General features: G+C 49.3%; 5 protein-coding genes and 3 pseudogenes across 10 annotated transcripts; 7 read left to right on the top strand and 1 right to left on the bottom strand.

Moving 5' to 3' along the window:
- Nucleotides 1-14,323: 14,323 nt before the first annotated feature.
- On the top strand, nt 14,324-57,848 carry LOC105488311 (semaphorin 4B). 3 transcript variants are annotated; one of them, XM_071100674.1, is made up of 15 exons: nt 14,324-14,486; nt 30,040-30,314; nt 45,310-45,473; nt 45,638-45,700; nt 47,691-47,789; nt 48,862-48,973; nt 49,247-49,360; nt 49,494-49,645; nt 51,446-51,627; nt 51,722-51,872; nt 52,851-53,061; nt 53,163-53,278; nt 53,543-53,709; nt 55,775-55,865; nt 56,126-57,848. In XM_071100674.1, the coding sequence occupies exons 2-15, from the start codon at nt 30,176-30,178 to the stop codon at nt 56,858-56,860; spliced, it is 2,496 nt and encodes an 831-aa protein (XP_070956775.1). In that variant the 5' UTR covers nt 14,324-14,486; nt 30,040-30,175; the 3' UTR covers nt 56,861-57,848. The 3 variants fall into 3 exon arrangements, with proteins under 3 accessions (XP_070956775.1, XP_070956774.1, XP_070956776.1); XM_071100673.1 differs by lacking the exon at nt 14,324-14,486 and adding an exon at nt 22,327-23,273; XM_071100675.1 differs by lacking the exons at nt 14,324-14,486; nt 30,040-30,314 and adding an exon at nt 39,828-42,761.
- Nucleotides 30,329-37,256, top strand: LOC112427802 (small ribosomal subunit protein eS12-like; annotated as a pseudogene).
- On the top strand, nt 57,056-57,848 carry LOC105488310 (uncharacterized; annotated as a pseudogene).
- Nucleotides 57,849-58,443: 595 nt separating this feature from the next.
- Nucleotides 58,444-62,384, bottom strand: LOC105488309 (calcium and integrin binding 1). Its single transcript, XM_011752226.2, has 7 exons — nt 62,070-62,384; nt 61,905-61,939; nt 60,426-60,534; nt 59,567-59,717; nt 59,307-59,425; nt 59,130-59,218; nt 58,444-58,699 (listed from the first exon to the last, which is right to left on the bottom strand). Exons 1-7 carry the CDS (start codon nt 62,118-62,120, stop codon nt 58,678-58,680), a joined length of 576 nt encoding a protein of 191 aa, XP_011750528.1. The 5' UTR covers nt 62,121-62,384; the 3' UTR covers nt 58,444-58,677.
- A 111-nt stretch (nt 62,385-62,495) lies between these two features.
- LOC105488305 (GDP-D-glucose phosphorylase 1) lies at nt 62,496-70,995 on the top strand. 2 transcript variants are annotated; one of them, XM_071100679.1, is made up of 4 exons: nt 62,496-62,629; nt 62,754-62,828; nt 66,426-66,482; nt 68,862-70,995. In XM_071100679.1, the coding sequence occupies exon 4, from the start codon at nt 68,871-68,873 to the stop codon at nt 70,026-70,028; it is 1,158 nt and encodes a 385-aa protein (XP_070956780.1). In that variant the 5' UTR covers nt 62,496-62,629; nt 62,754-62,828; nt 66,426-66,482; nt 68,862-68,870; the 3' UTR covers nt 70,029-70,995. The 2 variants fall into 2 exon arrangements, with proteins under 2 accessions (XP_070956780.1, XP_011750520.2); XM_011752218.3 differs by having other exon boundaries at nt 62,502-62,828.
- A 4,023-nt stretch (nt 70,996-75,018) lies between these two features.
- On the top strand, nt 75,019-92,479 carry LOC105488307 (tubulin tyrosine ligase like 13). Of its 3 annotated transcripts, XM_071100676.1 has the most exons (16): nt 75,019-75,290; nt 76,452-76,719; nt 77,378-77,418; nt 79,115-79,233; nt 81,914-82,044; nt 82,311-82,467; nt 83,153-83,296; nt 83,650-83,735; nt 84,052-84,283; nt 84,756-84,940; nt 88,979-89,164; nt 89,464-89,641; nt 89,937-90,116; nt 90,914-91,025; nt 91,722-91,965; nt 92,275-92,479. In XM_071100676.1, the coding sequence occupies exons 1-16, from the start codon at nt 75,287-75,289 to the stop codon at nt 92,468-92,470; spliced, it is 2,463 nt and encodes an 820-aa protein (XP_070956777.1). In that variant the 5' UTR covers nt 75,019-75,286; the 3' UTR covers nt 92,471-92,479. The 3 variants fall into 3 exon arrangements, with proteins under 3 accessions (XP_070956777.1, XP_070956778.1, XP_070956779.1); XM_071100677.1 differs by lacking the exon at nt 92,275-92,479 and having other exon boundaries at nt 91,722-91,969; XM_071100678.1 differs by lacking the exon at nt 92,275-92,479 and having other exon boundaries at nt 89,937-90,045; nt 91,722-91,861.
- Nucleotides 92,480-92,670: 191 nt separating this feature from the next.
- On the top strand, nt 92,671-99,272 carry LOC105488308 (neugrin, neurite outgrowth associated). Its single transcript, XM_011752221.3, has 3 exons — nt 92,671-92,888; nt 93,297-93,407; nt 98,252-99,272. The coding sequence occupies exons 1-3, from the start codon at nt 92,725-92,727 to the stop codon at nt 98,850-98,852; spliced, it is 876 nt and encodes a 291-aa protein (XP_011750523.2). The 5' UTR covers nt 92,671-92,724; the 3' UTR covers nt 98,853-99,272.
- A 126-nt stretch (nt 99,273-99,398) lies between these two features.
- Nucleotides 99,399-104,438, top strand: LOC139364378 (p53 apoptosis effector related to PMP-22 pseudogene; annotated as a pseudogene).
- Nucleotides 104,439-112,159: the final 7,721 nt, after the last annotated feature.

Below are 112,159 nucleotides of genomic sequence, written 5' to 3'. Positions count from 1 at the left end.
CTACAGGCGCCCGCCACCTCGCCTGGCTAGTTTTTTGTATTTTTTAGTAGAGACGGGGTTTCACCGTGTTAGCCAGGATGGTCTCGAACTCCTGACCTCGTGATCCGCCCGTCTCGGCCTCCCAAAGTGCTGGGATTACAGGCTTGAGCCACCGCGCCCGGCCCTGTATATAGTTTTGACATACATTAATAGTTTTACAATAATTTTAAAATATGTCTGGCAAGGCACAGTGGCTCATGCCTATAATCCTAGCACTTTGGGAGGCCAAGGTGGGTGGCTCTCCTGAGGTCAGGAGTTTGAGACCAGTCTGGCCAACATGGTGAAACCCCATCTCTACTAAAAATACAAAAATTAGCTGGGCATAGTGGTAAGCACCTGTAATTCCAGCTATTCAGGAGGCAGAGGCATGAGAATCGCTTAAACCTGGGAAATGGAGGTTGCAGTGAGCCAAGATTGTGCCACTGCACTCCAGCTTGGGCAACAGAGCAAGACTTAGTCTTATAAAAAATAAAATAAAATAAAAATATACCAGCCTAGGCAACAGAGTGAGACCCCCATCTCTATTTAAAAAAAAAAATAGAAAAATAGCCGGGCACAATGGCTCATGCATGTAATCCCAGCAGTTTGGGAGGCCAGGGCGGGTGGATCACCTGAGGTCAAGAGTTCGAGACCAGCCTAACTAATATGGTGAAACCCTGTCTCTAGTAAAAATACAAAAATTAGCTAGACATGGCGGCACATGCCTGTAATCTCAGCTGCGTGGGAGGCTGAGGCAGAAGAATCACTTGAACCCAGGAGGCGGAGGTTGCAGAGAGCTGAGATCACACCATTGCACTCCAGCCTGGGCAATGAAAGCGAAACTCCATCTCAAAAAATAAATTAATTAATTAAATAAAAATACAAACAATAGCTGGGTATGGTGGCATGTGCCTATAGTCCCAGCTACTTGGGAGGCTGAGGCACGAGAATAGTCTGAACTTGGGAGGTGGAGGTTGTAGTGAGCCGAGATCACACCACTGCACTCCAGCCTGGGTGACAGAGGAAGACTCTCTGAAAAAAAAAAATATATATATATATATACACACACACACACACACACACACACACACATATACACACACATACACACACACGTGTGTGTGTGTGTGTAATACAAGTTTTGGAGTCAGACCTAGATTGGAATCTCAAATAGGTTATTTACCAGCCATGTCCCCTGAGATAAGTTCCTTAATCTTTCCAAAACTCAGTTTTATTTTCTGTACCTTCTTCCTGGGTGCATGTGGGGATTAAATGTGATGGTGTAAATGAAGCCCTTAATAAACAGGTGCTTACAAAAGTTGTAATAGTGATGTCTAACTTGGAAATGAAGAGCTTTTGAAAGTGACTGTTTAGAGGCCTGGGGGTAGGATATGCAAAAACATATGCAACAACAAAAAATCCATCCATCAGAGTTTTCCAGGTCAATATCTGGACCAGTTTCTCTTATATTCTGTAGCCCTTGTTGTGATGTGGGGTGGGAGAAAGGGACATGGACATCTTACTGGCTACTAGCCAGGTCTGATCTGTTTTGCTTTGTTTTGTTTTGTTTTGTTTTGTTTTTTTGAGACAGAGTCTTGCTCTGTCGCCAGGCTGGAGTGCAGTGGGTGCGATTTCGGCTCACTGCAACCTCCGCCTCCCAGGTTCAAGCAATTCTCCTGCCTCAGCCTCCCGAGTAGCTGGGATTACAGGAGTGCACCACCATGCCAAGCTAATTTTTGTAGTTTTAGTAGAGACAGGGTTTCACCATGTTGGTCAGGATGGTCTTGATCTCCTGACCTCGTGATCCACCTGCCTCGGCCTCCCAGTGCTGGGATTAAGGTGTGAGCTACAGTGCCTTAATGGCGTCTTAATGGCGTCTTAATGACTAGGGACATGGAGGAGTGAGTCAGGTACAAAAAATAAAAACAAAACAAAAAAACCCCTGCTCAACCCTGCTCTCTGTCCATGGACCAGTACCCGTTCAGCTTATCTGGGCTCTCTTTCCTACACACTCAGGTTTCCCAAAGCTGAGTGTCATGTTGAAGAGAGCAGCTTTCCAGGTAAAGAAGGACTGGCCAGGAACAGTGGCTTATACCTGGAATCCCAGCACTGTGGGAGGCCAAGGCGGGAGGATAACTTTGGGGCAAGAATTGGAGACCAACCTGGGCCACGTGGCAAGACCCCCATCTCTACAAAAAATAAAAATTATACTTTTGGAATCTTCAGAAAGAAAAATAAATAAACTAATTAAATAAATAAAATAAATTATCCAGACCTGGTGACACACACCTATAGTCCCAGCTACTCAGGAGGCTGAGGTGGGAGGATCACTTGAGTCCAGGAAGTTGAGGCTGCAGTGAGCAATGAGCCATGATCACACCATGGCACTCCAGCCTGGACAACACAGCCAGACCCTTTCTCAAAAAAAAAAAAAAAAAAAAAGAAGCAGCAGCAAAGAAAGAAGAAAGGACAAGTCTTCATATAGAAATATGTTGAAATATATTGTTTTAAGAAATAACAATTTTCACAACATTTCTCAAGAACAGTCTGACAGTGTATCAGAAGCCTTTAAAAAATATGGAGATCCAAGCCAGGCGCCACTTGTAGTCCCAGCCATTTGGGAGACTTAGGTGGGAGGATCACTTAAGCCTAAGAGTTTGAGTCTATCTGGGCAACATAGCAAGACTTTGTCTCTTTAAAAATGTATGTGTAAAAAAAAAGACAAAAATTTAAATTAAAAAAATATATATGTGTACATATTGGCTGGGCTGTGGCTCACGCCTATAATCCCAGCACTATGGAAGGCCGAGGTGGGAGGATCGCTGGAGCCCAGGAATTCGAGACCAAAGTGGGCAACATGATGAAATCCCATCTCTACAAAAAATACAAAAATTAGCTTGGCAGGGTGGCAAGCGACTGCATTACCATCTACTCGGGAGGGTGAGGTGGGACGATTGCTTGAACCCAGGAGGCAGAAGTTGCAGTGAGTAGAGATCGCGCCACTGCACTCATTCTGAGTGACAGAATGAGACCTGTACATACACACACATACACATACACAGATCCTTTGATCTAGCAGTCCACAGAGCATAATTTATTCTAAGAAAATAAAAGAAGTGAATAAAGATGGGTTTATCTTGCTCATAATAATGTAAATATTGAAAACCTAAATATCTAGCTAGAGGAGATTAGACAAACTATAGAAAGCTTTACTTATCTATCTAACTACAGGTAGACATTATGGATGTAAATTATCCATTGAAATGTTAAATAGAACCAAAAAGAGCTAGTTCATGGCAGGGTTAGGCAAAAAATGAATAAGTAAATAAGAGCAACAGGAATGTAAAAGCACATGTATCCTATGATCCATTTTCAAAAAAAGTTTATAAATACACACCTTGAAACTACGAAAGGATAAACACCAGAATTTTAGCAGTTATTAACTCTAGGGGATGGGAACATAAATTTATTTCTCTATGTGCTTATCAGAATTTTCTTTTCTTTTTTTAATTTTTTTTTTTTTTTGAGATGGGGTCTTACTCTGTCACCCAGGCTGGAGTGCAGTGCTCCAATGACAGCTCACTGCACCCTCAACCTCTCTGGGCTCGGATGATACTCTTACCTTAGCCTCCTGAATAGCTGGGACTACAGGTATGCGTCACCACGCCCAGCTAATTTTTGTAATTTTTTGTAGAAAAAGAGTTTCACCATGTCACCCAGGCTGGTCTTGAACTCCTGGGATCAAATGGTCCATCCATCTCAGCCTCCCAAAGTGTCAGGACCACAGGCCTGAGCCACCATTCCTTGTCAGAATTTTCTAATTTTTCTACAAAGAACATGATTAAGTAATAAAAGACAAAGATTGTTTAAATATGTCTTCAGCCACTTTTATTTTTTTTGAGACAGGGTCTTGCTTTGTTGCCCAGGCTGGAGTTGCAGTGGTGCAATGGCGGTAGTGGTGAACTGCCACCTCAACCTCGCAGGCTCAAGCCATCCTCCCACCTCAGCCTCCTGAGTAGCTGGGACGTGCCACCATGCCCAGCTAATTTTTTAATTTTTTGTAGAGATGTTGCCCAGGCTGCTCTTGAACTCCTGGACTTAAACCATCCTCCCTTTTGCCCTCCCAAGGTGTTGGGATTACTGGTGTGAGCCACCACGCCCAGCTTCAGCCACTTCTTATTTTCTATAATATCGATGCTCAAGGTAATCTGAGGGCAGAGGCGACTGGGCTTGAGGCTGGGATCAGGAGGCCTTGTTTTGTGCTGCGTGTGACCTCACCTGGCGGGGAGGTATTTGCATCCACTTTTTACAGATAGATAACTGATGTGCAGAGAGGACCCATGCTGTGTTCAAGATCCCAGAGTTCTTAGTGCCAGAGCTGGATTTTTTTTTTCTTTCCCTTTTTTTTTTTTTTTTTTTTGAGACGAAGTCTTGCTCTTGTCCCCCAGGCTGGAGTGCAATGGCGCGATCTCGGCTCACAGCAACCCCCGCCTCGCGGGTTCAAGCGATTCTCCTGACTCAGCCTCCCAAGTAGCTGGGATTACAGGTGCCAGCCACCATACCCGGCTTTTTTTTTTTTTTTTTTTTTTTTTTTTTTAAGTAGAGACAGAGTTTCACCATGTTGGCCAGACGGGTCTCAAACTCCTGACCTCAGGTGATTCGCCCACCTCGGCCTCCCAAAGTGCTGGGATTCAGGCATGAGCCACCGCACCCAGACTTGTTTTGTTTTTTTGAGATGGAGTCTCATTCTGTTGCCCAGGCTGGAGTGCAGTGGCGTGATCTCGGCTCACTGAAACCTCCACTTCCCGGATTCAAGCGATTCTCCTGCCTCAGCCTCCCAAGCAGCTGGGATGACAGGTGCCCGTCACCATGCCCCGCTAATTTTTGTATTTTTAGTAAAGACAGTGTTTCACCATGTTGGCCAGGCTGGCCTTGTACTCCTGACTTCAGGTGATCCGCCCTTCTCGGCCTCCCAAAGTGCTGGGATTATAGGTGTGAGCCACCGTGCCTGGCCCCAGGGCTGGATTTTTAACCCAGGTTTCCTGATTCTGGTTAAGTATTTTCTCAACTACACCAGAGGTACCCTTTTCTGAGCCTCCTCTCTAAAACAACAGGATCAGGATACAGTCCCTTCCAGCTGAAATATTCAGTGTCCGCAGGAAGTTTTTCCCCTCCCCCATCACTCCTGGCACGTCTGCATTCCAGAACAGTTGGTGTATGTGCCCCATTTATCGGATGGGGCCGATAATTCCCTGGCCTGCGGGATTTCAGGCTGGGTTCGGACAACTCCAGCCTGCTCCATGGCCACAAAGAGGGTGAGGGTGGGGGTGCTCTATGGTTGGGCATCTGGCCGGGTGCCTGCAGAACCAGGCAAGAACTGCCCATGAAAGCTGGCTGGCTGCCGGGAACTCGTTGTCTTTCCATTTAAATAGACACTGGCTGTCTGTTGAGTTTCTGGAAACATCTGACCTTTTGCAGAGCATCTCAAGAGTTGTCAGGGAGGGCTGGAGGGAGGCTTCTCACTTTCTGTAAACGGTTTAACCCTTCCTACAAAACCCTTAACAATAAAAAGAAGAGGTCAATTTCCAGGGAACTAGAAAGGTTTGTTTGTCTTTTTTTTTGTTTGTTAGGTTGGTTGGTTGGTTTTGGGACAGGGTCTCGCTCTGTCACCATGCTTGAATGCAGTGGCTTAATCTTGGCTCACTGCAACCTCCCAAGTTCAAGCGATTCTCCTGCCTCAGCCTCCTGAGTAGCTGGGACTACAGGCACGCACCACCATGCCCAGTTAATTTCTGTATTTTTAGTAGAGACGGAGTTTCACCATGTTGATCAGGATGGTCTCAATCTCCAAACCTCGTGATCTGCCCGCCTCGGCCTCCCAAAGTGCTGGGATTACAAGCGTGAGCCACTGTGCCCGGCCTGTTTGTCCTGTTTTGTTGGCTGGGGAGGTAGATCATGCCTGGGAGCAGGGAAGAGACATTGAGCCCAGAGACCTCCTGTGTAATTTTTTCTGATCCCCTGTTTCTGGGATTGGAGGCTGCAGCTGCTGGGGCAGTGAGGGGGAGGGGATGGGTGAGATGGAGGTCCTGGAGGAAGGGGAGGGTCTGAAAGGAGGCAGCTCCCTCTGCCCTGAGCAGAGGCTCTACTGAGGACAAGAGTTTGGCCCACTAGATCAGGGACTACTTCTCTGCCCTAGTGAGCAATGTACTTTATCCTGCAAATGTTTTAGCGCACCTCCTATGTGCCAGACGCTATGTGAGACACTGGTGACATGACAGTGAGCAATCTTAGACAGACGTGTCCCATGCCTTCGTGGAATGCCTTTTTTTTTTTTTTGGGACAGAGTCTCACTCTGTCACCCAGGCTGTAGTGCAGTGGTGCGATCTCGGTTCACCACAACCTCCACCTCCCTGGTTCAAGCAATTCTCCTGCCTCAGCCTCCCAAGTAGCTAGATCTACAGGCACACGCTGCCACGCCCAGCTAATTTTTTGTATCTTAGTAGAGACGGGGTTTCACCCTGTTGCCCAGGCTGGTCTTGAACTCCTAAGCTCAGGCAATCTGTCTGCCTCGGCCTCCCAAAGTGCTAGGATTACAGACGTGAGCCACCGTGCCCGGCCAGAATTCCCATTTTATGGAGGAGTAAACTGGGAGCACGAGCACAAATGTCAAAAAAGCCTTAAGTGCTATGAAGGAGACCTTAATGTAGGAAAGTCGGGGATACTTTCCCAAGGAGCCTTTTGAACAGAGACTTAAATCTTTACTGCTTGAAGATAGTGCACAGCATCGCCCTCATATTGAAATGTGTTAAAATGAAGAATCTTCAGCCCCACCCCAGACCTACAGTTTCTAAACGTGCTTTTTATTTTTATTTTTTTATTTTTTATTTTTATTTTTTTGAGACAGAATCTCACTCTTGGTGCCCAGGCTGGAGTGCAGTGGCACTATCTCAGCTCACTGCAACCTCTGCCTCCGGGGTTCAAGCGATTCTCCTACCTCAGTTTCCCGAGTAGCTGGGATTACAGGTGCTCGCCACCACACCCGGCTAATTTTTGTATTTTTAGTAGAGACGGGGTTTCACTGTGTTGGCCAGGCTGGTCTCAAACTCCCGACCTCAGGTGATCCACCCACTTTGGCCTCCCATCAGAGGAGAGCAGTCTAGCTAAGAACCCTGGGGTGGGAAGGAGCTTGGAGCAGGATGTGAAAGTCAAGGAATATTTGTGAGTATTTGCAATTTTTTTTTTTTTTTTCCGTAAGTGGGAGAGACTTGATGATGTTGAAAAGTCTTTAGGCCTTTGAATCTGGGAGGCGGAGGTTGCAGTGAGCTGAGATGGGGGTGCCACTGCACTCCAGCCTGGGTGACAGAGCGAGACTCCATCTAAAAAAAAAAAAAAAAGTCTTTAGAAGTAAACCAGTTGAGAGGAAAGGAGTGGGAGACAAACTACAGTGGAAGGGTAGATAGGAGGAGGGGCAGTTTCTGTAGGACCAGCTTCCCAACCCCCAACCTCTGCTGCTGGTTAGAATCACCTACAGAATTAAAAAATTTACAAGTGTTTGACTGGGCGCAGTGGCTCATGCCCATAATTCCAGCACTTTAGGAGACTGAAGCAGGGGGATCACTTGAGGTCAGAAGTTCGACACCAGCCTAGCTAACGTGATGAAACTCCGTCTCTACAAAAAATACAAAAATTAGCTGGGCATGTTGGTGGGCACCGGTAATCTCCGCTATTCTGCAGGCTGAGGCATGAATATCACTTGAACCCGGGAGGCAGAAGCTGCAGTGAGCCGAGATTGCAGCACTGCATTCCAGCCTGGGCAATAGTGCCAGAATCCATCTCAAAAAATCAAATAAATAAATATTGATGTTGGTTGGGCGCGGTGGCTCATGCCTGTAATTCCATTACTTTGGGGGTCAAGGTGGGCAGATTACCTGAGGTCAGGAGATCGAGGCCAGCCTGGTCAACATGGTGAAACCCTGTCTCTACTAAAAATACAAAAATTAGCTGGGCATGGTGGCACACGCCTGTAGTCCCAGCTACTCAGGAGGCTGAGGCAGGAGAATCACTTGAACCCAGGAGGTAGAGGTTGCAGTGAGCCAAGATTGTGCCATTGCACTCCAGCCTGGGTGACGGAGTGAAACTCTGTCAAACAAACAAACAAACAAACAAACAGACTGATGCCTGGATTCACCCCCAGATAATCTGATTGAAATGATGTGCAGAATTGACCAGCTCCTACAAGCAATTCCAATGCACAGCCAGGGTAGAGAACCATTACTTTGGTGGGAAGATGGCTAGGAGGGGACAGGGCAGTGGGGGGCTTGCAGGGAGTGGCTTGGAAGTGGATGAAGCCTGTTAGGTACCAAGGAGGGCCCATTTACCTAGGTTCCCAATTCAGAAAGGGCTTCAGATTTAGACTTTGCGTATTACTGCAAAATTTATTTGCACCTATAGCCATTGTACTTGCATGTGTTAAAGAGCACTGTTTTGTTGTGTCTAAACACGTAAAATAATTGCATTTCTTGTAAACAGTAATGTAGAGAAAAAAGTCAATGAGTCAACGAGGCAGGCTCACGCCTGTAATCCCAGCACTTTGGGAGGCCAGTGTGGGTAGATCACCTGAGGTCGGGAGTTTGAGACCAGCTGTAGCCAACATGGTGAAACCGTCTCTACTATTAATACAAAAGTAGCTGGGTGTGGTGGCACATGCCTGAAATCCCAGCTACTGGGGAGGCTGAGGCAGGAGAATCGCTTGAACCCGGGAGGTGGTAGTTGCAGTGAACCAAGATTGCACCATTGCACTCCAGTCTGGGCAATAAGAGCGAAACTCCCTCTCAAAAAGAAAACAAAACAAACAAACAAACAAAAAAAAAACAATGAAAAAAATCACAATGAGATATTACTATGTACCTATAAGATCAGCTAAAATAAAAAACAGTGATAACAGGAAATGCTGGCAAGAGTGTGGAGAAAATGGATCTCTCTCCACATTCCTGGTGGAAATGTAAATGGTACAGCCATTCTGCAAAACATCATGGCAATTTATAAGACTAAATATGCACTTACCATAAGACACAGCAACGGCATTCTTCGGACATATATCTCAGAGAAATTAAAACTCACATTTGTATAAAAACCTGTACACAAATGTTTAGAGTAGCTTTATTTGTAATAGCCCAAAACTGGAAACAACTCAAATAGCCTTCAATTCAATGGGTGGATGAACTTGAGCTGAATGTGGTGGTTTATGCCCATAATCCCAGTACTTTGGGAGACTGAGGTGGGAGGACTGCTTAAGCCCAGGAGTTGAAGACCAGCGTAGGCAACATAGTGAGACTCCCATCTGTACAAAAAAAAAAAAAGTAAAAGTTAAACTCTAGTACATGCATTCCATGGGATACTACTCAGTAATAAAAAGGAAAGAACTATTGATACACACAATGACTTGGATATATCTCAAAGGCATTGTGATTATCGAAAAAGGCCAATCTCTGCACTCTAGGCTGAATGACAGAGAGAGACATTGTCTTAAAAAATTTTTTAAAAGAGAAAGGAAAAACCCAATCTCAAAAGATTATGCACTATATTTACATAACATTCTTGAAATAACAAAACTATACAGATGGAGAAGAGATTAATGGTTGTGAGGGAACAGTGACAGGAGTGTGACTATAAAGAGGTACCATGAAGGATTACCCCACGGGGATGGAACAGTTCTTGATGGTGGTGGTTGGTACACAAATGCATTCATGGATTCAAATTACGTAAAACTATACACACATATATACGTGCATGCACAAATAAGTGCATGCAAACACTGAACGATAAGGTCTGCAGTCTATTTACAGCATTGACCAATGTCAATTTCTCGATTTTGCTATTCTGCTACAGTTATATAAGTTCATCACTGGGGAAAGCTGGTTAAGTGTTCATGGGACACTAGGTACTATTTTTGCGACTTCCTGTGAATCTATAATTGTTTCAAAATTAAAAAGTTAACAGGCCAGGAGTGGTGGCTCAGGCCTGTAATCCCAGCACATTGGGAAGCCAAGGCGGGCAGATCACAATGTCAGGAGATCAAGACCATCCTGGCCAACATGGTGAAACGCCGTCTCTACTAAAAATACAAGAAAAATTAGCCAGACAAGGTGGCGGGTCCCTGTAGTACCAGCTACTTGAGAGGCTGAGGCAGGAGAATCGTTTGAACCCAGGAGGCGGAGGTTGCAGTGAGCCAAGATCATGCCCCTGCACCCCAGCCTGACGACAGAGCCAGACTCCGTTTCAAAAAAAAAAAAAAAAAGTTAACAAAAACATGTATCTAATTCTAAAATTACACATTTTAAAGAACATGTAAGAACAATAACATGTATATTAAACACCTTAATGGTTTTCTATCGGGAGAGGGAGCGGGAGGAGGAATGACGATAAAAGGAAACAAACAGCTACATTAATCAAGGGTCCCTGTGCAGACAAATGATAATAATGTGCTGTGAACCGAAAAGGTATTAACTCAAACGTCTCTGCACCTGAGGTCCTGCAGAGAGGAAAGGGTATGTGTATTGGGGGTCGGGGGAGGAGATGGGAGAAGGGGGGATCAATAACATTAAAGACAGGGCTTTATTTCAACAACATTAAAGATTTTTCCCTTTATTCAACAGAAGACTGGAGGAAGTTGGAGGAGGAGAAGGATCAGGAAAAGGGAGGAGGGAGAAGGCGCCGGAGTAGGCAGGGGAAAGTACTCTTCTGGTCTGGGAACCAGTAGCCGAATCCCTGCAGAGCTCTGAGGCCCCACGGGGGAGTCCTAGTTTCCAGGTGCTCTTCTGAGCAGTGATGCGCCCAAGGTGCTCTGTGTGCTGGAAAATTGGAAGTGCTGATTTTAATTTTTATTAAATCTGTTTTTAATAATTTTAATATTTTTTTCTAGAGGGTGTTATGGAGAAAGAAGTGCTGATTTTTAACATAGCGTCTTGCAAGGCACAGCTTGCAGGGGCTGGGTGACCTTAGGCAAGACCTCTAATTTAGCTGTGCTTTCCATATCCTTAGCAAGGAGTGTCCCCACCCCAGCACTGTTTGAAAGGCAGAGCTAATAAGAGGATTGAGGCCGGGCGCGGTGGCTCACGCCTGTAATCCCAGCACTTCGGGAGGCCGAGGCGGGCGGATCACAAGGTCAGGAGATCGAGACCACGGTGAAACCCCGTCTCTACTAAAAATACAAAAAAAATTAGCCGGGCGCGGTTGTGGGCGCCTGTAGTCCCAGCTACTCGGGAGGCTGAGGCGGGAGAATGGCGTGAACCCGGGAGGCGGAGCTTGCAGTGAGCTGAGATCGCGCCACTGCACTCCAGCCTGGGCGACAGAGCGAGACTCCGTCTCAAAAATAAAAATAAAAAAAAAATAAGAGGATTGAGAGGATTTTTTTTTTTTTTTTTTTTTTGAGACGGAGTCTCGCTGTGTCTCCCAGGCTGGAGTGCAGTGGCGTGATCTCGGCTCACTGCAAGCTCCGCCTCCCGGGTTCACGCCATTCTCCCGCCTCAGCCTCCCAAGTAGCTGAGACTACAGGCGCCCGCCACCACACCCGGCTAGTTTTTTGTATTTTTAGTAGAGACGGGGTTTCACCATGTTAGCCAGGATAGTCTGGATCTCCTGACCTCGTGATCCACCCGCCTCGGCCTCCCAAAGTGCTGGGATTACAGGCTTGAGCCACCGCGCCCGGCCGATTGAGAGGATTTTAAAAGTCGTTTGCACAAGTTCACGGCCTTAGTTATAAACACAGTACATATTGCTACTAATTGGATGACTATAAGGAGGAAGGAAGAATATAAAGGGCAAAAGGAAATAATTCAGGAAGTGCATAAACATTTATTGACAAGGATGCTTATCTCAACATTACTTAAGATAATAAACAATAAGAAACAACTTAAATATCCACTTGATTAAAAATGTATGCTACATTCGTGTGATAGAATACATAAAAATGAAAGTATGCAAGAATTCTTTTATTTATTTATTTGTTTGTTTTTTTGTTTATTTATTTATTTTGAGATGGAGTCTCACTCTGTTGCCCAGGCTGGAGTGCAGTGGTGTGATCTCAGCTCACCATAACCTCTGCTTCCCGGGTTCAAGCGATTCTCCTGCTTCAGTCTCCTGAGTAGCTGGGATTACAGGCGGGCACCACCATGACCGGCTAATTTTTGTATTTTTAGTAGAGATGGGGCTTCACCCCATCTCTACTAAATACCCCATGTATTTTTAGTAGAGACGGAGTTGGTCCAAGTTGGTCTGGAACTCCTGACCTTGTGATCAGCCCACCTCGGCCTCCTAAAGAGCTGAGATTACAGGCATGAACAAGAATTTTTAATGTTATAGAAAAACGTGATATAGGCTGGGTGCTATGGCTCACATCTGTAATCCCAGCACTTTGGGAGGCCAAGGCAGGCAGATCACTTGAGGTCAGAAGTTCGAGACCAGCCTGGCCAACATGGTGAAACTCCATCCCTACTAAAAATACAAAAATTATCTGGGTGTGGTGGTGGGTACCTGTAATCCCACCTACTTGAGAGACTGAGGCAGGAGAATCGCTTGAATCTGGGAGGCAGAGGTTACAGTGAGCGGAAATCGCACCACTGCACTCTAGCCTGTGCAACAAGAGCAAGACTCTATCTCAAAAAAAAAAAAAAAGAAAGAAAGAAAAAGAAAAACGTAAAATAATGCTGTCTTAAGTAAAAGTTAGAAAAAAGTATGTACTGAATCATCTTTTTTCTAAAAGATGTAAGTGTATACTTACGCATAGGAAACAAACAGGAAGATATTCACCAAAATATTAACACCAGTACACCTAAGACTTGTGCAGTTTACTACATGCAAATTAATCTCAATTTTTAAAAAGTTTTTAAAAACATTAACGCTGCCGGCCGGATGTGGTGACTCACACCTGTAATCCCAGCACTTTGGGAGGCCGAGGCAGACGGATCACGAGGTCAGGAGTTCGAGACCAGCCTGGCCAATATTGTGAAACCCCGTCTCTATTAAAAATACAAAAATTAGCCGGGCGTGGTGGCAGACGCCTGTAATCCCAGCTACTTGGGAGGCTGAGGCAGGAGAATTGCTTGAACCCAAGAGGCAGAGGTTGCAGTGAGCTGAGATAGAGCCACTGCACTCCAGCCTGGGTGACAGAGCAAGACTCTCTGAAAAAAAAAAAAAAAATGAACGGCCGATGCTGATGTGTAGGTAAAATGAAATTATGAGTGATATTATTTTTAATTGTGTTTTTCTGTTGTCTAACTTTCTTGTACTAAATATGTGTTTACTTTTATAGAGAGGTAACAAAAGTAATCACTTTTTTCTTTTTCTGGAGGAGCTAGGCAGCAATTCCCGGAGAGGAAAGGCTGCAGAAGGACAATGTACACTTAGGCCAGGCCCGCCCGGCCTTGGAACGGGCTGCCACTTGGCCTCTGGTTTCTGCAGTCCCTTGACCAGTCAGCTCAGGCCAGCTCAGCCACTTACAAGTCCAGAACTGGTTGTTTCAGCAACCGCCCTGAAAGCTGCTGTTGCTTTCCTGGAAGATAGGAGCACCAGGACGCAAGAGCTGGAGAGGGAGGAGCCAAGGTCACTTGATAAATGCGGGATATTTATAACCCTATCTTTCACCCCTCCTGCGGATCTCCGTTTCGATTTACTCTCTGAGCACGCCCGCCCACTGCATGATAAGAGAGCAGTGAGCAGCATTTATCTCGGGTGGAGACGTGTGGTTTCACATAGTGTGGCTCTGCCTTCCTCTCACTTGCCTCCTTCTGTAAACAATACTACCATTCTTGAGAGCCGACCATGTGCAGGTGTGTGCCTCCACCATTGCATTTCCCACCACAACCTTGTGAGGTCTCTAGTGTTCTGATGCCCACTTTACAGATGAAAAACTCAAGGCTCAGAGAGGTTAAGGAACTCGTCCTAGATAACACAGCCAGTTAGGTGAGAGTGGATCTAGGATTTCAACCTGGGCCAGCCCAGACTCCAGCTAGTGAGGCCGCCCCCTGTGGCCCAGGTCCAGCGAGGCCGAGTCTCCCAAGGTGAAGGACCGCGCAGTCCCTTGGGCTCCACGGCTAACCTGGGCCGACAAGCGGTCGTGGCGAGGGGGACCCGACAGGCCAGGGTGGTCGTGGCATCGAGTCCAGCGTTGCTGCAAATGGCCGGGGGCCGGGGCTGGTGGCGGTGGTGGGGCGGAGGGCACGACCCCCATCAGGGAAGTCCCGGAGGCGCCCTGCGGACAATTCCCGTAAACACGGGCGGGGCGGGGCGGGGCTTGGCGGGGGCCCAGCATTTCCTGGGACGCCGCGCCGGACCGAGGCTGTGCGCCCGAGACTCTGGGTCCCCAGGGACGGCGTTGGGCTGGCCTGGCAAGGGGGACGAGTCAGTGGACACTGTGGGAAGAGCGGCCCCGCGGGGGGCGATGACCGTGCGCTGGCCGTGACTCACTCCAGGTAGGCGCGGGGGGTGCCCGGCGAGGTGGGAGCCGCGGCCTGGGGTGGCGGACCAGGCGGAAACCGCCGCGCAGCCGCCGCCCCCACCCCTGCACCCGCACCTTCCGCCCGGCCCCTCTCCCCAGAGGGCGCCACCTGCACGCTCTGATGGGCACTGGCGCCCGCAGCCGGGGGAGCCTGTTACCATGGCAGCGCAGGAGGCTGGGCCCATGTTCCCATGGCCACCGGGGGCCTTTGAGCAGCGTTCACATCGCGCCAGTGCACCACCCCTACTCCTAAATCCGGGACCTGGCCCTGGGGAGAAGTCATTTGGAATTCGGAAAAGGCCTGGGCCCCTACGGAATGGTAGTGGGTATGACCTCCGAGTTAGGCCCTTTGTCATGGCTTCTTTCTTGTCACTGAGCACCAAGGTGGTGGATACAAGGCTAGAAGAAGGAGGTTGGGGTTCTGGGCATGAAGCTGCTGTTGTGGCTACTCGGGAGTTACTCTGTTCTAGCAAAAAGGCGCAGGAGCCCTGGGTCACCTCGGGACGGTCATCAAACCTCTGCCCACATTTCCTCACCTGTAATATGAGTATGTTATTTGAGTTAAACAATTCTTCTAAAGGTTGAAATGCCTTAAAATTTTGTGTGGGAAGCATACAAAGTTTTAAAAAGTTTTTTTCCCACAATGCCTTAGAACTGGAAAAGATTTAGCAATCACCTTGGCCCATCCCTCCTCATTTTCATAAGGAAAACTGAACCCAGAGAGATTAAATTGCTTCCCAAGATGACAATGAGTTAGTGGGAAGGTCAGGATTTGAACTCAGGTCATGGCCATTTCTTTTGGTGATTATACTTTTTTTTTTTTTTTTTTTTTTTTTTTAGACTTAGTCTTGCTCTATCCCCCAGGTTGGAGTGCAGTGGTGGGATCTTGGCTCACTGCAGCCTCCACCTCCCCGGCTCAAGTGATTCTCCTGCCTCAGCCTCCCAAGTAGCTGGAACTACAGGCATGCACCACCATGCCCAGCTAATTTTTGTATTTTTAAAAGAGACAGGGTTTCACCATGTTGGCTAAGCTGGTCTCCAAATCCTGAGCTCAGGTGATCCGCCCACTTTGGCCTCCCAAAGTGCCTGGTTTATAGGCTTGAGCCACCACGCCTGGCCTTTTTGGAGATTATGCTTTCTGAAGCTCAGGAAAATCTGGGATATGTCTCCTTGCACCCGGGGCTCAAACTGTTGGTGACAGGCAATCTAAATATGGGGACATTGGCCGGGCATGGTGGCTCACACCTGTAATCCCAGCACTTTTGGAGGTCGAGGTGGGTGGATCACCTGAGCTCAGGAGTTTGAAACAAGCCAGGTCAACATGATAAAACCTCGTCTCTAGTAAAAATACAAAAATTAGCCGGGTGTGGTGGCGTGTGCCTGTAATTCCAGCTACTCAGGAGGCTGAGGCAGGAGAATGGCTTGAACCTGGGAGGTGGGGGTTGCAGTGAGCTGAGATTGTGCCACTGCACTCCGGTCTGGGTGACAGAGCAAGACTCTGTTTTAATAAATAAATAAATAAATAAATAAAATAAGGCTAGGCGTGGTGGCTCATGCCTGTAATCCCAGCACTTTGGGAGGCCACGGCAGGTGGATCACCTGAGGTCAGGAGTTCGAGACCAGCCTGACCAACATGGAGAAACCCATCCCTACTAAAAATACAAAATTAGCTGGGTGTGGTGACACATGCCTGTAATCGCAGCTACTTGGGAGGCTGAGGCAGGAGAATCGCTTGAACCTGGGAGGCGGAGGTTGCTGTGAGCCAGCTGAGATTGCGATTGCATTCCAGCCTGGGCAACAAGAGTAAAACTCCATCTCAAAAAACAAACAAACAAAAAATTAAATTAAATTAAAATTAAAAATTAAAATAAATAAGGATTGGAGACAATGGCAACAGTTGAACTAAAGATGGGGAATGGAGACTTGTGCCTTGGGGAGAGCTGAGTCTCTCTTCCTGCTTCGTGGGTCTTGTGCCTTGAGGCTCCTGCTTTAATGTAGTATCTGACTACATTGGACAGGATGGTCCAATATAAGTCCCTAGGAGCCAAGCATTCAGCCACTCTCCAAAATACCATCTCTTCTGATGCCAGCAAAGCTGGTGAGCCTGGAGCTAAGCAAGAAAACTGTTTAGCTTCCCTAAAGCAGGGAAGTGGGACGCTAGTCCTGCCTCTATCAGTGTGGTGCTGTTTCCTTTGAAAGGGATAACAGAAAAGTGGGGGGAAAGATCCAGGAAGGAAAACTTGAATGGATCCTTTGGAAACGATTTGAGACAGTCAGCTAGAGCAGAAAACATTTGCTGGGTACCTGCTATTTCCATATTCTGTCCTGGGGCTGGAGATGAAAAACCTGAGTTAGGCAGGCCTTGTCCCTGCATTCAAGGAGCTTGTAGAAGAGAAGGGAAGAGAGGGATGTGATGTGTAAATGAGTAGTTCACTGCAGCATAATGAGTTCCTAATAGGAATATGAGCAGAGTGCAGAGGGAACTCACAGGAGCAACTGTGGAAATTAGTTGAAAACAGCAGGATTCTAGCCTGTGCAGCCTGGGAGCACTTCTAGAACTCTGCCAAATTGGCCCTGGCCACTACCTTTGTTGGAAACAAAGGATAAGGGAGTGAAAGTGTCTAAAGAAATGTGGGGGCCGGGTGCAGTGGACCACGCCTGTAATCCTAGCACTTTGGGAGGCCGAGGCAGGCAGATCACAAGGTCAGGAGATCGAGACCAGCCTGATCAACATGGTGAAATCTTGTCTCTACTAATTAGCCGGACATGGTGGTGCATGCCTGTAATCCCAGCTACTCAGGAGGCTGAGGCAAGAGAATCACTTGAACCTGGAAGGCGGAGGTTGCAGTGAGCTGAGATCATGCCATTGCACTCCAGCCTGGGCGACAGAATGAGACTCCATCTCAAAAAAAAAAAGAAAAAAAGAAATGTGGGCCAGGCATGGTGGCTCATACCTGTAATCCCAGCACTTTGGGAGGCCAAGGTGGGTGGATCACTTGAGTCCAGAAGTAGTTCAAGACCAGCCTGGGCAACATGGTGAAACTCGGTCTGTACAAAAAAATACAAAAATTAGCCGAGGATGGTGGCCCACGGCTGTAGTGTCAGCTATCCGGGGCGCTAAGGTAGAAGGTGAGCCAAGGGAGGTTGAGGCTGCAGTGAGCCATCATCCTGCTACTGCATTCCAGCTTGGGCAACAGAGTGAGACACTGTCTCAAAATAACATAACATAACATAACATAACATAACATAACATAACATAACATAGGCCAGCCGAGGTGGCTCATGCCTGTAATCCTAGCATTTTGGGAGGTCAAGGTGGGTGGATCACCTGAGGTCAGGGGTTCAAGACCAGCCTGGCCAACATGGTAAAACCTTGTCTCTACTAAAAACACAAAAATTAGCCAGGCGTGGTGGCATGTGCCCGTAATCCCAGCTACCCAGGAGGCTGAAGCAGGAGAATTGCTGGAACCCGGGAGGTGGAGGCTGCAGTGAGCTGAGATCGTATCACTGCACTCCAGCCTGGGCAACAGAACAAGACTCCGTCTCAAAATAAATAAATAAAATGTAGATCAGAATGGTTATTCTCTGAAAGAACAGTTTAAAGGATCCTGATAAACTAAGCTCTGTGAAGGCAGCAGCCTTGTCAGTTTCCTTAACCTTGAGCAATGCTTAGAAGGCAGCAAGTGCACAGGAAATATGTGTTGCATGAATGAAAGAAGGAAGGGAGGGGAAAGGAAGGTAAAGGAGGAAGTGAGCAAGGGAAGGAAGAAAAGGGAAGGAAGGGAGAGGAGAGGAATGAAGGAAGGAAGCAAAGGTAGGAAGGAGGGAGGGAAGGAAAGAAGGAAGGACAGACATTGGCTTATATTATCAGAAGAGGTGGATGGCTATAACTTGAGACAAAATGTGGTTGAAATTCTGACTATAGGTTGAATATCCATATGGGTTCTGGAGTCAGCAGATCTGGGTTGTGGTCCTAGTCCTGACTTATCACTTGTGTGACCTTAGTAAGTCCTGGAACCTCTCTGTGCCCCAATTTCTCACTTCTGAAATGGGAATACAATAATAACTCATATCTCACCCTGTTGTGAGAATTAACTAACTGATTGAATGTAAAAGTTTGGCACAGTCCTCACTTATAGTAGGTGCTCAATTAATATTAATTAGCTACATAAATGACAATTTTGATGTAGGTGGAAAGAATTTGCCAAATATTTCATGTCAAGGTTATATAACTATTGCAAACTGAGGTATAATTTTTTTTTTTTTTCTGACAAAGGCTAATTTTGAAAGTTCCCAGTGTCTGCAGACTAACACACCTTAGAGAAATGGTTCTTCACTTTTTTCGGGGGGGAGTGGGGGCTGGTAGCAAAGAGCTTTTGAAATTAAATGAAAGCTCTGATTCCCTCTCTCCTGAAATGGCATCTCATTCTTGGGGTTCAGAGCTCCCTGAAGCCCACCCTTGTGGTGAAGGGGCTCCCTGCTCTGCTGCACTGCTCACAGGCTGTAGTGCAAGAACTCAGGCAGCATTCATAGAAGAGGTGGCTGGGAGGAGCAAGCAGGGTCAGCTGTCTTTCAAGGGGTTTGTGGAAACCAAAAGATGAGATGGCTAGAGATAAGCCCTTGTGGCCCCATGGGTGGGTCCCCTTAGAGCCTACTCTCCTGCTAGGGCCAAGCTGGGCTCACTCAGAACCTTGTGGGCTCCAGAGTCCCTGGTGTGATGCCCACCAGCCAGACCCTCATTCACAGTGCATAAATGGTGCTGCAGGGTGGCTGCCGTGTGAGATTCCTGTCCAGGCACGGATCTTTGGTGCCACCCTCACATCAGCTTTCTGTGCATGTTGTCTCCTAATACCACTGCTTTAGGGTGGCAAGTGGGCACACTGCCACGGGTAGTGCATTCCTCAGAACCTCCACCCTGGCAAAGCAGGGTGAGAGTACAGCCTGCAGAGCCTTAGGAAATCCATGGCAACCCGTCTGTGCATCTCCACCACCCTCCTAGGCATACCTGTTCCTGCCCACTCTCTGGGATCAGCATCAGAACCAAGAGCAAGACTCTGTCTGGGAGTAACAGTGGCAGCCACCAGGTGACCTGAGGTGATGGGGAAACTCCAGGGTCAGAGAGCTCCTCCCTGGGGAGGAAGAGGCAGAGGGGAGAGCCTTGGGCCTTTGGGAAGGAAGGTTGGTTTCCTGAGGTGGAGGGAGGGCCCTGTCCTCTTCTTCTTTCCCCTCACAGGGTAATAGCCAGGGGTCTGGGGCTCAGACTGGGATTTTAGAGGGAATAACTCCATAGCAAATGGGGAGGTAGATTCCTGACTTCATGGGATCTTTGGAACCAGGATATGTATATATGTGTGTGTGTGTATGTGTGTGTTGCTCTGTGTGTGTGTGTGTGTGTATGTTGCTCTGTATGTGTGTGTGTCAGTGTCTTGCTCTGTGTGTGTGTGTGTCAGTGTCTTGCTCTGTGTGTGTGTGTGTGTGTGTCTTGATCTGTCTCCGAAGCTGGAGGTGCCATCATGACTCATTGCAGCCTCTACCTCTCAGGCTCAAGTGATCCTTACACCTCAGCCTTCCAAGTAGCTGGTACCACAGGAGCACACCACCAGACCTGGCTAATTTTTAATTTATTTTTTATTTATTTATTTATTTTTTTTGAGATGGAGTCTCGCTCTGCCGCCCAGGCTGGAGTGCAGTGGCCGGATCTCAGCTCACTGCAAGCTCCGCCTCCTGGGTTCCCGCCATTCTCCTGCCTCAGCCTCCCCAGTAGCTGGGACTACAGGCGCCCGCCACCTCGCCCGGCTAGTTTTTTGTATTTTTTAGTAGAGACGGGGTTTCACCATGTTAGCCAGGATGGTCTCGATCTCCCGACCTCGTGATCCGCCCGTCTCGGCCTCCCAAAGTGCTGGGATTACAGGCTTGAGCCACCGCGCCCGGCCTAATTTATTTTTTGTAGAGACCGGGTCTTCCTATGTTGCCAGTCTAGTCTCCCCTGGACAGGCGAGTGGGTGCAAAGGCAGAGGCAGACAGCAGCTCCTGAACTCGTATCGGGGAGCAGAGGAGTGACAATGGCAACTTCATGTTCTACCCTGTCAGGGCAGGGACAGGTTGAGCCCTGCTGATTGCCCCACAGCCCTGTGGGGCGGGGGGATCTCCTCCCAGGGAGTGGCCAGCTCAAGCCCCAACAGGCCCCAGTGGGGGTGGTGCTGGGTGTCGGGCTCCTCACCACAGCGGGCGCACCTGGGACTTGGGCTGGGCAGGCCGGTTCTTTCTGCCCATGAGAGTTGCAGCCTCAGCACCAGCTTTTCAGGAGGTGGCTGAACTTGAGGGAGTACCCAGAAGGGGGTCCTCAGAGATGGGCACCTAAGATATTTCAGAGTTGTTGACACCATGGGGCAACTTTCAGATGGGGAAGTGAACCAATAACATAGCAGGCATGGCCTTGTTCATTGAGCATTCACTACATGCCAGTGCTGCCCGTGGCTTTATATGTACTCTCTCCAGCCACCCATGAGGTGCTGCTCATAGCACTCCGTCTTAGATGAAGAAGCTGAGGTTCAGAGTGATTGTGTGGCTTGCTAAAAGTCCACAAAATACGGAAGGTGCTGAATTCTTCTGACAAAAGAACCTGTATGCTTAACCACTAGATTCTACCACTTCCAGGAGCAAGAAAAACAAGAGGCCAGTAGCGGGGAAGATGGTTTGGGGAACGGAGATGAAGCCATTTATTTACATTTGTTGCCAGACCCTGGGTAAAAGCTGCCATTGAGTTTTGAAGGCAGTATAAGTGCTGACCCGGGGTGGATGCCCTCTGCTGCAGAAGGCGCTGGCCCAAGGAAGCTCCCAGCCCTGAGGACTTGGCAGCCATTGGCTGATTTGAAAGTATACACAGGGTGTGCCAGCTGGTGTCGCTTCCTCTTCAACATGTATTGATGCTGCAGCTGAGCTGTTGCCCAGCCCCTGGGGAGAAGACACCAGCAGTGTGCCCAGCCAGGGCAGGGTGGAGAGCTGCAGCTGCAAGTTGGCATAAGAGGAAGGCTCAGGGCTACAAGGGGATGGTGGTGGGGGGCCAAGGCCTGGAGAGCTGGGCTGCAGCCCGTGTATGTCTGCGAGGCCTTGCTGGGCAGCCTGCCAAGCTCCTCCCCATTCCCAGCCTGCACCCGAGAATGGGGAGGAGCTTGAGTGCTACCCCAGGAGGGGGCGGGTGGGACCTTTGGGTTCAAGCTCCACTGGGCTTGGCAGGAGGCCCCTCCCCCACAGTCAGCAAACAAAGTAATGACTCCCAGAGTAGAACTGTGGAAGCCAGAGATCTAGGTTCCCCTGGGTGGGAATTAGAGCAGGCAGACCTGGCCAGGAGCCACCTGGCAGGGGCCATCTGTGTCCAAGGACATGGCCTGCATGCAGCTGGGCAGAGGCTGTACCCATGGATGATTAATGGGTATTGATCACTGGGGAGGCCAAATGTAGCCTGGACACTGCTGGCACTTGCCCTGCGTCTGTTCCCTTTGTACTGGGCAGGGTAGAGAAGCAGCAAGGATATGTGTTCATTTGCTTTATACTGTTAGCCATGCTTCCCTTTATTTTCTTTCCCTTGTAGCTTTTTTTTTTTTTTTTTTTTTTTTGAGACAGAGTCTTGCTCTCGTCACCGAGGCTGGAGTGCAGTGGCACGATCTCAGCTCACTGCAGCCTCCGCCTCCTGGGTTCAAGCAATTCTCCCGCCTCAGTCTCCCGAGTAGCAGGGATTACAGCCTCATGCCACCACGCCTGGCTAATTTTTGTATTTTTAGTAGAGATGGGGTTTTGCCATGTTGGCCAGGCTGGTCTGGATCTTGTGATCCTCCCGCCTCGGCCTCCCATAGTGCTGAGATTACAGGTGTGAGCCACCACGCCTGGCCTCGTTTGGGCCTCTTTATAATGGATTCCTATGCACAGTTTATCTCTCATTCTTGTGCTTCTGTCCTTATGTGTGTATGTCTGTGTGTACGAGAGAGAGAAAAAGGAGGAAGGTCCATGGGGAGGAGGTGCCAGAGCGTGTATGAAGAAGGGGCTAGCCTTGATGATGACTTCATATTGCTGGCCGGGGCACGGAGGAAGCAGTGCTTTTCTCTTCGTCTCTTATTTTGGTACTCCCTTTCCAAGCTGCCTCCTGAGCTCTTTATAAACGCTGGCAATCTGGCCGAGAACGACTCGCCAACATCCAAGAGTGGCAAAGGGGAACAGGAGACACATCGTTGGCTTGGGAACCGCTCCCCCTCGCAGGAAGTCAGCTCACAGGAGATTTTTCTCTGTCAGTGTCCTCCTGTGGTTTCTAGTCTGGGGAGAACACATCAGCACACTAACAGAAGAAAGGGGAGCCCGCGAAGACCAAGGCTGCCGCACTGAGGGCGTGGATTTGAGGGCTCTTCTCCAGGCTGACAGTTGGGATCCTCATTTTGTCAACCCTGTGGAGTTCCTACTAGAGTGCCATGCAAGGCAGCGGGGGTTTGGAAGACGGAAGTCCTGTCACTGCCTTCAAAGGGCTTGCTGCCCAGTTGACATAAGACATACTGGAAGCATTTGAGCAGGATATAATTATCCGCTTAGTGAGGCCACATCAGCCCCTGTCTCCTCTCCTCTGAGATGAGCACAGCAGTCACACAACTTATGTGTTGCCAAGACACCAGGGCAAAGCAGCCCTGCTGCCATTTTAGGATCTGCTTGATATGGAGATTCAGGCACTCAACAAATAGTGATTGAGCATGTGGCCACATATCAGGTGCTGTTCTAGGTAAGTGCAATAGACAGAAGGTAGAAGAAGGAAATGTTGTAGCTAGCACCTTGACTTTGACAAGATTTCTTGCAATTTTGTTCATAATATTCTCTTTTCTTTGGGGGGTGTTGAGGGGGGATGGAGTTTCCCTCTTGTGCCCAGGCTGGAGTGCAGTGGCAGGATCTTGGCTCACTACAACCTCTGCCTCCCAGGTTCAAGCGATTCTCCTGCCTCAGCCTCCCAAGTAGCTGCGATTACAGGTGCTCACCACCACGCCCGGCTAATGTTTGTATTTTTAGTAGAGACAGGGTTTCACCATGTTGGCCAGGCTGGTCTCGATCTCCTGACCTCAGGTGATCTGCCCATCTCAGCCTCCTAAAGTGCTGGGATTACAGGCATGAGCCACTGCTTTCGGACCATAATAGTCTTATGGATAATATGGAGAAATGTGGACTGAACAGTGCAGTTAGGAGGACACATAGCTAGTTGTTCGGCCTATAAAAGATATTGATCAGGCCAGGTGTGGTGGCTCACACCTGTAATCCTAGTACTTTGGGAGGCCAAGGCAGGTGGATCACCTGAGGTCAAAAGTTCTAGACCAGCTGTGACCAACATGGTGAAACCTCATCTCTACTAAAAATACAAAATTAGCTGGGTGTGGTGGTACATGCCTGTAATCCCAGCTACTTGGGAGGCTGAGGCAGGAGAATCGCTTGAACCCATGAGGCAGAGGTTGCAGTGAACTGATATCATGCCATTGCACTCCAGCCTGGGCAACAAGAGAGAAACACCATCTCAAAAAAAAAAAAAAAAAAAAAAGATACTGATCTGTTTTAACCTTGATGGAGGTCTCTAGTGGTGTGCCATTGGACTCTGTTTGTGACTCTGTCTCACCCATTTATTTATTTGTTTACTTATTTTCAGCCTCCCAAAGTGCTGGGATTATAGGCGTGAGCCACTGTGCCTGGCTGTCACCCATTTTTTTTTTTAATCACTCAAATGTTTAAATGGAAAGATTAATACAAAAACACCTAATAACTCTTCACCTATATTGACCAGTTTTTGCCAGTCACATTCATGTTCTTTCTTTCTAGTACACGCACATACATATATATGCACATTTGTTTTTGCTGAATCATTTGAAAGTAAATTGTAGACATCATGACATTTCACCTGTAAAGCTTCAGCAGGTGTTTCTGAAAGACCAGGACTTAATCACATCTGAGAAATACCATTATCATACCTAAAAAGATGAAGAATGCCGTAATATCATCTAATACACAGTCCATATTAAAATTTCCCCAATTGCTCCATGGCTTTTTTTTTTTTTTCTTTTTCAACATTCAATCAAGGTTCACACATTGCTATTGATTTTGTTTATTTTTTTAGACAGGGTCTCATTCTGTCCCTTAGGCTAGAGTGCAGCAGCACCATCATGGCTCCCTGCAGCTTTGACCTCCTGGGCTTAGGTGTTCTCCCACCTCAACCTTTCGAGTAGCTGGGACAACAGGTGCACACCACCATGCCTGAGTAATTTTGTATTTTTTGTAGAGACCAGTTTCACCATGTTGCCCAGGATGGTCTTGAACTTCTGGGCTCAAGCGATCCACCTGCCTTGGTCTCCCGAAGTGCTGGGATTACAGGTGTCAGCCACCTCGCCTCGCTGCATTTGATTATTATGTCTTTTTAGTCCCTTAACCTAAAACAGCCCCACCCCTGTCTGTTTTGTCTCTCACTAGATTGCCCTTTCTGAAGAGTCCAGGCTAGTTGTCTCGTAGAATACTACTCATGCTGGATGTGTCTGATTGTGTCTTCATTATTAGATCTGGGTTATAACACACCTTTGACAAGAATGCTGCAAAAATTGATGATGTTTTGTACTTGTTTTTTTTTTTTTTCTTTTTTTTCTTTTTTTGAGATAGGGTCTCACTTTGTCACCCAGGCTGGAGAGCAGTGGCGTGATCTCAGCTCACGGCAGCCTTGACCTCCCAGGTTCAAGCAGTCCTCCTGCCTCACCCTCTGAAGTAGCTGGGACTACAGGCATGTGCCACCATACCTGGCTAATTTTTGTAGAGACAGAGTTTTGCTGTATTGCCCAGGTTGGTCCCAAACCCCTGAGCTCAGGCAATCTGCCCGCCTCGGCATCCCAAACTGCTAGGATTCCAGGCGTGAGCTGCTGGGCCCAGCCTGTTTTGTACTTCTTATTGCATCATATCAGAAGGTAAATTACGTCAAACAGTCCCATTACTGTGCTGCTACTTTTGTCTGCTTGGTTAAGATTGTGGCCACGAGATCTCTCCCTTAGAGATAAATGTTCCCTTTGGTAATTAGTAAGTCATCTGTGGGACACTTTGTTAACATATAGTTTCCTAACAATCTTCCACCCAATGGTTTCCCATCCACTGATGATTCTTACTTGAATCTAGATTTTCTAATTCCATCATCATTTCTTCTACATTTTTAAAAAAATTTTTTGAGACAGTCTCGCTGTCAGTCAGGCTGAAGTGCAGTGGCATGATCTCGGCTCACTGCAACCTCCGCCTCTCGAGTTCAAGAGATTCTCCTGCCTCAGCCTCTTGAGTAGCTGGGACTACAGGTGCCCACCAGCGCCCACCATCACGCCTGGCTAATTTTTTGTATTTTTAGTAGAGACGGGGTTTCACCGTGTTAGCCAGAATGGTCTCGATCTCCTGACCTCGTGATCTGCCCGCCTCGGCCTCCCAAAGTGCTGGGATTACAGGTGTTAGCCACCACTCCCAGCCCTGCTCACCCAATATTTTTATCAATAGCTTGAATAAAGGCATAAGGAATGGTTATCATGTTTACAGATTACTCCAAACTGGGAGGGGAAGCCAATGTATGATAATAGAATCAGTTTTCAACATGACTTCAGTGGGATGACATCTGAGCCAGAACCTATTATTTATTTATTTTTTGAGACAGAGTATTGCTCTGTTGCCCAGGCTGGAGTGCAGTGGTGCGATCTCGGCTCACTGCAAGCTCCGCCTCCCGGGTTCATGCCATTCTCCTGCCTCAGCCTCCTGAGTAGCTGGGACTATAGGCACCCGCCACCGCGCCCGGCTAATTTTTTTTTTGTATTTTTAGTAGAGACAGGGTTTCACCATGGTCTCGATCTCCTGACCTAGTGATCCACCCGCCTTGGCTCCCAGAGTGCTGGGATTACAGACGTGAGCCACCGCGCCCAGCTGGTAAAACTCTTTATTGGACCAAAGTTGATATAAAAAAATAGTTCTGGTTGTCAGCTGCCATGAGTCAGCAGTATTTTGTGACACAAGTTGCATTCATTCATTCATTTAGCCGATACTTATTGAAGTCCTACTTACCATGTGCCAAGCACTATTCTAGAGGCTTCAGATAACATTACTTAACAAACCAAATAAGCAAAAATCTCTGCCCTCCCAGTCAGCATTCTGGGGGAGATGGGATGTCAGACAATAAAGAAAAACCATAATATATCATATGTTATTCAGTGATGAGTGCGCTGAAAAAATATCTCAAGGTATTTTTAAGGAGATAAGGGGCATATTAGGAGGAAGTTCAGATTCTTCAAGGTGATAAATGAGCAAAAGGAAGCAAGGGACTCAGTCCTGTGGTTATCTAGGGGGAGAGTGTGCCAGGTGAGGGAGCAGCCAGATCAAAGGCCCTGCTGTGTTCAGGCTACTATACATGTACCTGGTGTGGATGAATGAGGGGAAAAGTAGTAGAGGATGCAGTGGTACTGGTGGTGAGGATGACATGGAGGGCTTTGCAGACCATTGCAAGTAAAGTTATTCTGAATGAGATGGGGAAACCCTTGGAGGGTTGTTTTTTTTTTTTTTTTTTTTTTTTTTTTTTTGAGACGGAGTCTCGCTCTGCCGCCCAGGCTGGAGTGCAGTGGCCGGATCTCAGCTCACTGCAAGCTCCGCCTCCCGGGTTCACGCCATTCTCCTGCCTCAGCCTCCCGAGTAGCTGGGACTACAGGCGCCCGCCACCGCGCTCGGCTAGTTTTTTGTATTTTTTTTAGTAGAGACGGGGTTTCACCGTGTTAGCCAGGATGGTCTCGATCTCCTGACCTCGTGATCCGTCCGTCTCGGCCTCCCAAAGTGCTGGGATTACAGGCTTGAGCCACCGCGCCCGGCCCCTTGGAGGGTTTTGAGCAGAGGAAAGCCCTGACCTGGCTTGTTTTGTTTTGTTTTGTTTTATTTGAGATGGAGTCTCGCTCTGTAGCCCAGGCTGGAGTGCAGTGGCACAATCTCGGCTCACTGCAACCTCCGCCTCCCAGGTCCCAGTTCAAGCAATTCTCCTGCCTCAGCCTCCCGAGTAGCTGGGATTACAGGCACACACCACCATGCCCAGCTAATTTTTGTGTTCTTAGTAGAGATGGGGTTTCACCATGTTGGCCAGGATGGTCTTGAACTCCTGACCTCAAGTGATCTGCCCGCCTCGGCCTGCCAAAGTGCTGGGATTACAGGCATGAGCCACCATGCCTGGCCTGGCTTGTGTTTTAAAGACTCACTCCAGCTGCTGTGTTAAGAATAGATTGTAGGGGAACCAAGGAGGAAATGGGGAGAACAGTTAGGAGGCCCTTCCAGTAACCCTGAGAAAGAGGGTGGTGCCTGGGCCCTAAGGAGCAGGGAAGTGGTCAGATTATAGATTTGCTAATGGATTGGATGTGAGGAGTGAGAGAATGAGAGGAGCTGAGGGTTTTGGCCTGAGCAACTTAAAGGTGGAATTGCCATTAAATGAGATGGGGAAGGCTGTAGGTGGAGCACATGAGAAGGGGGAGAGATCAGGAGCTTAGTTTGGGACATGTTGGGCTTGAGATGCTTTTTAGACAGCCAAGTAGAAATCTTGAGGCCGGGTCAGGTGTGGTGGCTCACGCCTGAAATCCCAGCATTTTGGGAGGCCAAGGCAGGCGGATCCCGAGGTCAAGAGTTCAAGACCAGCCTGGCCAACATTGTGAAACCCTGTCTCTACTAAAAACACAAAAAATTAGCTGGGTGTGGTGGCATAAACCTGTAATTGCAGCTACTCAGGAGGCTGAGACAGGAGAATCGCTTGAACCCAGGAGGCAGAGGTTGCAGTGAGTGGAGACTGCACCATTGCACTCCAGCCTGGGCGACAGAGCAAGACTCTGTCTCAAAAAAAAAAAAAAAAAGGTGAGGCCATTTGGCTGAGCAGGGCTGGACTAGGCTGCAGATAGGAGTTTGGGTATCATTGTTTGTAGGTGGATTGACCCCATTTAGAGTAAAGCATCCAAACCTGGGCAAATAGTAGCACTGTGGGTGCTTGCTGCTGTCCACATCCCATGTGGAATTATGTGTCCAGTGCTGGGAGCCCCTTTAAAAGGGATGCTGCTAGCCTGCACCATGTCCACAGAAGGGTGATGGAGGTACAGAAATCATGGAGCATGAGGAAGCTTAGCTATAAGAAAGGAGACCTGGGACCATGTGAGTGCTGTGCCCACCCTCTTGACAGCATTCCTGTTGTGGGAGCAGATGTGGCAGACCCTGGAAGTGGGGAGGAGAGGAAAAGAGGTGCTCTGAGGAGGCTGATTTTGGCTGGGGGTGAAGAGGAGATTTCCTGCAATTGCAGGAAATTTATGGAGATTTATGGAGAGATGGTCTCTACTGCCATGGAAGTAACTAGCAGAGGCTTTCACTCTTTTGGACTCTAACTACAGGAGGAACTACTACATTTTTCTGTAATCCTGTGCACACTTAGGAAAAGTTGAAGTAGCTTTCCCAAAATTACTTATCCTTTGAGATTATTGCTTAGATAGTTTCTATGTTTTGTTTGTTTCTTAATGCTGTTGGGATCCACTAAATTGATTTCAGAATCTGCGAATGGTCCAGGCTGCAGTTGGAAACCCCTGGTCTCAGCAGAGCTGAGCTCCACCCGTGATGTTAGAAGCCAGGAGAATTAGGGGTGGGTGCCTCTGGGCTTCCACTCCAGTCTTAGGGGTTCCCTTCCCCTGCCGGGCCACGTGCAGGTTGTGAAGGTCTTACCTCCTTAGCAGTACATTAAATCCTATTATCCCACTTAAGCGAATCTTGCCCTTCCCCCACCCGAGGGCTTCGCGTGGACAGAATAGTAAGTGTACAAGCCCGCAGGGTGCCTGACCAAGTGCTGAGCTTGTAGTGAATGCCCAGCCATGACTTGCAGTGGACTGACCTGTGCAAAAATTGGACTCTCAAGCTGCTAGCCCCGGTGTCAGCACGAGCTCGGCCGAGTTCATTTGGTCGCAGGAACAAGGGGGCCAGGAGCAAGAGGGGAGGGGGCGCCTAAAGGGGGGAGACCAAGGTCTAATCACCAGCCGCCCCCCAACTCCCTAGGCGCATAGTGGGGACGCAGCGTGTCCCCAGACCAACGCCACTAGCAGAGGGTCCCAGAGGAGCCGGAAGGGGCCGGGGCCTGGGCGGCGGTGGGAGGGTCTGAGCAGTGGGGGCGGGGAGCTGGGGGTCGGCTTTTGTCAGCGTCTCAGCACTCGGGCGGCCGCCGGGGCTACCGATCACTGGCTTGACCCCCTGCGGCCGCGCCCCGAGCTGCTGCGTCCCCTGGCGCTGCCAGCGCCGGTGAAGGTGGAAAGGGGAAGGGGGAAGGGGCGGGCCGGCCGGGCTCACCGCCGACTTCCTCCTTCGGCCCCGCCCTCCGCCGATTGCAGGCCAGCTCTGCCCAAGTCGAGGCTGCCTGGCCGGCGCTGGCGGGAGTACTGCGGTGCCCTGCGGAGAGGCTGCGTTCGCCAGGGCCCACGTGACACTGTTTCTCACCTCCCGCCCCCCAGGTCTGAAGGTGGGAGCCCCCGGGGCGACTCGGGGGCGGGCCGCGGGGCGGAGCTGTCGCCCGGGAGTCCGGCCGAGCCACCTGAACCCGAGCCGCGGGACACCGTCGCTCCTGCTCTCCGAGTGCTGCGCGCCGCGATGGGCCCGAGGAGCTGGCTCGCCGCCCCATGGGGCGCGCTGCCGCCTCGGCCACCGCTGCTGCTCCTGCTGCTGCTGCTTCTGCTGCAGCCGCCACCTCCGACCTGGGCGCTCAGCCCCCGGATCAGCCTGCCGCTGGGTGAGTGCCGGGGACCTGGGGGCGCGGGCCGGGGGAAGGAGGGCTGCCGGGGACGTGCCTCGTGCGGAGGTGACTGTGACAAAGGACCAAGGAGGGGACCTGTCGGAGGCACGGGGTCCATTAGGACACCTTCTTTTTTCAAAGCGCTGCGCTCAGGGAAGGAGAGGAGAGGGAAGCTGTGGGGCTGCGGGCCCCTTTCTTCAGTTTTCTTTCTGGGCAGGGGTGGGGTCTAGCCCGCTCTGTCGTCCCGGCTAGTTCCCTTAGGAGGATGCACTTTCGGCGGGGTCCGCCTGCCCATCTACTTGTCTTTGATGCTGACCAGAGCCGACTGCGGTGCCGCCCCCGATGGCGGCTCGGGGTAGAGGGAGGCCAGTGCTTGCCGTCTTATAAACACTGGGGTTCTGGTATTCCCAGCAAGTCGCAGCAGGGCCGGGAGCTGTGGTGGGGCGGGCGGGCGGGCGGGCGCCCGATCCTCCCTCTCCGCCCCTCCATCCCTGGCTTGCCAGTGCAGCCCCAAGCCCCAGCATGGAGAGACCTCCAGGCCCTGGGAGCGACCAGACTGCGGATAGGGGCAGCTCTGGGCGCTGACATTCCCAAGTCCTGGGCGCGACCCCTCCTCAGAGTGACCTGCGAGTAGCATCCTGGTTGTCTGGGTTCCTTTCCTGGTGCTCACATCTGCTTCTGTGGCCACCTCCTGTTTCAGCTCTGTGCCCTTCCCTCTCCTTTTCCCTTCCGTCCGTTTGCTTCTCCAACTCTTCTTGGGGCACTTGGGCTTTGGATTCAGAGGGTCCTGGATCCCAAGCCCATTTCTTCCACTGGGCAAGTAAGTGCCTTCTGCTCCCAGTACCCCACTTTCCTCATCTGCAAAATAGGCAGAGTCATAGGTGCCTTGCAAGGTGTGTTACTCGGATATGAAGTTTATAAGTTCCCAACAGATGTTGTATCCACAAGCCCTTTAACTTGTTGGTTGTCATATTGTCTGAATTGGAATAAAGCATGTATAAATTAGAGGTTACAGACTGAAACTGTCCCAGACTTCCATCTCCTCACAGCATCCCCACCCCTGAAAGCATCCTATTTACAAAAGGAAATAGTAGAATCAGCACTTAAATTAAGGCAGGGCCCTAGTGGCTTCAAGTAACCTTATCTGAACCCCTGTCTGAAATATTGCAGATGACCTGCGTTCAAATGCTACCTCAGCCACTTAGTAACCGTGTGACCTTGAGCAGGCTACTTAAAGTTTCTGGGTCTTGATTTCTTCATCTGTAAAACAGGTATAATAATAGAACCTACCTCAAGGTAGTGAGGATTAAATCAGCTCGTGTTTGAAAAGTCATTGGGACAGGGCCTGGTACAGGAACCGCTGAATGAGTGTTATTCAGCTCAGAGTTTATTCCTGTATGTCCCGCCCAGATCTGGGGTGATTCTGCCTGGGGTTAGGACAGGGTTGGGGTGTTAGTTTGACTGTAGCCCCTTGGGTGCTTCAGCTTGTGAAGTCAGGATAAACAGGTATAACCAGCCCCAGGCCTGCTGCGTTGCCACTTCTGTTGTGGCCACAACTCCCTTTGCCCTCAGACCCTCTCATTTTTGGGAGAAGGCAAGGTGAGATGGGGGCAGATGCTCCAATGGACTCCACTTATGTCCTTGGGAAAGCTGGGCTAGCTCATGGGACCGTGTCAAAAGACAGTAGGTTTCATGTCCAACTCTGGAACTGGATGGTACAATGACAGGGTAGCTAGAAGGCAAAACTGGAGAGCAGTAGGGGAATCGAGGGGACCTGCTTCCCGAGGAGCAGCTAGAATACTTGGTTATTATTACCCATGCAGCTGCAGGACCTGGCCCACTTCTACAAGCCTGTGACTGTTCTCAGACTTCTGTCACACGCCAGCATTCACCTGTCAGGGCTGCTGTAGGCGGGCTTGCATTTTGTGCATTGTACCAAGGTGCCCAGCTGAGGGCTGAGAGGACCTGAAATGCAGTCCACACTCAGCTCTCCAACCTGGGAATCCTGGAGCAAAAGACCCCTTCTGCTATGTTCTTGGGGCTAGGTCTGCCCAGAGTGGCCCATTTTTCCAGTCCCACCAAAGCCCTGGAATAGTGTAGGGGCACCCAGCTACCTGAACTTGTGAGCATGTATCTAGACTCGACTGAGTTGCCACTATACCCTGGAGTGCCCCCTCTCTGGGCTTCCTCCTGGCCCTCATACCCACCTCCCACTCTTACCTACGTGCAGGTCCCAGGACTGGCTGGGGGTCCGGGAGGGGAATGCCCTGGTAACTGAACAGGCTCACCCTTGAGTGTGGCCTAAGGCGGTTTCCTGCCTCATCCCAGGGGTCTCATTAGATGTTCCTGGCAGTGTGCCCATCCTGGGCAGGCTCGTGGTGACCATTGGATGCCGGGTCCAGGGCCCTAGTGCCCTCCCTCACATGCATCTTAGGAAAAAGGGTCATGGAACTGGAGATTACACACCTCCCTTTCCTCCTGCTACTCACTCCTCTACTGAATTCCCAGCCACACCCCATAAGGACCCAGATGCCTAGGGACAGTGGGGCTATGTCTGTGGTTTAAAACAAAATCCCTTGAAGTGGAGCGTCCAGCTTGCCCTGCATCTGGGGTCCTTCATAGGGAACCCTAATTATTGTTGATGAACAGCACATTCCTGGGGTGCTTAAGATGCAGGGGGCCAATTTGTGGCCTTGCCCAGTGGCCAGTAGTGGGAGGAGGATGGGGAGACAGCCACTACGGGCTCCACAGTCAGCTGGAAGTCTCTGAAAGGAATGTTTCAAAGAAGCGTGTGGAATTTGGGTTCTCTTGTGTTGGAACTACCATGTAGAGCTCCATGACCAAAGCCTCGGTCGGGAGCAGGAGTGGTGCTGAGTAGAAGCAATGGCACCCAGTGCCTCCCAGCCTGGCCATGTGGGGAGAAACAAAACACACCCGCTCCCATGGTCCTCCAAAGTCTTATTGGGCCACCTTATTTGGACACTTAAAGGGAATTATTATTATTACTATTTTGAGATAGAGTTTCACCCTGTCTCCCAGGCTGGAGTGTAGTGGCGCCATCTCGGCTCACTGCAGCCTCTACCTCCAAGGTTCAAGTGATTCTCCTGCTTCAGCCTCTCGAGCAGCTGAGACTACAGGTGCCTGCCACCATGCCTAGCTAATTTTTGTATTTTTGTAGATATGGAATTTCACCATGTTGCCAGGCTGGTCTCGAACTCCTGACCTTAGGTGATCCGCCCATCTTGGCCTCCCAAAGTGCTGGGATTACAGGCATGAACCACCATGCCCAGCCTTAAAGGGAGTTATTAATTCCCTCCTGCCCCAGAAGTGCCAGGCGGGAAAACTTTGGATGCAGTATTTCTGAAGCAGATTGGACAGAAATCTGTAGGCCTGCAAACTGCCGTCAACAAAACCCCATTGAGCAGAGAGAATGGGGCATTTGGCACAAATCAGCTGCTTGCCCTCTGGCCCTGGAGGAGGCAGCCAGGGTCAAGGCTGCCCTGGGAAGCCTTGATGCTGGTCGCTTGTTGAGCCCTCACCCCGGTTACTGGCTTCCCTCCTTGACATGGTCTCAACTGGACATGAACCTTTGTCTCCAGCTCTGTCCTATGGGCCGGCATCTCTCTGGTTCTGCAGAGGCAAGTGGAAGGCGCTCTAACTGTGGATGCTCAGAGCCTGGCTTTATAAAGTAGCTTGCCACCCTTACTAACTGCACAACCTGGGGCACGCTCCCAGCCTTCTCCAGGCCCATTTTCACATTAGCAAGATAGGAATAATGGCCATCTTCACAGTGTTCTGAGAGGATTACATGAAATAATGTATGTAAAGTGTTTGGCGTGGTGCCTGGCACGTGCTGCGTCCATGGTAAAAAGGTAGCTTCTGCTCTGTTGTGCTAGAAATCCCCTGCCAGCCTTGCTTGGTGAGGTTATTTGCATCCATTTTGGTGCACACTGGTGGTATGCAGTCCCTCTGCTAGGTGCCAAGCCTGTCGGGCTTAGCGCCTGCCCTGGTAAAAAAGACAAAGCAAGGCCCCCAGGGACGGATTGGAGGTCATTATCAGGGGTCCTGCTTAATTATAGCCCAGTTATTAAGTGCTCCTGATTCAGCCTTTTCAAAGTCCTCCTTTGCCTGAAGAACCTCTTCTGCATGGGGCTGGACCATGCCTCTCCCTACCTGCCCCTCACTGGTTCTGCTCTGCCTTCTGCACAACCCACATCCAGCTGGTGTTGAAATACCTATTTGCCAACCCAGGAAAGCTGTAAACTTGCACAACTTTTGGGGCACATCTGGATATACCAGCATGTTCATCCTCTAGGCAAGAGACAGAGGGTGGCACAAGGCCTGGAGAAAAGGCTAGACTTGGGTCATGTCATCAATCACTTCTTCCTTTATCTTCTTAGAGCCTGTTGCCTCTCACTCCACCCCCATGGGTGCTCAGGCTGGCACAGGACTCAGGGGGCCTATGATGTGGCCCTCCCTGGGGATCAGGGGGAAGAGGAACAACACAACGTGAGACTCCTGTGGTCGAGGCCCGCCTTCCCTCAGATTAGCTTTTTGGGAAATCTGCTCCCTTGGACTGCATTCTCTATGTTTTTCCCCAGCTGGTCTCCCTGCCCCTCCTCTTTACATTCTGTCCTCCGTGTGCTGGGAGCAGGACAGCTATCCTGTCTGTAAGATAAGATAATTAAAAGCCTGGTGGCTCTTTCCCTGCTGCCACCAAGTTGTGCAGAGACGGAGGCTCAGGCTCGGGTGCATTCACGATTCTGCTTCACCCGTAACCCGCTGCCATGGCCGAGGAAGGCATTGCTGCTGGAGGTGTAATGGACATTAATACTGCTTTACAAAAGGTGCTAAAGACAGCCTCATCCACAATGGCCTAGCACATGGAATTCGCGAAGCTGCCAAAGCCTTAGACAAGTGCGAAGCCCATCTTTGTGTGCTTGCATCCAAGTGTGATGAGACTGTGTATGTCAAGTTGGCGGAGGCCCTTTGTACTGAGCACCAAATCAACCTAATTAAGGCTGATGACAACAAAAAAAGGGGGGAATGGGTAGGCCTCTGTCAAATTGACAGAGAGGGGAAACCCCATAAAGTGATTGGTTGCAGTTGTATAGTAGTTAAGGACTGTGGCAAGGAGTCTCAGGCCATGGATGTCATTGGAGAGCACTTCAAATGCAAGAAATGAAGAAAACATCTTTGACTTACCAAAAAAAAAAAAAAGCCTGGTGCCCACACTGGCTCTATACTTGTTAGCTCACCATTGACCCTCTTCTGGGCACTGAACACTGGAACACTAGGGGCCGGCTCCTGCCCTGTGGCAGAGATAGTCACAGAAGAGTAGAGTGACTACAGAGTGATACACAGAGGTGGAGTGTTTTGTCCAACTGCTAGAGTTCTGCCTCTCAGGCCTGTGATCTGACCAGTTGTGCATGGAAGCTCTATTCTGCACTCCTGGATCCATCTGGAAGCCCATCCTGTAGTCTAACAGGCTTCAGAGAGGTGGGGGGCCTGTGGTGAGGGAGTTTCAGTGGGATGGTAGGTAGGAGACAGAAGCTATCATTTTACCATACTCCTAAAGAGAAGCCAAATTAGCCTACTTGTGTCCTCTTTTTTTGGCACCTTTTGGCCATCCTCTAGGAAGGGGGCCAACAGGAAGAGCAAAGAAAAGCAGCCATTGCGGTGCACACACTGTGTGCCAGGCACTGCTGTTGGATATGGAAGTGTATTGCTTTATCTCATGCAGATGAGGAAACCAAAGCTCAGTGAAGCTAACTCATTACCAAGGTCATGCAGCTATAGAAGAGTTTGGGACCAAGCCTTGGGCCACAGTTCTCGATTCAGCAACCACATTCTTTCCATTAGAACAGCTGCCTCCTGCTTCACCTGTGAATCGTACAAAAGCAGCAAGATGACCCGCCTCAGCCCTTGAATAATTGCAGGTTATATATTTCCATCTGGTAAAGAAATCTGTTGAGGTTAGTCTAGACGGGGCAAGGAATCCAGCCAAGGACCCTGGTGGCATGGCATGGCATGGCCATGGTTGGAAATGGCAGACTTGGTCAGGAATGTGGCACACAGGAGACTGGGGCACACGTCTCAGACAGAAGTTTGCAGACTGAGGGGTAGTGGGCCACAGCCAGCCTGGGGATATATTTTGTTTGACTTCCAAGCTCTTTAGAAAAATTTTAATTAGGCCAGGTGCGATAACTCACGCCTGTAATCCCAGCACTTTTGGAGGCTGAGGCGGGTGGATCACCTGAGGTCAGGAGTTCAAGACCAGCCTGGCCAACATGGTGAAACCCCATCTCTACTAAAAATAGAAAAATTAGCTGGGCATAGTGGCGGGCACCTGTAATCCCAGCTACTCAGGAGGCTAAGGGAGGAGAATTGCTTGAACCTGGGAGACAGGGGTTGTAGTGAGCCGAGATTGTGCCATTGTACTCCAGCCTGGGCTACAAGAGCAAAACTCCGTCTCAAAAAAAAAAAAAAAAAAGAGAAAAATTTTAATTAGTTGCTAATATTTAAAACTTAGGAAACTCCTAAGTCGAACTCCTGTCGGCCATTATACTTCTATGTGTTCAGTGCTTTTGGGAGGGGTCAGAGTGGAAGCAGTGCTTCTCAGACACAATTTTGTGAGTATGAAGCTTCAGGACCTCCACATTCCCCCATTTTTATCTGGGGCCCCTCTCTGGGCTGGAGCATTCTGACTAGGACTGTGTCATTCATTTGTTCAGTCAACAAACGTTTATGGAACAACTGCTGGGAGCCCGCCTGACCAGTTGATACAAACATGAATAAGACATGGTCTTGATCTTGAAGGTGCTCTCAACTTGGTGGAAGAGAGAGCACAAAGGCCGGGCATAGTGGCTTATGCCTGTAATCCCAACACTTTGGGATTACATCTCTACTAAAAAAATAAAAATAAAAAGCAAACAAAAATTAGCCAGGCATGATGGTGGGTGCCTGTAATTCCGGCTATTCGGGAGGCTGAGGCTGAGGTGGAAGAATTGCTTGAACCCAGGAGGCGGAGGTTGCAGTGAGCCAAGATCAAGCCATTGCAATCCAGCCTGGGAGACAGAGCAAGCCTGTCTTAAAAAAGAAGAAAGAAAGAGCAAGATAGACCATCAGACCATCATCATCATCATCAAACATCAAACACTGCCATCTTCAGACAGTGTCACCAGTGCCCTGCAAGACATGTGAACAGGAAATGATGGGCATACGGAGAAGGGCCCTTGCCCAGCTGGGGATTCAGGAAGGCCTCCTGGAGGAGGTGGAACTGAGCTGAGTCTCAAAGGATGAGTGTGAGTTAGTCAAAAGGAAAGCCTTCTGGACGGAGGGGACTTCCTGAACAGACCGGAGATGAGAAATGGGCCCTTGACTTGCAGTTCCATGTCTCTTGGTTGAACCAGGAGGTGGGTGGGTGGCAAAGGCTGGCAAGTTAGGAGCTCAGATGACGGGGCGCTATTGAAGTTTTTAGGCAGAACAGTGACGGCTCCCAGAGAGCCCTCTGGCTGCAGGATAGCAGCTGGCCTGGAGATGGGAGGCTGGTTGAGAGGCTGCTGTGGTGGTGGCCTGGGTGAGAGAGGATGGTGCCTGGCTCAGGACTGTGGTAGTGGGGATGGTAAGGGGAATGGACTTGGAAAATATTGAGAGAAAATTGGAAGGATTTGATTATAGACTGGACTTAGGAGGGAGAGGGAGAAGGATGGTGAGACACCCAGGTGAGTGGTGCCACACACAGACACAAAATCCCAAGCCAGGGAGTGGGACTGGAACGGGGCAGTGAGGTGGTGGGAAGCACCCACAGAGGCCCTCCTGCGCTGTGGGGTCTGGTGTATTAGAGAAGGATCTGCACTTGGATGAAGAGATTTGGGGATCGCCAGCATCTGCATCATCGACGTGATGAGCATGGACCCAGGAGCTTGAACGGAGTAAAAGGAGCAGGGCCAAGAGCGGACGGACCCAGAGAGTAAGAACATTCAGGAGCAAAGCCTGAGGCGGGAGGGTGGTCAGCGACACAGACTCTGCAGCCAGGTGGCCCAGGGTCAGATGGCATCCCCACCACTCCTCCCAGGGCTGACTCACACCTGAAACAGAGGTAATAACCCACAGCAGCCTTGTGAGGATGGCACGACTTAATCCATTTAAAGGGCTGAGGAGGTGCTTACATACTTTAGCTCTTTGAGGGCTGGAGACCCAGAAGGCGTGTGAGGGGGACACGGGGTGATGATTGGGACTGGGGGCATAGACACCTAGAGGATGGGGCGGCATCACCCGTGTCTGGGGTCTGGCAGCAAGGCGATCCCTGGGCTCTTGGCAGGGCTGTCCCTGCTGAGCGTGGGGCTGGCTGAGGCCCAACTTCTGTGGAGGCGTGAGTGGAAGGTGAGAGGCAGAGATGGCATGGGGTGGCTGTTCTCTTTGGGAGCTTGTCTAAGGCAGGTGCAGGGAGGCACAAAAGTTTCTAGAATGGACATTGGAACAAAAACTGCTTTCTGAGAAGTAGAGTTGGTCACATAGGATTTGGTCTCTGAGGAGATGGGGGCAGGAAGTTGAGGTTGTTTATGCCTGATGACCCCGATTTCCTTGGAAGAAGTGGAGACATCTATAAAGGCAGGAAGGCAGACCCAGGGCAGAGGCCCTAGGAGCGGAGTTGTTAGTGGGGAGCCAGCCCCTGAGCAGAGAGATTGAGCTGGCCCTGGGTAGGCCTGTGAACAGGCAAGCAGCAGGCAGGCTCCTAAGGTGATAGCAGTGGTGTGTGCAGACGTGGCACAGGCCCTAGGTCGGGGCTGGGACTGCCTGGGGGTTCCGGCAGAGGCTATTGGTCTGCCCACTTGGAGCTGTAGCAGCGGCTTTCCAGGACATGCCCCAGGAGCACAGATGCTGTGAGGCCAGGTTGCCTTGCCCTCGTTGCCACTTTCTTGGTGACCTCAGTCCATGGGAGGACCCTTGGCACACAACATCCCCAACGAGGGACTTGACTCTGGCACTGGGCTGGTGTCAGCAGAATGTGGCCCCCTCCTCCACGCTCCATGAGGAAGAGGTGGCTGCCCTGCCCAGCACGGGCCGGGCCGTGTGGAGGAAGGAAGTGCACCCAGGTTGGCTGTGTGTTCCAGTTTCCTGCTGACTGCGCCCCGTCAGCACTCCTGCCCTGGAGGTGGGGCTGCTGCTGGGATAAGTGGGTCCAAGGTTCTGGTGACTTAAGTTGTGACATCCCTGGGGACGAAGGGCTACAACAGTCTTTCAGGAGGCTCTCTGGGGACTTGTCCCACCCAGACCCCTCTCTGAGAGTGGGGGAGGCCACTGGCTGCCTCCTTGCATTGGAGGCCCCTTCCTCACTGACTCCACAGGAAAACTGGTGTTTTCTGGCCTGATCATGCTGGGGCCTGTAGCGGGTGGGATGTTAGGGCCAGGTCAGCGTCTTGCTGCCGTGCCCGGAGCCACAGTAGAGAGAAAGGTGGGGTGGGGCTCTGAGTCACAGCGCTGCTACAACTCGCTGGCTGGCCTGGGGTGGGGACTGCCCAGGGTGGGGATGGTGCTGAGCCCTATTCCTGTCTAACCCCAGAGAGCTCCAGGCTTCCGGCTGAGTCACAGGGAAGGAGGACCCTTACATGGGGCTGGGGGCTGAGTATTCCCACATCACTTCCTACTCAGAGCCCCACTTCCTGGGGTGGGGAGTGGGGACCCTGCAGGTCTTATGTGCCCACTCCATATGCTGTCTCCCTCCAGGGAGGGACACGGCAGCCCCAGACCAGCCCCATTCTGCCTTCTTGAAGGATGATCTGCCTAGTGGGATGCATTGGCCCTGGAGAAGCCCCTGGCTGAAGCCTGTTGGGGTGGAGGGAGAGGGTTCATCTTGAGTGGGAAAACTGGCTGCAGCCTCGGCGTGTCCTGCTTTCTTCATACTGGACTAACCCACTGGATAGATGGATTTGGAGGATGTCCGAGCAGCACAGGCAGCCCAGGACAGCGAGCGAGACGCTCTTTGGCACAACGGAGAGCATAAAAGCTAAGACTGACCCCAAGGTGCACCAGTCCCTCGCAGGAAGTAAAGTGCAGAAACACCCCCTTCCCGTCACCCCTGCACAAAGAGCACCTAGGAGTGAGTGCGCAAGCGTGGACAAGCCCTGTGGTACCGTGTACACACACACACACACACACACACACACACACACACACACACACACACACACACACACCACAGGCAAGCTTAGGCAGGGCCCTGCACAGATGTCTGCAGTCACTCTGGAGGTGACCCAAGCACCTGGGCCCTTAGACAGTAACACCACTCACACTGAGCACATACCAGCTCGCACCCACAACATGAGCCTGTGCCACACAGGTCTCTGTTTCTGAGCTGATGCTCTCTGGCTTTGGCCTTGACACCCTCATATGACCAGGTGTGTGCCTAAGTTAGAATCTCCCAGGCTAAGTTCGTGAACCCCATGGATAAGGGAGGCCCAGCTCCCCCAAGGAGCCCTGCCCCTCTGGCAGCTCTCACCAGGCTGGATTTTCCTGCGGGGTTTTTGGATTTTGTTTTTGAGTCACTCATTGAGTGTTGGTCATGTGCCAGACACCATGCCACGCTGCAAACCATATGCAACGTTGTTTTGAGCAAAGCTGTCTCAGTAAATGTGGGTTATTACGTATATTATTATTTACATACGTAATCTAATTTTTTCTAATAACAACCCCATGAGGCAAAGTGTTATTATTTTCCCCATTTTACAGATAAGGAAAATGGGGCTTTGAGAGGTTAAGTGGCGTGTCCTGGTGGCACACAGCTAGTAAGTGGTGGAGGATGGCTTTGAACCCAGGTCTCTAACTCTACTCTGCACAACATGGCTTTCAGTCTGAGTCTCAGGGCAGAGAGAGGAGGGCAAGTATGGAAGGGAAGCCCCAGAAGGAGAAAGCCTGGTTAAGGGGCCCTTCACTCTCCAAGGCACATTCCACTTTCTGTCCCTTTGTCATTCCATTCACTCTACTCCCCACATGGCTAGAGGGCTGGAGGCCTGGGCTGAACCAGGGGCTGGCTGGTCTGCAGGGCTGCACTCTGTCTATAGTGCCCGAGGCAGGTTTCCACCCCTTCTTCTAGTCGTAAGTGGGGTTGAGCTGCCACCTGGGACTGAGGCTTATCTCTGATCCTTGGCATTTCTGTGTCTGGACAGATTCCAAGGGCGGTCTGCTGCCCAGACTTACAGGGCCCGCCCAGGTGGCTCTTCTGCAGGTAGATAAGCATGGGCAACCAGCTTATCTGAACCAGCCCTCGTTTCCAGGTAACTCTGGAAAAATCCAAAAGATGAGGAGGGACCACAGTGTCTGTTTGTCCTGGTCTCACTCCTCATGAGACTCCTGTGATCTTTATATGTCTCATTCCTCCTGTGACATGTATGAGAATGTACAGCTCAGTGAGATGATGTCTCTGCTGCCTGACAGAAGTGCCTACTTGAGGGCCGGGTGCGGTGGCTCAGCCACCCGACCCCCGTCTTCCTGTTGACTAGTGTCACCCCCACCCGAGGGCTTCCTTCCTCATTTGCTGCCAGGTGTAAAGCTGAGCTTCAGCTGGGCGCAGTGGCTCACACCCATAATCCTAGCATTTTGGGAGGCTAAGGCGGGCAGATCACCTGAAATCACAAGACCAGCCTGGCCAACATGGTGAAACCCTGTCTTTACTAAAAATGAGCCAGGCATGGTGGTGGGCACCTGTAATCCCAGCTCCTTGGGAGCCTGAGGCAGGAGAATCGCTTGAACCTGAGAAGTGCAGGTTACAGCATTGCACTCCAGCCTAGGCAATAAGAACGAAACTCCATCTCAAAAAAAAAAAAGAGGCTGAGCTGCTGGGCATGGTGGCTCATGTCTGTAATTCCAGCAATTTGGGAGGCCGAGGCAGGTGGATCACCTGAGATCAGGAGTTCGAGACTAGCCTGACCAACGTGGAGAAACCCCGTCTCTACTAAAAATACAAAATTTGCCGGGCATGGTGACACATGCCTGTAATCCCAGCTACTCGGGAGGCTGAGGCAGGAGAATCACTTGAACCTGGGAGGCGGAGGTTGCGGTGAGTCAAGATCGTGCCACTGCACTCCAGCCTGGGCAACAACAGCAAAACTCCGAATCAAAAAAAACAAAAAAGGATGAGCTTCCCGCAAACGGCTGCTATGTGTGCCCCCTTATGGACATTGAGGATGGAGTAGCTTCATTTCCCATTTTTCTTTGGCCACCAGGAGGCCCAGCACTAAAGGCGCAGCCCTTCTCTACCAGCTGTGTGCAGACTCAATGACCTACTTATGTGAAGTTTTACTTCCTTGCTGGTTGAGATGTTTTTCTTCAGATTTGGGTTTTCTCTGCTCCTGATTTTAATGTTTATATTTCACTACTTTCTTTTCTTCATGTCTCCTCACCCTTTATGGAACCAGGCTGGGGGTATGTAAAAACACTCCACAGGTAAACACACATGAAGTCATCTTCACAGCTGCTTGGTTGGGCATGTTGCACTTTTTGCTTCCTCAGCTTCTGTTTGTGTGGTCATAACCCACTGGTCAGCTACAATGTGCCTGAGGTTGGTCAGGGTGCTGCTCTTTACTTGTTTTTCTGTTCTCATCAGCTGCTTAGAATTTTAAAAATAATTTCTCTCCAAACCAATTAGTTACCCAAAGCATAAACAGTACCCTGGTGGATAAGTATGTGTGTTTCTTTTTTTTTTTTTTCCTCTGATTTATATATTTCACATCATATAAGGATAACCTGCTCATTATAGAATCTAAAAATGATAACAAGTAAAAAAGAAAAGAATGCTACCTATAGTTCTCCCAGGGAGCCCATGGTTTAGTATTTTGTGATACATCCTTCTGGATTTTTTTTCCTATGCTTATATTTTTCCCACAAAAAATAGAATTTGACCATATATACTATAAATATAACCTTAATTTTCACTTAGTGGTAGATAATTTGTCTCTTTCCTTGTTGTTATTCTGCAAAAACAAAAGATATTTAAAATGTGTACCAAGGTCTGGGCACAGTGGCCCACACCTGTAATCCCAGCACTTTGGGAGGCTAAGGCGGGCGGATTGCTTGAAGCCGGGAGTTCAAGACCAGCCTGGCCAACATGGCAAAACCCTGTCTCTACTAAAAATACAAAAATTAGCCGGGCATAGTGGCACATGGCTGCAATCCCAGCTACTCGGGAGGCTGGGGCAGGAGAATTGCTTGAACCTGGAAGGCAGAGGTTGCAGTGAGCTGAGATCATGCCACTGCACTCCAGCCTGGGCAACAGAGTGAGACTCAGTCTCAAAAACTAAATAAAATTTTTTATCAAGGATACATGCACGTATATATGTATATCAAGGATATATATACACACATCAAGGATACATGCACGTATATATATATACATTTAATATATATATATAGTATAGAAAGGCTTATTATAATAAGCAAAAACATGTGTCCTCCCCCACCCCAGGCCAATTTAAAAGGGACTTTTAATCATTTAGGGTTCTTAGGGTTCTTGTTCTACCATTATTTCCTCCATTTTTTTTTTCTTTTTGAGATGGAGTTTCACTCTTGTTGTCTAGGCTGGAGTGCAATGGCGCAATCTCGGCTCACCCCAACTTCTGCATCCCAGGTTCAAGCGATTCTCCTGCCCTCAGCCTCCCGAGTAGCTGGGACTACAGGCATGTACTACCACGCCTTGCTAATTTTATCTTTTTGGTAGAGACGGGCTCCATGTTGGTCAGGCTCGTCTCAAACTCCCGACCTCAGGTGATCCACCTGCCTCAGCGTCCCAAAGTGCTGGGATTATAGGCGTGAGCCACCGCGCCCGGCCCATTTCCTCCACATTTTTAAGTAAAATACTTATACCACTATTTCTAGGTTTATTTGACTTCCTGACTTTCCCTCACTTACATCTCCCTTCCCTTCCTCCCTGCAACATATTCTGTCACTGTACTGTATTCACTTCCTTTATTTGGTTACCTTTGCAATATAAAACAGTACTCTTGACCTGTATTTATTATTCCATTAGCCATTGGCAGCAGCTTGTGACAACCCTGCTGCCATATTATGATGTCTGTCTGTCGTCAGTTCTGGTTTCTGAGGTCAAAATTGAAAACACTCCCATTCTGTGTAATAACCATCAGTCTCAAAGTTAAAGACCACTGCTTTTTTGGGAGGCTGACGTGGGCAGATCACTTGAGTTCAGGAGTTCGAGACCAGCCTGGCCAACATGGTGAAACCCCATGTCTACTAAAAATACAAAAATTAGCTGGGTGTGGTGGTGCATGCCTGTAATCCCAGCTACTGGGGAGGCTGAGGTGGGAGAATCACTTGAACCTGGGAGGTGGAGGTTGCAGTGAGCCAAGATCATACCACTGCGCTCCGGCCTGGGTGACAGAGCGAGACTTCGTCTCAAAAAAAAACCAGTGCTCAACATTTGCATTACTCTGTCAATGCAAATCACATTCGCTGCAAGGCCCACTTACATTTTCTTCTCTTTGGGTCTAATGTTACTCAAAGGAAAGTGTTAAATGTATTTTCCTTTCTTAATATTCTATTATGTGCTCAAAACTCATCACTTTATATTTTAGTTTGCTTGATATTTTGATCATGCCTTTTTTGCTTGTTTTTCTGGAGCTTCTAATACATCCTTTTTTTTCCCCCCAACTGTGTAGTATTCAGTTGGATTGGGGCATCATAATTGATTTTGGCGAAGTCCCCTCTGGTTGGACTGACTCTTAGGTTTCCAGTTTTTTATTGATGTGAAGGGTGCCGTAGGAAGTATTCTCATACATACATCTCTACATTGTTTCTTATGCAATGTTTGAGAGTCCAGGAATGGTGCTCGCCCATCAAACCTGATCCCCCCGCCCGCAGCCCCTTGCTACCCTTTGTCTTGCTGATTACCTTCCTTTAAATCAGTCCATCTAGAGGTTGGTGTTAAGAGGCTTCCCGTGGGAGGGGTGGCCCCAAATAATATCCATCTTCCTCTCCCCAGGCTCTGAAGAGCGGCCATTCCTTAGATTCGAAGCCGAAAACATCTCCAACTACACGGCCCTTCTGCTGAGCGGGGATGGCAGGACCCTGTACGTGGGTGCCCGAGAGGCCCTCTTTGCACTCAATAGCAACCTCAGCTTCCTGCCAGGCGGGGAGTACCAAGAGGTGAGAGAGGTTGCCTGGAGCTGGCTAGGCTGGGCAGAGGACCACAGAGGGAAGATGGGCTGGAAGCTTGACCTTCTGGGTCTGAGGATGATGCTGATGGGAGAGGAGGGAGGCTCAGCAAACCCTCCATTTTGTCCACTACCTTCCCCTTTCTCATTCCCTAGCTGCTCTGGAGTGCAGACGCAGAGAAGAAACAGCAGTGCAGCTTCAAGGGCAAGGACCCACAGGTGAGCCCGCACCTGGAAGGGAGCTGAGCTGCAGGAGGGATGGAGGGTGGTAGTCTTCCATCCAGGCCAGAGGCGGGAGGTGGGAGCAGATACAGCCAGGTAGGGTGGAAAGGGCTTGAGCTTCTGAGATGGCCAGGCCTGGGTTTGAATCCCAGCACTACACTTACATCTCTACAACCTTTGACAAGTAGATTCATCTCTCTGAGTCTTAATGGGTCCACCTGTAAAATGGGGATAATGATCCGGTCTCACTGGGCTTACAGTGAGGATTCAGGAAGCTAATAGGTGTAAGGCACCTGGCTCATAGACACAAGGACTAACAAGTCAGCTTCCAGCATGAACAGGGATTGGGTAGATTGAGAGTTGTGTCCCTCTGCAAATGATTCCTGATGTAGCACATCTGACAAATTCTGATGTGGTTTTGGCCAAAGCGCAGGATGAAATCTGGTTCAACCCAGGTTCTCCTGGAGGACTCATCATCATCCCTAGAGGCCCCCTGCTCCTGCTCCTAAGTGCAGCAGGTGCTGGGTAAGGTGAGGGCAAAAGAGTGCCGGACTTGGGATCAAGACACAGGTTCAAATCCTGGCTGCCATTCTGTTATTCAGCTAACATTGATTAAGCACCCACTCTGTGTCCATGTACTTGCAGGTACTGGAGATTTAATTGTGAAAAAGCAGGCTTGGTGCGGTGGCTCACACCTGTAATCCCAGCACTTTGGGAGGCCGAGGCAGGTGGATCACAACGTCTCCATCTCACGGTCTCCTGAGTGGTCTCAGGAGTTCGAGACCAGCCTGGCCAACATAGTGAAACCCTATCTCTACTAAAAATACAAAACACATTAGCCAGGCATGGTGGTGGGCACCTGTGTAGCCCCAGCTACCTGGGAGGCTGAAGCAGGAGAATTGCTTGAACCTGGGAGGCAGAAGTTGCAGTGAGCCGAGATCACACCATTGCACTCCAGCCTGGGTGACAGAGTGAGACTGTGTTTCAAAAAAAGAAAAAGAAAAAGTAGTCAGTTTACAAATGTTATTGGCAGTGGGTAGGATGGAATAAGGTGGTCAGGTTACATTTTGTTAAAAAAGTGACATTTGAGCCAAGATCGGCAGAGGGTGAGGAGCCGACCGTGGCATATCTGGAGGAGGGGCCGGACTTTTGATTTCACTCTGAGGGAGGTATTTGGGAGGCCAGGGGAGGGCTGAGCAGAGATGTGACTGGTCTCACCTGTGTACTAAGAGGGTCGTTCTGGCTACTGTGGTAGAGTAGCCTCCATGGGGAAGGACAGGAGGAGGGAGAGCAGTGAGGAGCGAGTGATGGTGGTAGCTCGGACCAGTGAGAAATGCTCAGATTCCAGATGCATTTTGAAGATGGAGCCACCAGGATTTCTGGGTGGGAAATTATGGGGTATGACTAACAAGAAGTGTCAAGGCTGATTGGGGTTAGGGCCTCAGTGACTGAAAAGACAGAATTAATGAAAGTGGCAAGATCTCAGGGGGAAGCATGTGTTTTAGGGAGGACCAGAAACTTGGTTGTAGGTGCCAGTTAGACACCCCATTGAAGGTGATGCATGAATCTGGGGTTCAGGATTCAGGGCTAAGCATTCCTCCTGCTCTGGGCTGTGGCTTCATCAGCTTCCCGCCTGGTTGGGAGGGGCCTGTAGTTTTCAAGGCTTTCAGAAGCCTGTGGCTTCTGAAGAGGACGTTCCTGGGGGCCAGTACAATTCAAGGGGGTAGGATTCTGTGCCCTCAGCCCTGGGCCGAAGGAAAGTTTGCCAGTCACAAAACTAGCTGAGCCCCAGGACTCCCTGCAGCACACACTATGCATGCTCCACTGTGCCCCAGAAAACCCGTGGGTTCTTTGTTCCTGAACTTGAGTGCCCCATCCCCAGTCCTGGGAGCAGAGGCCGGGCCTGGGTGTGGTAGGGAGGGCTCAGCGGTGCCACCTGGTGGCATGCTTGGGCATGGGCCTGATATCCCCTCACTCCTTCCCCCAGCGTGACTGTCAAAACTACATCAAGATCCTCCTGCCACTCAGCAGCAGTCACCTGTTCACCTGTGGCACAGCAGCCTTCAGCCCCATGTGCACCTACATCGTGAGTGCCCTGTCCTTAGCCCTGAGGCTGGCCTGGGAACTGCCCCTCTTTCTGCCTCAGGGATCCTGTTCTTTAGCATGGACCCCTGGTGAAAGGCAGGGCCCAGAGGGAGGTTTCTGGGTACCACTGGTCTCCAAGAGCCCTGAGGCCCCACACCCTGGCACAAAGCTCAGCCCTGACAGCCATGTCTCCCTGTGCAGGGAGGCATGCAGTCACTCACCCATGAAGATCCTGTCCCACCCAGGCCTTGGTGCCCTCTCCTGCTTCTTCCAGCATCTCTCCCTCTCCTTTGCTTGATTCTCTTGTCTTATCTTGTACACCCCCTCCTCAGCACACACCCCTAGCAGAGGGTGGCATTTGATGCTGTGGGTTGCAGCCCAGCTTTGGGGTCAGACATGCCTGGGTTTGAATCACATTGCTGCCCCTTCCAGGCTCACATCATTTTCTTTTTCTTTTTTTTTTTTTTTTTTTTTTTTTTGAGATGGAGTCTTGCTCCATCGTCCAGGCTGGAGTGCAGTGGCGCGATCTCGGCTCCCTGCAAGCTCCACCTCCTGGGTTCACGCCATTCTCCTGCCTTAGCCTCCTGAGTAGCTGGGACTACAGGCGCCAGCCACCGTGCCTGGCTAATTTTTTCTATTTTTTAGTAGAGACGGGGTTTCACAATGTTAGCCAGGATGGTCTTGATCTCCTGACCTCGTGATCTGCCCACCTCGGCCTCCCAAAGTGCTGGGATTACAGGCGTGAGCCACCACGCCCTGCCAGGCTCACATCATTTTCTAAGCCTCACCTCCTCCGCCAGGTGGGTCTGATAACGTGTCCCACATCGGGTCACTGTGAGACAGTGCGGCCCTGTGTCTGGTGAGGCCTCTCTGGAAGCCGACTGTCCGGGTTCAAACCCTTCGGCCCCGTGTCCTGGGGGAGCAGGACAGCCTCCCTGACACCTGACCCCTTCTGTCCCGCACACCTCACCTGCCTGTAGAGTTGCTTTCTCCTGCACACCTCTCGCTTTCTCACCAAGCCCGCTGCTCATTCCCTGGAGTGCCCCTGAGCCCGTGTGTCCACCCTCCTGCAGAACGTGGAGAACTTCACCCTGGCAAGGGACGAGAAGGGGAATGTCCTCCTGGAAGATGGCAAGGGCCGTTGTCCCTTTGACCCGAATTTTAAGTCCACGGCCCTGGTGGTTGGTGAGTGTTAGGGGCAGGCTGGGTTCATTGAAGTTCCATGTGGGGGCACGCAGGGCCAGAGGGCTAGTTCTGGACAGGCTGGGTTCATGCCATGCTTATTTCCAAGGGCACAGAATGGCCATGGGCTTGCCTGGGGTTTGGTTTTTCCAAGTTCCAGCTTCCTTCTCTGCCCACCACAGGCAAAATGGGCAGTGCTGGGGTCACTCTGGGTCCTGAGCAGGGAGAAGGGGCCGTGCTGAAGAGCCCGTTCCCATGGGAATGTTTTCTTGGCAGATGGCGAGCTCTACACTGGAACAGTCAGCAGCTTCCAAGGGAATGACCCGGCCATCTCCCGGAGCCAAAGCCTTCGCCCCACCAAGACTGAGAGCTCCCTCAACTGGCTGCAAGGTGAAGTCCTCTTGCCACCACGCAGAGGGCAGGGATCCTGTTCACTGGGCCCTAGAAGGGGGCCCTTTCCCCCAGCAGGGCCTGTCTCCAGGATTTCTGGGCTGACTCTGAGCTCCTGACCCGGTCCCTACAGACCCAGCTTTTGTGGCCTCAGCCTACATTCCTGAGAGCCTGGGCAGCTTGCAAGGCGATGATGACAAGATCTACTTTTTCTTCAGCGAGACTGGCCAGGAATTTGAGTTCTTTGAGAACACCATCGTGTCCCGCATTGCCCGCATCTGCAAGGTGAGGGGAATGGGGCCACAGAGTGGCCACCCTAGGGACCTCAAAGGCTCCACAGCTGCAAGATCACCCACATCCATGCATGGCCTTTCCCATCCGCCAGGGGGTACAGCTTGGCTAGCAGCTTTTCTCTCTCACCTTTTAAATTAAAATATCTTACTACTTTTTTTTTTTTTCTTTTTAGACAGGATCTTTGCTTTGTCACCCAGGCTGGAGTGCAGTGGCACAATCATGGTTCACTGCAGCCTCGACCTCCTGGGCTCAAGCAATTCTCCTACCTCAGCCTCCCGAGTAGCTGAGACTACAGGTGTGCGCCCACACACCCAGCTAATTTTTGTATTTTTTGTAGAGATGGGATTTTACCATGTTGCCCAGGCTGATCTCAAACTCCTGGGCTCAAACGATCCACCCACGTCGGCTTCCCAAAGTGCTGGGATTATAGGCATGAGCCACTGCACCCAGCCATTTTTTTTTTTTTTTTTTTTCACTTAAAAAATGTGAAAATAGCTGGGCGTGGTGGCTCACACCTGTAATCCCAGCACTTTGGGAGGCCGATGTGGGTGGATCACCTGAGGTCAGGAGTTTGAGACCAGCCTGGCCAACATGGTTAAACTCCATCTCTACTGATAATACAAAAGTTAACTGGGTGTGGTGGCACATGCCTGTAATCCCAGCTACTCGGGAGGCTGTGGCAAGAGAATCCCTTGAACCTGGGAGGTGGAGGTTGCAGTGAGCCGAGATTGTGCCATTGCACTCCAGCCTGGGTGACAAAGCAAGACTGTCTCCAAAAAAAAAAAGAAAAAAAGTGAAAATAGAGAACTGTACACACAAAAATCGCTTACAAGATGAAGAGGCACTGTAGCATCAGCTGGAGGGCACAGACCCCAGAGGCCAGCTGCCCAGGTTCAAACCCTGATGGCCTAGGATCTTGGGCAAGTCCTCACCCCCTCGGTGAACAGTTTCCTTGCCTGTTAAATAGGAATAATAACACTGACCTCAGAGTTGTTATGTGAATTAATTTAATTAATCCACGTAAAGCTCTTAGAAATGTGGTGGGCAGTGACTAAATGTGAACTATTAGTGTTATCACCCTACCACCCCAGCACAAGAAGGAGTCACTGTTAACATTTTAGAATGCTCTCTCATCTTTTTTTTTTTTTTTTTTTTTTTGGCATATGTGTAACTGTGTATTTATTTATTTTTTATTTTTTCCTTTTTGAGACAGGGTCTCACTTTGTCACCCAGTCTGGCATGCAGTGGTGAGATTTCACTGCAACCTCCACTGCCCAGTCTCAAGCAATCCTCTCACCTCAGTGCCTCATGTAGCTGGGACTACCAGCATGCACCACCATGCTCAGCTAATTTTTTTGTATTTTTTAGCAGAGACAGGGTCTCAAACTCCTGAGCTCAAGTGATCCATCCACCTTGGCCTCCCAAAGTGCTGGGATTACAGGCATTAATAATATAAGTATGGTCCCGACCTTGTGCTTATATTATTAACTCACTCATGAACATGGCATTAGGCTGTATTGGGGTCCTTTGGCTTCCTTGTTTGCTCAGCAGTGAATCGCAGCCTCCTTTCCATATTTAGGAAGGCTCTGCTTGGTCACGTTAAGGACCATCCTCCTGATGGACGTGTACACTGCCTCCAGGTCTTCTGACTTTAGATGGAAGTTGGTCCTGGCCTTCTCCTGCCCTTCAGTCCTGGTGTCTGGGGTGGGTCCATCAAAGCAGTCCTGTGCCATGCATCCCCGTCATGGCTCAGCGTGTGCCTAAGCCCAGCCCTTCCGCCTCTCCCTCCAGGGTGATGAGGGTGGAGAGCGGGTGCTGCAGCAGCGCTGGACCTCCTTCCTGAAGGCCCAACTGCTGTGCTCACGGCCCGACGATGGCTTCCCCTTCAATGTGCTGCAGGACGTCTTCACCCTGAGCCCCAGCCCCCAGGACTGGCGTGACACCCTTTTCTATGGAGTCTTCACTTCCCAGTGGTAGGGTCCCCAGACGCTGGAGATGGAAGGGTGAAGGGTGGCTGGGGCTGGGGCCCCCAGGGCTCCTGGGTTAATCTGATTATTTCCTCTGCAGGCACAGGGGAACTACAGAAGGCTCTGCCGTCTGTGTCTTCACCATGAAGGACGTGCAGAGGGTCTTCAGTGGCCTCTACAAGGAGGTGAACCGTGAGACGCAGCAGTGGTACACCGTGACCCACCCGGTGCCCACACCCCGGCCTGGAGCGGTGGGTACTGGCTCCCTGTACCCAGAAGGGGTGCTAGGAAGATGTGGGTCCCCACACCATGCTGGAACCAAGGCTGCCTAGCCTCGGGCAGATCACTTGGCTTCTCTGAATCTGTTTTCTCGTCTTTAATATGGGACATAGGCCCAGGCCTGCTTTGTCTACTGGGTTAGAGGTAACTATGAATGTTAGAATGTCTTCAGTTCTGTTTCAGGATACAAGCGTGTCCCCATCAGGGCGCTTGCTGCGGGCTGCTACAATCATCTCTTCACTTGGTCCTCTCCCTTACTCAGCTGCAAGCTGCTTATTTAATTATCAAGTGACCGAATGGGCAAGCTGTGGGGAAATAGTGCTTTCTTCCTCCCTTCTAGCCTAACGGGCTACCCTGAAAGCAGACCTTGAGACAAGGATAGATGTGCCAGATAGTTTATTAGGGAGGTGATGCCAGGAAGCAGCATGAAGGAATAAGAAGGTTGAGAGGAGGAGGGAGGGAAACCAAAAGAGGGTGTGTCAGCGAGCCGTTGTTGCTGTGGGCAGCTGGAGTTGGGTCCCGCTGGAGCCCCTGACAGATGGTGTGGAGCACCTCTCAGAATTTCAGGAAGCCCCAGGTGGGGCAGGAAGGAACTGCCGACTGTGCTGGGGCGCTCTGCCCAGCCAGGGCTTCCTGAGAGCACTGGTGAAGGGTGCGGAGGAGCAGGGAGTGTGGTCCTGGTTCTTGAGGCCCCTGGGCATATGAGGCTGGGGTGGTAGGTGGGGAGGAGGCACAGCAAGGAAGCCCTCCAAGCACTCGGTTTCCCCATACCCTGGGCTTTGTCCTTGCTCCCTCAGACGTGCACACCGGCTCTGTAGAGCACTGCCAGGGATGTACCCTGGCTCCGGGCCGGGGGACAGACACTGCTACTGTCCACTGGGAACCAGGGCCCCCATCCTGCCTGCTGCCCCCAGGTGTGGCTGGCCTCATGCCGCTGCTTTCTCCTCTAGTGCATCACCAACAGTGCCCGGGAAAGGAAGATCAACTCGTCCCTGCAGCTCCCAGACCGTGTGCTGAACTTCCTCAAGGACCACTTCCTGATGGACGGGCAGGTCCGAAGCCGAATGCTGCTGCTGCAGCCCCAGGCTCGCTACCAGCGCGTGACTGTACACCGCGTCCCTGGCCTGCACCACGCCTACGATGTCCTCTTCCTGGGCACTGGTAAGTGTCTGCAGCCCAGCAGGCTCAGGAAGGGGTGCACGTGACCAGTGGGTCATGGGCGGTGGGGTCCACCCTGGGCCTGAATCCTGTCCACACCCCAGGTGACGGCCGGCTACACAAGGCGGTGAGTGTGGGCCCCTGGGTGCACATCATCGAGGAGCTGCAGATCTTCTCATCGGGACAGCCTGTGCAGAATCTGCTCCTGGACACCCACAGGGTGAGCAGGCCAAGGAGGAATCCTGGCAGGGTGCTTGGGGGGGTGCCCTCCATGAGCACCAAGCAGTCCCCACCCAGCTTCTCCTCCCTTGCCTCAGCAGGATGGAAAGATACAGGATCCAGTCATGAGCTATTAGAAAGTGGGGTCGCCGGTTACATAGCAGGCCTCTTGGGGGTGGCTCTGGAAGGCATACGAGCTGGGTGGCCATGAGCAATGGCCCTGGCTGCCCATGCCCGCTTCTCATCCCCGTGTCTGGCTGTGCAGGGGCTGCTGTATGCGGCCTCACACTCGGGCGTAGTCCAGGTGCCTGTGGCCAACTGCAGCCTGTACCGGAGCTGTGGGGACTGCCTCCTCGCCCGGGACCCCTACTGTGCTTGGAGCGGCTCCAGCTGCAAGCACGTCAGTCTCTACCAGCCTGAGCTGGCCACCAGGTGAGCATTCCCAAAGGCCCCTTCTCATCTGTCCAGCGCTGCACAGGTGGCTTCAGAGCACCATCCTGGGCCCTCCTCGGGACTGCCACATGGCCTTATTTATGTCCACTGTCTCAGCATAATTATTAATTAGCTCTCCTGCTTCCTCCCAAGTGCAATTCAGACAAGAAGTTATGTGTTTGTCTTGGCTACCTGTGAAATGAGGACATGATTTGGTTATGTATGAAGTACCACAACTTTGAAAAGCCTTGCAGAAAAAATGTGGATTAGCGTGTGAACGTGCTTTAGTAATAGTAGGGCTATGAAACAGTCCGTTAACAAACCCAGTAAAAATTGGTTTCAGAATAACCTATTTGGGTTATAAAATGTTCATTTAGAAAATAGGGATGAACACAAACAAAAACTACCCCTTATCCCACCACCTAGAGAGAATCACAGTGAGATTTTGATATATTATCCTCTCAGATTTTACTACATGTGTGTATAGAAAACAAAAATCATTTTATTTTGTTTTATTTTATTTTATTTTACTTCATTTCATTTTTTTTTTTTTTTTTTTTTTGAGACAGAGTCTTGCTCTGTTGCCCAAACTGGAGTGCAGTGTCGCAATCTCAGTTCACTGCATCCTCTGCCCCTGGGTTCAAGCGATTCTCCAGCGTCAGCCTCCCAAGTAGCTGGGATTACAGGCGCCTGCCACTACACCTGGCTAATTTTTGTATTTTTAGTGGAGGCAGGGTTTCATCATGTTGGCCAGGCTGGTCTCGAGCTCCTGACCTCAAATGATCCACCCACCTTGGGCTCCCAAAGTGCCGGGATTACAGCCATGAGCCACCGTGTCTGGCCAAACATTCATATATTTTATATAACATTGGGAACTCTCCTGTTTGTAGTGTTCTTGCTTCACATATGGATACACCTGGTGTCAGTTTTTACAAAAACCAAGTGACGGTGCGTATGCCAGGAGGGACACCCCAGAATGTTAATTGTCATGATCACTGGCTGGTAGATGCTGTGATTTTTGTAGTGTTTTCATCTTTCATGCCTGGTTGAGTTATCTGTCTCCTGAGTGTATCCAGAATTACTGTCCTTTATTTTTTATTACACGGATAAATGCATGTGCATTGTTTTTAAAAAAAGATGAGAACACATCAAAAAAATTTTTAATTAAAAAAAAAGAAAAAGAGAGAGAGATTTATACATACAGATCCCAGCTGTCCTTCCAATATTTTTCTGAGGGTACATACTATTTTTTATTATTATTATTATTATTTTTTTTTTTTTTTTTTTTTTTGAGACGGAGTCTCACGCTGTTGCCCAGGCTGGAGTGCAGTGGCGCGATCTCGGCTCACTGCAAGCTCCGCCTCCCGGGTTCCCGCCATTCTCCTGCCTCAGCCTCCTGAGTAGCTGGGACTACAGGCGCCCGCCACCGCGCCCGGCGAATTTTTTGTATTTTTAGTAGAGACGGGGTTTCACTGTGGTCTCGATCTCCTGACCTTGTGATCCGCCCGCCTCGGCCTCCCAAAGTGCTGGGATTACAGGCTTGAGCCACCGCGCCCGGCCTATTATTATTTTTTGAGACAGGGTCTCTCTGTGTTGCCCAGGCTGGAGTGTAGTGGTGTGATTACAGCTCACTGCAGCCTTGACCTCCTGGGCTCAAGCGATCCTCCAACCTCAGCCTCCCAAGTAGGTGGAACAACAGGCGTGCGTCACCATGCCTGGCTAATTTTTCTATTTTTTGTAGAGATGGGGTCTCGCCATGTTGCCCAGGTTGTCTTGAATTCCTGGGCTCAAACGATCTACCAGTCTTGGCCTCCCAAAGTGCTGGGATTACAGGTGTGAGCCACCGTTCCCGGCCACTGAGGTTACATACTGTTTATGTAATTAAGGGAAGTGTTATCTTAGCTTTGACTTGAAATAATGTGTAGACAGAGGAGATGCTGACTCCTGTGGGTGGGGAATCAGCTCAGGAAAGGCCCTTGCCCAGGCCCAAGTCTGCAGTGAGGGGTGAGGGAATGCGGGCTCAGCGGACTTCCTGGCCAATCCCAGAATTCTCTCTGGTCCTCAGGCCATGGATCCAGGACATCGAGGGAGCCAATGCCAAGGACCTTTGCAGCATCTCTTCGGTTGTGTCCCTGTCTTTTGTACCAACAGGTGAGGTGTCCCCTCAAAAGGTAGAGGAGAGAGGTGGGGACAAGTCTTCTTGGAAGGCTCCCCCAGGCACAGATGTTGTAAATGCCTTTCCTCACATCCTCACCCCCTACCCCTGTAAGCAGGTCCCCAGGAAGACTGAGTCCTGGGGTCCCCAGAGTTGCCCATCATGGTACCAGGGGCATAGCCCAGAGGGAGGCAGGGGAGCTTGGAGCTACTGTGGACACTGGCACCTCCCTACCCCATGCCTTTTCTGCCTGCAGGTGAGAAACCATGTAAGCAAGTCCAATTCCAGCCCAACACAGTGAACACTTTGGCCTGCCCACTCCTCTCCAACCTGGCGACTCGACTCTGGCTGCACAACGGGGCCCCTATCAATGCCTCGGCTTCCTGCCATGTGCTACCCACTGGGGACCTGCTGCTGGTGGGCACCCAACAGCTGGGGGAGTTCCAGTGCTGGTCGCTAGAGGAGGGCTTCCAGCAGCTGGTAGCCAGCTACTGCCCAGAGGTGGTAGAGGACGAGGTGGCAGACCAAACAGATCAGCGTGGCAGTGTACCCGTCATCATCAGCACATCGCGTGTGAGTGCACCAGCCGGTGGCCAGGCCAGCTGGGGTGCAGACAAGTCCTACTGGAAGGAGTTCCTGGTGATGTGCACACTCTTTGTGCTAGCCGTGCTGTTCCCAGTTTTATTCTTGCTCTACCGGCACCGGAACAGCATGAAAGTCTTCCTGAAGCAGGGGGAATGTGCCAGCGTGCACCCTAAGACCTGCCCTGTGGTGCTGCCCCCCGAGACCCGCCCACTGAATGGCCTAGGCCCCCCTAGCACCCCACTTGATCACCGAGGGTACCAGGCCCTGTCAGACAGCCCCCCGGGGGCCCGAGTCTTCACCGAGTCAGAGAAGAGGCCACTCAGCATCCAAGACAGCTTCGTGGAGGTATCCCCGGTGTGCCCCCGGCCCCGAGTCCGCCTTGGCTCAGAGATCCGTGACTCTGTGGTGTGAGAGCCGACTTCTAGAGGACGCTGCCCTGGCTTCGGGGGCTGTGAATGCTCGGAGAGGGTCAACTGGACCTCTCCTCCGCTCTGCCGTTCGTGGAACATAACCGTGGTGCCCAGCCCTTGGGAGCCTTGGAGCCAGCGGGCCTGCTGCTCTCCAGTCAAGTAGCGAGGCTCCTACTACCCAGACACCCAAACAGTCATGGCCCCAGAGGTCCTGGCCAAATATGGGGGCCTGCCTAGGTTGGTGAAACAGTGCTCCTTATGTAAACTGAGCCCTTTGTTTAAAAAACAAAATGTGAAACTAGAGAGGAAAGAGACAGCATAGAATGCAGCGCACACGGCCGCTCCAGTTCCCAGGGGCGCTGGGGATGCTTCCAAAGTGGTTGAGACAGAGTTGGAAACCCTCACCAACTGGCCTCTTCACCTTCCGCCTTATCCTGCTGCCACTGGCTGCCCTGTCTCACTGCAGATTCAGAACCAGCTTGGGCTCCGTGCGTTCTGCCTTGCCAGCCGGCCGAGGATGTAGTTGTTGCTGCCATCATCCTACCACCTCAGGGACCAGAGGGCTAGGTTGGCACTGCGGCCTTCACCAGGTCCTGGGCTCGGACCCAACTCCTGGACCTTTCCAGCCTGTATCAGGCTGTGGCCACACGAGAGGACAGCGTGAGCTCAGGAGAGGCTTAGTGACAACGTATGCCTTTCCCTCAGAATTCAAGGAAGAGACTGTTGCCTGCCTTCCTCCATCTTAGCGTGAGAACCTGTGTGTCCCTTCCCACCACATCCACCCTCTCCATTTTTGAACTCAAACACGAGGAACTAACTGTGCCCTGGTCCTCTCCCCAGTCCCCAATTCACCCTCCATCCCTCACCTTCCTCCACTCTTAAGGGATATCAACACTGCCCAGCACAGGGGCCCTGAATTTATGTGGTTTTTATATGTTTTTTAATAAGATGCACTTTATGTCATTTTTTAATAACGTCTGAAGAATTACTGTTTAATCCTGGCTCTTCCTCTTCAAGGATAGTTGCTTTTTGAGGTTGGTCTAGTTCTCTGAGTTCTGAGGGGTTCTGAACCTTCCCTGTGCAGGGTCCAGTGAGCCAGAGTCAGCCTAGCCTGGCCAGCAACATCTCCCTGTGGGGCAGCTCTGAGGTGGGGAACTTAAGCCACTGATAGGCAGAGGCAGGGGGTTCATTGCATTTACCTCAACCCCTTTATTCTGCATCCCCAATTCAGTTTAGCAAGGGTAGGGACACAAGGGTTGGGATGGGATGGGATGGGGGCCCTTTGTTAAAGTTTTTAATTTTTCAAATCGTGCAGTAAAATAGACTTTATTGATGTACGGTTCTTTACATCTTGACACCTGCAGAGACTCATCTAACCACCACCCCAATCAGGATACAGGAGAGTACCACCCCTCCTGCTGCCCCTTCATCCTCACACCCTCCCACGGGGACAGCCAGCATGGGTGTGGCTTGACTTCCCACTGGCCCCTGCTCCATATGCTGCTTATTCCTAGGATGATCGAAGGCTCCTAGAAGAGAAGTCCAGTCCTTCCTCACACCATGTATCTCATATCACACACAGGGTCAAACTTCTAAACCTTTATTACTGATTAGTACAAACACAAACGGAGCAATGACAATGGTAGTGAGGAGAGGCCCTGACAAGGAGGGCTACCCCTGCCCGGGGTGAGGCTGCACAGTGCCAGCTCCAGGCTGGGCCAGCGTGGTCTGCGCTGGCAACACAGGCTTGATCTTGGCCACAGCTCAGCAGTAGAAAGGTTCTTGGACAGGGTGCCAGGACACATGCTGGGGCTGCTGTCACAGGACAATCTTAAAGGAGCTGAACAAGAGAAAAGGGGTGGGTTTTCTGCTGGAAGAGGAGGGTAGGGACTAAACCCAAACTTGACCCCCCTTCTCCCTTTAGACCCTTCTTTGGAACGAACTGTGTCCCGTGTGTCAGCCCACTCTGGAAGAACTCCCTGAGACATCCAGAGGGAGCTTTCTGGACCCACACACAGGGTCAGAGCTTCTAAACCGTTATTACTAATTAGTACAAACACAGAGCAATGACAATGGCAGTGGCAAGGGGAGAGGCCTTGACAAGGAGGGCTGCCCCTGCCCGGGGAGAGACTGCCAGCTTAGCCGGCCCTGTGTGTATGGACTGGGGCTTTCTCTCACCCTGGCACCACCTCCTGTAGCAATGTCCTAGGCCCAGAGGCAGCAAATCGGGACCTGCAGGTACCCAGAATGCAGGGGCACCACTGTCATACCTGGCAAAGTCTGGAGAACGGGAGATGACGTGCTGGAACTCAGAGAGGTTGATGGTTCCATCCCTGTCAATGTCAGACTCCTCCAGGATCTGGGAAAGGGAGAGTTTCAGGCCAGAGCCCCAACCCCTCCCTCCCACTCCCAGGCCCAGCTGGGGCAGGGCCTGTTCAGCTGCTCACATTGTCAATGAGCTGCTTCATCTCAGATGCACTAAGCCGTGTGTCCTCACCCTCTCCCGTGAGGCAGTTCACCAGCCGGCTCAGGTCTTCTCTGTTCAAGGTTCCATCATCATCAAAGTCTAGAGAACAGACACAGGAAGCCAAAAGACACGGTTGGGAGGGGCTCTGAGGTTCCACAAGCACGCCATTTCCCAAGCAGGGCCACCACAAAGCCCATGTGGGAAGGGGTGGTGTCCTGCCGGGCTGCTCCTGGTTCTCACCGAAGATGCGGAAGGCATAATGGGACTTGATGTCCGGCGTGGCTGTGTCACTGAACACACTGAGGAGGTCCAGGAAGTCCTCAAAGCTAAGGCTGTCTCTGGTTGGGGAGGTGGAGAAGACCCTGCAGATTCGCTCCTTGAAGGGGTTGGCCTAGGAGAACAAACGCCACAGGATGTGGCCCAGGTCACACACTCATTAAACCCTACCAGAAACTTGAGAGAGCAGGTCACAGGACCGGCACCAGGGAGCTCAGGCTCGTGGGGGTGAACGGTCAGTGCTTTGGGGCCAACATGAAGGGCAGTGGGGGCACAGGAAAGCAAACTGACCCAGTTAGGGAAAGGACTGATATGGCTTCCTGGGAGTCAAGTGTTTAACCCAAAGGCAGGTCACATACAACATAAGTGTGGGCAGAGAGGGAAGAAGTCATCCTAAACAAAGGGAACGAGATGGGCTGGTTATTTTAAAACACAAATATTTAATTGAACAACTATTGTGTTACAGGCACTGGGCCAGGCCCTTTGCACAGATATTTTGCAGCAGCCCCACGGAGTGGCAATCAGCCTCTAGAACAGGGTTCCTCAAACTTTAATAAGGTAACTCAACTCCTCTTAAGGGATAAAACTTCTCTGAACTTCCAAGATTATGTTCTAGAATCCCCATTTGAAAAGCACCATTCTAGATAATTCTGCCAGGTGATTTTGGTCAAGTCCTTGTCCCCAGAAAATTAGAACTAAGCAGAAAAATGACCAGAATGGGGCCCAGTGACCCCATGATCTCAAAGCTAGTGGCAGATGGAGTTAGGGGGTCTAGCAGGGAGGGAGTGGTGGGAGAGGTGTCAACGAGGGGAAGCGCTTGCACCTTGAGCTCTGGAAGGCTGAGAATCTGCTCGAAGGGCACTTGTGCCAGAAGTGACTGCTCCACGCTCCGCTGCTCCTGGGGAAGCAGCTCACAAAACCGCCTGTGGGCTCTGGTAGAGAGAGGGGAACTGTCGGTGTTCTCAGCGATCGGTTTCCCTGTGTGTTCATTCCCACTCCTTGCCTGCTGCTCATTATCAACCAGGTGAGGAGCTAAAACCACATGCACAGAACTTCCGAGTCATCAGGCAACAGTAAGCAAAAGGACATGTCACAAGGCAGTACAGCCTAGGAGTCTTTTCTTGCAATAAGTATTTACTGAGCATCTACTATGTGCTGGGCACCGATTCTAGAGATCCCTGAGGGATGAAGAGTTGGGGAAAAGGCCAGAAGTTGGCCCTAAAGAACTGGCCAGGCATGGTGGCTCACACCTGTAACCCCAGCACTTTGGGAGTCCAAGGCGGGCGGAGCATTTGAGGTCAGGAGTCTGAGACCAGTCTGAGCAACATGGTGAAACCCCTTCTCTACTAAAAATACAAAAATTAGCTGGGCATGGTGGCAGTTGCCTGTAATCCCAGCTACTCAGGAGGCTGAGGTAGGAGAATCACTTGAACAAAGAGGCAGAGGCTGCAGTGAGCCGAGATCGTGCCCCAGCACTCCAGCCTGGGTGACAGAGCGAGACTCTGTCTCAAAAAAGAGAGAGAGAGAAAAAAAAAAAAAAAAAAAAACAGGGAGAAAAGAGCACAACCAAAAATCTCATTCTTACCATCACTCCAGGGATCTCTTGCCCTCAAAGCCTCCTTTTTAGCAGCTACCCTGAACTGTCCTCCTCGGCCTCCGCCTCCTTCCCATGAGATTATCTTTGCCGCAGGAAGCCCAGGCACCTCCTCACTCAAAGTGCCCTGGCCTGCATAAAATCTGGCAAAAGGGCTTCCAGCCCAAGTTCAAATCCATTTACTCAAGAGTGTTGTCTTAAGCAGTTACCAAACCTTTCTGAACCTGTTTCATTGTCCAATACCTCTCTCCTAAAGATTAAATTAGGTAATGCAGGCAACAATGTAGCACAGTCCCTGGCACATGGTGAGTGCTCAGAAAGCGATAACGGTTACTGTATTATTCAGGTAAAGTTGGGAGAAAGAGCCAGGCTCCCCAAGGCTTCTGTGGTTTAGCCACCGGGCAAGGTCGGCCCCTGCCGGACTGGGGCAGGAAGTTCGGCAGTGCTGAAGCTAGTGGAGCTCAGGGTCAGAGAGCCTAACTTTTCCTGGAGGCTGTGAGGTGGCTCCGCGGTGCCACGCTGGGGCCTCAGGCGAGGGCGGGGAGGGCGTGCCGGGAGAAGGGCGCAGCCCGGGCTGGGTCTCCTGGCCTCCAGCTCCCGGTCCTCTGCAGACCTCAGGCCAGCCCCCGCCCCTCCCTTGGGACGGCGCCCCCGAAGCTGTCTCTAGAGGATCCCGGGGTCGGAGGCGGGGTTCAAGGCAGCACTTACAAGAGGATCTCCTGCTTCGTCAGGAACGTCAAGTCCTGGAAGGCAAAGCGAGAGCTGGCATTAGCGGACCGCTGGGAGGCCGCGGCCGCCCCGCAGCCCGCTCCGGACCCGGCTCCGGGGAACAGGCCCGCACACGAGCTCCCTAGGGCCAGGCGTCCCGCGCACCTGGTACTCGGCCAGCAGCTCCTTGGACAGGCGACTGCCCGAGCCCCCCATCTCCCCGCCGCGCGCACAGCTCCGCCAACTCGCCTAGAGACGCAGACAACTTTCTCACTTCCGCCCTTGGGCCGCGTCACTGCCCGGTCCCCGCGGCAACCGCTCCTGGGGCCACCACCCCCGGGCCCGCCCCGTCCTAAAAGCGCCCAGGCGTTCCCAGCCGGGTTTGGCAGGCGAGCCGCCGGCTCCGACAGGTCCCTGGCGAGCGGGAGGCGGGGCCCTGGGAGGGGCCCGACGCTCCGGGGCGGAGCCCAGGACTCACGGCCCCGCCTCCGGGGTGGGCGGGGGCGGGCCACGCCGCGCGCGTGCGTGCTGGCTGCGTATGCGTCACGGGAGTCGTGACCTCGCTGTGGCCCCGGCAGCGGCTGCAGGGGAAGTCGCGAGGTCCATCCGCTTCGGCTGCAGTAGGTGGTGGCGGCGGCTGCCCTGGGTGCGGTCCCGTAGGAGCGTCTGAGAAGTCACTGGAGCTAGCGTTTCCGGGAAACCTGGAGACTCGCTGAGTGGCCGAGGTCGTCGGCTGCCCCTCTGCCCAGCAAGGGCTTTTCTAGATGTTATCATCAGGCAATCGCTGCACCTGTCGCAGCCCCCAAGCCACCTCTTCCAGAAGTAACCATAACCTTGCTTCATTCTTAGGCTATTTACTGAGGACCCACTGGATGTGAAGCACTGTGCATAGTTTTCTTCGATTGTTGCAACATCCCTTGCAAGGTAGGTTCCCATTTTACAAAGATGGAAATACGTAAGTCCAAAGCGTTTTAGTGATTTTTCCGGGCTCAGGCATTTAGAAGGTGATCGGTCCAGTCCAAGGCACCTTTAAAGGCGCTCCACTGCTCTTGTCTTCATTCCAGCTGACCTGCTGTCCTTTTGACCCCATCTCACCCCTAGGCTGCTGACCCGTTTGCTCTTGTCCCCTCTTAACCTCTAGAACAATGTTTGGCACATAGTAGGCTTTCAGTAAATATTATCGAATGCATAATAAATGAATGAACGTATACTACTGCAAAAGGTAAGGATTCCAAACTGCTGGGAGGAGGAAGTGGAGGTTGTTGGTCAGGCTGGGATTAATTCTTGATCCTTCCAATCCATTATACTTGCTGATCTTTGTAAAGTCTAAATCTGAGCATGTTAATCTCAGTTTATAATCATTAAATGGTTAAAAACCCAAATCCTGGCCCTCTGTAACTGGACTTGCTCCTATTGGCTCTCTGTGTTTCAGCCACGTTGGGCCCTCAGTCCCTCTTCCATCTTATCCTCAGGGAAGCCTTTCCTGACTCCCTAGACTGCCTAGGAATCTACTTTACACTTGAAGAATACCCATTGCTTCTCCTTGGCAGCATGTGTTTAATAAGACCCACTGTATTAATATGTACATTCCATCACTGTAGAAATATTCAAGGCCAGGCGTGGTGGCTCGTGCCTGTAATCTCAGCACTTTGGGAGGCTGAAGCAGGCGGATCACTTGAGGCCAGGAGTTCAAGACCAGCATGGCCAACATGGCAATACCCCATCTCTACTAAAAATACAAAAATTAACCAGGCGTGGTTGAACCTGGGAGCTGGAGGCTGCAGTGAGTAGAGATTGTGCCACTGCAGTCCAGCCTGGGCAACAGAGTGAGACTCTCTCAAAAAAAAAAAAAAAAACAAACAAAAAAAAAAAACCTAGGGTATAGACTCATCCCAAGCTGATCATTTTTCTCTTAATAGCAGACTCTTTCTGTCCAAGAAGGAGTTAGTCTTCTGTTAGTAAAAGCTTAGGCAAAAAGCAGGAAGCTGTCATTATGTCTCCTGTACTAAATAGACCTTGTTTGCCTCTTACAAGCCAAGGCGAATACCTGGACTGCATGGTAGTAAGTATCTCTCTCTCTCTCTCTTTTTTTTTTTTTTTGAGACAGAGTTTCACTCTTGTTGCCCAGGCTGGAGTTCAATGGCATGATCTTGGCTCACCGCAACCTCTGCCTCCCAGGTTCAAGAAATTCTCCTGCCTCAGCCTCCTGAATAGCTGGGATTACAGGCATGCGCCACCACACCTGGCTACTTTTGTATTTTTAGTAGAGATGGGGTTTCTCCATGTTGGTCAGGCTGGTCTCAAACTCCCAACCTCAGGTGATCCGCCTGTCTTGGCCTCCCAGAGTGCTAGGATTACAGGCGTGAGCCACTGTGCCCGGCCATAAGTATCTCTTTATAGTGAAGACATGAGAGTCAGCTTTGTGCCTGGTGACTAGCTATGATCTAGATCTCTCAGCCACTTCACTTGACTCTGAATCCTTCATGGAACAACCTTCTGGTTTTCATTTTGCTTCCTGATTCATTTTGTACACTGACCAGCCAGCAAGAACCTTTTGTGCCATTTGGCACATTTCTTATTGTAAATTATTATTATTTTTCAGATAGAGTCTCACTCTCACCAGGCTGGAGTGCAGTAGTATGATCTCGGCTCACTGCAACCTCCGCCTCCCGGGTTCAAGCAATTCTCCTGCCTCAGCCTCCCGAGTAGCTGGGATTACAGAAGTGCACCACCCAGCTAATTTTTGTATTTTTTTAAATAGAGATGGGGTTTCACCATGTTGGCCAGGATGGTCTCGATCTCCTGATCTCGCGATCCGCCTCCCTCAGCCTCCCAAAGTGCTGGGATTACAGGCATGAGCCACTGCGCCCGGCCTCTCATGGTAAATTATTAAATGCACAGTCTGAATCATCTGGTAGTCCTTGGTGAATCTGGTTAGCATATTGTCCCTCCTGTACCTGATCAACTCTTGGTACAGTGATAAAACTGAACTGCTGATATACTTCTATTTTTTATTTTATTTATTTTTTTGAGACAGAGTCTCACTGTGTCACCAGGCTGGAGTGCAGTGGTGCGATCTCAGCTCACTGCAACTTCCGCCTCTTGGGTTCAAGCGATTCTCCTGCCTCAGCCTCATGAGTAGCTGAGATTACAGGCGCCCACTACCACACCTGGTTAATTTTTTTGTATTTTTAGTAGAGAGGGGGTTTCACCACATTGGCCAGGCTGGTCTTGAACTCCTGACCTCGTGATCCCCCACCTTGGCCTCCCAAAGTGCTGGGATTACAGGCGTGAGCCACCGTGCCCGGACTTCATTGTAATTTTCTTTTTTTCCTTTTTTTTTTTTTTTTGAGATGGAGTCTCACTCTGTCACCAGGCTGGAATGCAGTGGCATAATCTCAGTTCACCACAACCTCCACCTCCCAGGTTCAAGTGATTCTCCTGCCTCAGCCTGCCCAGTAGCTGGGACTACAGGTGTGCACCCACCACGCCCAGCTAATTTTTGTATTTTTAGTAGAGACAGGGTTTCACCATGTTGGCCAGGATGGTCTCGATATCTTGACCTCGTGATTCACCCACGTCAGCCTCCCAAAGTGCTGGTCTAGGGATTACAGGTGTAAGCCACCGCACCCAGCCCCTCATTGTGATTTTGATTTGCCTTTCCTTATTAATGATGTTAAACATCCCAAATGTGCTTGTTGGTCATCTTTATATCTTATATGAAAAAATGTCTAAGATTATCTTTTTTTTTCTCCTTGTTTTGGTTTTGTTTTATTTTTATTATCTCATTTTAAATTTTTTCACCTGTTAGATAAGATTCTCTTTTAATAGACACTATATTAGTCATGCCTGTGGTCCCAGCTGCTTGGGAGGCTAAGGTGGATAGATTGCTTCAGCCTGGGAGGCAGACATTGCAGTAAGGTGAGAATAAGATACTACATTTTATCATCAAAATTATGCTTAGCTTCACTTTTTTTTTTTTTTTTTTTTTGTGTCTTTTACTTTGCAGCTCCAGCTGAAAGGATTAGCTTCACTTTTAAACATTTTTGGCCAGGCGCGGTGGCTCACACCTATAATCCCAGCACTTTGGGAGGCCGAGGTGGGTGGATCACCTGAGGTCAGGAGTTTGAGACCAGCCTGGTGAAACCTAGTCTTTCCTAAAAATACAAAAATTAGCTGGGCGTGGTGGCACACACCTGTAGTCCCAGCTACTCAGGAGGCCGAGGCATGAAAATCACTTGAACCCAGGTGGCGGAGGTTGCAGTGAGCCAAGATCATGCCACTGCACTACAGCCTGGCTGACAGAGTGAGATTCTGTCTTTAAAAAAAAAAAAAAAATTGACCATCTTAACCATTTCTAAGTGTATAGTAGCGTTAAGCACATTCACGATGTTGTGCGGCAAATCTCCAGAATGTTTTCGTCTTGCAAACTAAGCCTCAGTACCCATTAAACTTAGCTTGACTTTTGATATGTAATTTTTTATGTGTTTTCTGTTTCCTTTCTGTTTTATTAACATGAAGTTTCTGGACCAGCAGAGCTGAAGGAACCCAAACTTGGACTGAAGTGACCTTGCTAAGGTAATGCCTTCTTTTGACATCCTACCCGGGCCAGTGGCAGACCCCTCTCCCTGACAATGCTGGGTCCAGGGCCCCAGGCAGCCAGGGGAAGATGAAGACAGGCACTAATTTCCCCCTTGAAGGGTTGGCCCTGGGCACTTACACACACATTGGTGCCATCCTCACCCAAATGTTTCTATGCATGACCAGTTGGAATCACTATGGAACATGGAAAAGCTTTTCCCACAAAAGAAGTTGTCATCTTTGAAACCCTGAGCACTCTCATGCATTGGAACTCAGCTATGATTTTCTGGAGGGCAGTTTGATGGTGTGTATTAAAAACCTGAGCCATGGGAGTTTGAGACCGCCTGAACAGCATAGCAAGTCCCTGTCTCTACCAAAAATAAAACAAAACAAAACCAAAACCTGAGCCATGGACCTACTCTGACCCAGTGGTATATCAGGATTTTATTTTAAAGGAAAATAAAAACGTGACGTGTTCAATGATGAGTGTGTGAGTGTATAGGATGTTCATTGCCACATTGTGTATAATAGAATGAAACTAGCTACAACCTATATAAACAACAGTTGAAGATTGGTTTAAAAGTCAAGATCCATCTATGTATGAAAATGAAGCTAAACAAAAATTGTGATTTTTCCTTAGGCATTGTAACAAAGGGTTATAGTTTATCTTTATTTTTTCTCCATTAAAAATTTACTCAATATATGTAATTTTTAGAAAGAAAAAAATAGTTTATATATATGAGACATAAAATGTGTGTGTGTCTGTGTGTGTGTGTGTGTGTGTATTAGTCTATTCTCACGCTGCTATGAAGAAATACCCGAGACTGGGTAATTTATAAAGGAAAGAGGTTTTATTGACTCACATTCTGCAAGGGTGGACAGGCCTCAGGAAACTTACAGTCATGATAGAAGGGGAAGCAAACACATCCTTCTTCACATGGCAGCAGCAAGGAGACGTGCAGAGCAAAGAGGGAGGTAAAGCCCTTTGTAAAACCATCAGATCTCATGAGAACTCACTGTCATGACAACAGCATGGAGGTGACCGCCCCCATGATTCAATTACTTTCCACTGGGCCCCTCCCATAACAAGTGGGGATTATAGGAACCACAAGGTGAGATTTGGGTGGAGACATAGCCAAACCATATCTATCTATCTATCTATCTATCTATCTATCTATCTATCTATCTATCTATATATTTTTTGAGACAGAGTTTCGCTCTTACTGTCCAGGCTGGAATGCAATGGCGCAATCTCAGCAGTGCCCGGTGGCACATGCCTGTAGTTCCACATACTTGGGATGCTGAGGTGAAAGAATCCCTTGAGCCTGGGAGGTCCAGGCTTCAGGGAGATGTGTTCGCACCACTGCACTCCTGCCTGGGTGACAGAGTGAGAACCTGTTTCAAAACAAAATAGGCCGTGGCTGGGCGCGGTGGCTCACGCCTGTAATCCCAACACTTTGGGAGGCCGAGGCTGGTGGATCACCTGAGGTCAGGAGTTCAAGATCAGCCAGACCAACATGGTGAAACCCTGTCTCTATCAAAAATACAAAATTAGCTGGCCATGGTGGCAGATTCCTGTAATCCCAGCTACTTGGGAGGCTGAGGCTGGAGAATCGCTTGAACCTGGGAGGTAGAGGTTGCAGTGAGCCAAGATAGCACCATTGCACTCCAGCCTGGGTGACAGAGTGATAAGTAAATAAATAGGCCAGGCGCGGTGGCTCAGGCCTGTAATCCCAGCACTTTGGGAGGCCGAGAGGGGAGGGTCATCTGAGGTCAGGATTTCAAGACCAGCCTGGCCAGTGTAGTGAAACCCTGCCTCTACTAAAAATACAAAAATTAGCCGGGCCTGGTGGCGGGTACCTGTAATTCCAGCTCCTCGGGAGGCTAAGGCACGAGAATCACTTGAACCCGGGAGGTGGAGGTTACAATGAGCCAAGATCGCGCCACTGCCCTCTAGCCTGGACAGAGTGAGACTGTGTCTCAAAAAAAAAAAAAACAAATATCTGGGCATGGTGGCTCATGCCTATAATCCCAGCACTTCGGGAGGCCAAGGCGAAGGGATCACTCGAGGTCAGAAGTTCAAGACCAGCATGGCCAACATGGTGAAACACCATCTCTACTAAAAATACAAAAATTACCCAGGTGTGGTGGTGCCTGCCTGTAACCCCAGCTGCCCAGGAGGCTGAGGCGGGAGAACCGCTTGAACCCGGGAGGCGGAGGTTACAGTGAACCGAGATCACTGCCACTGCACTCCAGCCTGGGTGACAGAGTGAGACTCCATCTCAAAATAAATAAATAAATAAATAAATAAATAAAATTAAAATGTCTAGAAGTGGGTTACCATCATGTGTTTTTCACCTTTTATGATTATTTTAGGTCAGCTCTATGGCTCTTCCACATGATTCAAACGAAACTTCCTATTTGCTACCTCCAAACAATGAGGACTGGGACCGGCAAGCCATTCCTGACTTTGTTTATGGGCAGAAGGATCTCATGGCAGAAGGGATTCAGTGGCCAAGGAATGCACCTGGCGTCCTGGAAGCTCTGCCACAGTCTCCGTTTGATGCTGCACTCTGCTCTGCCTGGAAGCAGCGGGTGGAGCTGGGGCTGTTTCGCTACCGCCTACGGGAGCTACAGACACAAATCCTCCCTGGTGTGGTGGGTTTCGTGGCTCAGCTGAATGTGGAGCGTGGTGTGCAGAGGAGGCGCCCTCAGACCATCAAGAGCGTGAGGCAGGCATTTGACCCTGAACAGTTCAACTTCAACAAGATCCAGCCCGGAGAAGTCCTCTTCCGTTTGCACCGGGAGCCTGATCTCCCTGGGACTCTCCTGCAAGAGGATATCCTTGTGGTGATCAACGTCAGCCCCTTGGAGTGGGGCCACGTGCTGCTGGTGCCTGAGCCTGCCCGCGGGCTCCCCCAGCGCCTGCTGCCCGGTGCACTGAGGGCAGGGATTGAGGCTGTACTGCTGAGCTTACACCCGGGCTTCCGTGTGGGCTTCAACAGCCTGGGAGGCTTGGCCTCCGTGAACCACCTCCACCTACATGGCTATTACCTGGCCCACAGACTGCCCGTGGAGCAGGCGCCAAGCGAGCCCCTGGACCCTGGAGGCCATTTGCATCTGCTCCAGGGCCTCCCAGCTCCGGGCTTCCTCTTTTACACTCGTGGGCCAGGGCTGGACTTGGAGTCCTTGATATGCAGGGTATGTCGGGCCACTGATTATCTGACTGACCATGAGATTGCACATAACTTGTTTGTGACCCGGGGAGCTCCGCCAGGAAAGACATCACCTTCCTCAGCCCTCACAGGGGTCCGAGTAATTCTGTGGGCCCGGAAGTCCTGCTTTGGGATAAAGGATGGTGAGGCTTTCAACGTTGCCCTCTGTGAGCTGGCTGGGCACCTCCCTGTCAAAACATCCCAGGACTTTAGCAGCCTGACAGAGGCAGCTGCTGTGGCCCTCATTCAGGACTGTCGGCTGCCCCCATCCCAGGCAGAAGAGGTACAGGCAGCACTGGTGGCCCTGATGTCCCAGAAAGAGCAATAATACTTCTGGATGTATTTATGTTCTTTTCTTCTTTTCTTTTGAGATAGGGTTTCACTCTGTCACCCAGGCTAGAGTGCAGTGGTGTGATCCGGGCTCACTGGAGCCTCGACCTCTGGGGTGGAAGTGATCCTCCCACCTCAGCCTCTTGAGTGGCTGAGGCTACAGGCATGCACCACCACACACCTGGCCAACTGTTTTTTAACAATTAGGTGATTTTGTATTTTTTTTACATAGACAGGGTTTCACCATGTTGCCCAGGCTGGTCTTGAACTCTTGGGCTGAAGCAATCCTCTCACCTCAGCCTCCCAAAGTGCTGAGATAACAGGAGTGAGCCCTTGCACCTAGCCTGGATGTATTTCTTTTCTTTCTTTTTTTTTTTTTTGAGACAGAGTCTCGCTCTGTCACCTAGGCTGGGATGCACTGGCACGATCTCGGCTCACTGCAACCTCCACCTCCAGGGTTCAAGTGATTCTCCTGGCTCAGCCTCCCGAGTAGCTGGGACTACAGGCTCCTGCCACCACGCCCGGCTAATTTTTTTGTATTTTTAAAAGAGAAGGGTTTCACTGTGTTGGCCAGGCTGGTCTTGAACTCCTGACCTCAGGTGATCCGCCTGCCTCGGCCTCCCAAAGTGCTGGGATTACAGGCGTGAGCCACCGCGCCCAGCCTGGATGTATTCACTTTTTACCTGATGAGTCCCTTTCCAGAGCGCTGCCCATCATGGTCATTTGGACATTTATTTTCATGGCTGCCTTCTCACCTATCTCAGCCTAAGAAGAAGGATAAAGAAAGAACTAATAATGATCTTTTTAAAGGGGAGCTGATAATGGTCTCTTTAAAGGGGAGAAAGCCTAGAAAAATTCTACTGAGTCAGACTTCATGAATGTATCTGCTGCCTCTCCCCGTTCTTGATCAAGCCCCAGTGGTGTTAAAAAGGAGTGTGTGTGACAGTTACACACTCCCGACTTTATATTTGGACTTTGTCTTTCTTTGATATCAAATGTTAGCAAGGTGATAGTGCATGTGCCTCCAGCATTGAGCTGCCATTTCTGTTCTCAGCCTCTCCGTTTATTCCCCTTTGCTCACCACTTATTTTTATTTCTTCATCCCTTCTTTCCATTTAGCCCTGCTCCACCCAAATGCCCCCCTCTACTTTCCCGGCCACCTTGAGCTTTCCTCTAGCCCCCAACACTGAGTTGAATGCTCTTCACTGACATCATCTGATATAAAAACAGTGTCGTCACAATTTCCCAGGTGCATGTCTTTTTTTTTTTTTTTTTTTTTTTTTTTTTTTTTTTTTTTGTAAGGCTGGGTGCAGTGGTGCAATCACAGCTCACTGTAGACTGGAACTATTGGGCTTAAGCTACCCTCCCACTTCGGCCCCCTGAGTAGCTGGGATGACAGGTGTGCACCATCACACCTGGCTAATTTTTTTAGTTTTTTGTAGAGACAGGGTCTTGCTATGTTGCCCAGGTTGCTGTCAAACTCCTGGCCTCAAGAAATCCTTCCACCTTGGCCTCCCAAAGTGCTAAGATGCCACCACAGCTTGCTTCAGGGTTTTTTGTTGTTGTTGTTGTTGTGTTTTGTTTTGTTTTTTTTGACACAGGGTTACTGTTACCCAGGCTGGAGTGCAGTGCTATGAACACAGCTAACTGTAGCCTCAACCTCCTGGGCTCAAATAATACTCCCATCTCAGCCTCCCTAGTAGCTGGGACCACAGGCATATGCCACCACACCACCCTATTTTTCGTGGAGACAGGCTGGTCTTGAACTTCTGGCCTCAAGATCCTCCCACCTCAGCCTCCCAAAGTGCTGAGATTACAGGCATGAGCCACTGCACCTGGCCTGAGTCTTTTTTTTTTTTTTTTTTTTTGAGACGGAGTTTCGCTCTGTCGTCCAGGCTAGAGTGCGGTGGCGCGATCTCGGCTCACTGCAACCTCTCCCTCCCAGGTTCAAGCGATTCGACCTGAGTCTTCTTAATACCCCCATTCAAAAAAGGGGATGGAGACTGACAGTTTGTAATTTGTTCAAAGTCAGACAGCTGGAGTTGGGACTGCAGCACAGACAGGTACCAGAAGATGAGCTGGGACAATGTGTGCTTGTGACCGCCTCTCCAGTCACTGGTTCCCATGGTAGGTAGTGCTGTCCTTAACAGTTTGCCCTTCCTGAGCCCCAGCCATCCCTCTCGGGGTCTTTCCCAAGCACTTTAGAAGCTCCTCTTGATGTAGACACAAAATCTAGAGCTAAGTCGTTGTTCCTCTGTCTGCATCTGAGTCAATGTGGGAAATTTTTTCTTTATCTCATTGCTTTATTCTGCCCTGTTACTCCAGAGATTTCCACACTGGTTCCAGAGGAACCAGTCAGTAGACACTATTCTAAGAGAGTATGTGGGTGTGAAATCCCATTTTCCTTTTAGCTCCCTTAACTGTTATACAGCAAGTAAAAGAAGTCTTGGGTTGGCCGGGCACAGTCACTCACACCTATAATCCTAGCATTTTGGGAAGCCAAGGCAGGCGAATCACTTGAAGTCAGGAGTTCGAGACCAGCCTGGCCAACATGGTGAAACCCCATCTCTACTAAAAATACAAATATTAGCCAGGCATGGTGGCAGACACCTGTAATCCCAGCTACTTAGGAGGCTGGGGCAGGAGAATCGCTTGAACCTGGAGGCAGAGGTTGCAGTGAGCCAAGCACGAACCATTGCACTCCAGCCTGGGTGACAAGAGTGAGACTGTCTCAAAAAAAAAAAAAAAATTGCTGAATGGTGGCAATTCAGGTGAGAAATGATGGTCCAGATCCTAGAACAGTCCCTAGAACACTAAATTGTTTGTTCATGCAATGAGTGTCCTGGAAGTCAAGGGACTGCAGAACATTTCCAGGAGGACCATTTCTTTCTTTCTTTCCTTTTTTTTTTTTAATTCTTTTGAGACAGAGTCTTGCTCTGTCATCCAGGCTGGAGTGCAGTGGCACAACCTCAGCTCACTGCAACCTCTGCATCCCGGGTTCAAGCGATTCTCCTGCCTCGGCTTCCTGAATAGCTGGGACTACAGGCGCGCACCACCACACCCAGCTAATTTTTATATTTTTAGTAGAGACGGGGTTTCACCATATTGGCCAGGCTGGGCTCGAACTCCTGACCTCATGATCCACCTGCCTCAGCCTCCCAAAGTGCTGGGATTACAGGCATGAGCCACTGCACCTGGCCAGATATTTGTTTTTTTAAATACGAGTTCTCACTCTGTCACCCAAGCTGGAGTGCAGTGGCATAATCATAGCTCACTGCATCCTCTTAACTCCCATGCTCAAGAGATCCTCCCACCTCAGCCTTCCTAGTAGCTGGGACTACAGGGCCAGCCACCCAGCCTGGCTGATTCTATGAAATATTTTGAGGAGATGAGGAAGGGTGGTATCTTTCAAAGTTCAAAGTGATTTTGGAATATAAACAATTTCTTTGGGTTGAATTACATAGAAGTTTATCATTAACTTATGTTCCTGAACTATGAAACATGAATATGTGGGCAAAGAAATAGTTTATCTTGATAGACAATAACAAAAACAAAGTCTATGAATTAGAGAATGTCCATGCCTTTTTAGGCTGGGCGCAGTGGTTCATGCCTGTAATCCCACCACTTTGGGAAGCCAAGGTGGGCAGGTCACTTGAGGCCAGGAGTTCAAGATCAACCTGGCCAACATGGCAAAACCCCGTCTCTACAAAAAATACAAAAATTAGCCGGGCATGGTGGTGCGCACATGTAGCCCCAGCTACTTGGGAGGCTGAAGTGGGAGGACTGCTTGAGCCTGGGAGGCTAAGTAAAGTTGCAGTGAGCTGCGATCACACCACTGCACTCCAGCCTGGGCTACAAAGCAAGACTCTGTCTCAAAAAAATAAAATAATAATTTTTTTAAAGTTCATGTATTTTTAAGTGTTCTCTAGATTTAGCCACACAGTATAATTTTAGGGTGACAAGTTGAGCTGAGTTGGGTGGAGGTGGCGAGCAGAAATCAAAGTGGGTGGATGTCAGGAAGAGAAGGTGGCAGTGAAGGAGCACTGTGATAAGGAGGTTTTGTTATTCCTTAATGGAGCTATCTCAGTCCACCAGAGGGAAAGCCTTGAAAGGCACATGGCCTTAGATGGCTGTCACTCTTTTTTTTTTTTTTTTTTTTCTTTTTTTTGAGACGGAATCTCGCTCTGTCGCCCAGGCTGGAGTGCACTGCAAGCTCCGCCTCCCGGGTTTACGCCATTCTCCTGCCTCAGCCTCCCGAGCAGCTGGGACTACAGGCACCCGCCACCTCGCCCGGCTAGTTTTTTGTATTTTTTAGTAGAGACGGGGTTTCACCGTGTTAGCCAGGATGGTCTTGATCTCCTGACCTCGTGATCTGCCGTCTCGGCCTCCCAAAGTGCTGGGATTACAGGCTTGAGCCACCGCGCCCGGCCGGCTGTCACTCTTGAATGCATAGGCTGTGCTAGCTAAACTTAGAGTTATTAAAGAATTGAGCCCGGTGTGGTGACTCGCTCCTGTAGTCACAGCTACTGGGGAGGCTGAGGCAGGAGGATTGCTTGAGCCCAGGAGGTCCAGGCTGCAGTGAGCTATGATGGTGCATTCCACTGCACTCCAGCCTGGGTGACACAGCAAGACCCCATCTCAAAAAAAAAAAAAAAAAAAAAAAGAAAAGAAAAAGAAAAAAAAGAATTGAGGGAAGGCAAACAGCTCTTTGTCCTGATCATATGCTTGGCCAAATTCCTTGGACCGGGGTTTAGGGAAAGATGGGAGTGCGGTGAGAACTGGCTTCGAAGCAGGAGGGCTGCAAGTCCCATGATGCACCGGAGGAATCTGGCCTCGAGGCTGGCCAGCTCCAAAGGGCAAATGCTGTTACCCCCGCCCCGCCCCGCCCAAGGCGGCCTCTGCCGGCGCCCAAATAGGTGTGGCTGCGGGGAGGCCCCGCCCCCAGAACGCTTCTCCAATGGGAGCTGCCCTCGTGTCCATGGCAACGGCGGTGGCCACAGGCTTGCTTAAGGAAGCGCTGCCCCTGCTGCCGCCGCCACGGCCGCCGGGAGCTAGGAGTGAACCCCTGCGGGGGAGGAGGTTCCCCCTCGCGATCGTGGGGACAGCCAGTCCTGTGAAACGAGGAGGCGGTTCCGGACGCCCAGAAACGCCCAGGGAGAACTGGAGCCGGGGGAAGAGGGGACATGAGCGGCCAGCTGAGTGCAGCCCCAGGCCGCTAGGGGCGGACCCAGCAGTCCCTCAGCTCTCCTCGGAACCATGGGTGGGCAGTCTCCACTGTCACAGCCCAAAGGGTCTTAGCCATCGGGTGCCTCTCCCTAATGTGTACACGTGCAGAAAATGAGTCCTGGGACAGGGAAAGGGCCAGCATAGGGGGCTTTTGGTCTTCAGCTGTATTTTATTTTATCTATTTATTTATTTAAAGACTCTTGCTCTGTCGCCCAGGCTGGAGTGCAGTGGTGTGATTTCGGCTCACTGCAACCTCCACCTGCCAAATTCAAGTGATTCTGTTGCCTCAGCCTCCCGAGTAGCTGGGATTACAGGCAACACACCACCACGCCCAGCTAATTTTTGTATTTTTAGGAGAGAAGGGGTTTCGCCATGTTGATCAGGCTGGTCTCCAACTCCTGACCTCAAGTGATCTACCCGCCTCAGCTTCCCAACGTGCTGGGATTACAGGTGTGACCTACTGCACCTGGCCTTCAGCTGTATTGTAGTGTAGTGTAGTGTAGTGTAGTGTAGTGTAGTGTAGTGTATTTTTTGAGATGGGGTCTCGCTCTGTTGCCCAGGCTGGAGTGCAGTGGTGCGATCTCAGCTCACTGCAGCCTCTGCTTCCCGGGTTCAAGCTATTCTCCTGCCTCACCCTCCCGAGTAGCTGGGACTACAGGCACGTGCCACCACACCCAGCTAATTTTTTGCATTTTTAGTAGAGATGGGGTTTCACATTGCTAGCCAGGATGGTCTCCATCTCCTGACCTCGTGATCCACCCACCTCGGCCTACCAAAGTGCTGGGATTACAGGCGTGAGCCACCGCGCCTGGCCGATTCAGCTGTATTTTAAAGCGAAGGTCCCCCCAGCACTCCCAGCCATCCTCCTTCCCAATCAGGTACAAAAGAGCCATGGTCATGGCCCGTACCATCTGTGTCCAACTACTGAAGGCACCCCTGTGCATTGCATGATCCAGTGTGATCCTGGATGATTGGGGCTTGTCATCAGGGAATCCACATCTCACTGGTATCTTCCACTCCCATGCACCTCCACCTACCTGGACACATCCCATTCCTCAGTGAAACTGTTTTGTCCTGAAGGGGCAGCAACATTCCTTTAAAACAGCATGAAGGTCGTTCTGGTGGATTCCTTCAGGCCTTCTAGGGCCTGAGGGAGGTCTGATATACACTTCATTCCCACCTCCCAACCCCTCAGAATCTGAGAGAATGGAGCCGAGTACCTGTAGGACCAGCGAATCAGAGGAAGACTATGTTGAGGAAAAGGAATCTGAGAAATGTGTTAAAGAGGAAGCTACCATCCCCTCTAACTCTTCACAGCAGGCTCTCTTAAAAGCTGACTATAAGGCATTAAAAAATGGGGTTTCCTCACCCATTATAGCCACAAAAATTCCGAAGAAAGTCATAGCCCCAGTTGACACAGGCGACTTAGAAGCTGGGAGGAGGAAGAGAAGGCGGAAACGCAGGTAACTATTCCCTAGATCCCCTCAACTGCCCAGCTCCAGGGAGTCACCCATTGGCCTCCCTTCAACATTTGGGGGAGCTGGGATCTAAGACCTTCCCTTTAGCCTACAAAAGAGGACAGGAAATGCTGGAGCATCATTAACCCTTTGATACAACACAAACAAAATTCAGAACTTTTTTTTTTTTTTTTTTTTTTTTTTTGAGACGGAGTCTCGCTCTGTCACCCAGGCTGGAGTGCAGTGGCCAGATCTCAGCTCACTGCAAGCTCCGCCTCCCGGGTTCCCGCCATTCTCCTGCCTCAGCCTCCCGAGTAGCTGGGACCACAGGCGCCGCCACCTCGCCCGGCTAATTTTTTGTGTTTTTAGTAGAGACGGGGTTTCGCCGTGTTAGCCAGGATGGTCTCGATCTCCTGACCTAGTGATCCGCCCGTCTCGGCCTCCCAAAGTGCTGGGATTACAGGCTTGAGCCACCGCGCCCGGCCATCAGAACTATTTAGGCTGGTTCATTTTGGAATCCCAGCCTGTTTACATCGTCCTGGTCTTTCTTTTAAGCCGCTTCTAGAGAAAAGGAATTGTGTTGTTAATTTGTTGGATGTCTCTTCGTCTGGGTGCCTGTCCTTCCCTCCCACTCTGCCTGATTTATGCTATTCCTCCATTCTAGATCCCTGGCCATCAACCTGACCAACTGCAAGTATGAGAGTGGTAAGCACTCAGCCCGTCGCTCACACTATGGTGCATAACAGGGTGCCTACAGCTGCTGCTCTTCCTCTGGAATAGACCCCCGATCAGGCTTCCAGCCCCTGGGGCCTGGCAGGCTTGCCTATAACCTGTACTGAGCTTCCTAGGTGTCCTCTGCCTCAGACACTGGCAGCTGAGACATTGCTGTTCCAGGCAGTCTCAGTGTTAGGGAGGGTATCTTCACAGTAAACAAGAAAAAAAAAAAAAAGTCCAAGAGCCACCACTCACCACTGCCCACCCTTCCCAGATTCTATTTATTTATTTTTGAGACAGAGTCTTGCTTTGTCATCCAGGCTGGAGTGCAGTATTGCAATCATAGCTTAATGCAGCTTTGAACTCCTGAGCTCAAAGCCATCTTCCTACCTGAGCTTCCCACTAGCTGGGCCTACAGGCCTGCACCACTATGCTCAGCTAATTCTTTTTATTTATTTATTTATTTATTTATTTATTTATTTATTTATTTATTTTTGAGACCAAGTTTCACTCTTGTTGCCCAGGCTGGAATGCTATGGTGTGATCTCGGCTCACTGCAACCTCCACCTCCCAGGTTCAAGTGATTTTCCTGCCTCAGCCTCCCAAGTAGCTGGGATTACAGGCATGTGCCACCACACCTGGCTAATTTTGTACTTTTAGGAGAGACGGGGTTTCTCCATGTTGGCCAGGATGGTCTCGAACTCCTGACCTCAGGTGATCCACCCACCTCGGCCTCCCAAAGTGCTGGGTTTACAGGCATGAGCCACCGTGCCCAGCCTGCCCAGCTAATTCTTAAATGTTTTGTAGAGACAGAATCTTGCTATGTTGCCCAGGCTGGTCTTGAACTCCTGGGCTCAAGTGATCCTCCAACTTCAGCTTCTCAAAGACCTGGCATAACAGGCAGGAGCCACCATGCCAGACCCTTCCCAGATTTTACCAGTGATGAGACAAGCTTAAAAGTTTTTTCAAGGAAGATTTGAAGGGACTTCAACAATTAAGAAAAAAAGAAAATCTCCAGCTAGGTCCTTCCCCTAATATTCCCTCTGGCATCTTTATAAGGAGCCACCCAAGTGTGGAGTATGAAGTGCCAGTGTGGCCCCTACCTATAGGCGGTTCTCCAAGCCACAAACATCCCTAATTGAGGGATAAGACTGACAGAAGCAGCCGGGCACGGTGGCCTACTCCTGTAATCCCAACACTTTGGGATACCAAGGCAGGCGAATCTCCAGAGGTCAGGAGTTCAAGACCAGCCTGGCCAACATGGTGAAACCTCATCTCTACTAAAAATACAAAAATTTCCCAGGCGTGTTAGTGGGCTCCTGTAGTCCCAGCTATTGGGGAGGCTGAAGCATGAGAATCGCTTGAACCTGGGAGGCGGAGGTTGCAGTGAGCAGAGACCGCGCCATTGCACTCCAGCCGGGGCAACGAGGGAGAAACTCTGTCTCAAAAAAACAAACAAACAAAACCAGGTTCTAGTTTTCTCTGCTAGGTATTTTGGAAGGGCCCTAACAGCCCCTAAGAACTTGAAATTGCCATGTGGTAACTAAAGTCCGGGGCTGAGGCGAGAACTACCTCCCTCTTCAACCTGCCCTCAGGTCAGGTGTATACCTTACCTGACCCAGCTACACAGTTCCAGGGCTAGTTGCTGGTGTCCATGCTGGCACCACTGATCTCCCTGTCTCTGCAGTGCGTCGGGCAGCCCAAATGTGTGGCCTGAAGGAGGTGGGGGAGGATGAAGAGTGGACTCTGTACTGGACAGACTGCTCTGTCTCGCTGGAACGAGTCATGGACATGAAGAGGTTTCAGGTACCCATCTCCTGGCCTGAGAGCCTACAGGGGCTAGGGCCCCAGAATGACTTTTCCCACCTCCTTGCCCAGGCACCCAAGACTGCTACTCTTTGTGGCTGTCCCCTTGTGCAGACAGGAAAGAGCACCCCCAGGGTCTTCTTTTCCAGTTGAAAGATCTCCTCTTGGAGATCTTGGGTTTCTGGAATTACCGGAAGGAAGTGTCTGGTGGGCACATCCTATCTCATTATTTGTGCTTTGCTTGGTGGCATCTGTGTGTAGCTGGCCCTCTCCAGGGTGGGTGAGCTCATCTTAGGGAGAATACTGGGAGGCAGCTTCAGAGCTAACAGCAGAGCCAGCTGAATGATCCAGCCTTCTAAGCAACTTAGCTTAACATTTCCACATCCATTAGGAGACTGCAGGGTCCAGCCTGGTGGCAAGAAATTCATGAATGATCCACTGGGGTCCATAAGAATAGAACTGCCTTGTGATATTTTTATTATCCTCTAATTGGGTGTTTGTGGTGATCAGCAATAAAATAATTTAAAAGGGTCTGCAGGCTTATTCTTTGGGGAAGCCAGGCAGGAAGTTGAGGAAATTAAAACCTGTCCCACAACTAGTCTTGGGAGAGGTGCCCAAGAGAGAAAGCAAGTGCTAGAAGTTCTCAAGAAGCTCCAAAGGAGGTTGGGCGTGGTGGCTCACACCTGTAATCTCACCACTTTGGGAGGCCGAGGTGGGTGGATCACTTCAGGTCAGGAGTTCGCTTGAACCCAGAAAGTGGAGGTTGCAATGAGCAGAGATCATGCCACTACACTCCAGCCTGGGTGAGTGACAGAGTGAGACCCTGTTTTAAAAATAAAAAAACAAGGCCAGGCATGGTGGCTTATGCCTGTAATCCTAACACTTTGGGAGGCCGAGGCAGGCAGATCACGAGATCAGGAGTTCAAGACCAGCCTGACCAACATGGTAAAACCCCATCTCTACTAAAAATACAAAAATTAGCCAGGCATGGTGGCACACACTTGTAATCCCAGCTACTTAGGAGGCTGAGGCAGGAGGATCGCTTGAACCAGGGAGGAGGAGATTGCAGTGAGCCAAAATTGCATCATTGCACTCCAGCCTGGGCAACAGAGCGAGACTCCATCTTAAAAAAAAAAAAAAAAAAAAAGTTCCGCCGGGCGCGGTGGCTCAAGCCTGTAATCCCAGCACTTTGGGAGGCCGAGGCGGGCGGATCACAAGGTCAGGAGATCGAGACCATCCTGGCTAACACGGTGAAACCCCGTCTCTACTAAAACTACAAAAAACTAGCCGGGCGAGGTGGCGGGCGCCTGTAGTCCCAGCTACTCGGGAGGCTGAGGCAGGAGAATGGCGTAAACCCAGGAGGCGGAGCTTGCAGTGAGCCGAGATCGCGCCACTGCACTCCAGCCCGGGGGACAGAGCAAGACTCCGTCTCAAAAAAAAAAAAAAGTTCCAAAGGAGGGGCATTTGTAAAATGAGGATAGCAGGCTGGGTACAATGGCTCATGCCTAAAATCCCTTTGGGAAGCCAAAGCAGGCAGGTTGCTTGAACTCAGGACTTTGAGACCAGCAACAGGCAAAACCCAGTCTCTACCAAAAATACAAAAAGAATAAAAAAATTAGCCAGGCATGGTGGTGCATGACTTTAGTCCCAGCTATTTGGGAGTCTGAGGCATGAGGATCTCTTGAACCTGGGAGGCAGAGACTGCAGTGAGCTGAGATCACACCACTGCATTCCAGCTTGGGCGACAGAGGGAGACCCTGTCTCAGGGAAGGGGAAAAAAAACCAAAACGGGATGAGGATAACAATAATTAGCAGCATTCATTGAGGACTTACTGTACAACAGACCCTGTGTTAAATGCTTTTATATTATTAGCCCATTAAATCCTCAAGAACAGCCCTGAGCAGCAGATATCCCTTGGTTAGGACATGGAGAGTGAGAAATACTAAGTTCATACAGTGAGTGCAGCCAGTGATTGGGAAAGCCAGTGAGAGAGCACTTAGTGTACTCTTTGTGATTGTCCCCCTGTGCAGACAGGAAAGACCACCCCCAGGGTATTCTTTTCCAACGGAAAGATTCTCCTCCTGGGTCTCTGGAATTACCTGAAGGAAGTGTCTGGTGGGCACATCCTATTTCATTATTTGTTCTTTGCTTGGTGGCATCCCGGATGCTGCCACCCACCCGGCAGGACAGAGCAGCCAGGTGTTTCTGGCAGGCACCAGGGCAATGCCACACCCTCTGTGGGTGCCATGGCACCACATTCCTTGGGGCTGGTTCTTAGTTTCCTTTTCTCTTTTGTGTCTTTTGGGAAATGCTTTTGTCTCATTGTCTGCTTTGTGCTATCATGCATTAGTTATTGTTAGAGGACTAGGCCTGGGGGTCTGAGGGATGTTAGAAGGTGGACTGTGGAAGCCACAGTCTTGGCTAGGTACATCCTTTCTCACTGCCCCTCATTTGCTGAGCTCAGTGTGGATGTGTGTGTTGGGTAGGAGTCACAGAAGGTTTTCTCACCTGCCTTAAGGAATCTTCCTATTTTTGCCCTTGGGGTCCTCGATGCAGTGCTTACCTCCACTGTGACTTCTCCCTTAACCTTCCCAATCCTCCTCCACTGCTTCCTGAGATGCCCAGGTGCTAGGAACTGCCACTTACTCTGGGGGCTCGTACTAACTGGCTGTGTTTCAGAAAATCAACCACTTCCCTGGCATGACAGAAATCTGCCGCAAAGATCTGCTGGCTCGGAACCTCAACCGCATGCACAAACTCTATCCCTCTGAATACAACATCTTCCCCCGCACCTGGTGCCTCCCTGCAGAGTGAGTGGGTCTGGCTTCCCATGCTGAGATACCAGGGGGAGGAAAAGGGTCGTTCTCAGAGTTCCCTCCAGGCTCTGGTCTTGTGAGCTAGGAATGTCTCAGAGGGATGGAAGTGGAACGAGAAAGTTTCAGCTTGTCAAAGAAAAGAGGGTCTGAGACTGAGTGTTCCAGGAAGAGCATGGACTAGATAGCAGGAAGAGCTCCATGGGGCCGTGGGAAAGCCATGATACACAGAAACCTTTTGACCAGGCCTTCTCTACACATAGCTATGGGGACTTCCAGTCCTATGGTCGTCAGCGAAAAGCCCGCACGTATATCTGCAAGCCAGACAGTGGCTGTCAGGGACGTGGCATCTTCATTACCCGAAATCCCCGGGAGATCAAGCCAGGAGAGCATATGATCTGCCAGCAATACATCTCCAAGGTGAAGGATGCCTCAGGACCATCAGCCTTCCCCAACACTAAGCATTGGGCTGCCTCGTCTCTCCCAAAAGCCAGGAAGGAAGCTGGTCTTAGGCTTCTACCCTTCCCACTAGCCCCATTTTCCTGGAAGCAGTATCTAGCCATGGTTCAGAACCAGCCTGCCTGGGGTTGAATCTCAGCTTTCCACTTCCCAGATATGTGACCTTGGGCAAGTTTCTTACCCTCTCTGTGCCTCTGTCTCTTTATTGATTGATTGAGACAGAGTCTCACTGTGTTGCCCAGGCTGGAGTGCTGTGGCACGATCTCGGCTCACTGCAACCTCCACCTCCCAGGTTCAAGCAATTCTCTGCCTCAGCCTCCCGAGTAGCTGGGATTACAGGCACCCACCACCATGCCCAGCTAATTTTTGTATTTTTAGTGGACACGGGGTTTCACCATCTCGGCCAGGCTGGTCTTGAACTCCTCACCCCGTGATCCACCCTCCTCAGCCTCTCAAAGTGTTGGGATTATAGGCATGAGCCACCGCGCCTGGCCTCTCCTCATTTATTAATTGGGAGTAATAACAGTAACTACTTTACATGGTTATTGTGGAAATTTAATGAGCTGTGTATGTGAAGCACTTACAACAGCTCACAGTAGGCACTTCAAACGTGTTATTATTCCCTCATGGGTTTGCGTGCTACCAGCCCTTCCTCATTGATGGCTTCAAGTTTGATATGCGAATCTACGTCCTGATCACATCCTGTGACCCTCTCCGGATCTTCATGTACGAGGAGGGCCTGGCCCGTTTTGCCACCACGCCCTATGTGGAGCCCAGCCATAACAACCTGGTAAGGGGGCTGGGAAGCACTCTTCTTTTCCACTACCATGAGTGCTGAGGTTCTCTAGAGAAACATGGTAGAGAGGGTTGTCACTGTCACCAAAGAACAAGGAATGAAGTCAGCAAGAGCTGCAGTATCTAGCTGGGAGACAAGTGTTTGGTAGGTGGTAAATGAGAAAAGGTCAGCACCTGGAGGAGCCCAGCACACCCTCTGCCCCAGGATCGTCCAGAATAGCAGTCCTCTGGTGGAGAGAGACAGGAGACAAGAGATCCTTGGGAGGGGTGGGGAGTAAGAAGGCAATGAAGGGCTGGAGAGGACGGCCACATGCAGTCTGAGACCACAGGGCCACTCTCTCTCCACAGGACAATGTCTGCATGCACCTGACCAACTATGCTATCAACAAACACAATGAGAATTTTGTCCGGGATGGTGCTTTGGGCAGTAAGAGGTACTCGCTACTCTGTTTTCTCCTGCTTTCTCTGCCGCTTAGCCCCATAGTCCCAGTAGCCCATGAAACCGAGCTGGCTCTTGGGAGGCTAATTGCCCAGGGAAACTCAGCCTTTATAGACCCTGTCCTGTGCCTGCACTTTGGAGCTCTAAGTGCAGCCCCAAACCCCACCCTGGTAACTAGTCCCTGCTCCAAACTGCTAGCAGCCCTTCAAAGCCCAGGCATGCAATTAGGGTTAGTGTGAGGGAGCCTCCTGCCTACAGCCTGGCCCCAGTGGCCTAGAAACTGGCCTTCCTCTGAGCACTGGGCCTCGCAGGAAGCTGTCGACACTCAACATCTGGCTGCAAGAGCACAGCTACAACCCTGGAGAGCTGTGGGGGGACATCGAGGACATCATCATCAAAACCATCATCTCAGCCCATTCTGTTCTACGCCACAACTACCGAACCTGTTTTCCCCAGTATCTGAATGGAGGTACATGTGCCTGTTTTGAGATCCTTGGTTTTGACATCTTGCTGGACCACAAGTTGAAGCCCTGGCTGCTAGAGGTGAGGATTATCTCCTAGGCTTTGCAAAACCAAGGTCCAGAGGCCTCCTTGAATAGGACACCTGGGACAGGGGTATACTCCGGTGGTGGAACACAGAATGGGAGAGGTGAAAGCCCTGGGGTGGGTGGGAATCAGCAGAAGGCATAAGATCTCTACCCTTTTGACCTGCTGAGTCAAATCTTGGTGGTTTTTGGCCTCTACCATAGGAATGCAGGTTTGGGATCCCCAGTGCCCTAATGTAAGTTTTTAGGGACACACTATCTAGAGAGGCAGGCCAGCTGATTTGCTCTCACTGGTCTGTGAATTGGAGATCTCTAAGGCAGAGTTTTGTGGCCTTGGAAGCCACAGCATCCAGCCTCCCTGGCTGAGGCCATGGGAGAGGAATATCTCAGACCCTCTAGTTATGCCTGCAAGAGGCCACCACCTGCTCAGGTGGTCGGGGAAAGGGGTGTATAATGACTCTTCCTGGCAGGTAAACCATTCTCCAAGCTTTACCACTGACTCAGGCCTTGATCAAGAGGTAAAGGATGCACTTCTCCGTGATGCTATAACCCTTGTCAACCTCCGGGGCTGTGACAAAAGGAAGGTGATGGAGGAGGATAAGCGGCGAATCAAGGAACGGCTTTTCCAGTGCTACCAACAGCCACGAGAATCGAGGTGTGCTAGGTGTCTGGCATGTGTTTAGTTCTTCATTATTCCTGAGACTAAAAGTCCTCCTTTAGATGGAGAATGTGGCCTGGGGCTGATTTGCTATCAAAAACAACTTTTTGCATAGATAATATGTTCATATTTGCATTAAAAAAATCACAGGGCCAGGCTTGGTGGCGCATATCTGTAATCTCAGCATTTTGGGAGGCCGAGGCAGGAGGATTGCTTGAGCCCTGGAGTTCAAGACCAGACTGGGCAACATGTGAGACTCTGTACCTAAAACACAAAAAAGAAACAAAATAATAATAATTTAAAAATAATTTAAAAATAAAAAAATTAGCTGGGCATGGTGGCGTGCCTATATTCCCAGCTACTCAAGAGTCTGAGGTGAGAGAATTACTTGAGCCCAGGAGGTCAAGACTGCAGTGAGCCGTGTTTGCACCACTGCACTCCAGCCTGGGTGACACAGTGAGACCTGGTCTCAAAAAAAAAAAAAAAAAAAAAAAAAAAATCATGTATCATAGATATGTTCAAAATTTTAAAAATACAGGGGATAGTCTTTCTCCACCCCTTCTCCTCCAGGTACTCAGTTTTACTCTCTGGAGCCAATCAACATTCCTACTATCATGTGCATATAGTAAGCATTTAATATATATGTATTTATACAAAATATTTTTCTCCCTGCCTACCCAGACAGAGGCATAACTTTCACACTGTCTGCACCCCGGTTAGCAATGTATTTTAGAACCATTCTCATGTTAGCACATAAGGAGCTTTCTGTGGTTTGATTAGCTGGTTTGTTTTTCTTTTTTTTTTTTTTTTTTTTTTTTTTTGAGACGAAGTCTCGCTCTGTCACCCAGGCTGGAGTGCAGTGGCCGGATCTCAGCTCACTGCAAGCTCCGCCTCCCGGGTTCACGCCATTCTCCTGCCTCAGCCTCCCGAGTAGCTGGGACTACAGGCGCCCGCCACCTCGCCCGGCTAGTTTTTTGTATTTTTTAGTAGAGACGGGGTTTCACCGTGTTAACCAGGATGGTCTCGATCTCCTGACCTCGTGATCCGCCCGTCTCGGCCTCCCAAAGTGTTGGGATTACAGGCTTGAGCCACCGCGCCCGGCCGCTGGTTTGTTTTTCTAACAAAGCTCCTAGAAACCAGTTCCTGAGAAACTTTGTAACAAAGAAACACAGAAAACAGTTTAGTCATTCAATAATAGAGAATCATTTACATCTGTGTTGGTTACCCATTGTTGTTTTCTTTGTAAAATGAGTTACAAACATGGTAACTGGTTACCAATACTAAAATTGTGATTTGTTAATGATACATACAAATGAATTTGAGTAGATGTATGTTACCACTATGATCACATTGCTGTTCCCACTTGCATTCCAATATGCAGGGGGCAGTGTGTGTTTGACTCCCCATGAGAGCCACAGGGCCTGGGACACCGTAAGCACTCAGATGTCTGCGTGATGAATGGGAGTGAAGTAGAACTGTAAATATACTGGCTATTCCCGCAAGACTGGACTGTGTACCTGAGGGTCATGAAATGTGTCTTTCAATAAGGAAAAATGGTTGAACAGTGCTGGACTAAATAAACAAAATACAATCGTACACTAGAGTACTAGGCAGCCATTTAAAAATATTGTTGTGGTCAGGTGTGGTGGCTCATGCCTGTAATCCCAGCACTTTGGGAAGCCGAGGCGGGTGGATCACTTGAGCTCACGAGTTTGAGACCAGCCTGGGCAACATGCAAAACCCTGTCTCTACAAAACATACAAAAATTAGCCAGACATGGTGGTGCACACCTGTGGTCCCAGCTGCTCAGGAGGCTGAGGTGAGAGGATGGCTTGAGCCTGGGAGGCCGAGGTTATAGTGAACTGAGACTGCATCACTGCACTCCAGCCTGGGCGACAGAGTGAGACCTTGTTTCAAAAAATTAAATTAAAAAATAAAATAAAAATATTGTTGTATTATTTCATTTTCATTTAAAGAAAGCAAGCAAGTGGTCAGGCGCAGTGACTCACGCCTGTAATCTCAGCCCTTTGGGAGGCCAAGGCGGGCAAATCAGGAGGTCAAGAGATCGAGACCATCCTGGCCAAAATGGTGAAACCCCGTCTCTACTAAAAATACAAAAATTAGCTGGGCATGGTGGTGTATGCCTGTAGTACCAGCTACTCGGGAGGCTGAGGCAGAAGAATTGCTTGAACCCAGGAAGCGGAGGTTGCAGTGAGCTGAGACTGTGCCACTGCACTCCAGCCTGGACAACAGAGCAAGACTCTGTCTCAAAAAAAAAGGAAGGACGGATGGACGGACGGACGATGCACAAGCTAGTGAGTGGCAGAGCCAGGATTCAAAGTCAGGAGGTCCTGCCTTAGATCCATGCTCATAATCAACAGGCTAATTGCATAGTAAGATTATGGGAGACTTTATCTTCTTTCTGCTCTTCTAAATGTTCTGTAATGAACATATATTACTTTTTTCTTTTTCTTTTTTTTTTTTTTGAGACTAGTCTCACTCTGTCATCTAGGCTGGAGTGCAGTGCCGCGATCTTGGCTCACTGCAACTTCCACCTCCTGGGTTCAAAAAATTTTCCTGCCTCAGCCTCCCAAGTAACTGGGACTACAGGCACACACCACCATGCCCAGATAATTTTTGTATTTTTAGTAGAAACAGGGTTTCACTATGTTGACCAGGCTGGTCTCAAATTCCCAACTTCAAGTGATCCACCTGCCTTGGCCTCCCAAAGTGCTGGAATTACAGGTGTGAGCCACCATGCCTGGCCACTTTTTTTTTTTTTTTCCCCAAATGGAAAACTTATATCAAAACATATGTTACTTTTACAATCAGAAACCTAAAAGACTATGATAATGGAGTGCTAGCTTACTAGTAGACCCCTCTCCACTTAAGATGAAAATCAGGCCGAGTACAGTGGCTGACGCCTATAATCCCAGCACTTTGGGAGGCCAAGGTGGGTGGATCACTTGATGTCCAGCCTTGCCAACATGGTGAAACCCTGTCTCTACTAAAAATACAAAAATTGGCCAGGCATGGTGGTGCATGCCTGTAATCCCAGGTACTTGGGAGGCTGAGGCAGGAGAACTGCTTAAACCTAGGAGGCAGAGGTTGCAGTGAGAGGAGATCGTGCCAGTGTACTCCAGCCTGGGCAACAGTGCAAGAACCTGTCTCAAAAAAGAAAAGCAAAGCAGGCCGGGTGCGGTGGCTCAAGCCTGTAATCCCAGCACTTTGGGAGGCCGAGACAGGCGGATCATGAGGTCAGGAGATCGAGACCATCCTGGCTAACACGGTGAAACCCCGTCTCTACTAAAAAATACAAAAAACTAGCCGGGCGTGGTGGCGGGCGCCTGTAGTCCCAACTACTCGGGAGGCTGAGGCAGGAGAATGGCGTGAACCCAGGAGGCAGAGCTTGCAGTGAGCTGAGATCCGGCCACTGCACTCCAGCCTGGGCGGCAGAGCGAGACTCCATCTCAAAAAAAAAAAAAAAAAAAAGAAAAGAAAAGCAAATCAGATTTCTGGACGTCAAGACTATTTTCTTTTTTTTTTTTCTTTTTTTTTTTTTTGTGAGACGGAGTCTCGCTCTGTCACCCAGGCTGGAGTGCAGTGGCATGATCTCGGCTCACTGCAAGCTCCACCTCCTGGGTTCACGCCATTCTCCTGCCTCAGCCTCCCGAGTAGCTGGGACCACAGGCACCCACCACCACGCCCAGCTAATTTTTTGTATTTTTAGTGGAGACGGGGTTTCATCATGTTAGCCAGGATAGTTTCGATCTCCTGACCTCATGATCTGCCCGTCTCGGACTCCCAAAGTGCTGGGATTACAGGCGTGAGCCACTGTGCCCGGCCCAAGCCTATTTTCATGGCTACCCACATTTGGGGCTTGCCAAAGATGGGCTTGGCAGCTTTCCCTACTTGGGCACGGGCCCGGGAGGTCAAGAACCCAGCAGGAGGGGCTCCAAACCTTAGTCAGTCTTCCTTTCCCTACTGAACATTCCTACAGCTCTCCTCTGACTCACTTGAGCTTGCTTTCCACAGGAAAGAAAAAACTGAGTCATCCCATGTGGCAATGCTGGACCAGGAACGATATGAGGATTCTCACCTGGGAAAATACCGGCGGATCTACCCTGGGCCTGACACAGAGAAGTATGCCCGCTTCTTCAAGCACAATGGCTCCCTCTTCCAGGAGACTGCTGCTTCCAAGGCCAGAGAGGAGTGTGCCAGGTACTTTGACCGACATTCTCCTCTGCACACCTAGGTGGGGCAAGTCCTGAAGCTGCATTGCTTCCCAGCAGGGGAAGAGGAAGTCAGACACTTGAGCAGAGGAATGGAGCTATAAATCCTATCAGACTCTTAGTGACTCTTTTCAGTTTAGTAGGTTTCCTGTCTTCCCCCGTCATTGCTCTCCCATCAGTCCTAAGAACAGATTATAATTTCCTACTCCTTCTCCATCCCCATTTTTCCTCACCCCTCTTCTCCCCAACACCATTTCTCTAGTGTCTGAAGCTGCTGTGTCTTGTCAGGCAGCAACTGGAGGAGATCCGCCTTAAGCAGGAACAGCAGGAGACCTTGGGCAGTAAGAGGCAAAAGGCCAAGGACCAGAACCAGGGTGAATCAGCTGGGGAGAAAAGCCAACCCAGGGCAGGGCTCCGGAGCCATTCCACTCGCTTGGCTTACAGGAACCACAGCTGGGAGAAAGAGGTGCCAGGGGTTTTGTGGCTCTTATCTTTCTGCGGGAAAATGGGTTGGGACAACTAGAGAGGGGAATGAATCTCTGCTGTCCTCTCCCCCCATGCACAAGAGAGAGAGGAGTTCCTAATCAGTAAATTGAATCTGATCCTTTGGAAGATGAAGTGAGAGAATGGACAGCAAAAGGAACTGTCCTGGGTCAGGGAAGGGATGAGGGTAGAGTGGGCAGGAGGCCTGCAGCCATCCTGGGCGATGGTTTGGGACTCATCCTTGGAAATCCTGCATTTATCTCTCATGTACCTTGTAGCTGCTGCCAGGACAGCTGGACACCATGAGGCCTCAACAAATTGTGGAAGAGGAGGAGCTGGAGCGGATGAAGGCCCTGCTACAAAGGGAGACTCTCATCCGAAGCTTGGGTATTGTAGAGCAGCTCACCCGTCTGCAGCACCCTGGCCCCCAGGGCCAGAAAAAACTTCATGAGAGTCGGGTGAGGGTCCCTGTGAAGCCTCCCAGAGGAAAAGGGAACAAGGGCTGTCGTCCCAACACATGGTGGTGGTCTCAACAAAGGAGGCTTGTGTGATGGTATCTGTCAGTGGAGCCTGGGAAAGCAGAGTGCACTAGCTGGACCTTGGGAGAGGGTCTGTTGATTCCTTTTACATCTGTTCCCAAGCTCCTTTGTTTTAGATATGACATCCAGCAAAGTGCAGCTCCAAACTTTCTCATTTACAGGAAACCTGCTCTCTATATTCCTGTCCCCAAATAACCCCACACTCATGACTGACAAATAACAAGGCCACCACCCTCAGTGGCTTCTGTATAATTTTCTCCCTAGCACTGTCAGTGCCCTGGCTCTAATGGGAGATAAGTAAACAGATTTGGGCCAACAAAAGAGCTGCTGCTTTCACTATTCCCTGGGCTAGTAGCAAACCTGTTGGGTTTACTGTTTTTGTTGAACCTCAAAGGAGTATCTGGTTAAATAGTGGCCATGGCCTAGATTTTTTTTCAGTTACCTCCTTCGTCCAACGCTCCATCCAAACTCACATAAAAATGTGGTAAGGGGCTGCTCTTCTCCTCTAGCCTAGATTTCGTTAGGACAGGCTAGGCAGTCAAAAACTGAAACCTGGGAGTCTGGTTCTATTTGTGCTCCTAAGAGGGGCTGCCACAGAGCAGGGCCCTCTTCATTTGCTGCATCCAGTTCTGCCCCATAAATCGATCCCCAGGATCTTAGGGGCACTGCCAAGCATGAATGCTGCAATCCCACATGTTCCCCGGTGCCATCTGCAGCCCAAGAACTTCACCTGGACAGGAGAGCCGGCAGCCATCAACTCCTGTTCATTGTCAATGAAGAAGGCTGGGAGGCGCTATTTTTCCAGTGCCAGAATCAGGCTGACTAGCCGTAAGTATGCAAAACTATCTTTGGTCATTTTGACCTGTGTAAATCCCACTAGCAAGTATAGAGCTTGGATGCCCCCAAAATATAAGGCACTTCCACCGGTGTAAGAATGGGGAAGTTAGGGTACCCATTTATTTACTCCTTTCTTTTTTGTTTTCTTTTCTTTTGTTTTTTTTTCTGAGACAAGGTCACGCTCTGTTACCCAGGCTGAAGTACAATGGCTTGATCTCACCTCACTGCAACCTCCACTGACAGGCTCAAGTAATTCTCCTGCCTCAGCCTCCCGAGTAGCTGGGACTACAGGCACACACCACCATGCCTGACTTTTATATTTTTTGTTTTCGCCATTTAGCCCAGGCTGGTCTTGAACTCCTGAGCTCAGGTGATCCACCAGACTCAGCCTCCCAAAGTGCTAGGATTACAGGTGTGAGCCACCACACCAGGACTATTTAATCCTTTCTGTACACTAGACCCTGGTGATAGAAATGGCAGAAATACAGTCCTAGCACTCAACAGAGGTAATAGGAACATGGACAAGAAGACATACCATACCAATTACAATACAGTGTGGGAAAGACAGTGGATTGGGAAGCATGGGATGCCCTTCCTCTGTGTTGGTAATTGGGCCACAGCTGGGAAAGAGGTGAGCCAATCTCTTCTGTGAGTACCAACTCAGGGACATCCATGTTTCCACTGCAGAAGGACAAGCCAGCAGAAGGCTAGAAGCCATAAACCGAGTCCTGGCAGGATCAGTGCCACCCACTTTAACCCCAAAGCAGGGCTATCTTCTGCAACCGGAAAGAGTGGCATCTGACTCATGGACTGAATGCACCTTGCCCTCCATGGTAAACTCTGAACACAGAACAGCCAAGGTTTCCCTCTGCCCTGCCTCTGCACCCGTGCTGCAGCGTTCCAGAGCACTCCTCAACATCAATCAGTTCAGGTAAAAGCAGGAGGGAAGCACTCTACCTCTCCTGGAGAACCTCCCCAGGTTTCCAAAGGGTTTCCAAAGGGCATTCAATCTTTGCTAAATGAAAGACTGCCACCAAGTTCCTCTTTGAAAAGCCCTGCCCAGGAACCCCATTTGTAAAAGGCAAAATACAAAGACACCAAGAATTCCTCAATAACCTAAGATTAACTGGGGATCAGTAAAGACTAGAAGATGAAGAGGCGCCAAGGCCAGCCATGTACTCATTTCTGCTTATCAAGCCTTAGCCTGGGTTTATCGCTAGGTGATGGGTCTGAACCCTAGGTGCGGCCCGGGGCTGGAGGTCATCCAGGAGACAAAGAGCCCCTTTCCCAGAGGAGCCGAGTGCCCAAGGCACTGGGCTGTCGCCGTCAGAAGACTGCCGAGCGGAAGCCCTGCCCACCAAGGTGGCGGAGACAGGCAGGCCTGGGGAGCCGCTGGGGCGGAGGGACGGCTCTTGGAAACTGAATCCGTACTTTAATTAAAATTTATGCAGTTTTCCAGGAGCGTCCTGTACCTCATTTCGGCCCTCACGTTTCAGCCAAGCCCTCTCCACAGCTACAGCCAGAAAGGGTGGGCCACTGAGAAGCGTGAGACCAGATCTCACAGCCACCAAATGAAGAGGGAAATGCTTGCTACTACCCAGCTTCCGGCCCGCCCCTTCCACTTCCGGCCTTACCCGGCTACTTCCGCTGCTGTTTCGTAGCAGACTGCTGAAGGCTGGTTTGCGTCGACATGGCAGTTTCCCTGAGTGTCTTGCTGGGGGGGCGCGTTTGCGCTGCCGTCGCTCGCTGTGGGTTCGCGACCCGGGGGGTGGCGGGCCCAGGCCCTATCGGCCGGGAGCCGGACCCCGATTCCGACTGGGAGCCGGAGGAACGGGAGCTGCAGGAGGTGGAGAGGTACCGGCTTCTCGGGCCCTCAGCTTGAAGCTGGGCCTCGCGTCCCGGCGCCCCAGGCCGCGCCCCCTTGGCGCCGGGTGTCCTGCCGCTGCTTGCGTGGCGGCCCTTGTTTCCTCTTACCCGTTGTTAGTCGCGCAGCGTGAGGTGTTCAGCTCCCCAGGGACCACTGGTCCCTTCATTAGTGACGTATTTCATCATTAGTTTAGAGAGTTCGGCATGCTTACAGGCAGTTATTGTTCTAGGTGTTAGCTTTCTGGGTGTACAGAGCAGCTCTAAGCCGGCAACACGGCGCGGTTGCCCTTGTGATGAAAGAGAAGAGGGCTGGGCGCTCCATGATTTAGCCTGAGGCTCTTCAAACATCCATTCTGCTTCCACGCATGGCTTCTGCCATTGATTCTCTTCCCCCAGCACCCTGAAAGGACAGAAAAAAGCAATCCGATTCCAGAAAATTCGGAGGCAAATGGAGGCGCCTGGTGCCCCGCCCAGAACCCTGACTCGGGAAGCCATGGAGCAGATCCGGTAAGACTCAGGGTACCTTGTTTGTATCTGCTGTGACAAGAAATGAAGGATAATGGAGCCCAGAGCACGGGTTTGGCTTTTTTGATACTGCTTTTATATTTTCATTTACTTTTTATCATTGAAATTTACTATCAGAAAAGTAGAGTAATATAACGAACTTTCCTAAACCTGTCATCATCTAGATTTAATAGTGTATTGTTTTGTTTTTTAAAGACTCGTGGTTTCCGCAATCACCTCGAACTCCTGACCTGAAGTGATTCGCCCGCCTCGGCCTCCCAGAGTGCTGGGATTACAGGCATGAGCCACTGCGCCCCGCCTGGTTTTAGTAGTTTTTAACGTTATGACGTGGTTGTTTCATTTTTGCTGAAGTTTTTAAATAGTAAATTGCAGACATCACAACATTTAACCCCTTCATGTAGATCATGACATTCCCAACCTAAGGTACAGGGATGCTGGTGCTTCCATAGTTAGGTGCATTTTTCTGAAGAGAGGATCTATAATTTAGGAAAAGCTTAAAAGAGATTTTAAGGTTTTTTTGTTTTGAGTAGGTAAAGTGTTACATATGGCTCAACATCCTAACAGTATAACATGGTTTACGCATTGAGAATTATTTGTCCCACCCACTCTCCTGTGGGTACCTTTTTTTTTTTTTTTTTTTGGTAAATGGGGGTCTCACTCTGTCGCCAAAGCTGGAGTACAATGGTATGATCACAGGTCACTGCACCCTCTACCTCCTGGGCCCAAGCAATCCTCCCACTTCGGCCTCCCAAGTAGCTGGGACTACAGGTGCATGCCACCATGCCTAGTTAATTTTGTTTATTTTTTGTAGAGACAGTCTCATCATGTTGCCCATGCTAGTCTACAATTCCAGGGCTCAAGCGATCGTCCTACCTCAGCCTTCTGAAGTGTTGGGATTACAGGCGTGAGCCACTGTTTGCAGCTGTACTATTTTTAATAGTTTTTCTCTACCAAAAACCAGGCTCCATGCCCTGAGCGAGCCACTGCGCCTGGCCCTCAATTCTTTTTTATAGATGGTGTTATTATATTTTTTTGAGGCAGTATATGACAGTGGTTTTTAATTTTTATTTAAACAATTTTTTCTCCTATCTATTTATTTATTTGACAGAGATGGGGGTCTCACCATGATGACCAGGCTGGTCTCAAACTTCTGGCCTCAACTGATCTTCCCATCTCGGCCTCCCAAAGTGCTGGGATTAGAGGCGTGAGCCACCACGCCTGGCCAGAATGCATTATTTAACCTGTCTTTTCTTATGGGCATTTAGTTGGGTTGTTTCCATTTCTGTTGCTCACTAATAGTGCTCCAGTGAATAACTATGTATATGTATCACTCTACATACCTGCCAGGAGTATTTGTTATATACATTCCCAGAAGTAAGGTTGCCAGGTCAAAAGACAAATGCGTTTGCATTTTGATAAATATTGCTAAGTAGCCCTACTTAGCACATTAGTACATAATACTAATACATAATACATACTTAGTACATAAATAGTACTTACGTACTATTTTTCATTTCCATCAGAATGACTCTGGAATTGAAATTTAAAATAAAGAGGATTCTGTAGAGCTGGTCAAGATTTTGTGAGCCTGTAGCACCTTCTGGGTCCTCAGTCAGGTCTAATTTCCTCTTTTTTTTGTTTGTTTGTTTTTTTGTTTGAGACAATCTCACTCTGTTTCCCAGGCCAGAGTGCAGTGGTGAAATCTCAGCTCACTGCAGCCTCTGCCTCTGGGTTCAAGAGATCTTGGGCCTCAGCCTCCGGAGTAGCTGGGATTACAGGTGTGCACCACCACACCTGGCTAATTTTTGTATTTTTAGTAGAGACACAGTTTCGCCATGTTGGCCAGGCTGGTCTCAAACTCCTGACCTCAGGTGATCCACCTACCTCGGCCTCCCAAAGTGCTGGGATTACAGGCATGAGCCACCATGCCGGCCTCTGTCTCCTGTCTTCAACAACAGCTTTTTCAAACCTTCCACCTTCGTACTTATCTCCCTTTTTTGTGGTCAATAAATGTCCTTTTAAGAGAAAAAAACAGTCCAATAAGTAAGAACTTCGAGCTTCCTGGTCTTCCTCTTTGCCCACTACTCTCAAACCTATGCTCTACTCTCATTTCAGAGGAAATGGGTGCCCTTCACTTGTCTGGGACCAGTTCTCTGTATGCTTTAGGTCATATTTCTCCCTGCTTACTCAGGGACCTCTGTCCTCAACCTAAAGCTCTCTCTCATTCTTTTATTCCCAGCTGGTTCCCAGGGTACCTACCCTTGGTTTTTTGTTTGTATCACTGCAATAAAACTGCTCTCCTTAAATCCATCAGTGACTTCCTCAGTGCTAGGCTCAAATGACACTTTGTAGTCTTTAGCCTCGTTAATAATTCAGCAGCATTTGCCCTTGTAAAAACTGCCTTTTAAATTAAAAAAAAAAAAATTAAATAAAGACAGGATTTTGCCATGTTGCCCAACCTGGTCTCCAACTCCTGAGCTCAAGCGATCTGCCTGCCTTGGCCTCCCAAAGTGTTAGGATTACAGGTGTGAGCTACTGTACCCAACTGAAGCTGCTTTCTTTTCTTTCTCTCTCTTTATTTATTTAGTTATTGCCACTGATTCTCTTTTCGTTTTTTTTTTTGTTTGTTTGTTTGTTTGAGCCGGAGTCTGTCTCTGTCGCCAGGCTGGAGTGCAGTGGCATGATCTTGGCTCACTGCAACCTCCGCCTCCTGGGTTCAAGCGATTCTCGTGCCTTAGCCTTCTGAGTAGATGAAATTACAAGTGCACACCACTATGCCCAGCTAATTTTTTTCTTTTTCTTTTTTTTTTTTCTTTTTGTATTTTTAGTAGAGATGGGGTTTCACCAAGTTGACCAGGCTGGTCTTGAACTCCTGACCTCAAGTGATCTGCCTGCCTCAGCCTCCCAAAGTGCTGGGATTACAGGTGGGTATGAGCCACCATACCCAGCCTTTATTTTAATTTTTTTAATTTTACTTTAAGTTCTGGGGTACATGTGCAGAATGTACAGGTTTGTTACATAGGTGTACATGTGCCATGGTGAACTGCTTTCTTAAAATTCTCTTCTCCCTTGACTCCAGGGTACCATTCCCTTCTGATTTTTTTGTTTGTTTGTTTGTTTCTTTGTTTCTAGGGCTGCTTTTCTCAGTTAACTTCCTGGGCTCCTCTTCTACTTCCTATATCTTAAATCTTGTTATTTCTTAGAGTTGTGTCCTTGTCATTTTAGCTCACTCTGCATATTTCCCTGCCTGATACTAGCCACTCAGTCACCCCTGCTATTGGCTTATGACTTCCAAATCTGTCATCTGCAGTTCATGTTTTTTTTCCTGAACTCTAAAGGCATATATTCAACTGTGTACCAGACATCTCTGTTTTGGATATCACAGTTTCCTCAAACTCAACATGTACAAAATACAATTCATTGTTGTTCCCTGATAACTTCATTCTGTTCCTGTTTTTCCTATAACCTGCTAATTAATTACCCAAGCTAAAATCCTGAATCTTGACCTTGATGCTTCTTCCCCCAATGTTTAGTCCCTTAGTACCAAGTTGTACTATTTGACTTTTCTAAAATATTTCTCAACTCACTTTCCTCCTATGCTCCATTGACTATCTCACTTGAGACTGTCTGGATTACTGTAACAGTCTCTTGACCAATCTTTCTGCCTATATTTTTGTCACTGAAAAACTACCACTAGGTTGAACTCCTTTTTTTCTTTTTTTAATAGAGATGGGATCTCAGTGTGTTTCCCAGGCTGGTCTTGAACTCCTGGGCTCAAGCAATCCCCCTGCGTCAGCCTCTCAAAGTACTGGGAGTGAGCCACTCTGCCAGGCTGTAGGTCGAACTTCAAAATGAAAATTTATCCATGGCATTCCACTGCTTAAAATTTTTCCTTGACTTGCTCTTGCCTTGGGATAAACTCCAGACCCCTAAGTGTGATCTACCTCTTACCCTCACTGTCAGTTGAGCTATTCCCAACAAAGGTGATGTGCCACTTTGCATTTCACAAGTGTTCACTTTATCATCATTACCTTTCATATCTCCTTCTCTCCTCCCTTCTGTCAGCTTATTACTTTCATCCTTTCAGACCAACTCTAGCTTGGACTTCATGAAGCAATTCCTGGGCCTGGCTGTAAGTGTTCTTATTCCCTATATCTGAGTCTCCCTCCTGGGGTGCTGTCTTTGCATCCTGTGCTATAACCTTTACCATAATGTCATTCATTGTGTCTGTCCCCACTCCCAAACTATGTAAAGGGAAGGTCAGTTCTGCATCCCCAGGACCTAATGTGGTATTAGATGTTAGTGAGAGGAGCTGAGTTGATATGAAATGAAGTGACCTGACTGACAGTGGTCAGGTGTTGCTCTTGACACACAGGAATGGAACACAGCCATTTAGCTAGCACAAGATAGGGACTACATTTGCGGTTTTTCAAGCCCTGTTTTTTTGTTTTTTTGAGAGATTCTCACTCTGTTGCCCAGGCTGGAGTGCAATGGCACAATCTCGGCTCACTACAATCTTCACTTCCCAGGTTGAAGCGATTCTTGTGCCTCAGTCTCCCAAGTAGCTGAGATTACAGGCATGAGCCACCAGAGTTAGCTAATTTTTGTATTTTTAGTAGAGATTGGGTTTCACCACATTGGCCAGGCTGGTCTCGAACTCCTGGGCTCAAGCGAATCACCTATCTCGGCCTCTCAAAGTTCTGGGATTACAGGTGTGAGCCACCATGCCAGGCCTCAACCCCTCTTCTTTATAATACGTATTGCAAGTTAGATGTTCTGATAGGAGCCTTCTTTACAACTTGCAAACCTGCTCCTTCTTCCCATAGGTATTTACGTGAGGAATTTCCAGAGTCCTGGTCAGTTCCCAGGTTGGCTGAAGGCTTTAATGTCAGCACTGATGTGATCCGAAGAGTTTTAAGAAGCAAGTTTGTACCCACATTGGAGCAGAAGCTGAAGCAGGATCAAAAAGTCCTTAAGAAAGCTGGGCTTGCCCACTCTCTCCAGCAGCTCCGGGGCGCTGGAAATACCTCAAAGCTGCTCCCTGCAGGCCACTCTGTATCAGGTTCTTTGCTTATGCCGGGGCATGAAGCCTCATCCAAAGACGCGAATCACAGCACAGCTTTGAAAGTGATAGAGTCAGACACTCACAGGACAAATACACCAAGGAGATGGAAGGGAAGAAATAAAGAAATCCAGCACCTGGAGGAGAGCTTTGTGCCTGTTGCTGTACCCCTAGGTCATCCAAGAGAGCTACAGAAGTACTCCAGTGATTCTGAGAGCACCAGAAGAACTGGCAGTGGTGCATTGCCAAGTGGTCAGAAGCTGGAGGAGTTGAAGGCAGAGGAGCCGGGTAACTTCAGCAGCAAAGTAGTGCAGAGGGGCCGAGAGTTCTTTGACAGCAACGGGAACTTCCTGTATAGAATTTGAGTCGGGGCTTGGCTTGTGGAGATGCCTTGTGAAACACAGCTGGGCAAGGAATATATATGGAACAGCCTGGATTTCTACATATGGAGAAGCCACGTTGGAATAGGAAGAAGTGTTGAGCCTGGACTGTGGGAGGAAAAAACTGCCTGGATAGATTTCAGACTTCCTGTAGTAGTGCCCCCAATCTGACCTCTGTTGATCTTCAGTACTCACTCTTCTTGCTTGGACTCTCTGTATGTTGAAAACCAGCCATGTTGCATGTGTTGTTACAATTTTCTGTGATACTTGCAATTTATATTTGAGAGGAAGTGAAAAGTTTGCCTTCTGACCTCATTTCCTTCTTGATCAGTGAACACTAACATTTTTGGGACAACTTAGTCAATTGTTTTCCTTACAAGCAAAATAAAGTAAAATGTAGCAGTCTGCTTTTTTGGTGCTCTCTGGGGTAGGATGGTTTACCTGTGAACCTTTGTGAGTGAGGGAAGGACAAAGGCAGAAAGGAAGGATCCTTGGCCAGTAAACGTTGGGGGAGAGATGGAACCAGAGGAATTTCCCAGCAAAGGGCTCTGTGCAGAGCATCCTGCTTAGTGATGGATTCTGACAACCAAAAACTGGACGCCCTTCTCTTAGTTGCTGGGGTTCTGGCAAAGATTGGGAAATGAGGGGTTGGCAGAAAATACAAAGCAGGCAAAGGCTTTAGGGCCCTTATAATCTCCAACCACATTTTAAAGTTAATTATATTAAGAGTGGGGCATGGCGGAATGTGCCTACAGTTCCAGTGACTTGGGAGGCCGAGGTGGGAGGATTGCTTGAGCCTCGGAGGTTGAGGCTGCAGTGAGCTATGATTGCACCACTGCACTCCAGCCTGGGGTAACAGAGTGAGACCCCCATCTCTAAATAAAAGTCAATCAATCTTCAGTTATGTCTCATTATACAGTTTCCTTAACCAGATTTCTACAGTGGCGCCATGTAGGCAATCCCAGATTAAGAGGTCCCTTTTACAAATAAGGAAATAGACTCTAAGATGGCTGCCCATAAGTGGCAGTGCTGGGACTTAACTCGGGTCTCATCATTAATCCAGGGCTTTTGGAATTCCAGGGATATGGCACTGTGCCATAATTTTGTTAATTTACTGATTGTTTTAGAAATACATCTGTTATAACCAGAAATCTGGGGACAGCTTAGTCAATTGGTTTTCCTTACAAGCAAAATAAAGTAAAATGTAGCAGTCTGCTCGTTGGTGCTCTGGTGGGATGGTTTACCTGTGAACCTTGGAGAACCGTGTCCTGCTTTCACAAATTACCAGCAAAAATGGCTACTCAGAATTTAAATACGTGTAGGACATTAATGAAAACACCTACATTCCAACTCAGTCATTGCCATTCTAGAATCTTATTGCTATTTCAAATGTCCATTTACAGCAATTAAAATACTGATTACTGTTGCTTTTATCAATTATTGATAACTTGATCATCTGTTCTCAGTATAAATGGCAAAGCCCTATCACATGCTAAGCAAAGTTCTACGATCCAGATACTGGTAATACAATAGTGGGCAGATAGGACCCTTGCTCTCATTTCCCTGTCACTATCATGTAGTTCATAGTAGAAGCTTATCAATATTTTTATGGTTTTGTTATAGTGTTTATTTTTTAATTGTTAAAGATGTGTTAGATGCTGTTTGATTGTTTAAATTTGCATTTGTAACTCCTGCAAATCATCTGATCATGCCATACCCTTTTCCCAATGGGCTATAGAAACCTAAAGCCTGTTCTTAAAACTTTGTTTTTTAATTTATTTTTGAGACGGACTCTAGCTCTGTCGCCCAGGCTGGAGTGCAGTGGCAAAATCTCAGCTCACTGCAACCTCCACCTCCCAGGTTCAACTGATTCTCCTGCCTCAGCCTCCCAAGTAGCTGGGATTACAGGCATCTGCCACCATGCCCAGCTAATTTTTGTGTTTTTAGTAGAGATGGGGTTTCACCACGTTGGCCAGGCTGCTCTCAAAACTCCTGACCTCAAGTGATCTGCCTGCCTCGGCCTCCTAAAGTGCTAGGATTACAGGTATGAGCCACTACACCTGGCCTTTATTTCTTTTGAGACAGGGTCTCGCTCTTGTCCACACTGGAGTACAGTGGCTCAATCTCGGCTCACTGCAACCTCCGCCTCCCGGATTCAAGCAATTCTCCTGCCTCAGCCTCCCAAGTAGCTGGGACTACAGGCATGTGCCACCATGCCCAGCTAATTTTTAAAAATATTTTTAGTAGACAGGGTTTCACCATGTTGGCCAAGCTGGTCTCAAACTCCTGACCTCAAGTGATCTGCCTGCCTTGGCCTCCCAAAGTACTGGGATTACAGGCATGAGCCACCACGCCCGACCTTTATTTTTATTTCTTTGGAGACAGGGTCTCGCTCTGTCATCCACACTGGAGTGCAGTGACTCAATTTCAGCTGACTGCAACCTCTGTCTCCTGGGTTGAAACTATTATCATTCCTTAGCCTCCTGAGTAGCTGGGACTACAGGCATGCACCACCACACCCAGCTAATTTTTTTTTTTTTTTTTTTTTTTTGAGACGGAGTCTCGCTCTGTTGCCCAGGCTGGAGTGCAGTGGCGCAATCTCAGCTCACTGCAAGCTCTGCCCCCGGGGTTCACGCCATTCTCCTGCCTCAGCCTCCCATGTAGCTGGGACTACAGGTGCCCGCCACCATGCCCGGCTAATTTTTTTTTTTTTTTTTTGTAGTTTTAGTAGAGACAGGGTTTCACCGTGTTAGCCAGGATGGTCTCTATCTCCTGACCTTGTGATCCGCCCGTCTCAGCCTCCCAAAGTGCTGGGATTACAGGCGTCAGCCACTGCACCCAGCCTAATTTTTTATTTTTAGTAGAGTCAGGATTTCACTATGTTGGCCAGGCTGGTCTCAAACTCCTGTGCTCAGGTGATCTGCCCGCTTCGGCCTCCCAAAATGCTGAGATTACAGCGTGAGCCACCACGTGAGACAGGCAGATCACCTGAGGTCAGGAGTTTGAGACAAGCCTGGCCAACATGGCAAAACCCTATCTCTACTAAAAATACAAAAATTATCTGGGTGTGGTGGCAGATGCCTGTAATCCCAGCTACTGGGAAGGCTGAGGCAGGAGAATTGCTTGAACCCTGGAGGCAGAGGTTGCAATGAGCCGAGATTGTGCCACTACACTTCACCCTGGGTGACAGTGAGACTCCATCTCAAACAAACACCTCCAATGCTCTTTCTCAAATACCATGGCTACCCTTCTTCCTGCTTTGCATCATCTGTCACACAAGTAATATATACTCATTAAAGAAAAAGACAAGCAAAACGAAAACAAAAGTCATCCCTAATCCCACTGCTGAAGAGTTACTATCTTACCAACATTTTTCTAAGCATATGTACAACTTTAAAACAAGCACAAAAGAATAATATTGCGCCGGGGACGGTGTCTCACGCCTGTAGTCCCAACACTTTGGGAGGCCCAGGCGGGTGGATCACTTGAGGCCAGGATTTCGAGACCAGCCTGGCCAACATGGTGAAACCCTGTCTATATTAAAAATACAACAAGGAGGGACTCCCCGCCGCCGCCTGGGCCCGGCCCCACACCGCGGGTCGACGTGATCCGCTGCAGCCTGGCCTGCGAGCGCTGCCGCTGGATCCTGACCCTGCTCCTACTCAGCGCCATCGCCTTTGACATCATAGCCCTGGCCGGCCGCGGCAGGCGGCAGTCAAGCGACCACGTCCAGACGTCCTTGCTATGGTGGAGATGTTTCCACGAGGGCAGCGACGGCAGCGGGTCCTAAGAGGACGGCTGCTAGAGCCTCATGGAGTACGCGTTGGGTAGAGCAGCAGCTGCCATGCTCTTCTGGGGCTTCAGCATCCTGGTGATCTGTTTCATCCTCTCCTTCTTCTTCATCCTGTGTGTACCCCAGATGCTTGTCTTCCTAAGAGTGATTGGAGGTCTCTTTGTCTTGGTTGCTGTGTTCCAGATCATCTCCCTGGTAATTTACCCCGTGAAGTACACCCAAACCTTCAACCTTCAGGCCAGCCCTTGCTGTCACTTACATCTATAACTGGCCCTACGGCTTTGGGTGGGCAGCCACGATTATCCTCATCAGCTGTGCTTTCTTCTGCTACTGCCTCCCCAACAATGAAGATGACCTCCTGGGCAATACCAAGCCTAAGGACTTCTACACATCTGCCTAACTTGGGAATGAGCGTGGGAGAAAATCGCCACTGCCAAGATGGATTCCAGAAAAAGAAACTGTTTGTCTAGGCTACTTTGAACCTATTTTTTGGCAGTGTTCATAGTCAAAAATGCTAAAATAATTTGGGAGAAAATATTTTTAAAGTAGTGTTATAGTTTTATGTTCACCTTTTATTATGTTTGGTGAAGTTGTGTATTTTCACTAATTACCTATATTATGCCAATATTTCTTTATATCTACCCATAACATTGATGCTACATTTGTAAGATAATATGAACATGAAACTTAACACTTTATAAGGTAAAAATGAGATGGTTTCCAAGATTTAATAATCCAATCAAGTTCTTGTTATTTCCAAATAGAATGAACTGGGTCTGTTAAGGGCTAAGGAGAAGAGGAAGGTAATGGTAAAAATTGTCAATGACTAGCTGGGTGTGGTGACTCAAGCTTATAATCTCAGCACTTTGGGAGGCTGAGACAGGCCGATCACCTGAGGTCACGAGTTCAAGACCAGCCTGGCAAACATGGTGAAACCCTGTCTCTACTGAAAATACAAAAATTAGCCGGGCATAGTGGCACTTGCCTGTAATCCCAGCTACTGGGGAGGCTGAGGCAGGAGAATCGCTTGAACCGGAGAGGTAGAGGTTGCAGTAGAACTCAGAGGTAGAACTGAGATCGTTGCATTGCACTCCAGCCTGGGCAACAGAGCAAGACTCTGTCTCAAAACAAACAAAAATTGTCAATGACCAAACATTCTGAAAGAAATGCCAAAAAAAGCTTTTTTTTTTCAAGACTTCAAACGATTTAAAGAAGCAAAATAGTTTCCTAAATGCATATTGTTTGTGAGAATTTCTCACTAATATCCTGAATAATTCTTTTTTTTTTTTTTTGAGACAGAGTCTTGCTTTGTCGCCCAGGCTGGAGTGCAATGGCGTGATCTTGGTTCACTGCGAGCTCTGCCTCCCGGGTTCACGCCATTCTCCTGCCTCACCCTCCCGAGTAGCTGGGACTACAGGCACCCGCCACCACGCCTGGCTGATTTTTTATATTTTTAGTAGAGACAGGGTTTCACCGTGTTAGCCAGGATGGTCTTGATCTCCTGACCTCATGATTCGGCCACCTCGTCATCCCAAAATGCTGGGATTACAGGTGTGAGCCACTGAGCCCGGCCCTGAATAATTCATTTTTGCTAAGCTTCATGTTGACTCTATATATCATCTAAGAAAGTATTGTTTTGTGGTCCAAACCTGTTGCCATGGTTAGTAAGGCTTTCTTAGGTGTGAAATATTTAGATGAAATTTTCTCTTTTAAAGTTCTGTATAGGGTTAGGGTGTTGGAAAATGCTATATTAATAAATCTGTACCGTTTTGTGTTTATATGTTCAAAACCAGAGTAACTGGATTGAAAGATGGACTGATAGATCTAATCTATCAGTCTAATTTATCATGACTGATAGATCTGGTTAAGTTGTGTAGTAAAGGATTAGGAGAGCCATTCCTATCACAAAAGTGCCTCTAAAACAGTCTAAGGAGAAAAATGGCTTGCTTTTCTAAACTTCAGATTTATCTGGGCTCTAATCATGTAGACAGGCTTCTGACAGATTGCAACTGTCAGTAGAAACCTACATATAGTTAAAATCCTGGTCTTTCTTGGTAAACAGATTTAAAATGTGTAATGTAAAACATGCCACAGGAGAATTCAGGGATTTGAGTTTCCCTGAATAGCATATATATGATGCATCAGATGAGTTATTACTATTTTTTACCATTTCTACTTACATAATGAAAAACAATTCATTTTAAATATCAAAGTATTATTTTGTAAGTTGTGGAAAAGGGCAATTGAAGTTTTCATTATGAAGTTTTCCCAATAAACCAGGAATTCTAAACTTGAAAAGAAAAATAGAATTAGCCAGATGTGGCTGCACAGGCCTGTAATCCCAGCCACCCAGGAGGCTGAGGCAGGAGAATCACTTGAACCTGAGAGGCAGAGGTTACAATGAGCCGAGACTGCACCACTGCACTCCAGCCTGGGTGACAGAGACTCTGTCTCAAAAAATAATAATAATGAAAATAATATGGGGATTATACTGTACGCTCAGGTGTACATTCTTTCTTACATGTATTGTGAATATATTTTGACAATAAATATCTTTACTTCACTTAAAATAATCACCTCATATTTTGTTTTATGGAATACAATATTATTTTGTTGTATGAAGTCAAATATTAGATTGAACCATATATCTGATCTTTTTTTTTTTTTTTTGAGACGGAGTTTCGCTCTCTTACCCAGGCTGAAGTGCAGTGGCGCGATCTTGGCTCACTGCAACCTCCGCCTCCCGGGTTCACACCACTTGCCTGCCTCAGCCTCCCGAGTAGGTGGGACTACAGGCGCCCGCCACTACACCCAGCTAATTTTTTGTATTTTTAGTAGAAAGGGGGTTTCACCATGTTAGCCAGGATGGTCTCGATCTCCTCACCTCATGATCCGCCCACCTCGACCTCCCAAAGTGCTGAGATTACAGGCGTGAGCCACCGCGCCCGGCCTATCTGACCGTTTTTTACCTATAAAAATAGCAGTTGGCTATACTCCCAGTTACTTGGGAGGCTGAGGCAGGAGGATCCCTTGAGCACAAGCGTTCAAGACTGCAGTGAGCTATATAATTATTCCTTTGTTGTGGAACATTTAGATCATTTCTAAATTTTCACCAGTGTTGTGATAAACCTCTTTTAATGAATCTTTTTGGTCTTGTTTATTGACATATAATTTTATCATTTCCTTAGAATTCCCAGAATTAGAATTGGTGGGTCAAAGAATAGATACCTTTTTTTTTTTTTTTTTTTTTTTTTTGAGACAGAGACTTGCTCTGTCACCCAAGTTGGAGTGCAATGACATGATCGCAGTTCACTGCAACCTTTGCCTCCTGGGTTCAAGCGATTCTCCTGCCTCAGCTTCCTAAGTAGCTAAGATTACAGGCGCCTGCCACCACGCCCAGCTAACTTTTTGTATTTTTAGTAGAGATGGGGCTTCACCATGTTGGCCAGGCTGGTCTCGGACTCCTCATCTCAAGTGATCCACCCGCCTTGGCCTCACAAAGTGCTGGGATGTCAGGCATGAGCCACTGCACCCTGCCAGGAGGTGACATTTGAACAGAGCCTTGAAGATGCTGTGTAGAAAGTCTGACAGGTGGCCAGGCGTAGTGTCTCATGCCTGTCATCCCAGCACTTTGGGAGGCCAAGGTGAGAGGATCGCTTGAGGCCAGAAGTTTGAGGCCAGCCTGGGCAGCACAGTGAGACCCTGTCCCTTAAAAAAAAAAAAGAATTAGTAAACCTGGGAGGTGGAGCTTGCAGTGAGCTGAGATCCGACCACTGCACTCCAGCCTGTCACAGCGAGACTCTGTCTCAAAAAAAAAAAGAAAAAAAGGGAAAAAATTAGGCCAGGTGTGGTGGCTCACGCCTATAATCCCAGCACTTTGGGACGCCAAGGCGGGCAGATCATGAAGTCAGGAGATTGAGACCATCCTAGCTAACACAGTGAAACCCCATCTCTACTAAAAATACAAAGAATTGGCTGGGCGTGGTGGCGGGTGCCTGTGGTCCCAGCTACTCAGGAGACTGAGGCAGGAGAATGGCATGAACCCGGGAGGTGGAATTGGCAGTGAACAGAGATCGTGCCACTGCACTCCAGCCTGGGTGACAGAGCAAGACTCCATCTCAAAAAAAAAAAAAAAGAAAAAGAAAAAATAGCCCAGCGTGGTGGCCCTTGCCTGTGGTCCCAGCTGCTCGGGAGGCTGAGGTAGGAGGATCACTTGAGGCCAGGGAGTTGAGGCTACAATGAGCCATGACTGTGCCACTGCACTCCAGCCTGAGTGACAGAGCAAGACCCTGCCTCAAAAGAAAAAAAAAGTTTGATAGGGCATATGGAACAAGAGACAGGAACAAGAGGGAAGAGCATGAACAAAGGTATTGAAGAGTAGCGGGACACTGTGTTGGGAACTGAGTGGTGTGGACTGCACAGTGGTGGGAGGAAGGGCAGAGGAGAGTTTCCAAAAATAGCTGGGACCAAACTGGGAAAGGCCTTGAATGCCTTCCCAAGGAGTTAGGAATTTATTCCATACCTGGTGCCCATGAAGGAAGCAGATTGCTTCAAGGCTAAGCTCAGGCTTTGGAGACAGACTCTCCGGGTTTGGATTCAGGCCCTGCCACTTATTAGCCATGGGGCTGGGCTCACCCAGCCTCAATTTCCTCATCTGTAAAATAGGAGTAATAATCACAGGATTGTTGTGGGGTTTCAATGAGAGAATGCATGTAAAATGCTTAGTACAGTTACTGTCACTTATTTCTCAATAACTGCTGGCTTTGGTCATCAATAAAAGAGAGAAACAACATTATCAGATCTGTATTTAGAAGGCATTCTGGCAGATAGGGACAGATTTGGGCCAAAATCTCAAGCCAGTATTTTTCAAGGGTACACTAAACCTTGGTACATATCTAATTATAATACATTTTTTAAAAGCGTTAAATGAGTATAGTTGAAACTGCAGAGGTTTTTTTTTTTCCTTTTTCTTTTTCTTTTTTTTTTTTTTTTTTTTTTTTTGAGACGGAGTCTCGCTCTGTCACCCCGGCTGGAGTGCAGTGGCCGGATCTCAGCTCACTGCAAGCTCCGCCTCCCGGGTTCCCGCCATTCTCCTGCCTCAGCCTCCCGAGTAGCTGGGACTACAGGCGCCCGCCACCTCGCCCGGCTAGTTTTTTGTATTTTTTAGTAGAGACGGGGTTTCACCGTATTAGCCAGGATGGTCTCGATCTCCTGACCTCGTGATCCACCCGTCTCGGCCTCCCAAAGTGCTGGGATTACAGGCTTGAGCCACCGCGCCCGGCCCCTTTTTCTTTTTCTTTCTTTTTTTTTTTTTTGAGACAGAATCTAACTCTATTGCCCAGGATGGAGTGCAATGGCACGGTCTTGGCTCACTGCAACCTCTGTCTCCCAAGTTCAAGCAATTATCCTGCCTCAGCCTCCCAAGCAGCTAGGACTATGGGCACGTGCCACCACACCTGGCTAATTTTTGTATTTTTAGTAGAGTTGGGGTTTCACCATGTTGGCCAGGCTGGTCTTGAACTCCTGGCCTTGTTATCCACCCGCCTTGGCCTCCCAAAGTGCTGGGATTACAGGCATGAGCCACCATGCCCAGCCAGTTCTTTTTTTAGGAAAGTCATTTTAGTACACATGGCTAGCCACACATGGCTTGACATGGTGGGCGTGCTGGCATCCAGAGAAAGAGAGAGCCAAAGCTGTCCATCTTGCAGACCGATGGGAGGGAGCCAGGACACAGCTGGGCTTGCTCGTGCCCAGAGAGAGAACGAGTTAAGCTGCTTACACTGAAGGCAAGGGAGAGTCAGCTGCGCAGCTCTGTGTGGGGGCAGCTGGCTCAAGCAGGGCAAACAGTGTTAAGAGTAAGCTCCTAAGAAGAGAGCTAGTGTAAGAAAGCTGTTAATGAGAGCTGCTGCTGAATAAAACTATCTTTCACCTGCCTACAGCCCCCTGGAGTGTTCTTTCTGTTTACCCACCCACTCCCCTCAGACTTCAGCATGAGCAGGACCTGGACTCTGGGATCTGACACACATCTCTACTGAAAATACAAAAATTAGCCGGTATGGTGGTATATGCCTGTAATTCCAGCTACCAGGGTGGCTGAGGCACGATGATTGCCTGAACCCGGGAGTCAGAGGTTGCAGTGAGCTAAGACCACGTCACTGCACTCCACCCTGGGCAAGAGAACCTGACCCTGTGTCAAAACAAAACAAAGTTAAAGACCATTTGTCCAGTATAAACTCTTTCAAAATATATACTCAAGCATAGAAAAGTCTAGAAATGTCATCAATGGTAATTTCAGGAAAGAATGTTAAGGTGATGTTTTTTCTGTATTTTTTTTTTCTTTTCTTTTCTTTTCTTTTTTTTTTTTTTTTTTTTTGAGATAGGCTCTTGCTCTGTCACCCAGGCTGGAGTGCAGTGATGCAGTCAGGCCTCACTGCAGCCTCGACCTCCCAGGCTTAAGCCATCCTCCCACTTCAGTCTCTTAAGTAGCTGGGACTACAGGCACAAGCCACCACACCTGGCTAATTTTTGCATTCTTGTATTTTTTGCAAAGATGGGGTTTTGCCATGTTGCCCAAGCTGGTCTCAAGTGATCCGCCCACCTTGTCCTCCCAGAGTGCTGGGATTACAAGTGTGAGCCATGTGTGCCAGGCCTACATTTTCTTTTCTATAATAACCATGACCCTGGATTTCATGTACCAACATTTTCTAACAATAATATTTACAAAGCATACTATGAAAAATGTTCAGAGAAAAGAATACACAACTGTAAAAATCATATATAACTAGTTTTCTTTTTGTTTGTTTGTTTGTTTTTAAAGCCAAAAAAGAAACAAAGTAGATTGTCCAGGGAGATAGTTACTTCCACTTTGCACTTCTCTGGTGAACTCACTAGGAACTCTAAAAAGTTCCAGGAGGGCCAGGCACGGTGGCTCACACCTATAATCCCAGCACTTTGGGAGGCTGAGGGGGCAGATCACGAGGTCAGGAGATTGAGACCATCCTGGCTAACACGGTGAAACCCCTCTCTACTAAAGATACAAAAAATTAGCCAGGCATGGTGGCAGGTGCCTGTAATCTCAGCTACTCGGGAGGCTGAGGCAGGAGAATCGCTTGAACCTGGGAGATGGAGGTTGCAGTGAGCCAAGATCGTGCCACTGCATTCCAGCCTGGGTGACAGAGTGAGAATCCACCTCAAAAAAAAAAAAAAAAAAAAAAAAATTTCAGTAGTAGAATCATTGGGTCAAATTACCCTGGCTTTAAGTTCTGGTTCAGAGAATTTTAACAACTTACATTGTCACCAGCAAGGTCTTTGACTATATGAGCAACTCTCACCTTAAAGTATTTCTCATCTGACATTAGCTGCCCGGCTTTCCACTGATACGTTGACTCCAGGAGGCTCCTTGAGTTCTGCGTGTTCGGCTGGCCTCCGGTGGCCCCATTACTATTTTCTGCCAGGTAAATGTCAGTTACCTGCACACAGATCTCATCACTCATGATATGCTGCAGCTTGAATCAAAGGCAAGCTGTTAGTGAAGACAGAAAACATTTCTCCACTACACAGTCAATGTTCCTTTAACTGATCTAGTCACTCCACTCAAAAAAGGTTTTGGGTTTTTTTGGCTGGCAATTTTAGAAAATTAATCACACAAACCACTGTATCATTTTCTCGGAGAATAATCAAGCCAAGATTTTCAACCATATCAGTGGTCCATTGTAAAACTTTCATATCTATTTAAAATAAAAATCATAGAGAGCTCAGGTTAATGTGCTGTTTAAAATTCTAAGGCTCTTTAAATAATTTTCCATGGGTAATATTTTTATTGCATTTTAAATGTAATAATTTGCTTTTACAACAATTAAATTAAATGCAACAATTTGCTTTTACAAATATTCTCTCTCATTTGATCCTCACAACTACCCTGGGAAGCAGGTTGGAGAGAGAGTTGGGCCTGTTAGGAGAGAGATTTACACAATGCATAAGAAAGCTCACTGTGAGCCAGGGCAAGGAGGGGAGCCTTGGAGAATCATGAATGCAATATCTATGTCTATATTCCCAGACCAACAGCAAAGCCTGAAACTCATTAGGTATTTAAGAAATAGCTGCTGAGTTATTGCCTAGGGGTGCTCAGCTGAAGAAGCAGGGTTGGGACTAACAGTCAAGCTTCCTGACTCCTAGCCCAATACTTCTCCAAACACACCACTTATTTTTCTATATCTGATAGAAAGTAAAGTGCTTAAGTTGTACATAATGTTAACTCACTTTCCATACATGCCAACCATGATTGACTATCAGTAACTTTTGTGACAATCTTAGGAAACTAATTACTAGAAAGTTGAACCTTTCAGAGTTCTCATTCTCATGTCATATACTATTTCTATTGTGAAATAAAAATCCTTCCAAATGAAACTTTACCCATCAAAATGACAGAGAAGTGAAAAATAGATACAAGAAGAAAGCAAAATGTTTATTTCAATATCGATTTGACTATTTTGCTGTAAAATTATCATAACCACCAAGCCATTCTATTTTTAGGAAGATACATTCTTTTTGAAGTCTTAGGAACTATGATAACTATTTATTTATTTATTTATTTTTGGAGACAGAGTCTTGCTGTGTCGCGCAGGCTGGAGTGCAGTGGCTCAATCTCAGCTCACTGCAAGCTCCGCCTCCCGGGTTCACGCCATTCTCCTGCCTCGGCCTCCTGAGTAGCTGGGATAACTATTTATTCTTAACTTTAAGTCCTAAATTATCAGTATGTATATTAGTAGATAACTGGACACAGAGCAAGGTCAGAAGGGTGACTGAGTGTGGCAGAAAGGGCAGTATCTCCAGTATTATCTGGACAATGAGTCCAGATAATGGATTCTGATACAACCATTCAAATAATGCTTATGAGTACTTGATAGCAGGGAAAAGCTTAAGATACAGTATTTTAGAGAGAAAAAAGGCAAGTTGGAAAAAAATATATGGAAAGCATGACTTCAGTCATGCATAGAGATGCTTCTACTTTAAACCCTTTTTTTTTTTTTCTTTTTGAGACAGGGTCTCGCTCTGTCGCCCAGGCTGGAGTGCAGTGGCACGGTGATCTCGGCTCACTGCAGCCTCAACTTCCTGGGCTCAAGCAAGCCTCTCACCTCAACCTCCTAAGTAGCTGGGACTACAGGCATGTGCCACCACACCCAGCTAATTTTTTGTATTCTTAGTAGAGATGGGGTTTTGCCATGTTGCCCAGTCTGGTCTCAAATTTCTGAGTTTAAGTAATCTGCCTGCCTCGGCCTCCTAAAGTGCTGGGATTACAACACATAAGCCACCGTCTCTACTTTATACTTTCTTGTTGAAGTAGACTGTATTACTGATTCCCCACCCATGCCCTCTTTTTGGATATCTGGCTCCTCCTCAAGTCTCTGGAAAGGGCAGCACTACAAATCCAGGGACAACTAGGGAACTCCCACCCTCGCTGCTAGGCAGACCAGTCTGTGGCTTACAGTTTAAATAGTTG

This window comes from Macaca nemestrina, chromosome 7 (assembly GCF_043159975.1).
Source record: "Macaca nemestrina isolate mMacNem1 chromosome 7, mMacNem.hap1, whole genome shotgun sequence".
Lineage (NCBI taxonomy): Eukaryota > Metazoa > Chordata > Mammalia > Primates > Cercopithecidae > Macaca > Macaca nemestrina.
Note: the sequence above shows the minus strand (reverse complement) of the source record. Positions and strands in the feature narration are given on the sequence as shown.

Bases quoted from the DNA above. Each gene is read 5' to 3' on its own strand.
- LOC105488311 (XM_071100673.1), top strand. From the start codon at position 23,245: ATGTGGCCACATATCAGGTGCTGTTCTAG. The intron at 30,315-45,309 runs GTGAGTGCCGGG...TCCTCTCCCCAG, and splicing joins CCGGATCAGCCTGCCGCTGG to GCTCTGAAGAGCGGCCATTC. The intron at 47,790-48,861 runs GTGAGTGCCCTG...ACCCTCCTGCAG, and splicing joins GCCCCATGTGCACCTACATC to AACGTGGAGAACTTCACCCT.
- LOC105488309 (XM_011752226.2), bottom strand. From the start codon at position 62,120: ATGGGGGGCTCGGGCAGTCGCCTGTCCAAGGAGCTGCTGGCCGAGTAC. The intron at 59,718-60,425 runs GTGCAAGCGCTT...TTGTTCTCCTAG, and splicing joins TCAGCCTTCCAGAGCTCAAG to GCCAACCCCTTCAAGGAGCG. The intron at 59,219-59,306 runs GTGAGCAGCTGA...TCCCTTTCCCAG, and splicing joins TGAAGCAGCTCATTGACAAT to ATCCTGGAGGAGTCTGACAT.
- LOC105488305 (XM_071100679.1), top strand. From the start codon at position 68,871: ATGGCTCTTCCACATGATTCAAACGAAACTTCCTATTTGCTACCTCCA.
- LOC105488307 (XM_071100676.1), top strand. The intron at 77,419-79,114 runs GTAAGCACTCAG...CTGTCTCTGCAG, and splicing joins CAACTGCAAGTATGAGAGTG to TGCGTCGGGCAGCCCAAATG. The intron at 82,468-83,152 runs GTGAAGGATGCC...GCGTGCTACCAG, and splicing joins GCCAGCAATACATCTCCAAG to CCCTTCCTCATTGATGGCTT.
- LOC105488308 (XM_011752221.3), top strand. From the start codon at position 92,725: ATGGCAGTTTCCCTGAGTGTCTTGCTGGGGGGGCGCGTTTGCGCTGCC. The intron at 92,889-93,296 runs GTACCGGCTTCT...CTCTTCCCCCAG, and splicing joins GAGCTGCAGGAGGTGGAGAG to CACCCTGAAAGGACAGAAAA. The intron at 93,408-98,251 runs GTAAGACTCAGG...TTCTTCCCATAG, and splicing joins GAAGCCATGGAGCAGATCCG to GTATTTACGTGAGGAATTTC.